The sequence below is a fragment of the Erithacus rubecula genome (genome assembly GCF_903797595.1).
Source record: "Erithacus rubecula genome assembly, chromosome: 14".
Taxonomy (NCBI): Eukaryota; Metazoa; Chordata; class Aves; order Passeriformes; family Muscicapidae; genus Erithacus; species Erithacus rubecula.
In genome coordinates, this window is record NC_136666.1 from 9,858,880 (window position 1) to 9,980,650 (window position 121,771).

At 40.6% G+C, this 121,771-nt stretch overlaps 1 protein-coding gene across 4 annotated transcripts; it reads left to right on the forward strand.

Annotated features, from left to right (window-relative positions):
• The first annotated feature begins 22,323 nt into the window (after positions 1 to 22,323).
• On the forward strand, positions 22,324 to 117,476 carry ARNT2 (aryl hydrocarbon receptor nuclear translocator 2). Of its 4 annotated transcripts, none has more exons than XM_079317537.1 (20): positions 22,387 to 22,550; positions 47,202 to 47,313; positions 51,331 to 51,378; positions 54,345 to 54,389; positions 56,912 to 57,125; positions 58,782 to 58,995; positions 75,771 to 75,873; positions 77,859 to 77,924; positions 78,324 to 78,409; positions 85,545 to 85,621; positions 87,560 to 87,694; positions 88,478 to 88,552; positions 92,526 to 92,677; positions 98,417 to 98,489; positions 98,646 to 98,769; positions 102,703 to 102,799; positions 105,307 to 105,445; positions 107,867 to 108,032; positions 110,489 to 110,625; positions 112,938 to 117,476. In XM_079317537.1, the coding sequence occupies exons 1-20, from the start codon at positions 22,520 to 22,522 to the stop codon at positions 113,034 to 113,036; spliced, it is 2,193 nt and encodes a 730-aa protein (XP_079173663.1). In that variant the 5' UTR covers positions 22,387 to 22,519; the 3' UTR covers positions 113,037 to 117,476. The 4 variants fall into 4 exon arrangements, with proteins under 4 accessions (XP_079173665.1, XP_079173663.1, XP_079173662.1 ...); XM_079317536.1 differs by having other exon boundaries at positions 22,388 to 22,550; positions 102,700 to 102,799; XM_079317539.1 differs by lacking the exon at positions 54,345 to 54,389 and having other exon boundaries at positions 22,324 to 22,550; positions 102,700 to 102,799.
• The last annotated feature ends 4,295 nt before the right edge of the window (positions 117,477 to 121,771 follow it).

Sequence of the window (121,771 nt, forward strand, 5' to 3'; positions counted from 1 at the left end):
GTCAAGTCAGACAAAATGAAACAACCAGGATTGCCAGGTGACAGCCTTGTTGCAAGCAAAGCAGGAAAACCTGGATGGATCTGGGAGCTGCAGTACTGGTAGCAGAAACAATTAACTCACACTGAAGGTTCTCAGCCTTTATAGGACCCTGTAGAAAAGTGCTCCAATTTCCCTCTTTATTCCTGCCTCACCCTTTGGGAGCATATTGATCCTCTGAGTAAATCCATTTACTTTCCTTGGATGGGGGATAAACTGTAATGTATTTCTTTAAAGTATGAGTTGGACAAAAACAATCAAGTCAGCACCATAATTAGGTGTGGACCTTCTCAACATTCCAGGAAACACCAGCCCTGGCCATAAGAAGATAAATAATAATTCTAACAAGCATAATAATCTCATGTTCTGGATCTGTGGTGAGGGAAAGAGCACAGATTTCAGTGGACCATTTTCCTTTGGTTTTCTGGGCTCCTTGCCCCAGTTCAATAACAGGAACTCTGCTATGCTAACACATCACTTCATTTTCTGTTGGTAACAGTATTTTACACCCTGAAAACAAAGAACCAGGCACCTGATTTACTGGGGGGAGGCACAAAGGATGACAGCATGGACTCAAAGCCTCTAGGAGACATTGAAAACCTAAAAGCACCATTATGCTCTCACCCAAAAACCCCTCAAAACAAAAAGAAACACTGTCTTTGCAGTCATTTTAATAAAAAGCAATATGTTGTAAAATAACTCTCTCATTTAAGGACAGACCAATAAATAGCCTGGAAGTGTGGGGCTGTCAGGTTGTTGTTGTGTAGGGAGGTACCAGTGACTAAGAGGCAGTGTTGCACAAGATGATTTAACTGAGGAGCTTTTCCAAGCCAGCTGGAGAGTATATTGTATTTGCAAACTGCAATAAAGGAGAATTGAATTTTAACCTTCCTGCTAGAGAAAAATAAAGGGTTTATAATTGACTCTGGACATGTAATATTGAAGAGGGTCATATACTGCAGAGTGTTTGTCCATGAGAAAAATAAACCAGTTCAGGTATGGATTTATGTTTGCTGTAAATTTATTTATTTATTTGTCACAAATATATAAATGTTTATTTTGCAATAGTATGGCTGTGTCAAGAACAGGCTGTGTATGCTTAAAAAAATGAGGGAGCAGTCTGGATTAGTGTTACAGGTTAGTTGTGGGTGTATGGAATAGCCCTAGGAATATCCTGGGATAACTTGTGGTAGTTACTGTACAGCAGGGTGAAGAGCATGATCTGTGGGAGCTGATCTCCAGATCAGTGTCTGCAGGAAGATCATCCTGCCACTCCTCTTTCAGCTGGGAAAGAGAAAAATGGGGAGAAAGACACTGAGAAAGGCTGCTCAAGTCACTTGAGCCTTCAGAGGACTCAGAAAAAAATTCAGGTTACAAAAAGCCAAGGGTGTCCTGTGCCTCCTTCCAAAGTTAGGCAAAAGATCATCCTCTTTCCTTAGATATTTAAATAAACTGTGTAATCCAAATTTGAGTTATTCTCTTGCTTTGTCATCTTTCAGCTGGCTCCATGGCCAGCTGCTCACTGCAACCTACAGAAATCAAGGACTAGAATCAGAATTTCCTTACTAACATCTTGTGTATGTCAGTAATTGGAGGAAAATCTGCCTGATACTGTGTCCTAGAAGAAAAATAGTTACATTAATTAACTTGTCACAGTTAAATTGTGTTTAATGTGTGAGAGAGACACTTTTTCCTAGTGCTGATGATCTGCATTTTATTATTCCAGAAATTTTAACCTCAGATGAATGACAAACACCTTAATTTTCAACATAAGTTACAAACTAATAATTTAGGAATCAACTTATTTCAGATCAATTTTCCTGAATATGTCTACATAGTGAGAACCTGTACAAGTGAATGCATGGGAAAAATATGCTTGTCTCCTCCATCAGAACATTCCCAAATCTTTCTTAAACTGATTTCATTGTATTCCATTTGAGCTATTACAGTTCTTGAAGATAAGGAGAGAAAAGAACTGAGTATTTAGCCAGCAAAGCATCTCATTTGATTAGAGACATGCTTTCTAATTTAATGGGACACTTAACTGTGGGCATCAATATCTTAATTGGCTTATATTTTTCTCTTAAATTAGCAGATTCCATACTCTTTTATAACCTGTTTCAGCTCTTCTTCTTTAGTTTCTCTGGGTGCTCTTACTCTCACTGTACAAATAAAACACATTATTTAATTCACAACTTTTCATCCATAATGTTTTTCAGTTAAACCCATGAGTTCAACTTGATTCTCCTTACTCTTTCTGTACAGCTGTTCTCTCTCAGGTCAAGAATTAGGAGAAATCCTCCTGTCACACAAATCCAGGTATGTCTCCAGTAAAACTGAAGGTGGGATGGTGGAATTAGAACCTGATCTAATGGAATATTTAAGATCAATTTACACAAATTGTAGTCTCTGTGCCCAAAAATGCATTAGATCCTTCACAGTTGATGAGAGAGCAGGCCCAGCCCTAAAAATTCTTCAGTTTGGTGAAGATATGTGGTCTGGAGCCATGGGAAGCTGTGGTTTTGTATTTCAGGATGAGAGGGAAAAGAGCAGAATCTTACTGAGGAAAGCAGATGATGTGAACAGGGAGGAATGCAGACAGCCCTGGTTGTCCATGAGATCACAGAATGTCTTTTCTCCAAGTTTGTATTTGGGTCTTGCCACTGGAATTTTTGGGGAGCTGTCTCTGAGGCTCATGTGCTCATTTTGGAGGTGGTTTTGACTGGAGAGGGGACAGCCATAGGCTGAAGGGGGGTTCTGTGGTCAGGTCTGATTTTGCCAATGTGGGGAGAAGAACTTGAGGCAGTTGAGGCAAGAGACTGGAGAGCCCTGAGCAACAGCTGAGGAGAGGGCTGGGGTCTGCAGGAGGGGGGCTTAGCCCTTGGACAAGCTGAAATAAATAGGAAAGTCAGACCTGGAGTGTGGGAACAAACCCCAGCTATCCCAGAGGATGCCAGGACAGCAGCTGGAAATTCACAATCCTGATTCAGGTCATGGGATGAAGCCAGGACAGGCCATTGGTCTCTTACTGTTCTGTGATAATTACTAATTGCAGTGAGAGAAAATGAAGATTCCCATTTGAACAGTATTAATTCTACCTATCAAGCTTTTTCTGGTATTGAAAATTCTGAGCAATAGAACAAATTATTTTATGTAGCCAGCCCCCAAAAGCCTCCAAGAGAATAAAAATTGAATGGGATATTCTGAGAATTTTTTTTTCTCTTAGGTCTTTGGGGAAATGCATGATCTGATGAGCTCCTTATCTGTGCATCTTTATTTTTATTCTCCTCAGAGTTGAAGTCAAACTTTCAAAAGCCCAGGTCAAAAGAATTGCAATAGCAGAGAAAGCAATCTGGCTGAAAATGAAGGAGTTTGCACAGTGGGTTTTATGCAGCCAGCTCCTACAAAGAGAAAGGGGAGTACATTGCCTGTGCTGTCCCATTAATGTTCTCCTGACTTAATTTAGTCAGGAGCTGGGATGTGAGAGCAGGTCTGAGGGTCCAAAATGCTCTCTGAAGCTCTCTGACATGGCTGATGGTTGACTTGGGCCAGTAATCTTTGAAGAATCTACTAAGGAATATTTATATATTTTATATATTTATAATTACAGTAGTGTATAATTACAATATTATATATATTTTATATAATATGTGAGTTACATTCAGGGGCCAGTGTTGATCCAGGGCAGAACTGGACTGCTCCTGCTCTTGTCTTTACAGTCTGTGGTGGGGCTGGGAGTGCTGAGTAGAGAGTTAATGAGTCCTCATGAAAGCAGAGAGCTCCTGCTGCTGTGCAAAAAATGTGCTCAGTCTTTCAGTGGAACAGTCAAAATGAGTGTGGTTCCTTCTCTGGGAGGTTGGTGACCTGGGACTTGGTGTTATAGTGATGGGAAGAACTCATCTGTCATCTCAGATGGCATCTGTGGGCAGACACTGACTATTAGAATTTGTTTCAACATGAATTTTAGCTTATTAACTAATGTCTGAATACATCAAGTAGTTAATAGTTGGGTGTGAATCTGTTTTTAATGCTTTGTATTAAGCAACAACTTAAAACTTGTGAAGTAAGATGTCTAGGGAGCAAAACTAAATCAAAAAATAATTACAGCAAGTTAGAACTTCTTAAGAGATGGGAAGAACCTCAAACCAAAAATAAGTTATTAAAGGATGGATCATAAGACTGTGGGTAATAGGGTCATACATTACACCAGTCTCCCTTCAAGTGTTTGCCATTGTCCATGGCATGTATGCCTTGGAACAGCATGCAGGTAAAAAATGCATCATATCTGGAATGTGTAAGTCATAGATGAGGAATAACAGCTATGAACGAGCCCATTCAGCTGGGCATAATTTTCAGATTATGTTGTTATTACTCAGCATCACAAGACATTTATGACCAGGAGAACCAAAATGAAAATATGGACTTGGAACACAAAGCAGTTCATCATGCCAAATACAAGTTGTTTGTATTTTTGGATTTTTTTTCTAGAGAGCAAATCATGCATTCCTGCCATGGATGCTTTGGGGTTTCTGTGCAGGAATTAAGCATCTTGAAGCAGTTCAGAGAACTGCAGGGGAAAAAACCTTCAAACAGAAACCTTCCAGCATGTCCTATTGTCAAAGGGAATATCTGAAAACCCAGGATCCAAATGGAGAAACCATAAACCCCAAAGTGGCTGGTTGTTTTGGAATGCCCTTCAGTGGATGGGATGCTCCTCTGGAAGTGGAATGAAGCCAGGAACAGTGGAATGAAGCCAGGAGCTGAGAGGTGATCAGCTTTGGGTGAGACTTAGCTCTGTTTTGCTGTTTCTCCTGCAGAGCAATTTTTTGTCCTCTAAAAGGCAGCACTCAATACTCCCAGCTTTTTTCATTAGACAAAATAATTTTCCAGGCTCATCCTCTATGGTTTCCAAGGGGTGCAGTAAAACAGTATGCCAAGCCCAATTTAGATAAGAACTATTATCTCTGAGGTTTTCTAGCTGATGTGCTTGGTAAGATACTTAAATTGCACCTGTGGGCTTATTATCCAGCCTCACCACAAACCTCACTGTGGGCCTGGGATGAAGCTGCATGAATAGGATTTTTATTTCACTCTTATACCCATTATGTATTAGCCTGTTCTGTAAGTCAGTGCTTGATTTGACACAAATGATCAGTTCTGATTAGAGCTGCAGATGTGGAAAGAAGAGCAAAGTTACCTCTGTATCTTGATTTACCTACTACCTGTATTTCCTCTTAAAACATTACAGCCTTAAAAAATTACCAGGCAGTGGAGGGGAAAGCTGCATTAAGATAACAAGGAGTTCTCTGAGAAATGCAGCTCTGTCATTAGGACTTCATTCACTGCACTGTCATACCAAAAGATGCAAGAAAACTTTCAGTTATTAGTTCAAATAAAATCAGCTCAGCTTGGGAACAAAATAAATCAACCTCAGGCCTCAGGCATATGACAAACAACAATTCCAGTTGAGACCTCCATTTCTTTCCGATGAGACTGTCAAACATTATTAAAAAATCATGAACACAATTTTTTTCTGTAAACAAAGAACACTTCATTATAATATCTGCCAGCTGATCTTCTATGCCAGCATATATCAGCAATGAAAATTAAATGCCTTTCCTTGAAAAATGAAACAGAAGATAAAATTAACTGAATGTAGCTTTTTCTACATACTTAGAAAGTCCTGGTTATATTGCCTGTATATTTATTATGTTGCAACCATCTTTTTTAATCAAAATAAATCTCTATCTCTCTTTTCTGTTTTAGAAAAAAAAGCTCTACTCCAGCAAAACTGAGCTCAATTATAACAGTTCATTACAGCAAACAAAAAACTCAGTTCCCCAGAGAAAAATAACATTAAGGATGACGAGTTGTTTGCTGTTTTATGACCAAGTGTCTGTGAATGGCTCAGTACTTAACAAATGTCTTTTAATTTTTGCTCATATTGGCACTATCTGTCCTTTACTAAAATAGCTGTTAGATCTCTGCCACAAGTTGAAAGACCAGAAAACAAACCTGGATCTCAGCCTTGTTATTGTAATACAATGTTTTTTATACTTTTTAACTTTTAGTTTTTTAGTGACCTGCAACTTTTTCCACATTCAAAAATATAAATGATGGTTTTTATCTATTTAGTGATGCTAAATATTTCAGTATAATGAAGAGTCCAGAAAATCTGAGTCCTACGTCAGTTAGTGTGAGCCTGTCTGCACCATGGCAGCCATTCCAATGAGGCTGATGGAAATCTTCATGGGAATCCCTTCAGAGACTTTCCCATTTACTATTCAGCTAAAAAGGGAATCAGAGCTTGTTCTGACCTCTCCAGAGGAGCCTTTCCCATTGATAATAACAACTTTTCTTTCTTTCTGCTACTCATCCCAGACTGATGAATGGATTAACACTGACATTCCTCTTGGAAACAACCTGTTCTCCAGCAGCTCATGGCTGGGAGGTGTGCCTGTTTACAAATACCAGCATGCTGAATGCTTTTCCTGCCTTGCAAAGGAACATTTCCTAACCCTGCAATGGGATATTGTATTTTTATCTAGCAGCTGGATGCTTTGTCTGGGGGGATTTTGTAATGGCTCCAAAAGTTTCTTACAAAGTGCCACAAAACCCCTGCTGTTGCAATTCCACCTCAGGGCTAAATCTGGAGAAAAATGTTCCCCTTGCACCAAGTGTGAAGAGAGCCCCAGGCATGAGTGGAAGTTGACTCCAGATGGATCCAGGCTACTAAAGGAAGAATTTCTCTCAGTGTCACCCTTAGCAGTGGCTGGGGACACAGTCAAGGTTTCCAAAGACACAAAAGATTTCAGCACAGTGTTGTATGAGCCTGGACAGAGTGGGATCAATGCCAGGTGGTGCAGCCTTATCTCCTCTTTCATTTGCACTGCAGCTTTCTGTGGTATTGCATCACAGGTGTTCACCCCACAAGCTGGCTGATAAATGACAGCTGATTAATATGATATATATTGATTGAAGCTAAATTTTTCCAGAAAAGTGTAAATAGTTTTGTGAGTTATTTTTCTTCTTCCAGGCATTTATGCTCATTTCCTTAGGTTTTAAGTGTGTGCTGTCTTAAGTGTAACTAGCAGAAGTGGGGAACTAGGCAAACAAGATGCAGTGTTTTCTGTTTCCAGTGCATTGCTCTACCCTCAGTGTATTTTTAGGAAGTCTTGAAAAATATTTTCCATGTTATTCTAGGAGTTCACAACACTTTTTAAAAAGAATACAAACAAATTAAGAAACCTCAGGCTATATTGCAAAAACATTCTTTGCATAAAATGGTTTATAAACAGAAGTGGCATGAAAATACCAGTTGGAGAGGGGGAGAAAAGAAAGATAAGGAAACAGAATTGTTGGAAAACTAAACAATATTAAACAAAGGGACAATTTTAGCAAGTGAATATACGAAGCATGAAAGACCAGGTTGCTAGGAATTTTTGGAAGGAAGATACTTGTTCATACAACACCTCAGGTGGCAACTCACTCCCTCACCTCCCTATCCATGTGAATATTGAGAAAACCTACAAAGGAGAGCAAATTCAGCAGTCTCTGCAGCACAGAAGCCTTTTCCACTGCTGACCTAACCTAAAAATCCGGGAATTGTTAGTATAACATTCTAGATAGCTAATCCTAACTCCTGTGGTTTGGAGAACCAGGGGAATTAAGTGTACTGCTTCTATGAAGAGTTTATGTGCTTCAGCCTGTGCATGTGAAGATTATTTATGGAGTTAAATCCAGGAAAGCTGTTTAGTCTGGGAGAAGATGGAAAGGAATGGGCAGCAAAACAGCGATCGAGACATGATACCTGGGGTAAACAACTTCAAGGGAGTTAAAATAACAATAATTCAATAATCAGTTGGGAAAACGCTGTTTTCCATGCCCCAGGCAGTTACACAGCTGGCTTGCCAAGTCTGAGAGCCTGGAGATCAAAAAGAATATGGATCTTAAAAGGATTGTGTTGGAACAAAAAAGGGAGGGGTGAGTGGTGAGCAGCTGCCTGGGGATGAGAGGAAGAGCCTGAAAAAGGAAGGGAATGCAGCTGAGCCCAGAGATGCAGATAATTCAACAGACAGGGAAAATGTGGGCTGAAACCTCACTCCTGCAGAGAACTTATCTCAGCAGCAGGTGTAAGGAAATCCTAGCACACCTTGGGAACAGAGTAACCAGAAACAGCTGATTGCCACAGGGATTTGCACTGGTAACCAGGGGTTTGATGGAGTTTGGTTTCCAGTGGAAGAGGGAAAACTAAATCTGGACTTTGGAGTTAAAATTCCCTTATAGTTTGTAATTCAACTTTTTGTGCTAATATTTCACTGAACTAGCAAGACTGTTCTTTCCACATGGTGAAGAAATTTCTTGTCTACTGAAAAGGATCTGTAGAGGGCTAATATCTTTGTTCATTGAGGAATTTTCATAAACCACCACAAGTTGACAGAGGTGTGGTAATAACTGGTGTTTCTATCCTCTATTGAATAAACAAAATTCTTCAAGATAAGCTTAAATTAAGTAAAATAATATATTTTGTTGAAATTGTCAAGGAAGTGAGAGCCTTTAAGTTAAACTTCTCTGGATAACACATTTTGTTTGAACATGATTGTGGCACACTTTGTTTTCCCCTCCCTTTTTCCTTTTTTCCTTCCTCTACCACTGCTCCTATGCCACACTCAGCCCCTTGGGTAAATTGTGACCATCCACATGCAGCACTTCCCTGCAGTCAGTGTCACATCTCCAGGTTCATCTCCTGGCAATTGTATTCAGAAACAATAAAGTTTTCTACTGAAAACAAAACCTTGTTGAGACAACAGCATGCAAGTACAAGCTCTGTGTGGGATGGGAGTTTATGTTTGGAATGACTCTTTTATCTTTGAAGCCTTGAAAACCTTAATAAATATTTTGGAAGCTGTTTCCCTGACTGGGGTTTGTTTGGGATTTTTTTGAAATCCCATCGTGCCTGCCTCCCACCCCATCCCACAGATTTGTGTTGTCTGTCTGCTATGGCTTGTCAGCCAAGCTTCAGGCTCCATGGATTGTCATTATCTCCATGTTTCAATGAGCTGGCCACTACATGCTACAAAAATATTTGCTAGAAAACAATAATAACAGCTCATCCAAGTGGTATTCACTTAAGTATTGGGTTATTGCTTTTGAATTTGGAATTTCTTGTTCAGATCTTCAGCAAAATATTAGTTTTCTGAGAGGAAATTCCTCTGCAGTAAACAGCCATAACCCACAGCAGAACAAGGGCTACTAGGTAGTGACTTTCATGTTATGCTGCTAAACTGTGTCAAACGATGAACATTTTATATTGAATATTTGATGAATACTGGAATAAACATTGCATTTTTATGGGTGCTTAAAATCCTGCCAGTGGACCTTGCAAGTAGCCCAGTTTGCTGTGCAGCTGCCCACAGGCCCTTTTGGGGTGGCTGAGTCCATTCTCCCTCTCCTCCATGAAATGGGCATTGTGTTAGGGCCAAACACCTGCCCCAGCTTGTGCCACTGTGGTCTCCATGTCTAGGTCCATCCATGGATTAATGTTAGCATCATTAGGAATAATGGATAGGAACATTGAGCAGTGCAGCAGCTTGGGATTTTCCATCTCTGTAGAAAACTAGCTTAATGTTTCTACTGAAGATAAAACTATGCAGCTTGTGCAGCAGGGGATTATAAAGTCCATCAGAAATCCTGTGCCACTGAGTTTTCAGAGCCAAGCATCATCCTTGTTCATTTTCCTCCACAGAATTAACACCCACCTGAGCAGCTCTCTGCATCTTGGCTAAAGGCCAAGCATGCTCTCAGCCCAAGGCAGGGAAAGGGCTCAAGGACTGCTCCCAATAAACTGCCATCCCTGAAACCCATGGGAAGACCAGGTCTTAAATCATCACAGATTTACAGCTTTGATTTGTTACCCAGCAGGATCCTGGGAGAAAGGTGGATGTGGAAAAAACTGGTGATCAGTGAGAAATCTTTGCACTGGAATTGTATTCACTTTTGCATCTTAGTTCTTCATCATTCTTACCAAGGGTACAAAAATTGATGTAATATTATCTTTGGGTAATTTGGTGTTCTCAGAACTCCTGGAGGTCCAAAGGAACTGATCCTGCAGGCTCCTTATTCACATCAGTGAGGGACTTGGAGCCTGCCCAGTGCTCCTGTGAACTCCAATCCCATCCTGCTGCTGCCCACAGGTGAGTGTGAACTTTGGTGGAGCCACACCCCAGCCTGTCATGGTACAATCTGGCATTTCATCCTTACATTTTATTTTTAATGAAAGCATTTCATGGCATGGGATCCTGCAAAGCACTTGTGCTAACCTGCTGTAAAACTGGAAATCTACTGGAAATCAGCTAACCTGCTGTAAAACTGGTCTATGAAATCTTCTTAGTTAGCCCTTTAAAACGACAAATCCATTCAATTTTCTGGGATCTGATTCTTCTATTTAAGCATTTTCAGCTTGTGTTCAGAGTAATACTTCCATTCCAGTGCTCAGCTGATGGACTAATAAACAGTCTAACCTGCACAATGAAAGCAGTACCTGGGCATTCATTTACATCTGTATTACACTTGTGTAATTCAAATAACCTCCCATGACCCTTGTGTGAATGATAGTGTTCATGTAAATACCAACAAAAATTATCTTGCCCACAAACCGAGTGAACTGTGTATAAATTCTTGATGTCAGGAATAGGATTCTGAAATGTAAGTTATATATAGAAGGAATATAACATGCAGAAGAAATTACTCTTGCCAGAAAAAAGATTGATTCCCTGAGTTCTATTTAGCTTTTAATTTATAACAAACTTGCCTAATCTCAGTTTCTTTTGCTTCTGTTAAAATATTAAATAACATTATTATATCAAATACATCCCCTGTGACATTAAAGGAAATGGAAAGCTTAGGCACACATTAATTGCATTCCAAAATGTAGCATAGACCTTAATAAACCTAATTTAAAGAACCTGAGAACAATGACATTTATGCTTTAATTAGAGCAAATGAAAGCTGATCTGCACACTTTCACATAAACAATTTTTCTTGTGGGGTTTGGCCTTTCTGGCAAGGTGCACATTCCCCTGCAGTGTGCAGTCTTCTTCCAGAGGCAAAACTTGTTTTCTGGAGATGGACACTGCCAAACCAAAGCACAGCAGTAACAAGTATTGTGAGAGCCAAGAAGAGTGTAGGCAGCCTGGAAGCAAAGCTTTCTCAAAACCAGAATGGACTACCCCAGGAAAATGAAGTTATCTCCCCTTAAGGAGAACACATTAAAATGGCCAGATATGCACCAAACCCAACAATAACCGTTTAAGACAATAAATGTTTTTTTAATGATCCCTATCACTCTGGTATTCTAATCACAGCACATACGTTTAAAATGGAAAACATCCAAATCTGAAAAAAAAACCTTTGACATGAGATTTAAAAAAACATCCAAAATCAGATAGATTAATAGATCCAATTTACTTTAGAGGTATTCATAAACTGTTACAAAAACCAGATTGGTCATAAGACTCCAAGTTGTTACCATATGCATCTCACAGGTTCTGTGTTATGTTCCTTATGCTGGCAAACTGACTAATGAGTCAGGACTGCTCCCCAGACAAGAACATGACAATGTGTGTGCTGTGCATTAGAGCACTTTGTGCTCTGCAGCAGAATGAAACATACATTTTGTGGAACAATTTAGATGTTCTTTCACAATCTGCTCTGGTAAAAAGGAAATTGTGCAGTTGCTTAATATATATTTAAAACTGAGAATCTCACTGAATGCAGATGAATGATGTAATGCATTTACTGCACTTGTAGTTACTTTCATTTTGCTTTTTAAATCTTTTACTGCTATTGCCACAATCTCAGTATCTTATTGTTGTTCAGGTCTTCATATTGATAATTTCTGTAGATCCTTTCTCTCTTGTCTCAGGAATGTCTGCTGTTTCTCTGCAATTAGACAGTTTGGAGGCACTTGGGACCAATGGGCAAGCAGAGCAGCCAGGTAAACCTGTTGAAAATAACATCAATTTAATTGTTTACTCTGAAACCTAATGGCATTAATTAAAAACTTCAATGCTGTCAACAATTCAATAACACTATCAATTCAAAATACAGGCATTTGGAAAGACAGCCAAAGTATTATTTTTAAAAAGCTGATCATAAAATAAAATTGCAGTTCCTTAGGGCATGATAGCATCTTTAGGACTTTCCTCAGTATAAGTTTAAAACCCCTAACTTTTAGGTGAGGGGCTAGTGGGGTAACAATGCATTCAAGTTCAGAATGCTGTCATGACTTGCTTCATTTAACAGGACAGAAATATTTGATGCTGATTGTTAAAATTAATGATTTTGATAGGACTGAAATAAAATTAGTGAGTAAAATGCTTCCACCTTTTTTGGGGGAAAAAAAAGGCAAAGGAATACTTTTATGAAAATGCAGATTCTAGAAAAAGCTATTGCATTGAAGAAATGTCATCAGCCTCTATCTTGGGGCTCATTCAGACAATTTAATGAATACAAAAGCTGACACTTGTAATCAAGCAGGACTAGTGTTACATTTTTTAAAGGGAAATTAATTTTGGAAAACACTAGAACTCCAACTCTGTAGGATGTCTGTGGCATCATGCCAAGTACTCGATATTAGCTGTTAATTGGCACTCAAATTCTCATTCTTTATGAGCATGTATGCCTGAGAAGTGATGAACAGGACAGCTCTGTGCAGGACTGGATGCTAAAGGAGTCCCTTAAAACCATTCCCATAAATGGTCACACCTCACTAGCAAGAGGCACATGTCTGACATCCAAATCCTGGTAGAACAGAAGCTCAGAGTTCATTAATCTTAGACTGTAACAGCCCCAAGCATTAGGAGAAAGCCCAGGTGGGTAGAGAACATGTTCCTGTGCTCCTTGGGATGAAAATGATGATGCTGATGAGCTGTGCAATGGATGTCAGGTGGTTTGGGAGCAAAGCTCCAACCCCGTGTGATCCCGTGGTGAGGGAAAGACAGGAATTTTCTGAGCATTATTTCTGCTGCCTGGCAGTAAAGACAGGAATAAATGAGCAGTTACTGATGAGTTCTCCTCTATTTAAATCCTGTGACATGACCCACAGCATCACACTTCTGAATTTTAAAACACTGAATCATGCCTTTTAATTGTGGACACCTAAACCTTCATTTGACTGTGGCACAGTTTTGTTTCTGAAGATACAATACAGAAAAACAGAAAATTTAAAGTTGATCTGTAGATATAATGTGAGGTACATATAGCATGAGTGCCAGGAAAAATCATTGGTATTTTAGGAAATATTTTTTCACCCCTGTTACCTCCATGGTGTTGTAGCACAACTCAGCAGAGTTGGCATTCCATGTGCAGCTTTGTGTTCCAAGTGATGCTTAGATGATTAGTAATACATGACCTTGAATTCCATCACCCACAGACTGGTAATCACACATCTTATTTCTATTTTGCTATTGCTTTGGGCAGGAGAAAATAGAAGGATTTGCCTTCTTTGTGAATACCTTAACAGCAGGGCTAATCTGATTCCATATGGTAATAATAGAAGTTCATTCCTTTTTTTAATAAGTATTTGAAAAATGTCTGGGAACAGCACTTGATATTATTCATGGTAGTATGAAAACATTGGGTCAATATTTTTTTCCATAGGAAATACTGCAAGAAAAGATGCATTTTGCAGATTCTGGTTTTCAAGACACATCCCTACTATTCAATCACCTGTACTCAGAAGGGTAAGGCAGTGAGAAGCACAACAAATACCTCAAACACATACTGAAGAATGTGTTCATTGGGAATGAGACATGGAGTATTAAATCCATATACTAAATTTCTAACGGCTGTCTTTTATTCCAGGAGATTTTCCAAGACCTGATTTGCTCAGGCCTTTTGAAGATTGTAAATTCAGTAAGGTCTGAGAATCAATAGGGGGATGCAGAACTTGCCCAATCCACATTTTGGCACTGGAAAATGTCTAAACTTTCTCATTCCCAGACCCTGACCATTCCAGAGGTGACTCTAGCCATGTGCCTCTGTAACATGCAGCAGCTTTGGGCAGTCACATAATGACTGGGAAGGCTTATTGCTCTCTGTGGAAATAATCTGTTTCAGAGTAGCAGAAGGAAACATCAGACTGATGCTGAGCATGATGAAAGGCACGTTTAGACAAGGACCAGCACCATTCCAGCTGGAAGCACTGGGGGAAGTGCTCCCACTCCTGTGATCCCATATTATTGTTGTGCCCTGACTAACCACATTTCCCTGCTCAGTGCTCTGCTGTCTCACCGTGCACAGTCACTGCCATGGGCTCTGCCCCTGTAATTCTGGCAGGGGGAAAACCTGTGGCCCAGTGCAGACAGACAGAGCTGCATAGCTTTAACATCCTCCCTCCTGGGGCTGGGAATTACCATAATCTCCGTGGTCCTCTGGAGCTCCTATGCACCAAGGGCATTTCTGGACAATCCTGTTCTCTGATTTTGCCTTCCATCACCGTTCAATACTCTAATTGATAGATGGTAACTTTGAGGTGAAGCACAACGTGCTTAGAATGGGAAATCTCTGACAAAACCTATAAATGTCACATTACAAAAGGGGAGCTCAGGCTCTGAGGAATCAGGCCCCAACCAACCATTCTTCTGGTCTTTTTGGCTTTGTCTTTCTGCCTCACACCAATGGGCAGAATAAAATACACCATGAAAGAGGCAGAGTGAAAAAAACAGTGTCCTGCTTAGCCCTTACCAACAAAGCTTTACAGCTATGTCCTTTCCAACTTGGCTGTGAGCATGCAGCCCTGCAGTGAAATCCATGTGCACTCAGGGAAAAATGTTGCTTTTGAATAGCAGAAAGAGGCTCTTCCAGAAGTGTGAATTGTCCCAGGAACCAAACAAAAGCCCAACATAATATCCCAGCCCTCTTCACATTCCATTTTGAAATATGGAGGCAATTGTGAAACAGTTTAGTACTTTTTATTCTTGTTTTCTTAAACCAGGATGAGTGGGAAAAGAAGATGCTGATTTTCCAGCTTCCAAACACCCAAAATTCATTTGCCTAATATTATGTGGGAGCCTTATCCTCAAAACTCTGTGGTTGTGAATGTTGACATTGTGAATTCAGAGGAGATGAACCCAGTAAAAATGCATTTCAACCTCTGGATACCCAGGATATTTAGTGACAATTATTTTCACTATTTTTTTTTTCAGTTCAAAGCACACCTCAGGCATTGCTATTCCACACTCTTTTCTTTATAAGCATTCATCTCAGTTGCCTTGCAGTGCTCTTTGCTCTGTACTATTACTTCCTAGCCCAAAAGATGCAGCTATCAAACAGGAATCTGTGTGCCAACTCCATCACTGCACTGGTTAACATCCTGACACTCAGCCTCCTGTTTGAAGGGAATCAATACATGATCTGGCCTGGATGGGTAGAAATTAATCGATGTGACATTTTACAATAAATTCAGAGCACTGAGCTAATGCTCAGAGTGGATTTATTTTGCAAATGAAACCTCCAACTGAACAAATTCTTGTAGTTGCAGTTTGTTGGAAGCAGCAAGAGCACAGCAGAGGGAAGTATAACTCAGTATTTGCCTTGTCTCTGCCTTTTCCCTCAATTGTTGCAGAGTTAGTGGACATTGTCAGAAACAAAATGCTCAGCCAGCTGGATCTTTGGTCTGATTAGTTGTTATATGTTGGTAACTGGTTTTAATATAAGTATATACTGATACAATATTATTTTTATATATATTAGCAGATATGGTAAAAGAATTTTGTTATATTCAAGGTGGTCTGGAAGAATAGATAAGAAAGAAAAATTATCTATGGCTATATATCCAGCTATTCAAGATGGTTGTTCCTTCTTGTGAATGCAACTGCAAGAACCATAAAGCATATGGTAAGGGATGCTCCATCACTTTTAAAGAACACTTCAGCAAATGGAGAAATTAATTATGCTGCATTCAATAATTCAGGGATTAGATTTTCAAACATAATTAAGCATGTACTGCCTGGTCTTTGAGACACAGGTACATGTGTTCAGTTTTTCTGCTTCAGAAATAAAATCAAGTAGTGAGCTACCAAAAATATTTTGTGCAAGCTCTTTAAATATAAAGATCTGCTGAAAATTTGCATAATATCTTACTTGTGAAACGTAAAAACTGTCATAAATCATAATTCAATTTATAAGACAATTAAATGCATGTGTTTCTATTCTCTTTTATGGTTCTTGGAAATCATTATCTTGTGTAGCTGGAGAAAGAGGGGCTAAAGAAAGCAGAGAAGAATTAGAATAGAATTAGCATTAAAACAGAGGGCAAATATCAGACAGTCACTTCCTTCACATATTTGTTTTTTCTAGCTGTCCTGAGCTCAACTGAAATAGCACAGCATGCTCCACATTCCTCAGAATTTCTTATTTGCCTTAGGACAGAGGTTGCTTTCTATGTCTCATGGGACTCAGATGGTTTTGCTGCAATTAACTTTGAGAGATTTTCTGCCATTTTCTTTTGCAAGAGATTTTTTGCCATTGTAGTCTCTTTGCAGCTTATGATACTCATTAAATCTCTCTAATGACATAAAGAAAACCCTGTAAAGAGGATAGAATGTTGTTTATAAAACTTACCAAAACACTCTGCATAAATTCTTATTTCAAACAAAGCAAAGGTGTCCCTTAAGTAGTAGCATTATTTTTCTAATGCACCATGTTCTGAAAGTATGTTTTTCAAACAGCACTGTCATAAATGTAAACGTGTCCTGGTCCTGCCAGTGTTTTTATTTCATGTCAGAACATACCAATCTCTTTGGTTAGAAATAGGTCAAGTTTAGAAAAACTAAAAAACAAGCCATCAAAAACGAATAAATTAAATACTTTTTCAAGATTCATAGTGTGGGTGTTGCATTACTTGAACCTTTATATTTCACTACATTCACAGACTTTGCAATAGAGCAGATAGGGCAGCAGGAATCTGGGAAAATAGCAGTTTGGTCCACACTGAGCAGTGAGAGAAAAAGGCACTTTACCCTGCCAAAGCCCAACTCTGGTTTTACCATTCATTTTTACTAAACTGATCTTTCACTCCAGCTTGTATTATAGCACTAGTGAGTAGGGTGATGTCACACAGTGGCAAAATTGTTGAAGAAAAAGCCTTCACCTTATTTGAGCTACTAGTAATGTGCATGTTTTTGTTTCTGCAGAATTTAGCTTCTTATTTCTGAAGATCAGAAGAGATAAAGATGTTCAAGACTCTCTACTGACGTGGAACTCCATTTCTGTGTCTCCAACCCAACAGGTCTCCATGCTTTAAATCATTATGTCCTGATTAAAGTATACCAGCAACACATCCCTTCAGAAGAAAAAGCTTTTAGTTCACCATGAGATATATGGCATTTGGGAAAAAAAAGGCTTGACTTGCATAGTTCTGATCTCAATTGCTGATTCAGTGCTGTTTCTGTGATACATCCTCTTGCTCATGTCTTGGCTTTATGTAAGTAGACCAGCATTGACTATAACATTTTGGTTTTTTACCCATTTGCTTTACAGAGTGGGATATAATTAAGTATGCAGAGTGAAAAGTGTATTCCCAGATGCTTTGTGGTCAGTTCTGCCTGAGGTAACCACCAACAGCTTCTCTCAGCTTAATGATGTCTACAGTTGGCAGTGCTTCTGCCAGAGTGAGGTTAATGTCAGGAAATAAAATAAAATCTGCTTAGTAAACACTGCAAAGAAAACAGGTTAGGTGTTAATGTGCTTGCACCAGCTATTCCTCTCCAACACTTTATTTTCAAGTTTCATTGCCTACATTTTGGCTGTTCATATATGGTTAAATTTATACAAACTTTGAAGAAGCTCAAAATGATGGAGATGAAATTGAGAGATAAAAGATGTCTGTCAGGTGTTGGCTCCTAGTCCATACTTCCACTAGCACAGGAACACTTGTCTGATCTCAGCTGAATTTCTTAGGTAAGAGACATCTGCCACACACATTTCACCTTTAGATGTGTTTCTCTAATACTCAATTTCCCTAAAGGAAAACCACTGCAGAATTTAACAGCAATAGCTGTAGAGAACATCATAGAAATTACATTTCTATACCTGCAGGACTGAATAGAGATTAATATAACTTACACATTTCTATTGAAGTGTTTTATTGCATTTTATAGGAAGAATACAATTTTCTCTTAAATTATATGGGATAGTTTAAAGAACAAAGTTGTAATTTCCTTAACAAATGCTTTTAAGACCTTCCTATGATAGTTCATGTTTTAAATTTCATCATTGTCTCTATAGCTTATTTAGGCAAGTGTGGCCACCCATACGTGACGAAACAAATTAAAAAGGGCACATAATGTTCCAGTTTCAAGTACTTGTGTGGATGGGGTTGCTTAATATACATATATCATACTCTTCCAAGCTATCAAAGACCTTTGGATGAATTGGGTGCAATATATTAACTCAATTACAATGGAAACACAGATCAAAGAATGTAGCTGGGAGGTCTTAAAGTATGAGACTTCATTAAAATGTCACAGGTTTTGATTAGACTGGATTAAAGTGTCTGAAATTTCACTTAACTTCTTCATGTTCCCTGAAAAGAAAATTCTGCCAGGTAACTGTAAGTTCATGGTTTCAGGCCTTGTTTCTCAATTTTGTTATTTAAGCAGGATTTTCATAAAGTGGCAAAAAACACCAAAGATATTTTTATTTATTTCTGACACTGAATATATAATCTCATTTGCTTCAATTTATTCCCTTTTTTGTTTGTTATTTTTGTTTTGGCTTTCACTCGTTTACATCTATCTTGGAAAGACTTCATTTTTTCTAATGAAATAATAATAAAAAACCTCTAACTTTTCTCTATGTAAAAGAAATAAAACAATTAAGAATTTACTAGTTTACATTATGGGATGAACACAGAGAGGTATGAACTCCAGTTTTTCCCACTGGCAGAGCAGTGCTGACCTTTCCAAGGAAGGTGTTAATGGGGATGAGTTTCTGAGTGCTGCAGAGCTCAGCTGATCTATCTCAGCCTCTCCAGCCAAGAATCAGAATACACATGTATGCTGAGCACTGCTATCAGTGGTAATAGCCCTTTAAATTGGAAACAATCATTGTAAAGACACCTAACAGACACTCTCTGTACCAGTAATAACAAGATTGAGATAAAAATCACTTTTCTTAATTCGCTTATTTTCCTGTTGCTACACAGGATGTCAACACTAGTTTGTGATTTTATTAAAATGGTGACGCATCCCCTGCTGTGATGCAGGAACAGGGAAAAGTTTGCATATTGCTATCTTGCATATCCATCATATTTTGTGCTTGATGTTGATACAGCCCTGCTTAATTTCTCTTCAGGTGCCAGAGTAGAGTCCAGCCATTTCTCTGCTTTTGCTGTGAGGAGCTCCATTCCATAGGATTTAGGTTTTCAAGGTACATAGCTCAGCATGAACTCAACAAAACATGAATTCTTTCAGTAACTAAACTGATTTCCTGCTTTGCTGTGTACATTCCTTAAATTACAGTGAAAGTAAAACACAGAGTGTGCATTCCCACCATAATTAGAACACAGTTTTATGAGCAGTGAGAGTTTCTCTCTCCAGCTGCCAGTGTCATGGATCTCCCCACAGATCTGGAAAGGCTCAGGACAACACAGCAAGGAAGCAGTGTGTAACAGATAAACAGAATAATTCCATTTATTTATGGATTGTTTCAGGGATTCTGAAAGACTCTGCTAATACTGGTTATAAGGATAGAGAAGATGGGGAGGAGAAAAAAATCAATTAATTTCTCAATCAATTTAAGTGAACTTAGATTTGCATGTGAAACTGAACAGAGCGTGACAACAAAGCTCACACCAAACAAAATAAGAAAAGCAGTTTTATTTTGCATAATTGTGTCTGAATCGCAGAAGATTTGACAGAACCTGTTCCATTCTGCCCCAAGGTCTTATTTAGCACAGTATCAATGTAATGTGTTTTTCCTGGGCTAATCTAACATCTCACAGGGTATCATGCAAGAGGACAGCACAGGCAGTTGAGTGGTTTAGTTGGTTTATATTCAGTCTTTGTAGGACTTATTCCATCTGTCTGTTGAAACCTACGACAGTGCACTGTCAGATCTCTCCAGTTTTTTTAGGGTGGCTTCCTTATCTCTAAAATAGGAATGAAATAAGAAATATTGGTGCTTTTCTGGTAAGAAAGAGATAAGGTTTAACCTCTGAACACTTGTAAAGGTCTTCAGAGGACACTTCAGAAGTGCCTAATGCTACAAATTCTGGCTTTATAAGGTATTTTGCTCTCATTAGAGTATTAGGAATTTGACCTTTTAACCTTTATGCCCTTATGTAACCTGACATAATGGAGGCTCATGGAAAACCTTTCATGACCAGCATTACCTGTGCAATCTGAATACCAGACTTTGCAGAAACCTCAAGGAATTGAGCTATGGCTCTGCAGCAAGGGGAAGTCACTCCAAATTTTGCTTTCCTAATAAAAGGTAAGGGTCTAGAAAAACTGGACCAAGATGCCCTCAAATCACAATGTTTTATCTGAACAGAAGTAAGTTGCATTTACAAAATTGCTGATATTAACAGTCTAGTATTAGCAGGGTAAATGCCTTAAGATAAGAATTAAGATTGCCTGCTGAACATCCAAAACTCTACAGCATCAGCAGGCACTAAAGCAGTAAGATGCTTGGGAAAACAGCTCCACATCCGATAGGGAAAAGCACAATAAATCAAAGATAAAGTAAACTTTCTAGATAACCAGGAGCATTTAGTGCCGTTCTGATTAAACTCCTCTACAGGAAATGAGTCAACATAGCCTCCATGCTTTCCTCATCTTTCTACCAATTTACATCTTAATGGATAAACTGGTTCAGGTTACTCATTTGGCAAAGCAAGGGATTGATTTGCGACTTTTTGTTTCGACTGCTCCCATCAACTTCTGCAGGGCTGTTCAGGGCAACTGAGCACAGCCATGGGCAGGCATTTAAAGATTAACAGGCCTTTGCAGCATTCCAGGGGGACGACAAAGCCATCAAAATTCTTTTTTTTTTTTTTTACCAGTATTTCACACACATTACACGTGACTGCTGCCATTATTACACCGGTGGCTTTTCAGAAATCTTGCAGTTTAATTCTGGGATGCTGGGGGTTTTCCCCTTGAAGACCTGAGTTATGAGATTATGAGAAGAAGCTCCAATTTAATTGAAAGTTTATTTTTTTGTCCTTGTATTTGTAATGCAAAGCCTTGAACTGTGAGCTGATTTACAAAGGATCAGTTGATCAGTTGCATTACTTAGTGTGAAAGCAAGTGCAGTGTGAGCCAAACCAAGGTTTTTAGAGGAGTATGATACCATTCATATACTCCACCTGGAGGGGCACAGAATGTCTGAATTCCTGGACACTTCTGTACACTTGATGAGTGTGAACTCACGGGACCCTCTCCCCCTTCCACCTTCCAGAGGACCTTGTCACTTCAGGGGAAAAGGGATTTTATTGTCCGGGGATAACACAGATGGTGATAACATCGTTCTACAGCTCCCCTTCAGCATCTGTTCCGTTCTGGGGGTGGTGACCTGCACCTCAATCTTCCCCTTAAGTTTAGGAGGGCATGGACAGCACCCCCAGCTTCCCCTCAATTTAGGGGAGGGATTGACAACACCCCAACCATTCCCCACAGCTTTGGAGGTGATGGACATCACCTCAACATCCTCCATCAATTTAAGGGTGATAAAGAGCACCCCAACGCTCCTGTTCAGTGCCAGAGGTGATGGATAGCACCCCAATCTTCTCACTCAATTTAAGGGTGACACAGAGCACCCAGCGCTCCCGCTCGGTGCCGGAGCTCACGGATAGCACCCCAACCTCGCTCTCAATTTAAGGGTGACACAGAGCACCCAGCGCTCCCGCTCGGTGCCGGAGCTCATGGATAGCACCCCAAACTCCCCCTCAATTTAAGGGTGACACAGAGCACCCAGCGCTCCCGCTCGGTGCCGGAGCTCACGGACCGTCGCCATTCCCGCTGGTTTTGGGGCGCTGGGCCGCGCCCAGCACAGCCCCGCGCGCGCGCTCCGCCGCCTGCCCCTGGCTCAGCGCCGTTCGCGCCCCGGGGCCGCGGGTTCGAGCCCCGAGGGGGGCGGCCGGCCAGGGCCGTGCCGGGGGCCGCTCCCGCCGGTTCTTGCGGGGGGGTCCCGGCCGGGCAGCGGCGACCGCGGGCCCAGCGCACATGTGCGGCCGCCCGGCACATGCTCACTGAGCGCGGCGCATGAGCAGAGGCGGCGCGGGGCCATCGGACATCTTGGGCCGCCCCGCTCGGAGCGGGCAGCGCCGCCGGTCCCGGGGCGGGAGCAGCCGCCGCCCCCGCGCCGCCCGGCCCGCCCGCCCTGGCGCCGGCCGCCTGCCCCTCCCGCGCCTCCCCCGGGCTGCTCTGAGCATCCCTCCGCCCCTCTTGCATTTGTCTTAATTCTTCTCAGAGACAAGATGGCAACGCCGGCGGCGGTAAACCCTCCCGGTGAGTAGCTGCCGTCTCGCCCCAAGTGGCCCCGCCACACAACACGCCCCCGCCGCCGGCTCCCCCCGCCCGGCCCGGCGCGGCCCCTCAGCCCCGGGGCGCTCCCGCCGCTCCTCCCCGCGGGGCCGCGGCCGGGCAGAGCCGGGCCAGCGGAGCCGGGAGCCGCTGGGGGTTCCTGGGGACACGCCGCCCCTCGGGATCGGCGCAGCCCTGCAGGAGTGAACAGTTGTGCATAAGCATTCGCGGCGCAGGGCGGCAGAGCGGCGGGCCGGGCGCTGCGCCCAGCCTGCCCCTGTCCCTGTCCCTGCCCTCGTCAGCTTCAGTGTCGGCTGGACAGCCACAGCACGGTGCTGAAACCCACCAGGGCACCCCGGCAGGTGCTCTGTGTTTGCTTTCTTTCCGAAGGATGCAGTAAATGTTTGCTGTTAGTACTAGAGATATTGACAAAAGAAACTTACATTTTCCCATTTGATTTTTACCGTGAGGGAAGGCATTCCCCGACCTTTCGTTATGTGTCTGTGAGATGTACCATCTATTTTGTTCAGTGCGTAATGGAATAAAGTGAGTTTGGATGAAAGGACAGAGTAGTATTTTGGGTCAACTTGGTGTGGATCAACAAGTATCTGACACTAAAAATCATTGGGACAACAGATCTTGCACTGGACTCAGTACTAAGGAAGAGTATTGCTATTAAAGGTCAATTCCAGTTTTACTTGTTTTAACATGTGCTTGTATTGTGTCCTTTTTTTCTAGTGTCAGGTTGAGTTCTGACAATTAAAGACTTGCTTGAGTAAATGCCAACTAATGTTTAAAGCTTGTTCATTAGATTAAATCCTGCTGTAGCTGGTAGTGTAGTTGTCATGCTGAAAGTAAATATTATGATATAAACAATGAATTTGGTTCAGTAAGTGCCAGTACAGTAAGCAGAAACTGATATTTGTCAGTCAGATTAGGTTTTAATATCAGAATTCTACATATTAAATGAAAATCAGTATTTAAAGGAAGGTTATGAAATTAATACCAGTTAGTTTTCGAAGTACCATGTTGTGCAACATAACAGAGTTTCACTGTGTGCTCTCACAGCTACAATCAGTTTTGCAGACAGAGGAGGATACAAACAAAAACTTTTTGACATGGGTTCATTTGCCATTCTCCCAACTACACCCTGAAGGAGCAGCCCTGTCTGCTGAGAGGTCAGTGCTGAAACTGCAGAGCTCAGTGCCCTTTTCACACCAACCTTTCCACTTTCTGTAGCCACCTGCCTGTGGCTGAGCCCATGAAAGATGTGCTTGCAGCAGGTACAGTATTCATGGACTGCTCCTGACTCTGAGCAGGGCTTCTCCATTGTTTGCTGTGACCATTTGTGAATTGAGAGTGTAACGTGATTATTGAGGAAACAAAAAAAAAAAAAAAAAGGAAAGATGAGCCAAGGGTGTTGTCTGTGTGCATCTCTGTGCATGTGGCACAGTGAAAGTTGACTTGCAGTGTGATCCTCAAACTCTGAACACAGATTGCCAGTCCATGGGAAGGATAAGGAAACGTGTTGGTTTCCTGCAGTGAACCAAGATCACCTTGTGCAAGGCTGAGGTTACAGAGCATCATTCCTCTCCTGCCTGGGCAGCTGGAGCAGATCTGAGCTCAAAGACAAACTCACTGCCTGTTAATGATCCTCCCACGTTGTCTGTGCCTGAGTGTTGTTGCCAGACACCGGGGCCAAGTCAAAGTGGGGAGCTGTGAGAGAAAGAGACCCTTGATCTGTAGCACAGTGCTGCCTTTGCTCTACCATGGACAGCAGAAGATACAGCTGTGTGAAATACCTGGACTTGTACTGTGTCTTTTTAAAATCATAAATTGTTGCTGTTCTTTTTTGCAGTGTGACTGCAAAGCAATGTAGAGAAACAGTCAAATTCTGTAACAAAATTATTTTAATCCCATTGTTTTCTCTTGAGGCCAGATCCTCAGCTGGAGTAATGTGAAAGTAGCCCTATTAGTATTGGTGAAGTTCTGCCACCTTGCACCAGTTGACTTTCTGATCTGCCATGTTACGGGAGCACAATAGAGGATTAACTTGTTAAGCATCTTTAATGATGATTAGAAATTACAATATGATTAAATTTTTATTAAGCAATTGTCTGGGGTTCTAATAACAGTTGGTAATTTAGGCAGGACATTAACTTGCAGCTACCACAATACAAATACATGTGGTTTTACTCATATTCTAGATAGTGGAATGGGGATTAGGGAGAGAGAAAAACTGGATTTTCTCTAATCATGTGAAGGTTTTCAGTGTGTGATCTCCTGCTACAGAACCATGCACTGCTCTGTGGCAGCATCTTCTCTCTTAGAGGCAGATTTTTCCTTTTTCCCACTGTTCTTTTCTTAATGGAGAGCTTCAGTTAGGGGGGTTCATAGGAGTGGGAGCAGTTTGCATCCTTTCCTGTCTGAGGCTCACAGGAGCTGCAGCATCAGGGGCAGAATCTGTGGTGGGAGTAAGGCTGCCTCTCTGGGCTTCCTGGGCTGTTAGATATGCACTGATAGTTGTTTTTGGTGAAGGTGTGTGTGCACATCTGCAGCTGGACATGCCCCTGGCAGAGCTAAGGGCTGTGTGGGATGAGCTGCACGGGTCTGGTTGGGAGAACTTTGTTGGTTTCTCGTACTCTGGATGACGAACTGAAGTGCGAAACAATACAGGTGTGTGGGAAGCTCATCTGCATTGGCACAAAGCATCATAGTTAATTTATTTCCTCTTGAAATAAGATTGGCATATGAAATGGGATTTAAGAACAAAAAAACTGTGGGGGTGTAACAAGCATTTCGTAAATTACTGCTTGCGGCAAAGTAACTTAGTGCCATGTCTGTTTTACATGTATTATTTTTGGCAGGCAAACTTTGCCCGTAACTGTTGCTTTGGGTTCAGATTTTACTTAAGTTGAGTGCAATACATGAAGTAGTGACTCTCCTATTAACCAGGGTGGAATGAAAATATAAGACTCTTCATGAGTTTAGGAATTTTTTTTTTTCCTGAGACATCACCTGGTTTTGGGTGATAAGTTCCAGTCTGGCTCAGTCTGATGGGGGAGCAGCAATTTTCTGCTGTGGTCAGGTGATGAGAAATAAACTGAAAGGCATCCTTTCAGTTCTTCCCGGTGAGGCACCCTGAATGGAAGGTAGTACACACAGCTGTATTGCCAAAATGCCACAAACTCATAAGTCAAGTCAAGAGAAATAATGAGATTTTGGAGTTTGTCTAGAGTTACTTTAGAGGGAAGGTGCATTTTTGGCTATGTTTTACGATTTTATTAATCCTTAGGGTTGTATTTTTATATTTAATTGGGAAAAAAAAAAGTAACTGAATTGTTCATGTAATCCCTAAAGCTCCTTTTCATTATTTCTTTTTGAGCAGAAAGCCCCAAATACAAAGGTATGGAGAACATCCTCAAAGGGACATCTACTAGAAATGTGTAGAGAGAGATGTGATGTGAGAGAAGGATTTGCTGGGGCTTAGAACATTACTGCTGCAACCACAGCAGCTCACAAGGAGTTCTTTCAGCCCATGGCTAATCCAAAATATTAAAAAACAGCGTTTTAAACTAGAGATTATTAAATAAGCTCTCTTTACATTCAGTTTGTAATGAGTTAACAGTAAATTTTCTGTCATATTTGTGAAGGCTTGTAAGCCCTGCATCTGTACTCTTGGTTTGGGTAAGTGCATTGGGTTCTGGCAGGTGGTTTTGGTTTTTATGTTTTGTTTGACTTGGGAGTTTAGTGGAGTTAAATCATTCTTCTATTTGAACTAGAACTATTCTGGGAACCAAGTAATTTGTTACCCAGTCCTGCATTTGGGATGAAATTACCAAGATATTAAGTGCTGTGGAAGACTTTTGATGCTGCCCAGTTCATATTCCCAAAAGGACCTGGCTTTCTGACAATCTGGCCATTCTTTTCTTTAGATTTCAAACAGCTTTGAAATTGATGATTAAAAAAAAGAATCTACTTCAGTATTTTAGATTTCAAAATTGTTCAACTCAAAGCCTAAAAGTTGTGTTTTATTGCTGCTGCTCTGCCCTTCATTACAATACAGACTATCCAGTAAACTAAAAAATCAATTTAACAGCATCCTGGAGAGTAAGTGGAGTGTTGTAGTGATGGAGGTTATAATGAGCTCTGATGTTTCTGGTATGCAAAAAAGTAGTCATCATTCTAAGATAAAGTTTTAAAAAAAAAGGTTTCAAAATTAGAACACTCATTAGCTAATGGGAGGTTTACATTGCAGATCTTTTTCTTCCTGTGTTTTTATAGCTCTTGTACTGCAGAATTGGTCCTTAATTCAGTCCAACTGGTATGAGATATCAATGCCTCTTCAATTGTTCTGTGATAATGTTTTGTCCTTCAGGACTGTGTACTGAGCAGTAACTGGCATTGAAGAAATGCCATTATTTTATCTTTCTAATACATAAGTATAGGCCATACATAAGATTTCATCTCTTCTACCTCAAAATAATTATTAAAAATTTGTATATGTAGCTTATGGTTAGTTCCATTTTTTTTTAATAGAATAATGTTTCCACATTCCTCAAATAAAAATGTGAAACAAAAGAGATATTGCTGATTTCTGTAATATCATATGGTGTTGCATATTTCTTAGCAGCAAGGAAAATTGCAATAGAGATTAGGTAAAAAAGAAAAAAAATAGCCTTTTCAAAATAGTCAAGGCAAAATAACCCTGTTGATGTAGTGATTATTGTTATTAAGAGGACAGAAATGGGGCTGTCATTATGAAGATGTATTCAGAGATTATGCTTAAATGGTTGTGAAGATCAGATATGTGTGTCGTTCAGAGTAATTTTGGGGGGCTTACTGCTTCATAACTGACAAGCAAGAATGGAAAATGTGTTAATTCAGTGCTACCTGCAGAAATTACAATGTTATTAAAATTTGCAGTAGAAAAGAGAAAGAGGGGTCTTGAGTTTAAGAGATGGGAATTTCGGTCGCGGCTCCTGCTGTAGATCTCTGGCAGATTTTCCAGTCTGTCTCTAGCAGAGTGTCTTTGGCTGGCCAGCAGCGTTTGGAGATGGGTGAATCAGCTCAGGATGAGCTGCTCTGTCTCCAGCTCTGGGGGGAGCAGAGATGCTCCCCTGGGTGCAGAATTGTGCAGGTACCAACCCCGGCTGCTTCTCTGACTGAACGGGTGTGCTCAATAAAGGCTCTGTGGAAAAGAAATCTGCAAAGTCAGAGGTGCTCCTTCACCATTCTGTAACATATTTCATGCAAAGTATTGCACTTGCTGGACGACACAGGCAAAAATGTGACATTCCAGAGATCGTGGGTGGGTGCTTGCTCTAGAAACCATTGGTACAGTTTACTTCTTGCTAACAGTGTTTTCTTTGTTCAGCTCTAAAGCATTTCCTGTCACCCCATCTGTATCAATCATTCTGTCAAGTGAGGAAAAGAAACATTTTATCAGGCTGCATTTGTACATTTTATTTGCCTTCTGATTATAACCCAAGTAAGATAGATGCAAAGGAAAAAAACTTCAGAAGAATAATCCTTCATCATCTTCCATTGTTTCAAATAAAAATCCACATGAAAATTAATAGATGGAATAAACCCCCATGGACCATGCGCTTTCTGCCTGTTCCGGGAAGAATTACTTTGTCACAAAATGTTACAGGATTTTGGCAAGATCTGGCCTTTAATGTGCAGAAATTGCATGGTTTAAAAATGCGGGATGAAATGGAGAGTGACAATTTTTTTAGCGAGAGCTGATTCAGAGTTTATTTTGGATAGTCAAAATTTCAAATGGATCTCAGTTTTATTGTTGGCATGGATTAGTGGCCGTAGTCATGCGATGTGTAATGAATTAGAAGCTGTTTTCAAGATAGATGTAATTTCCTTTTTTTTGTACCCAAAGCACGCTGGTCTTCCTTGAACGAAGCCATCTGCACAGGGAGAAAGAGAAATCCTTTCTTTTGGATACTCTACATATTGATGAATGTTTTTAAACTTTCTGCTTCCTCTCTCTTTTTTGTCAGCGTTTGTTTCCATTTTTGCTTATCTTTGGTATTTCTGTCCTGTGGTTTCAACCCTGCTTTTCACACTTAGGCGTCTCTACCTTTCCCACAACTCCTGGAACTACTGTATTTTCACTGTGCTGAGCTTTGTATTGACTTCTCAGTGTTGTTGAAATGTAAATGAATCCTGGCATTGTGCTGGTGCTACTCCCAAGTCTTTCAACAGCTTGTAGATTCAGATTCCATTCTGTAGGGAGCATCTGAAGTCCCCCTTAGAGAAAAGTGGCATTTTTTCTGTTCCAACTAGCAACTGTGCTGCCTTCCCTGCAGCCCAGCAGGTACTGTGAGGTGTAATCAGCTGGGTCAAATTAGGAGCCTCTATTAGCTTGCATCTGCCCTGGATGTGTGTTGTTGTTTTGTTCAAGGACAGCTCATAGTATTAATTTCAAATTCTTAGATCTGGGCTGCTGCAGGTTTTTCTCATCTAAATGTCAACTGCATGTGACAAGTAGAATAATATAAAATAATTGTAATTTTTTCTCTAATCAAGCAAAAGGGGTGTTGAATTGTTTAATTACTGGCTTTGCCAGCATGCAGATGGAAAGGCTTTTCAGGTAAGTTGCTCATACAAAATGCCTAAAATGGATAGTAATTAACAACTGGCTCTTCATTGGTATGTTAATTATGCTGCCATTTGTCCTGGTGCCTGTCGTTCTTTAAATGTTCAGTTATACTGAACTGAAGCGTTCATTTCCTGGCAAACACAGAATGTATCAGAACAGTTTGACTCTCAGATATATGCAAATATTTTATGGGAAGAGACATGCCAGTAAATCACTGAGCTGCAAAGAACAAAAACACTGCATATTTGTATTCCTCAGAGGTAAAAGCAAAACCTGTTTCTGAGGAACCTGCGGGCCTAATTTTGAAAAATGGTCTCTAATACTTTCCCAGTACTAAGCCAGAACACAATTCCATGCAATTTTAGGAACTTGTTACTGCTGGCTGTTTCTATTAGTGAAGGTAGGTGGACACCCAGGTGCTGTTAAATGCCTTTGAAATGCATATATTTTAAAACTGTGTTGCTTGTAATACCTGGATGGAAAATTCAAACTGAACTAGAAATGCTTTTAGAACTTGGGACAGAGCTGATTATTTTGAATGCAAGAAGGGTTAAAGTAACTTATGAATAGACCACAGCAGTAGTCTCAGATTTTATTCCATTTACTGTTAGATTCTTTAGGTAACAGAGTTTGTTGCCTGTTTTCTGGACTATGCTTTGCAGACTGCATCCCCAGTCTCCACATACTATTGCAGTAAATAAAAACAGGCTGGTATATCTGCAAGTCATCCAGTAGTGTCCTGAAGAGGGCCAGGGTATTAAAGTTGTGTGGCAAGTTTGCTGTGAGCAGCATATGAGTATGAGGCTGGTATTTTAATGTGCTGAGCCTCTGCCCCATGGAAAGTGGTTAATCAGCCCAGCACACAGTGACCTTCACATGTGGCAGAAGTCAGCCCCTGAAATGAGGTGCTGATTGTAACAGAGCTGTGGGAAGTGCATTATAGCCACAAAATTAGCTGTTAAAAGGCACTAACTACTGTGTGTCACTGCCCTCTGCATCATGTTTCATCCTATCATGGACAAAAAATTGTATTGCTGTTAGTGCTGCCAGGCTATGGCTGGGCTGGATTTCCATTGTGTTGTGTTCAGTGAAGTTATTTGCAAAGTTCCTAGCTCAGTTTTGGGCCCAGCTTTAAACACTTGAAGGAGTGATACCTACAAGAGCTTAGTTTGAAGTGATGAATTCTTGTGTTCCCAGTCACTGAGAGGTGGCTCATTTAGCATCAGTCCATGCAGGCTGCCCTGTGAGAGTTTGGGAAAAGAGTCTGTTGACTTCTCCTGTGAGTCATATTCATAATATATGGGACAGCAATGTTTTCCTTGGATTTCATTTATTCTTTTTTAAAGCATCTTTAAGAGATGGCCCTCTGCACATAGACATTTCACCCTGAAAATATTTTCCACTTTCTGTAATAAATAGTGGTTTGACCAGTAAAAAACAAGGCTGTATAATTAAAATTTCATTTTATTGTAACTAGATTTTCAGTGTAAGGGTATAATGCCAAATTATTGGAGCTATGTCAGGATTTCAGTGCTTTGGAGATAAGAGTTCCTCTGCTAAGTTTTTTATGTTTTCATCTGAAATTGGCAATATTTCTGGTTTAAGGGGAAAAAAAAGAAAAAGCAAATATATTTGGTGTGCAATAAACTTTGTGGGAATAGCAGTTGCAGTGTATTTTTGTTAACAGTAAAGGTTTGAAATATGCATTTTCATTGTTGAAATTAAAGTAAATGAACCATCACAAAGAAAAGTATAGGAGCATTTTCAAACTCTCTTATGAGGACTGGAAAATAAGAATACTTTCTAGCTGCATCTCCAGCAAAAAGGACAGTGGACTGCTGAAATTAAGAAGGTCTTAAGTGAACATAACAATCTTCCCCAAATGCCAAGTGTTGAGGCTTACAGAATCCAAATTTCCCAGTTTTCTGAAACAAGTTCTTAAAAATTTTTAATATCTCTGTGGATTCTCTGCTATCTGTGGATTAGGGTTGGTCCAAGTGAAACGATTTCTCTGAAACTATTTCTCTCACTAAGAGCAAAACCTTTTGGATCAGACTAAATGGACCCCCTACCAAAAATAGCCCATTACAGACACTTTAAAATTAAGTATAAAATTTCCATTATGGATACTTACAGAATAAGACAGCAGTGGGGAATTTTCTTGCTTCTTTGTTGTTGATGATCGCTGTGAAGTACTTGAGTGTGTATGAATCTTTGGGCTCCTTGTAGTTTATTCATATTTGAGACTTGCTTCTTGAATGATCACAGATGTTGAGTTGTTTTTCTTCTAAATAAGACCTGAATGTTCCTAGACTTCCTGTACTTTCTGATCTGTTTCTGATACACTCAATGAACATGTGCCTTTCTGTGATGTATTTGTCTTTTACTTAAATATATCTTGATACTTTTTCACTCTTCAGACGAGCTAACATTATACATTTCCAAACTGATTCCTGACTCAGGACTTAATCATATTTTGTTTTAGTGGTGTCCTCCTCCTGCTTCAGAACTCTTTGGTTGTGATCTGTAAATGGGACTGAGGCTTATAATGGTCATTAATGTTTTAGGGGAAGCTGCCAGTCTCAACATCTTTGCTCTCCAGAGTGTTCCCTTTTGTCACCTGTGTTTCTCCCTCCAATTGCCATGCATGTTTTTAAAAAAGGAGGCGTGTAAATATGTAAATAATGTTTGAGGTTAGGCAGCTGTAGGATGGTGCTGTGAAGTGAAATCTTCGTGCTGGTGTACAATAGCTGAATTAAAAGGTGTGTGGTTTTACTTGTCGGCATTTTGGTTGAGTACTATCAGCTGGAGATGTGTGAGTGGGTGGAAAGAACAGTAACGTGGAGTTCATGCTGGATTATGTTTTGTTGGAGGAAAGCTATTCATTAGTCTCATAGCTGGCACATGCCTCTTTATTCCTTCTCTAAGGTGGTATCTGACGACTTTGATGAAAAGGTTGATATGACATTCAGGAATTGGTTCTGCCTCATCTACTGATGTGCAAAAGCCTTTCTGCCCTTGGCAGAGCTGAGTGAGACACAGGCAGCATGCCAACCCTCACTTTGCTCTAGGAAGGGCAGGAATGTGGTAAATGGTTCAGGGTTTGAGGAGCCTTGGCTCCACATCTGAGTGTTCATGTGGGGGTTAGTGATGGTGTATCCAAGTTCTGCTCCAGGGTTCATTGTGTCTCCACCTACGCCCCTCTCTTGGCTTTTCAGGATGGTCCCAAGGACAAAACACTCTTTCATCATTGCTAAATTTAAAATGAATGTGCTAATGATGAATAAGAATTTCAGAGACTGGTCAGTTGTCACTGTGCAGGAAAATTCCTGGCTGCACATTCCTCCTGTATCACTGGCTGAGTGCCTCATGTCTGAGAATCAGCCCAGGCAAGAAGGCAGGCTTGTGGTACAGGCACTGGACAGGGTTCAAATTTACTGCAGGCTTTCTACTGAATCACTGACAAATAACATACACATGCCACAATTAAGTCGTCTGACTTTTGTTTTCATTTATCTTACCATCAGTTTTCAAGTCCTGTTTATAAGACTGTGTAATTTGAGATGTTTTCTTCTTATGTGTCAGTTGTAAAAGTGGCATATTTGTAAGGTGCCTATGCATCGTTGTGATGTATTAATTGACAATGTTTTATTAATAGACTTTTATTTCAGCCATGTTTATGTTGGATTAGCAAAAAAATTTTCCTCCCTTTGGGAAGAAACAGAGAGAGCAAAGGAAAATATACAGCTTCTTTCTCTCTGGAAACAGCAGTTATTATTTATTCTAGGCACATGAATAACCATTAATTTTTATTTTCTTTACAGAGTAGGTAGGATATTTGGATAATGTGCTTTTTAACTGTCTTGGCAGAATATACACATGATAGTTATTTCAGTGCTGAACTAGCAACAATCCACCTGCCTTTGAAGTATTAATATAGATTTTACAACTTATATCTTGTTGTCTTATGGTGCTTTTGACACTTAAATTTGCCTTTGAAAATGCATTAGTTTATTCTCATCCAGTTACAGTTATATTAAGATTGAGAGCAAAATATACATTGCTTCATACACCAAGGAGATGATCAAGCTATATGAAAAATACAGTTGCACTGAGTGAAAATTGTGAGATAGTTTTCAAGTGTTCATTGTGCATTTGCAAGTTAAATTTAAAAAGCAGGAAAATGTATTATGTGGGGGTGTTTGGTTAGTGGGTTAAATCAAACTGCAGTTTAAATCAAATCAGTGAGCTGTCCCTGGAAGTAAATACATTTTCAGAAATGAAATCATGATTCTTTTTAATGTTGAAATATAACAATAAAGTATTTGTAGTGATTTCTTGGTAAATGCATGTGGCTGCTGCTGGTTGTTTGCTTTGTTGCATTGAGTCCCTGTAGTAGCTGGAACCTGATTGCCAGGTTTGGATTCAGACTAATCTTGTGTGTCCTGTGTACTTGCCTGTGCTGCTCTTCAGTCAGCAAATAGCACAGCTAAAACCTTACTCTGGTCAATATTTACAGACAAACAATCAGCTTGTTTTTTGACAAACATCCAGTTTGTTTACAGTGAGGATTTTTTCAGTATCATTCTTCACTTCTGTATTTTTTATATGCACAGAATTGTCTGTATGCTTTTGGGAACAAGTGGCTTGTAATGGATGTCAGATCATGTTTAATGTGAATATAGGGACATAGAAAAATAATGCTTTGTTGTTATATGCTTTTTTTTTTTTGTTTTATTTTTTTGTTTAGTGCTTTCCTGGTAGAGCATCCAGCAAATCTTGTATTCTGTAATTCTGAAAAAGCAAGTACGAGCATGGCTGTAACTGCTGATCACTTCAGAAAGTCTAGCACAGCCTACCTGGAAACAGAATTTTCTCTTTTATTTAAAAACTGGTACTTTTAAAAAGCAAAACCTGAGATGCAGTTTTATGAAATATGTTCAGGAAGTAGCTCTGGGGGAGAAGTTAAGCAGAAACAAAGTGTTCCAAAAATTCATGACAAATTCTTGGGAGTGTAGTAAACGTAAAGTAACACTAAGGAATATTTTGCAGCAGAGCTTTGTAGTATTTTGTATTTTCTACATGCCTGTGAAGGTTTCCTTATGCCATGACATTGGTGTGTTCCATCTGGAACATTTGTGGTAATGAAAAATTCTAGGAAGTAACAACAACAACAGCAAATGCAGTATTGAGCACTCAAAAACTTGTGAACTTCTATTTTATTTTATTTTTGTGTTATTTGCAGGTATGAAAGATATAATATGTGAAACTACCTAAAAGGAAGAATGTTCTAAAAACCATTTAGTGAAGTGAAGGGGCAGTGAAAAGTAGAAAATTCATTAAGACCTTTATTTGAAATGTTGGGAGTTTTTTGCTTGCAGAAAAAAATCAGGGTTTGGGAAACTGATCTGCAAGGAGGAGGGTAACTGCTAATGTGGGTTGGTGTATCAGGCTAGTTAAGACATCAGAGGATGTTCTGGAGGTTGTCCTTGTTGGGAGGTTAAACTGAACACATCCAGATTGGTGACAGGTGCCAGATGAACATTGTGGGATTTCTGGTGCACTTGGAATTTTCTTCCATGGTCTGAAGGCTGAACTACAGGATTTCATAAACTGGGCAAGGAGTTTGAGAAGTAATGGCTGGAGTACACAAGTTCACTTGTACACCCCATTGGACTCATATTTTTGATCCTTCTTGCTACTATGGATAAGTGAGGTTGGCTGTTTTCTTCAATCTTTAGAGAAAAAAAATATTTTAATCAGAAGATCTCCTTTGACTTAAAGGAATTTCAGACAGGCATAAAATGAGCTGAGTATTTACAGTGCCCAGGCTCAGGCTGGGTGTTTGAAAGGGAGTTAAGTGTGGGTGTTTTCCCCTGCAGTTTTTAGGCAGAGAATGCTGTATTAGAAATCGTGAGAAAAGGAAGAAGTTCTAAACCACACCCTATTTTTAGAATGGGTTTTTGACAAATACTTATATTCATTTTAAGATGTTTCACATAAAAATTCTTATTCTTAGTAATGAATTGGGGTGTGAAAACACCTGAAAGGCCAATTAATTATCATAACATCAAATAAGCATCATTTGCTTGTTGATCAAGCAGAACTGAAGTCATTAGTGCTATCAATAGAATGCTGTTTAATGAAAACAATAGCATTCTGATTACCCAACAGTGCCCAAGGACACTGTAAATTTACTGATAATTAAGTATTTGGTAACGCCAGTTGCTGTTCTGAATGAAATTTAAAATTAACATAACCTTCTGAGGCACACTTAATCTTTGTAATAAACAATAAAGGCATTTGAAGGACACAAGTCAGTAATTTTCAAAGAATAATTTGAATCAGTGGTCCACATTTTACATCTTTGTTGGACTGTGATGCTCCTGAGCTTTCCGCAGCTGATGGGAGCGAATGTCTCGGTCTGGTGTGGTGGGGACACCACAGAGACCTCAGGCTGTGAGCCCAGGGTGGCCAGTGGCTTTCAGGCAGCTCTGGGCTGCCACCAGAGCTGTGTGGTGCTGGGTTTGATGGGATGAGTGTGACCAGAAGAAGGATGTACAGAGCCCTGGTGGTTCCTCACCAGCTCCTCAGTAGGTTCAGCAGTGACTGCAGAGATTGCCACGTGCTCTGTTCCAGGCAGGATAACACTCCTGTGTTGGACTGGCTCCAGGCATTTTCAAATTGTTGGGTTTAGGATGGATTATATAGCTGCTTGCACCTGTGAACTTAGAACAATGCTTTCTTGGTGAAAATGTGTTACAAGAATATTTTTGTGAAACAATTATCAAAGACTGAGTTTATTAATTCACTTGAACGTTTCTGCTCATTATTTAAGAAATATGTTGTCAAATTTCTTCGAATGTGAACCAAAAGTTATAGTCATAAATACTGCCTCTCGTGCTCATGAAATCTAATAGCTGATTTCCTCTGTAATTAACCAAAAATATGGACAAGTGACGTTGGCAATGACTTTCATGTGAATTCTGTGAATTTCTGGGCAGAGGAAAAATGGAAATAGTTGAGAGAAGACATTGGATTTCTGGGAAAGCTAGGCTGCCCTGATCTGCATTTAGTTAAAATCCATTTTGCTGAATGTTCTGGATGGATTTATTACCAATTAGCTTTATTTCTTTGCATCTATACAGCTATTGACTATGTTTTATGTAGTTGATAGGAGTTTAGAGAGCTGTCATCTTGTAATGATGTAAACTCTGGAGAGCCACAGTATTGATCTCCATGAGTTTTTTTCTTATGTGTACCATTGCAAGTATTTTAATAGCAGCTTCAAAATAATTTCCACTAATTGGCAGTTGAACTTGTACATTAACAAAATAGATTTGTGATCAAGCACTGAAAATGCTTGAAATCTAAACCAGCCTCTATTGCTGGAAAATAATTGCTAGATAGACAGTAAGAAGCCAGACTACTTGATAGAAAATTGTGGAAATACTATTTTAAAAGAAATGTTTGAAGAGGAATGAACAAAAACAAAGCCTCAAATTATGACAGTGCAGATAAACTATTGAGCATTTACTGCTCCTGTTATTTCTTTATCCTAAAACACTTACATAGGAATTTATTAAAGGAAATTTGCTTTCAGATTTGTTTTTTTATTATTATAGAAGAGAGAAAGGAAACAAGATGAATTTAGGAAAGAACAAATAGCAGTGGTGGTATAAAACTAATTATCAGTGATCCAGAGCAAGGGCATACAATGGAAAATGCTTGATTTCATTGTTAATTAAATAAAGTAGTAGTGATAATTGGCTGATTTTCTATCTTTCTTACCTTTGTAGAAGAAATGCACTTAAAAATTGCTGCATCTGCTGCTCCTGATGTAAAAACATGCTGTCTTGTCCTGAAAGTAAAATTTTTCAAGCCCAGCATATCTTTCCTAGCACTGACCAAAAGCAGGTACTTGAAGGAGTGTGAAATCAGAGTAAGATGTGTGGTGCTTTCCCTGTCCCACCCTCCAGCCATGTGTGACTCAGAGGCTTCTTGAGCCAGGCGTGAGGTTTGATTCATAGAGCTCAGTGAATTTCTTCTCCACAGTTTTGGATAAGCTCTACTTAAAATCCAAATAGTTTTATTTTTTGCATCCACAGATGCCCATTGTGGGGAGTTTGGGGCATCCAGAGGTAGTTGTGATTGGTCAGAAAAGCTTGGAAAAAATACTAAGAGTGTGGGAAGGTAAGAAGGATGAGAAGAGGGAAATTGTGGGGTGGGATACCCTTAGACATTGCTTTTTAGGAGGACTGGCTTGGGCTCACTCCCAAGAGGGGACAAGCAATGCAGTGGAAGAAGGAATCCAGGCTTAACTCTTCTGGTTTTTATATATATATATATATGTGTGTGTGTGTGTATGTGTTTCTGTGTGTGTGTACATATATCTCCATCTATGTGTGTATACATATATATATATATATATGTATGTATGTATATGTAGTTATGAGAGCAGCCAGCAAAAATGGGATGCTGAGCAAGGCAGGAGATGAAGAGTGGTTGGATGAGAGGGCTTTTCTTTCTGTGTAGACAGAAGTCCAATCTCAATAAATCTTAAGAATGTAGAGGCAGATATGAAAAAACACATCCATGACTGAAATCACAGTAAAGCTGATGGTATGGCCATGTGGGTTATTTTTTATTTTAACTTTCACTTGCCAGCTGGGTAACTCTCAATTTGTTCTCTTTGCTTATTTACTGAGCAATAAATTTTACCAGGCCCTTTTAACAATTAGTGGCAATCCTGTGGACAGGGCTGTGTATAGATGTTTTGCCTAATGCAGGATTATTGTGCCTGGCTTTAGTGTAGCTGTAGCTGGTCTTGCAGCTTCCACTTTACCTCCTGATGTTTTACTGGATGAAATACAGCAAGTGTTCTGTTTTAAAAAGGGAAAAAATTGTCCTGTACATGAATTTTTAATTGAATGCCAGCCAAAGCAAGCTAAATGAAACAGACTTGTTAAATGAAGAATTAATGGCCTGAGCATGATCTGTCTCTGAGAAGCTTGAAAGAAAGTCCTTAGGATTTATTATTTTTTCCTTGTGTTTGTTTGTCCAGGCTGGGTGTGTGCTTGCACAATTTTTGTGAGTTCATTAATGGGTCAGATGTGGGCAGTTGTATATGACAGAACAGCCATATATGCTGTTTGCTAGGTCTGAAGCTCAGTAAAAAAAGTGTGGAAAATAACATTGAATGTTACCTTCTGTTTCTTGCACATAACTTATAATTATGCAGTTACTTTTGGCAAATACAAAATGTCAAAGAAGGAGGAAGAATCACCATTCATTTCATATGGAAATGATGCATAGTTTGGGGAGCCTTGTTTTTTGGTGATTTGCTTGGTACTTTTGCCACATGTCAGTAATATCAGCCAAAATAATGTCGATAAAACCAGGGCAAAGTAATGCAGACACAACTGAGTGTTGAATTTTGTTGTATGATTGCATTTTCATGTCTCTAGTGCCCAAAGACCAGGTGGGGTCACATAAAAACACCTTAAATGGTCCTGGTGCTGTTTTCTGCTGTTTTATTGTTCCAGCTTTATGTAAGTGAAGCACCTGCCTCACTTCTTTTAATAATGTTTACATCAATCCTGAAACAGCCTTTCAAAGTCAGATTTTCATCCTCTCTGTAAACTGGCCTTTTACAGTAGCTGCCCTACTTCCCTGCCCAATTTGCATGTGCACTTTCCCACTTGTAACTATTTATACCTGAGACATTTGCCAAGTGTTAGAGGCTCAGGTTGTGTTTTCAGTGTGAGTCTATCCCAGGTCCTTGGATTTGCTTCTGGATCACTCCTTCATGCACTTCCAGACTTTGGATGTCTTTTCTTCTAATGCATGAGTCCATCATAATCCTGGGGGGACCTGGGTGCTCTTCTGCTTGAGTTGAAGCCCCTCACTTCTGCAGGGGGAAAGGTTATCAAGTTTTAGAGGCAGGCTTAGGTTCAGGTCTGCAGTGCAGATTCAATCTGGTTTTAATTCTGAGAGGGTTTATTGTTTTCCAAGACTGCAGACATCTTTTCAGAATAGGAGCCATTAAGGCTCTTTTTTTTAACCTTTGCTCCCTGTTTTGAATTTCAGCAACCTCTTTTGAGGCAAATGGTCACAGTTAGGAAGGACTTGTCAGCAGTTGGATGCATTGGCCTATTAAAGAGAGTACAAGAAATAGTTCACCTCAGTCAGAGGCTGAATAGGTCAAAGAGAGATAATAAGGAATCATGAATAAGAAGTTGAAAAATAGCCAGGGAAAAAATGCGAGGGCATAAGGTGCCAAGCCATTTGTCAGGAAGATAGAAGAAATGAAGAAGCACCTACCCTCTCCCTTCTTCCCAGCCTCAAAGTAGCCAAGTGCATCTTCAGTCTGTGCTTCAAGTTTAATTTTTAGTCTATAACATTCTCTGTGGTGGGTGCAGAGGTGTGACTCCTGTTTTCTTCTGGATTGTGCTAAAGAGCATTCTGGGTTGATTCCGTTGTATACAGGTTGTGTTGGTAATTTAGGCAGTGAATATGAATGTGGTCCACTTCCTTTCCTTATTCCATGTTGTTTCTGGAAATTTTTGTGCCTTGATCACAGGGTAGATATGGATGAATGGAATTACCAAAATGGCTGGAGTGAATAAGGTGATTAATATGAAAATGGGAAATTAATGTAAGAAGTACTGTCAAAATAACATTCAAGATCACATAGTAATGTATGAAATAATTTTTTGGTTTTACAGATCATAAGATAGATGTTTCCACTGTGGGGTTTTTGGGTACTGTGGTTTCTGCATGGCATGCTAATTTTGGATGCTTCAGAGGATCCTGGTTTTCAGTGTTGGCTGCTCATCCTGCAGTGATTGGTCTCACATTGTTCCTCAAACTGAGCACTTACAGCAAGAATTCCCCTGAAGTACCCCAAAACTCTCTTGTCACAATTTGCTTCCAATTCTTTGTCATCATCCCACCTTCTTTTGCCCATCCAGGTGCTGTGGTTGAGCTATGGGGCATACAAAAGGGTGTGGTGGATTGCAGTGAGATCCCAGGGCATCCCACATGGATGGCTTGTGTGGACACAGCAGCCAAGTGTGGAGGCACCTATAGGGTTTCACTTCTTTGACTTCAAAACTTGCTTTTCCAGTCCCAGAGGTGGGGCATGTGGCAGACATCTCTTATGTGTGACACTGACTCTGGCATCTCCTCCAGAGTCACAGCAGGGAAGGCAGGGAGCCAGGTGTCTGGATCTGGCCTCTGGAACACCAGTTAGGACACTGTCTTAAATGCTTGGTCCCAGTGTCTGCTGAACAGACAGTGCCCCTTCAACTGAGCAGCTCAATCTCGTCATCTCCCCCCCCTTTGAGTGTGCTTAACATTCACCTGTGATGCAGGCAGAGGATAAAGCTCTGTTCTTCATTTTGAAAAAGAGAACGTTTCTCTAGTAACTGCTCACCATATGCCCTAATTTATCTTCGAGATTAGGGGTGGGCCCCCCGCACACACCCCAAAGCACAGGGCGTTGTGGTGGAGGGGAAAGTTTTTAGTTAATTAGGATTTTTATATTATTCCTGTCTTACTAGCTCTTTCCAGAACCTAAATGGTTAAAGTAGAAAATGTTAGTAATTTTGCTGCAAATAAATTGATCAGTATGCAAGACGGTTGTCACCGGCTGAATCATGGTCCACAGTTAAGGTAAACAGATCTGTGATGACATTTTCTGAGCAGAATACCAATGCTGCTACATTTCTTCCCAGAGGTTTCTGACTCTTCTTATATGCGGATAAAATTTCTCTCCAAGAAGGTTTTGTTCACAGGAAAGAAATAGCTTCTCTGTAAGAGTCTTCCTTAAAGGTGGGATTTCTTGTATTTTGTGATTTATTTGTAATCGTAATTCTGTCGAGAGCATGGCAAGGAATGTTTTTGCTTTTCTGCATATTCTCTCTGTACAGTAGATGTTTTTGATGTGGAATCTATTTAAAAGTGTCTGGCAGTGGAATGCAAGTATAACAGTATTAACAGAGTTATCAGGAACAATGAAAAACGGGGATTTTTTATTTTGAGAGTGAGCTCTGTTTTATAATCTCTGTTAACACATAAAAGCAATGACTAAATATACAACTAGATTTTTAGCGTTAGTGTTTCTGTGAAATATTTTTGACTACATGATGGCTTCGTATTTTTGTTGGCATATTCTAAAGTAAGAGCTATGATATAGTTTATTCTTAAATGTCTCTGTGCTAGGCAGAAAATCCCCCTTGCAATTGACTGCAATCAAAACCATTTAGCTGAGATGCATCCAACTCCCGTATGACTTCAGGGTAGTGAAAAATACAGTTTCTAAAGAAGTTTTTGAAATCTGCTTTCTTAGAATATTTAAAAGAACATTTTGAAATCACTGTGTGCAATGCTGTTGGGGTTTGGGCTCGTTGGTAATTCTGTGTTTAGCCTTAGATCCACATTCACTTGGAGGTGATTGACATCTCAGCCATTCTGTGGATTAGTGGCTGGAAATCTGTCGCATTTGTATTGATAAAGTAGAATTTCCTCTGGTTGAGTCAGATGTTGGTATCTGACTTCACTTGTGTTTATTACAGTAGATGCTGGAGGATAAAGGAGCCCTGTGGAGAGCATGCTCAGTGGTACCTGACATGGAATAGCAAACCTGGAACTGGTCCTCACAGATAATGTCAGGGATTCAAAGTCTCTGGGAGTCGGCAAAACCATTTCTCAGTAGACTTTGGGTTAAAACCTGGCCCTGTCCATGTCTGCTGTATTTAGTCAAGGGGAATATAGCTCGAGTGGCTGAAAATAGTACAGTTATTTGTAACATGGACTTAGAAAGTCTTGTCATGCACAGCATTTCACAGCTTCCCAACAGGATGCATGGCTGTGGTTTGTGGAAGGGAGCAGAGCAGGGACCACCATCTCTGGAGCTGTGTGATGCTGCCTGTGAGGATCCCTGGCCTGAGAGCTGCCCTGCTCTGGGGGATACCTCAGCAAGTCACAAATTTGTGTCAGAGACAAGACAGCTGCATTTCAGGCAGTGGATCTGGGGTGGGGCTCAAGATTTAAAGTTTGGGCTTGAGAGCCGTGATTCCGTGATTCCCTAGCATAAAAAAGAAGCCCAGGTTCATCCTGGCATGCTGCACTTTTTGGTAATTCTTGCTCTGGTTGGAGTTCTCGTGCACTTGCATGGTGTCCTTGTGCAGCATTTAGCTTGCTCTTTGTGCTTTGATTTGTGAAGTGCACAGCAGCTATTTCTTTTGCAGATCTATGTAACAGCTTGAGATGGATGTGGATTTTTGAGGGAATAAATCCCTGTATTTTGTCCCAGTATTTTAATGTGCGTTTGCAGATTATCTTTTATTTCAGAAACATCCGTGAATATTTTGAGGTTTACCTAAATTTGGCACTGAAGTAAAGTGTCATGTCCAAACTTTGAATGTTCAGCAGTGAAATTAAGTCTGGACAGAAATTGAGGGACTAATTCTGCTTTTACATTGTACCTGGATTAATGTGGCTCCTCCCCAAGATGAACATAAATATTAGTGGCAGGATCTGGCCTGCTCCCAGACATGACAGTGATAAGACAAGAGCTGTGAAGTGTTGTCCAACTGGAGGAATGTTCCCTAAAGATTGTGTGTTGTGCTGGGTTCTGTTCTAATAACATTTCTGTGTACATTGGCAGATCTTTTAGGAACTCTCTAACCTCCACATGAAATATTGCATGCATTTTTCAGAAAAAAAAATAAATTTCTATTTGACACTAAGAAACATCTTTTAAAGATTTTAAATAAATTTGTTCAGGATGCTGCCTTGATGGTTACAGATGATTTTCATGAATGTTCAGCTTGACCTTGTTTCACTTCCTGAGAATTGTACCCTTATGTTCGTGTTTTAATTTTGGGTAGAGTAGGCAACACTTGTTTTATTTCCATTGGCAGAAGAGAAGTCCACTCTTTGAACATGCAGTCTTGGAAGGAGAGCACCTTGTTTCCCAACATTTTTCACTGCTGGAACACTTCTGTGAACATCAGTGTTAATGTGGATGTGCCTGAAAACACGATCTTTATGATTGTTGACCCAGCATGTATTTTCTTTTTCTTTTTCTTTTTCTTTTTCTTTTTCTTTTTCTTTTTCTTTTTTTTTTTCTTTTTCTTTTTCTTTTTCTTTTTTTTTTTTTTTTTCTTTTTTTTTTTTTTTTTCTTTTTCTTTTTCTTTTTCTTTTTCTTTTTCTTTTTCTTTTTCTTTTTCTTTTTCTTTTTCTTTTTCTGTTCTTTTTCTTTTCTTTTTCTTTTCGTTTTCTGTTCATGGGATTTTTTTGTTTGGTTGGTTTTTTGTTTTGTTTTTTTAAATATATCTGTAACCAACTTGATGCTGCAGGTCTCAGCTTCCATACTTATTTATGCTTCAACAGAGTAACTGAGACTGCCCTAAATTTATGTAACTATACAGGATTGTGAGCTACTCTTAAGACTTTCTTATGTTACTTTTTTTCTTTTGGTCTGTGTCTGATTCATGTTCCTTTTTTTGTTTTGTTTTGTTTTGTTTATGCTAATAGGCTCCTTGGAATGCTTCTCTACCACAGTATTTCTATCTGAGACTTCACTTTGAGTGTCATTTTTCTTCTCTTTCTTGTTTTCGTTCCAGAATATACATAGGTAACTTCACAGATGTTTAGTCAAGAGAAGCAGCTGATTTTTTCATCAGATTTTGCTTTTGGCTCTGCCTTCCCAGGTTGGCCCCTGTTTTTGAGATAACATGACAATGTTTTTACTTTTCTCACCAGGCATGTTTTATAAATGTAAAAAATATCATCAAGGTCTGCTTTTTTTTTTAATATTCTCATGAATGAGTGAAGATTAAAGTAATTTGGGAAGCAGTTCAGATCCGTATCTTCTATCCAGATGTTCTTGCAGCCTTCAGCTCTTGTGAGTTAAGTTTTTATAGCCATGATCAATTGTTTACATTTCTACACAGCCATCCAACTTGGGCAGAGGTGCTGACACCCAGCTGAGCCCTGAGATGTCTTTGTCACCTCTGTCCCTGCAGTCCTCCTGTGGTGCTGTCACTGTTGGTACCCCAGGATAGTGAGGAGCTCCACTGCTGCCCTGGCTGGGTCATGGTCAGGATGATCCATGCTCCATGGTGCTCTTGCATCCTTTGAGAGTTGCTTTCTTTGCTGTGTGGCTTGAAAGGCACCAAAGCCTCTTGGTTTCTCCATTTGCAGAACTCTTTAATTGTGTTGTGTCAGGAGAGAGAGCCTGGCAAGCTGTCTCAGCCTGTGTGTGTGCACCTCGAGCACCTCCTGGGAGCTGCACACAATGGGCGATGTCTCTGACGTGGGAGGCTCTGCAGTGGAAGGGTAAATTGGGTGTTTTACACACTCATACACGTACAGGTCTGTCACAGCTTCTCCACACTGCTGCAGAATGGAAAGTCTTGGGATTTGAAGGGCCTGAGCCATTCCTCCCTCTTAGCTGAGCTTTCGTGTGGGTGAGTGTCAGTGCGTGCCCTGATGATTTTTTTTTTTTTCTTCTTGTGCTCATATCTTGGAAGTGGAAATTTTTAAGACCTCCTTTTAGAGCAGTCAGCACGATGAGCTAGGTTTCATTCTCCCAGGACTGTGAAGACATATCTGAAGGCTGATTTGTCTAAGAAGTTACTTTCTGTATTGTGCTGTCTTTGGTGGGCAGTTCTGTAGAATCAGGATATCTACACAATAATTCTTTAGCTTATACTGTGATAGATTATCTGTTTGTTGTAAAATGTTTTCTTTCACATGTTTTTGGACACTGACGTAACTGAACCTCTGGTTTGGCCATTCCTTTTATAATTTTTCCCCCCTTATAAAAAATCCACAGTTCTGTTCTTCTTGAATCTTGATAGTTGCCTTTGCCTCTTATATTTTCACATGTGTAATGCTGAATCTTAATGCAGAAAAACAACTCATTCTGCCTATTCACAACCCCCTAAATTGGCCAATGATATAAATTATTTGTCTACATCTCCCTGCCTTGTCAGTGGTGAGAGCAAGGGCTCTACAGATGAAGTTTGCTCAACCTGTTCTGGATGCATCTCTAAGCATGGAATGCATAAAAGAGAGCAAGGGGGCTCTGTTTCCTTTTTTTGGTGAACTTTAAAGTTACCTTAAACAATTAATTTTGGCTTTTGAACTTTGAACAGCAGGTGCATGCAACACTTGGTGTGTTTTTTCATCACCTTTGGTTTAGATTGAGGAAAATGAGGTTACAAGAGTTTCTCATCACCATACAGTATTGTTCTTACTGTTAAAATACTGCTCAGAGATAATCTGAAATTGTATTACAGTTACTACTTTCAAAAATCTGATCTCCTCGATGATCTGTATTGAAATGTGTTTCTGAGTGACAGGGACACATTGCAGGTAGGTTTATTATGGTTTTTACCATCTGCTTTAATAAATGAGTGAGCAGAGCGTTTCAGAATGACCTTCGGTTCTGTCCATGAGAGATGAGTTTGAATGTTCTGAGTGAATTATGGGCTTTAGACAGCTAAGGGTACTTGTTCTGGAAATAGTGATTTACCAGTTGTTTGCATGCTGATGCTTTTTTTGTCTGGAGATATGCTAATGTGCATTAATGTAGTGTTTCCACATAGCTGCAGCTTTAGCCACTCTGGAACTTTCTGCAGTGTGGGAGCATAGGCAGAGGTCTCATTGTTTGGCCTTGCAGACTTTGTTGAAAAATATTGGATTGCTCTGTTGCTTTTTAGTTGAAAAGGAGTTAATAAAACTAAATGTACTAGAAGAAATTCATGAAATCAGTGAACAGATAAAATGTTATTATTTAAAATGCATAATGTTGCATAATGGATGTGTATAAAGTGTGGCAGAGATGGAAGTGCTCTCCAGACATAATGAAAGAACATGGATTCCTGTTTCCATAATTGAAGTTATTTCATACTTATCTGTTGGGGAAAAAATAGCAGGATTTTTTAAACAGATTTGCTTTCCATTAGTAATTATATTTAGCTGTAGCTTCAGATACCTTGCCAAGTTGTTTTTTTAAAAGTTGGAAGGAAAATGCGTTTTCTTTCAAGATAATTAAATGTTTTGACTGTAGATTTTGCCTCCAGAGTGAATAAAGTATATGTGCATTAGGAAAAAGTTTTAATTGCTCATATAGTTTATAAGTGTTATACAGAGGAAAAACAGTCTTAATCCCATGCTTAATAATGGATAGAAAAAAGGGTAGAAATGTGTTTTATTCCACTTTTCTTTTTTGAAGTGTGATGAACTGTTATTTATAGACTTTAGAACAGACTTTACTTGCTATTAGCAGTCTGCAAACCATTTCATAAGGTGAGCTTTTGCAGTTTCTCACATCAAAGTTTTGAGGTTTGAGGATCTTATTAATCTGTGGTTACACCTTGAGCCCTGGCAGAGGATGAGTATCAGCCTGGATTTTGGGCTCAATTCTGCTCTGCAAGACAGCACACAGAAATGCAGGAAACCTTTGGGCTCTTCCAAGTTCAGTCTGGCCCACTGAATGCCTCCAGAATATAAATAATAAAAACCAGTATCACCTGATAGTTCATCTCAGCTCTCAACTCTTGGCCTCTCTGGCAAACTGAGTTTTTTATCTTTTATTTTCCTTGGTACCCTGGTACCATGATCCACAGCTCCATTTGCCTTGGGAATTCAGCTCTGCATTTCTGTACAAGGCACTTTAACTGTTGAAGAAGGTTGCTGGCCTTAATCTGACAACCCCTTTGAGACTTAAAATGAGAACCATTAGGTCAGTGGAATTACCTGCAGTTCTCTCTGTCTCCCAGGCACTGTAATGTCTATTGACCTAGCTGGGCTTTTTCTAAAGGATCCGTGAATCTGCTGGATTTAGTAGGAGAGCTTTACTTTTCCTCAGAAATAAAAAGGAAAGCTTTCTCTGTTTGCTTTGGGAAGGGCCTGTCTCTAATGTTATCAGCAGAGATTTCTCCTTGAATGTAATGGATTAAGGGATTCCCCCTCCTCTTCTCCTCCCTCTGCCTTACAGAAATGGCATCAGATATTCCTGGCTCGGTGGCCTTGCCGGTGGCTCCGATGGCGAGTGGACAAGTGAGGATGGCAGGATCCATGCCTTCCAGAGGAGGAAAGCGTCGCTCTGGGTAAGCCATCTCCTTTCTTTCAGGTCTGAAACTGGAAATTACTTGTTCTGTAAAACTCAAAATGCACCTGTATATATGTGTGTGTTTATTATGTAATGTTATATTTATATAAACTGCATTATGATATTGGTTACTGATGTTTCGTTTTTCTCTTCAATGCATCTGTTCCACCTGCAAGATCAAACTTGCTGATAAGCATATGGCTTGTTGTTTTGCTTGTTTCAAAAGATTTTCAGGTTTGGCAAAGCATACAGAAAGGAGTTTGGATCCTGTGGCTGTTGTAGGTATAATGAATACATATTGCCTACATCAATTTAATCTCACAGTGATTTATCAAGTAAATAAAGGTAGCAAGATTGCACATGCAGACATACTCAACTTTATCTGATGGTTACTCTTGGAATCTCTTAAAGAGAGGCCTGTTAAAGATGTTTTCTTTATAGGTCCAGGTTCAGAAATAGCAGAGATTGTGGACCATGATCTTCTAGGTCTCACTGGAAGTGCAGCACAGTCTTCTTCTGGGAGAAGGGCCTGAGTCAAATCCAACCCTTACACAAGCTTGAGGGCTCTGCTAAAGAAGAAAATTTGAGACTGATGTGGTATAGGGGTTGTTGCCCACATCAGATTGCTCTGTGGCAACTCATAGTAATTCTCTGTGTTAGAAGAAAAGTGTAGCAAGAGCTTGAGAAGAGCAGAAAACTACTCTCTAGTGTTGACAACTCCCTCCTGTTTTTATCAAAGGTTCATCACAAATAGTAATGGTCTTTGGGTGTTGCTTTCTCAGAGATAACTGATCTGAGCCTCTTCAAAAGAGATTGATTAGTCTTTTATTTAGTCCTGAATAAGGCAGTGGTGGGACTCAACAGGAGTAAAATGTTCACTGGCGAACACCTACAGAATGAAGACATCATTCCTTGCCAGAGCTGCTCTAGGGATTGTTCACCAAGGTATGTGGCCAGTTTTGTGTGTCTGCACCAGTAACAGTGCTGGAGTCTCAATCTTGGAGTGAATTAACAGGGGAGAAGCTGACCTTGCCATGAATGGAGCAAGGTTGGTGTGATGGGAGCACTCTGGATGGTTGTTTTGAGGGGTGTTCTTTGAACAGAACACTCTCCCCACTGAGTGCCCTTCTTATGTTGAGCTAACTGTATAAAATTGGTTTGAGAACTCCTAAAATCTGTCTTTGACATGCATCACATTTTTATTTTCAAGCTGCTCAATGAGAAAACCTTTTTAAACTTGCACTCGAAAGAAAAGACAAAGCATTAACATCTTTTCATTGCTGCCTAACATAGATAAGGTTTTGTACTTGAGTTGCAGGATATTTGATCTCTTTTTTGATTATAAACCATGTCAGCTCTGAATATCAGTTTGCAATTTACTGTTGCCAAGGCTTGATGCTGCTGACTGTGAAATATTCTGATATTAAATACTGACTTGATATTAATTGAAATGCTTTAACTGTTGCATTTTAAGTGTTGTCATCTATTCGTGAGAAGGTGAAGTAAGGGGAGGGTGGGAGGAACATAAAATCAAATTTTTTAAAATGTCTTTAACATGTTAATTCTGTGAATAAATTAGTATAGACTCACTTTTATACCTGAATCGTGCTATTTCATCTGTGCACCATAGCTCTGAACTAACAGCCTTTCTCCAAGCCTGAGCTGAGAGTGCTTTTTTTTTTTTTTTTTTTTCTTCTTGTTTTTAATGTTTGCTCTGTGTGTGTATTCAGACCTTGAGGGAAAGAATGCCTGCTGTGTCTAATTCCTCTGAGCTTCTCTTTGAACCAAGTTGCAACTAACACTTGGTCCTTTCACTGCTGTTCTGCTGATACATCTTTGTACACCTCAGTCCTTGGGCATTTTAGAAGTGAGGGTTTTGTGTCAAACATAAAGGAGTGGAGCTAGCATACACAGCCAGCTTTCCCAGTTTTGGTTATCTCTGAAAATTGTTTCTTTTTTCATAATTGCTGAGGCAAGCTGGCAGAATAATTGCTGTGTGGACTTGAATGCAGATCAGTTTAAAGTCATTGGCTATCCAGAAAGTGTTTCTGCCGTGTCGGCATTTGGCTTCATTGACAGCTTGGAAAAATATTTTTTCTTTATATAAATGATACCAACTTCATAGAAAAAGGTGACAGCATAAGATAATGCATGCAGTGGTCAATTACTGCCTTTGACAATACACCCTCAGTTCTTTAATGTGATTTTAACTTGGGCTTTGCTGTATTAGAGGATAAGGGGCCCTTTCACTTTCCTGGGCTATCTGTATTTGGGCAGGGAGGATTGAGTTTTTTCTTTTTATGAATTTGTTTCAGTTGTATTGGTTTTATTTCAGTTCACCATGTAGTCTTGCCTTTTCTCTGAACCAGAGCTTTAAAAATCTGGGGAAAAGAGACCTCATGCCACCATGCTACCCCCCAGATTGTGCTGAATAAAAGGCTGTGATACAGATCCCCATCTGCTTCTCAGCTGCATTTGCTCCTGATCATTCCTACCCTCTTCCTACACTCTGTAATCATGGCAAGCATCTTTTGACATTTCTTGGGAATTTTACATAGTAATTTTGTTGCATTGTTGAAATCCTCTTGCTTGTCAGTTTTTCTAACCTGTGCATGTCCACCTTGTTGGAGGCGTTTTGGTTTTGCTTTGTTGGTTTTTTTTAATGAAAATGTTTCTAATTGAGAATAATTAAATTTTTAGAAGTGTTTTTATCATTGTATTTATGGTAGCCTCACATCTTCTAAGGAAAATACATTTTAATAAGTACCTCATGCATCAGGCCTTTTCACGATTGATGTGAACAGTATGAAAGAAGAAAACAAGATTTATGCTGTCTCTTCAAAACAAAAGAGCATACTGCAGCTCTTTTTTAAAGCCTCTTTTTAATAGGAATTTTAAATGAAGATAAAAGATAGTCTTTCTGAATCTTCTGAAATGATGTCATTTGTCTTCTGGGAGGCTGCTTCTACTGTTTTGCTAATGTGCAGTATATCCTATCTAAACAGAAGATCTTATCTGTCAGGGTATGAGGAGGTTGATGGAATATTATTTTTATGTGTTCTGCTGTGTTCTACTAAAGGTTACAACTGATTCACTGTCTTTTCCTCTGCCTTGCTGTAAAGCAGACACTGTGGATCAGGCAGAACACCAGAATCAATGACTTTATACCTGAGGGCTTTTTTTTTTAATGTTTCAAAGGGTTTTTTTCATTTTGCACACTAAAATTAGGAAATGTGTTATTAACAAAGATGGGACAGAGATACATTAGCTGTTGCATTTTTTAAAAGTATTGATACTTTAAATGAAATTTATGTTCAATTTCCATATGAAATAAAGGAGTTTGGGTAGTTTAACAGAGCAAAGGCATTATTTAAAGGCTTAGTCTGGTGCAGACTGCTGTTATACCCTATGCATTCAGATTCTGCTGTGATGAGCCCACTGTAAATGTGGGAGGTGTTACCTGTGCATACTTTTTTATTAAAATAAATGCAGTAATGCAGTAATTTTATATGATAGTTTTATATCAGCTTAATTGTCTACTTTAATGGCAGAGTTACATTGTTATAATTGGGGATATAAATATTTATCCACCTCTCGTTAGAGGTATAAAAATGTATAAAATGTTCTGTAAATTATACTATTGTATAAATTTATAGTGATAATATCTATGATACAGTCACACTGCCTAATCCAGGAATCTAATTTAGATGTCTAGATTAGGAAGATAAACTTCCTGTCTGTGTAAGAAGTGAAGAAAGAGGTTGCTGCTGTTTGTGGCTCCTTGGAGGAGCCAAACTGGCAGGCTGGGATTTGGCCCAAGGAAGAACTGGGCTCTTCCACAGCCTTAAGAAGTTCTGGGATGTAAATCAGCTGCCCCTGGGTCTGGAGAGGATGAGCAAGACTGGAATCCTCATCTTTAACACCTCAATGCAAAACACTGAGAACAGCTGGCTTGAATGTTCATGCCACCATTGCCAATGCCTTGACTGCTGACTTGGAAATCTTGCTTTTGCAGAATGGACTTTGATGATGAAGATGGGGAGGGGCCCAGCAAATTTTCAAGGTGAGCATTTACTGATGAGCTGGCCAAATCACTGACTTTTTTCAGTGGGGAAAGACAGCTGTCTCATTACTGATGATTTAAAATCAATATAAATATGGGTGAAGAACTTGCCAACAACTTGACCCAAGTACTAGTTACACTTTTTATCAGCTTCCTCTGAAAATTAGGCATTCTGGCCAAAATCTGCCTAATGTAGTTATTGGTTTATAAAGCTGACAGGGTATGTGTCACAATTTCACTCTGCAGCTATACTAAATGAAAAAACTTGTGATTTTTAGCTTATTATTTCAACTGCTGTAGATGAACTTTGGTTATTTGACATTGCTGAAGTTGTCTTTCGGCCACTGAAAATGAAATTTCATTTCTAGTTTATTTCAGATGTTAATTGCTTGTTAAGACAATTTGACAGATCCTAGAGGTGGTTTTTTTTTAAAGTTAATGAGCTTTACATTATGTATCATTAGGTGTAACTGAATGGTAAAAATTGACAGAAAAATGTTAATTAACATAGAATATTCAAAGCTAGAAATAAACAGTAAATCCTCATTGCCATTTTTTTCACTTTTCCTTTTTTTTTTTTTTTCTGGTCACACTGTTTGCATTTTTTCATTAGAAACCAAGCAGCTGCAGTGAGGGGTGTAGATACTTTGAGGCCTATGGGTAACTGCTGATTATCCAAATTGTAATTGCAGCTCTGTAGAAGCAGCCATGGTGAAACACAGCTGTCACTGCAGGGTTTAACAGGGTTACTGCAGTCAGTCTGAAAGAGAATTGTGCTGAGGATACACTGTGACACCAAATCATCATTTACTGGACAGGACCAGCAGTGCTCCTGTTTGGTTGGTGTCATTTACAGAGCCAGTCCCTGGTGTTAAAACTGGTCATTTGAGGGCTTAGTGCTAATCTTTGCTAGGAGACACGTGTTAAGGGAACAAGATTTGTGAGCAATGCAGTCTGATTGACTGCACAAGCATCAGGGTTTCTGCTATGATACACACGTTGGCCCTTCCCCATTCTGGTTTTGGCCTTTCAAAGTTTGGTGGTGGATTGAGCCAATAATTGCATTGCTTTTAATGAAGAGATTTACTGAGCTGTGCTTACACTCAGTTAATTTTAGGAGTCAGATCAAAATGTGACATTTAAGTCTTAACTGCTGTATAGACCCCAGATTGTTCTTAGAGACTACACAAAAGCCATGCAGGGACACTCAGGGCTGCATTCAGACATCCTCTTCTAGTTGTTCCCTTCTCTAGATTGCACTCATGACTTATTCCTAGCTTGTTTCCTTCAAAATTATTTATTTACCAAAGAGCTGCTGTTTAAATGTTGAAGCTAACCCAGCTGGCTTTGGCTGAAGTGCCTGAAAGGAGTATGTGTGCAGAGTCAGCTGGGAGCTGGAAGGGGAGCAGTAGTTGGAGGCAATAGCACCTTCAGCCCAGCCAAGCAGAGAAGGATGAGTAGACAAGCCCCAGGCTGGTGGGAGCACAGGAGTAGTGGTGTTAGCTCAGTGCTCCTTGGCAGGTAACACACTCTGCTTCTCAGCTCAGGTATCCCTGCATGGCACCTCATCCTCACACAGAGCCTGTGCATGTGCTTCCCTGTAATGTGCCCATTCCTCATTGAATCCATCTTTTTGCTGAAAATTACTCACACTCAGTCTGTTCTCCAGGCAGAGTCAAGGGGCTTTGTCATTTGAATGTTTTGAGGGTGCTGGTGTTGAACATAGCATAAAGAAATACAGCTCAAGACTTGCTTAAGCTTTGTCTTTACTGTTTGGATGAGGAATTTGCATAGGTGGATTACTTAAAACTAGTTTTAATTAATTTCAGACAAAAAGGAAAAGTTCATTATTGATTTATTGGAAGAGGAAAAACATGCTTATTTAGGCTATATTACTTTTTTTAGCTAATACATGGGACCTTCATAGGCTGTCTGTCATAATAAATTACATCATTTTGGAAAGGTGTAGTATACAAAATCTCATTTAACTGTTCTTGAGCAGTTATGGTCTTCACTTCTACAAAAACCATTACCTTATTTTTGTGTTTTTCAAAACATGTTAGCAGTTTGATTTCAAACAAACGAGTTTTTCCATAACTATGCTAGCAAAATCCAATTTCAAATGATTGGTGTGTTTCTTAGGAAAGAGAAAGAGGAGCAGCATGTAATTTTTTATTGAAATGTCACATTGCTGCCTGTCTTTGGAACAATGCATCAGAAACAGTGAAACTTTAGTCCCACAGGGAAAAAAAAAATCCCATTAGTCTGGATTTCCTCCATAAAGGTACTGCTCAAACACTGCACATACCTGGCTGGGCATCCAACTTCAGTTGATTTGAGTAGGAGTGAGGTACCTGTTTACTTCTAGGGAAATAAGCCAGTTTAAATTTCACTTTTGTTTACCCAGCAGTTTCACCTGCCTGCCTGCCTTTTGCCAGTCTCCACGACAGTCAGTACAGTACAGAAGTGTTTCCTGGATGCTCCCTTACATAAGGCATCTCCCTTCAGCCCTGTCTGCCCTCCCGTGTTATCTGTAGACCATCAGTGCCCTCTGCTGAGTGGAGGGAGCTGTGGTTGCAAGCTGGAACAGTCACAGCCTGTTCACTTCCAGCACAGCAATGAATATTTCATGGCCTGCTGTGGATAGAAGCTCACTGGTGTTTTCTGTACCTGGTGCTGCTTGTTAAGTTTCCCAAGAAATCAGTGTATGTCAGTGTTTGCTTAAATCCACTGAAATGTGTGTTCTGTTTTTTTTAAATATACAAATGAAGTTTCTGAATCGGCATGGCTTGGAAGTATCAGCAGACTCTCTGTTTTCTTTGCTGTATCATTCTCATTCCCTTGTTTTTCTTGCTGTTTTTTTGTAATGGTTTGCAGTTGTGAATTTTTTTGCTTTCTGTGAGTCTGTGTTGACTATCATGCAATGCTTAACCCTTGTTGATTGATGTACTATCTTTTGTTTCTAGGTATGATGGTGATCAAATCACTGGTGATAAGGAAAAGTTTGCAAGGTAGGCGTGTCCTGTAGAGCTCTTCTGCTGAGAGAAAAGAGGGGGATGTTCGTGTCCAAAAAACCTCAGTACGTGTGCCCTAGCTTAGAGAGATGGTTATTTTGTTTTAGGTGATCAAAGCACTGCTGACACAGAAGGGAAAGGTAGGAAAAAGGGCAGTCAAACATGGTTTGCCCCCATTTTTCTTTTATATAATGCTGTTCATACTGATCTTTTGGCTGTTCCAAAACTGCTTGAAGTCAGAAATACAAACCCTTAGTGGTTTTGGATCAGCTCCCCCATATCCCCAAATTTAATGTCTCTTTGTAATTTCTGTATAAAAACTAAGTTAGAAATGGCAGAATTAGGACATCATTCTGTACAAGTTTGTGAATGCCAGGGTTCCTAGGACACACACTTTGGAAGAGGAGCACAATCCCTCTTTTTCTTTTAAGGATTTAAACTTGAACTAGTTTCAGGAAACTTTTGGGGTATTGTCTGCTTGAACATTGTCACAGTAATAGATTAACATGCTATTACTTTCTAGCTTTTAAGATCATAAATGAAATGGACTGTTGGGGTACTCTTTTTCTCTCAGGACGTTTTACAGCCTCTATTTAGTCTTTATAATGGTTGTTTTCAATGTCCAGAAGTACTAGAATATTTGACTGGTAGACAATGTATTATGTACTTATAAGTGTGAAATGTATCTTGAATATGTCTGTTCTTTGTCTCTCTCTCTTTTTTTCTTAACCACTGCTTCTGTGAAAATGCTGAACTTAGAGCAAGCTTTCATCATGTAAAAATGCTTTTATCTTCCCCGTGTCCATATTTATCTGCATGTACCAGCTGGCATGTACACACGTGTGCTCTGTGTACATGTGCACTGTCACACCAGCTGTTCTGCTTGGTGTGTGTATGATCAACTCCCCCTGTTCCTACATCTGTCCAGACCCACACAAGAGCTGTTCCTTAGCCAGCTGAAATCAAAGGTGCACTATTATCACTGGACAGTTACCTCAGGCAAGGCTTGGCTGTAATTTACTGAGCAGCCATGGGCTGTCACAGCTGGGTTTTCTGCATATCACACAGTAAACATAGGAATAATAACTGCATGTAGCCCTGACAAGTGGTGTTTCTGCAGTCTGCCTCATGCATGTAACACCTGTAGGTGCAGGGGCAGGATACCCAAAGCAGGGCAAGCCCTTGCATTCCTCTATTTCAGGAAGCAACATACAGTTCTTTCCTGCATTTTAAGAAAAGGCTTAATTCCTGAAAGTATCCAAAAAGTGTGCCAAGCCTAGCTTCTGCTTTCATGGTCAGTCTTCATAGCAGCTCCAAAGAATGTTGCAGTTTCTTTTAATGTTGTGTTATCACATCAGTCAATGCTGGTGGAGTCTCCAAGTGATCACCTCTCACATCTTGTTGGATCAGCCAGCGATCCCACAAGACAATGCCATGCACAGCTCATTGAAATCAGTGGAAGATGCTGCTTTGACAACTGAAGCATCATCTACCTGTCGTGTACTTGTATTTAGCTGCCACCTGACAGGTACAGTATGAGAAGAATAAGTGCTGGGCACTGAAGCATTCTAGGTCCATTTGGACCATTTCAGATGTATATATTGGTGTGATTCCTTAATGCTGATCAAGCAGTGGTGCTTTCCAGAATGGGAAAACTGAACTCTGAATGTTTATTTCTGAAAGTTTCTGGTGGGTGTCCATTTTGGAATTTCTCAAATTTGACTCACCACCTCAGCCATATGACTTCTCTGAAGGATGAGAACATTGCAGCCTAGCCCAACTTGGGGCAGCATCAAGTACTGTCATTGTTGCTTCCCTGCTGTGCTAAATTGTCCCTGAACATAAATTCCGGTCTGTGTCTGACAAGCCAGATGTTTACTTGCTGTCTTTCATGCTCATTTTATTTATTTATTGGGATTTTTTTTGGTATGTACTGTTATCCCATATATAGTCCTGGTGCTGCAGTCTGATCCTGCAGGCATTTAGTGACTCCCTGCAGGGATGTGGGAAGTTCCAAACAGCTTTGTCTGTGATCTGTGTTGTCACTGAGTGGGTTTTTTCATAAGTCAGTGCTGACGTTTCCTGCCGACCTGATCCAGTTGTTAGTGAGAGGTTTCCTTTAAAGGACACCTTTTAAAAGCAGCTGAGAGATGCATCACAGCAAATCTGGGATTTTGGCTGGAGTTGGCAGATGCCAGCTCCTCACATATTTCTACTTCATTTTTGTCCTTAAACCAAAGGAGATTAAACTGGTTAAGAGATTAAGGCCACAAACTAATAGGTAGAAATACAGGTTCTTTTCACAGCTATGGGTAAATCATATTTATATGTCAGTGGCCTGGATTTTCTGTCTGCAAACTGAGGGAATAACAGTGGTTGGCTTTGTAAAGAAAGCACTTTGCTCTCCTGAGGTGCAAACAGCAAAACAAGTGGGAAGTGTTGTATTCATTACCTCCAGTTCAGATTCTTAGCCTGCTCACGTCTCTTTTCGTTGCTTTGGTGTGTGTTTGGCTGCTCAGGGAGAATCACAGTGAGATCGAGCGGCGCAGGAGGAACAAGATGACTCAGTACATCACCGAGCTGTCGGACATGGTGCCCACCTGCAGCGCCCTGGCGCGCAAGCCCGACAAGCTGACCATCCTCCGCATGGCTGTTTCCCACATGAAATCCATGAGGGGCACTGGCAACAAATCCACTGATGGAGCGTACAAGCCTTCCTTTCTTACAGAACAGGTAGAATTTGCAAAACTTGGTTTTGCCTGTCTTTTTGGTCTTCAGTGGTGTGAGGAAATGCTGAGAGGAGTAGAGGTTGATCCTTCACTGTAGAGTAGCAGCTGGTGCCAGTTATATATCCAAGGTGTGAATACAGACAGGTTTTTTGTCACAGTTTGGACTTGGTTTTAACACTACGATAAATCTTTCTTTTTTTGAGAAGCAAATTGGCATTCTTACCATTGAGATCTGTCCATCTGAAAAACAAGTCACTCTCGGCCTCACAGAAAGGAATTTCTACCTCCATACCTGGGTTCTTCTCATCCTAACAAAGATTCTCTAAAATGAGTAAAGATGAGTCTGGAAAGACCTGCCTCTCTCTCTGGAGATTAGAGGAAAGTTAAAAACATCATTTAATCTTAATGCTGGAGCTGCCAGCTGCTGAACAGGACAGAGATGAATCCCATCTGTACTGGCTGAGGTCCTTCCTTGGTTACATTTTTGATGGAAGAAGGAAGATGCACCCAGGGCTTGAAGGAAAACTGTGTTTACTGAGCACTGAAAATTCCTACCACCTCCATTGTTTTTGAAGTCCTATGGGCGTAATGTTCATTTTTGTGGTCTGCAGTGATTTAAGCACTTACACATGGAAATTATGGCTGGAGGCAATACTTCTTTCTCTTAGATAAACAGCAGCTGCTGCTGACCCCTCGGTACTCACAACTGCTTATTCCAGCTCTCCTGGAGTGTGTTTCTGGAGGGACTGTGCCATTCTGCTGGTGGCACACCCTAGTCACTTCTCATTGCTTTTTTTTTTTAAATCTTGCAGAATTACAGAGTTTGTTTTAATCTTTTTTAATAATGTGCAAAACTGGTTATATTATCCTCAGTACAGTATGGCCAACTCTTTAATCAATAGTTCAGAATCAATGTGCTTTCTCCATAACAAAGCAGCAGAAGTTGACAGTCTGTTGAGTGTATCTTGAGATGAATTATCCATTTCTCAGTAGTTTGCCAGATGATTTTATCCTCACCTTATCAGCTAATATCTACTACTGACCCTGCTGAGCTGTCTCACCTGGAGTGGGACTCGAATTTTCCAGAGCTCTGTCTTTGAGTTCCAGGTGCAGTATTTTAACAAGCTCTGGTGGTCACTGGAGCCACCAAAGGCTGTTCAAGCTTCTTTTCCAGGAATTGGAGTGGTGGTTGTCATGTACAAGCAGAGCTCATCCTGAACAGGGCCAGGGGGGAAACAAAACTAGAAAGTCTTATTGGTTTCTTTCCAATTAAATTATTTCAAACGTTTAATTAAGGGATGAGTTCGCCATGATTTAGAGCTGTTCATTTCCTCTGTTTGCACTCAGAAATATCTTTTTATTTTTTAATGTTAGATGGCTATCACAGAATATGCAGTGAGTATTAGTTGTTTATTTTCCTAAAGTGCATGGAGATCACCAGATGAAAGGCAATAACAGAAAATAAAATGTTGTTTGTTATTGAGATGGGCAATTTATGCCTTGCTGCAAGTTTGGTTGTATTGTTACATCAGTGAAAATTTCCATCTAGGTTTTGATCAGCTACTAAGATCACAAGAAAACAATATTCTCTGACAGTGACAGACATTATATTTAATTCCCTTTCCTTGCTGGCATTCTAATCAAATCCTTTCTTTGGAAGGAACTGAAACACCTTATCCTGGAGGCTGCAGATGGGTTCCTGTTTGTAGTTGCAGCTGAGACAGGAAGAGTGATCTACGTCTCAGACTCTGTGACTCCTGTGCTGAACCAGCCTCAGTCTGAATGGTTTGGCAGCACTTTGTACGAGCAGGTTCACCCAGACGACGTGGAAAAGCTGCGAGAGCAACTGTGTACATCTGAAAACTCTATGACAGGTCAGATGTGCCTGATGTATGTTCTGTGTGCTCAGGATCCCTGGAGAGCTTTTCCTGACATTCAGAATGCCTGGTGTAAAAATCTGGTTTAAGTGAAACTCAACAAGATTAAATTGTTTTCTTGCAGGCAGTGCAGTAATATAAATCTTTTTTTGAGTGACTGCATTTTGCTTCCAATTCATTTGACTTCAGTCAAACCACCTACATGTAGCTCTGTGTTCAGACTCTGGTTTGAAATCTGGATTGTTCTCAGGCTTGGACAAGAAATCTAGATTGTTTTCATTTCATCCTCAATGAACTTGTGACTTCTTTACAAGTATGTGTTTCTTTAGGGCAGTGTTTAATTTGATCATACTTTAGACTTTGTTTTCATACAAGTTCCTCATTGTTTGCTAATTTGAATCTTGAGGGGGAAAAATCCAGTATTTGGCAACTGAAAATATACTGGATTTTAATCATGAGGTTCCTGTGCAGTAGTGTAAGTTACCTGTAAGTTCATTACCTCTCATGTTGAATGTAAAATTAAGCCTTATTCATATCTCCTCTACTTTTGCAATTATTCATGCTCAAAGCTGCCATTAGGAAACTACCTTGTCTTTAATAGGGTATGTATATGTTAGAGCTGTGAGAATTAGCTAAATCCTGTTATAACTCAAACTTGGAAAGGAGGAAACTTATCTTTTTATTCTTCATATATTATTTTTATAGCTGAAGGAAAAAAATTAGGGGATAATATACAAAAAACCCTGATCCTTGCAAAAATCACATAATTTCTCTTTGCTTCAGTAGTTAAGATTTCTGACCTGGTTTGCTGGAAGTTTTGTTGTGTTTCATAACTCAAAGGACAGTGATCCAGTTTTGAGTGAACCTGCACACTGTTTACAGCTTCCATGTCAAAACAGTGCCAAATTCATGATTTCCTGTGGTTTGAATGTGATGTGGTTTTGGCAGAGCGTTCATGTATTCAAATTGGAAGCTCAAAGCAAAATTCTGTGGTGAAAATCCAGATGGATAGAAACCAAGTGAACAGTTAGGGGAACCTGTGCAGGGCAAAACAGCTGAATTTCATACCACGAGACTTGCAAGAGAGCACAAACTCTGTTTTTATTATGTAGCCTGTAATACATTTTAACATACATGCCATCTTGGCCAAGAAGCAATTATTGCAGAGCCTTAGTGAACAGTCATGTTTTGACTTCCAAAAGTGCTCAGTTATGGGATTTAACCTGCTCAAACTAGAACTGGACTGGACAGATGCAGAGCACTTCTGAAAACCCAGCTTTGTGTTTTTTCCAGCCTTAGTTATGGGCTTTTCTTCTGCACTGAATTGATCTGTAGCCAGTGGAAAGAGAAGTTCAATAGTATTTATAGAGCTAAATCTTTTCCCTGCCTAAATCTTTTGGAGTTGTCAGATTGACACAGAAGGCCTGTAAATCTGGTGTACATGGTCAGCTGAACATTTTCCCAGCATGAGGAAAGCAGGGTTGCCTGCTCAGCTGTTTGAGTAATTTTGTTTTAAAGGTGTGGCTGGTGAAGTGCAGTCCTTTTTTGTACAAGCAGTCTGTCAGTTTGTGGAGCATGTAGATAACCAGAAAGTTCTAGATTTATTATTTTAAACGTGTATTTCCTTGACTCCACAGGGTATCATTAAGTATGATAAGCAGTCTTCTATAAGGACTGCCAATCCAGCCTCAATTTTTTGTTTGTCTAGAAGAAAGGTGATTCTAGAGTCTATTCAGCCAGTTACACTTCCCTTGCTGTAACACAGACCATATTAAGAGCAGCAGCTTTGTAACAAGTACTGAATGAAATCTTGCAGTGACCTGAAATATTGTGTGTCTCAGTGACATTTTAAAAGATGTCAAGGAGGCCAATGCATTTCCTCTAATTTGGTGTTTATTAAACGAAGTTTTCCTTGGCTTTCCAAAGGCATATTTCATGCAGAACAAAGTGCAGTGTAGAGCTTGAAAGTGATGGAAACCACAAGCCGGGCAGCTGCATCTGAAACATTTTTTCTCAAAGTGAAGTTCATTTCAGGCAGTAGGAGCATCCTCATCTTTTAGTGATGTCTGGCTGTTGAGCACAGGATTCACTTAGGGAAGATTTTCAAGTGAAAGCATAACAGTATGCTATGATTTTTAATTTTGCTCTCTTCCTCATTTTCTTAGAATCTGTTTTCTCAATGCTACAACCTCCCCCTTCAGTCCTTGAGCTGGGAAAGCAGTGGCAGCATTTTGACTAAGGAGAAACTTCACTTGTCCTGCAGATGATCTGAGCTGTGTCCTTTATTTGTAGTTGTCTTGTACAAGTGCTGATCATTAGTGATATTGCTGTGATTTTCCCAGTCCCTCTTTGCAGTCCTGCTACCCAGAGATGCTGCTTCAAACCCTGAGAACTTGGGAGGCTGCCACTGCAATGGGGAGGGACAGAGAACAAGCCAGTGGAGGAAACAGGCTCCCGCTCACTTTTCTGCCCCCAGGAATAAGGCTGGGACTAGGGCTGTGCTCACATGAGCACTTCTTTGGCAGTCACCCAGCTTATGCAATCCTCACCTCATTTCACCCTCTCCTCCTCTGGCATTTCTGTGGTACTACATATGAGTCACATCAAGGGGTTGACCTGCTGAAAGCTAAACTTAGCTAAAACCCTTTGGTTTTGGTAGAGACAGCTCTTTGGCCCACCTTATCATGGGGTTTCTCAAACTCTCCTGAGTGCTAACACCAAGGAGGAGCAGGAAGTGAATAGTTATGAGGAGAAAGGACTTCAGGAGCTCTAAAATGTATGTCAGATTGAAGTGCCTGTTAACCATGGCCTCAGCCACATGGTGTGTTTGGGGAGTTAATTGCTTGCTCTTCCTTGAAATCGTAGGATATGGGGAAGGATGGATAGTTTCTATTTAATTTTGTGTCCTTGGAGATTTTATTCCCTGGAAATTGAACAATTGTCTGCTTGTTTGTTGTGCATTAATTGCTAACACATTGTAGCAACAGGAAAGCTGAACTGTGAAGTGTATGAACAGTTAGAAATGATCTAGAAAAGAGCAGCTGAGCTGTGATGATGGCAAGAAGTTGAGCTCCCAAGAAGTCTTTATGTGCGTCATGTGCATGATTGAATGGGGCAGATATTCAGTGTGATAATTCATTTTCCCTCTTTGTTCTTGAAAATCTGCAGATGTCAGAATGAATCACTTTAAATATGGATGAAAATCAGATCCCAAAGGAGGATCCATTAGCAAAGACCTCTTTGTGCCTAGGGGGCACTGGTGGAGCTTGGTGGATGTTGAGTTCAGGTGCAGGTTCAGTTCCAGAGACTCAGTTGCAGACAGCAAATCTCTAATGGCACAGGGAGCAGACAGAACTTAGATTTAAGTGCAGAGAAAAACCACTTTTGAAGAATTCCTCTGATACATTAACTTTAAAAAAATTACTGAGCAAGCATTGTAGTAGACTGTCCTGTTAAAATAAAAACCTGCTCCTGTTCCAGAGCACTTTGCAAGACTGATTTCTAGAAATCTAATTCTCTTAAGTAGTTCATGAAAGAATAGAGTGATGAATACAGACACCTCTGTATGGTTGCCTGGAAATACTCCCAGTGATTCCATGATGTGTCTGAGATGTGCTTGTCAGAGCTATAAGATCCCTGTTCCTGCATCTCCAGTGGTGAAAATGGGAAACACCCAGGTTTGTTATCTTCAATCCTGGGCTGCAGGCAGCACAGCACATAGAAATCAGCTATAATATCTCCCTTCAGCCTCACCCTCTCTGCTTAGGCGAGGCAGGGAGCAGGGTTTATCATCCACCCATGACACAAAGGCTCCAAAGGACAGTCAGATTCCCCAGGAGTCCTTGCAAACTGTTCCAGTTGAACTGTTAAGGGGTGCTGAAAGTGCAGAGCAGTGACTGCAAGAAAATTATGAGAACCAGAACCTCTACAGCTTTCATTTTCAAGTGATCTAAAAATGACTGAGTCACTTCACTTGCTAGCTGACAGAGATTAGTTGAGGTTACTTCTGGACAGAATTTGTATGCCAAGTTTAATCTTGGCATGATCTTTTATTGCCATATTTTCTAAATGCGACAAAGTGGAACTTTATGATGGAAATGGTGACTGACCACAGCAAAAGTTGAGCTGATAGGTGTCCCTTGAGAAGAAAAGAGCATTGTGTGACAATTTTCTGTGCTTTGTGTATATTATGGAAGCATCACTCCGTGTTATACGAGCATAGATTTGGGCTGGGGAACCTGTCTCACAGAACCTTCTAATAACATGTTGTCTTGCAGTGATTAGTTCAACTTAAGCAATTTTCTGTCCAGCTGCAAACCTTTGTTGCCAAGCAGTTTGTAGACACAGCCACAAAATCCAGATGTTGTAGATAGAATCAAATTGTAAAAATGAGAGAAAACTAGTGTTCAGCTTGAAAGAGGGAAGTGCCAGAGACCAGGGGCTCACCAGTGGAGAAGCAGAGTAAGACATTCTACAGCACTGAACAGATGATAAATAACCATGTGAAAGAGAAGATTAAGGATAACTTTTCTCCTCAACACATAATCTTCCTGAAAATCAGCACAGGATTCTTTGTGCTGTGAGCTGCCTTATGCTGCCATGTCTGTTTTCCAGCTCTGATTTCTGCATGATCTTTCTTAGAAGGAAGGGGGTGATTCTCATACTGACAACCAGCCAAGTGAATGCAAATGTGTTTTGAACTCTGACTTTCCATGAATTATTTAGAACTCCAGCTGATACAGAGAAGATCTGGATGAGACTCCTAGCTGGTTTCACATATAAAATTCTCCAAAGAAATTCAGAGACTTGAGTTGAGGCATGACAAGAAACAGTCCTGGCAAATACAATCCTGTCCTGCTGTAAACATCATCAGTAATAGTAAAACTCATGTCTAATGGAAAAGTAATATATTATCAAAACAATGTATGGGTTGAGTTCTGCACTCTCTTGGCAAACTGCTGTATTAGTTTCTCCACATCCACTTAAAAATTTGATCAGCCCATTTATTAAACAAAAAAGGGTAAAAAGGTCTATTATGGGTATTTGTGCCAAAAGTTATATACCAAAAATATATTGTCAGAAGCTCTGTCTTTCTTCTGTCTTTTGTGAACATTAAGATACTTGTCAAAGATTGATATTTTGCTACTCAGAGCTCTTAACACTGCCTGGAAAAAAAAAAAAAGGAAAATAAATTTAAAAATCCCTTTTTTCAGGGAATCTTATTTTTGCCGAGACAGTTGACTAAACAAGAAGCTGTCATAGAGCTCCTTTGGGACTTTGTTCTGTAGCCTTTGGTTCTGAAGAGCACATTTGTCAGAGTTTTGTGCATCAGAAAGATACCCTGCGTGTGAAGGGCTGTTTCAACTGACAGCACTTGATTTCTTTATTATTATTTTTTTTTTTTTTTTTACTTCTGTCTGTGAGCTCTTTTAAGTACATGAACCCTAAAGAACCATCTGTCTCTGAAACGTGCCCAGCCCAGCAGATTAGGAAGTCAGAGAACAGAGAATTAAAACCAGATCCCAGCATTTTTGATTTTAACATCTTGGTACAGGATGACTGACCTAGTAAGACTGTTGCCTCTGGGCAGGTAAGGAATGAGTTGTATAATATTTTGTTTATAGAGAGTTAATAGCTACTTGTGCTTTTTATCCCAGGATAAAACAGAGCTTTTCACTGAATGTCCATGAAGCATCACAACCTGTAGAGTGAAAACAAGCAGGCACCCAGTAAACAACACACAGCAAAGCTGGTGGGATGGGGAGGAGAGAAAGTTTCCATGTCCTGAATTCTTTTATGTCTCTGCAGAACTGTCCAAGACTTGACTCAATTTTTATGGGATTTTCCACCCACCCACACATACCCACACAGCCCCCACTTTATTCCTTGGAGGGTTGGGGGCTGGAGACAGCTGTATCAGGATTATTGTACCTGCAATGGAAGGTAACGGAGAGATTTCTAAAAATAGATGCTTTGATACTCTAGTTGCCTTGAAAAAGAAGGAACAATTCGTGAAACGCACTGTCATGTACAGAATGTATGTTATTGATGTGAACAGCATACTTCAGATTCCAGTCTGTTTTTTCTGTAGAAAAAGCCCATTTTGGCAAGGCATCTTTTTGTCTTTTAAGTGTGAAATCTGGAAAGAGATTTGCCTTGTTGTTGACAACTACCAAACCATCATGTGATACCTGTTTTTCAGCAGAGTTACGTGGTCCCACTGGCATTGTGGAGAGTGAAGAGGATGTTTCAGATGTGAGACTTTCCATCCACACCAGCCCATTGCTGTGCTGTTGTTCCAGAGTAAAAGACCTGCCCTCATGTTTTTTGGACTGCTTGTTCTCATAGCAGGAAGGTCACAGTGCCAGCCAGAGATGGCCTTAGAACTTGGGCAGTGCCAAGCATAGGAATTTGTGGATTTTCAGCTTTAGTCTGTTTAGCCCGCAGGATTTTTGCATGCAGGATGGAGGAAATGAATGTCCTGCTTCTTCCATCCCCATTCTGTTTGAAGGTAAATGAATTAGTGCAGGAAACAAGGAACCTGTGTCTGTAGGGCATCCTAGAGTGCCATTCCTGCCCTTTGACACACTAGACAGTAACACAGAAATAAGAAAAAACAGTCTGTTCTCAAAAAATTGCTATTTTCAAATGATCATATTTTAAATGTATGGTACATTTAATCTCTCAAACATTCCAAGTGAATTTTGCTTTCCTTTGGTCTCTAGAACTGTTTCTGGGGGGAGAAAAAGTCCCAAATGTTGGGAGAAGCCAAGTATGTATAATGGAGTTCAAAAGCAACTCCTACACAAACACAGTGACCCAGTGGTCTCCCTGCTGCTGCCACATTCCATTTGGGTGGATAATACTGGAAGGAAAACCAGTGATAATAAACTGCATTTTTAAAAAATTACTTTGGTAATTATAATGGTGGTTTAAAGAGGTCAGTGCATGCTTTTACTAAAACAAGGAAACAATTTTAGCCTAGTACTCCTGAGACAAACTTACTACACCTGATTAGCTTTAGGGAATGCATTTAGGGTGAATTTTCAGGTGTTTGGACATGCACATGCAAGTGGGTTTTGTGGTTGCTGTTTCTATTCAGTCTTCACCTTGAGTTTCCCATTTGGAAACTGCTTCGTTCTTGGGTGTGTTATTACAGATGTTGGACTGGATCACTTTCACTTGCTGGGTTTCAAGGGTGGTGGGTACTTCTTTAATTTTCAATATTTGTTCAACCTCCTCTGTTTTGTTAAACACCATGAGATATATGGAGTTAGTGGGGTTTTCCTCCCCTGCAAAAATACTGGTGTTTTACAAATACCTGAGCAACTTCTTTGGTTCACACATTGGCAATAAAACAATCCAAGTTTGCCTGGAGGTGCTTCAGCGCTTTGATGGCAGCAGATGCTGGGAGAATGCAGCCTTAGCATCTATCTTGTGGAACAGGAGCTTTGAATGTTGTGTTGTCTCAATGAAGTCAATACAAGGCTCTAAAATATTTTATTATTGGTGATGAGTTGTAGTAGCAGCCTAGGGAGGAGTGGTGCCTTGTGTGTAGTAGTGTTCCACCCATAATTGATTTATCCCTGCTGTCATCTCTCCATCCTTAGCTGAGGCTCAGCTCTGTAGCAGCAAGGACAGCACTTCTTGTTCTTTGATCCTGCCACCAGCTTGCTGAGACTATGGCTCCATTGCTCCTCTCATTCCCTGCAGGGAGCTGCAGCTCACACCCAGAGAGGGAGCTTGGCCCACAGGCAGTGTTCTTTAGCTTGATCTGCTTTATTGCAGTCCCTGGGATGTGAACTTACATCATCAAATATTCTTCTTTCTGTATTCATAGTGTGGAGATTTTGCATGTGATTTTTGAGTGTCTTGAGTCTTCAAATAGAGAATTAAAACCTATAATGGATGTTTTGCCTCACACACCGTGTTTTAATTGAATTAAAGAACAACCTGTAAGAACAAGCAGGCAGCATCCTTGAGCTTTTTTCTCCTCCCTCTCTTTTCCTTCTCATGTGTTTAAATTTAATTCTGTCCACAGCAAAGTATCTTACAAGGTCATCTTGTGGTCATTATTTCCTCTGATGAACTACTCCGTGGTGTTACCACAGCCAGATTTCAGAACCAGACAATACTAGTATTTACTAACAAAGCATAAATCCCAGTTACTTGAGTTTGATAATGAAGTACAAGTAGTATAGAATGCCAGGAGCTGAAGCTTTTTTGGCAAAAGGGCTTTTCAGTAAAGCTTCTTGCTGAGCTTCCAAGTGAAACAAATAGGTTAGTTTAGAAGCTACTTAGAACCTTTATGTATTGATTTATTTTGCAGCTGTGAATGGTAAAGAATAAACTACATAATTGAGTCTTATTTTGGATAGCTGTTCTGTCCTGGGAGTATCTGCTGATGGTGCTTTGGAGTTTCTGGTGTTTCTATCCCTTACTCTAGAAAGTCCAACTATCTTTTGAGGAGCTGTCTGTACCTTGGATCACTGGCAGATGTTACTGTGATAGTTTTCTCCAGCTCAGTCTTTCTTTCAGGTACATTTGGTATTTGTGACAGAAGGGCTACTCCCAACTGTCCAAATCATGGAGCCATGAACTTTGCCATAGGTACTTGTTTTGGGAATGAAAACACCTGCACAGATCACAGATAAATACACAGCATCTATGTCTACAGAGAGTTTACAATCTGTGTAGGTTTCAAAAAGCTGTTTTACTTAATATTCTGAGTGTGCCTCATACTTTCAGTAACCATTCTTGAGAGTTCAAAAGACATTTAGTTAAAGTGTTATATGGGTTGATTTTGAGGGTTTTTTTGTGTTATAACTTAACTTTCAACATATGCTTTGAATTATTTGCTCCAGTTTCAAGTCCAGTTTTTCCAGGTCCATCAGCAGAGAGACTTGCATGTGATCTGTAACACTATCCCTTCAGATAGTCCCTTAAAATTAACTGAATAGCAAGACTGAAAAGCCCACATAGTTTTCTTTTAAATTTAATTAAAATGATGCATATTTGCCCAACACTGTGTAGAATGACATGATGCAGACTGGCTAGTCAAACATGAAGGCAGATACAGCAGGGGCCTTTTGGCTTTGTGAGCTTTTATAATAACAAGTTGTATTAAGCAAACAACTGTGTAACATGAGGGGTTTCTTATTGAAAAATAAGAGGGGGTGAGAAAGCTTTTCAGTTTTCCCCTTGTGGGTCACTGTCTCCAGTTGGTAAGTAGGGAACAGACAGATATTTAAAAATAGGTGCATTTCAATTGCATTACTTCTTTTTTAATTTTTTTAAACTTTGCTGTTGACTGGATCAACTCTTCATTCTATTGTAGGAATGTCATAACTTGACTCTAATGCTTATACAACGCCTTTTGCAATTAGATGATGTAAACCTTAACATATTTTGAGAGGCTCAAGTAATCCCCCTGAGAAGCTAGGCTAGTGAGGAGACTGAGCTTTGATGGTTTGTATTTATAATCATGGAATAGTTTTGCTTGGAAAGGACCTTAAGGATCATCTCTGTCCCTGCTTCCCCCCTGCCATGGGCAGGGACACCTTCCACTAGACCTAGAGCTCCATCCAACCTGGCCTTTAACACTTGCAGGGAAGGGGCATCCACAGCTTCTCTGGGCACCCTGTGCCAGGGCCTCACCCCTCTCAGAGTGAAGAATTTCTTCCTCATGTTTAATCTAAACCTGCCTTTCTTCATCTTAAGGCCATTTGTCCGTGTTCTTTTACTCCATGCCCTTGGAAAAAATATCTCTCCATCTGTCTTGGAGGCTCCCTTTGGGTACTGGAAGGGGCTCTTAGGTCACCCTAGAGCCTTTTCTTCTGCAGAGTGAACATTCCAGCTCTCCCAGCCTGTCTCTATAGCAAAGGTGCTCCTGCCCTCTGAGCATCTTCATGGCCTTCAAGTTTTATACTGATTTATCCAGAGGCTACCACTGCATGTAAATAGGACACTCAGCCTGTAGTCTTGTCTTGGAAGCATAAATTTAAGCAGATTGTGCCCTGTTAAGCATACAGGTATCATGAGATTTATATGGGTTTACTGAGAATCACTGTGCATGATATTATTTTCTTTATCTAGAGCTGCAGCATGTTGAAACCTCTTGTCCTGTGAGCTTGGACCCTGTTCCCAGCTGCACCTCCACTGCTGCCTGACTGCAGGCAGGAGAAATCATTCCTTTGGGTTCAGTGTCCTCACCTTTAAAATAACAGTGAAGTTATAGATGTCCTCTGGAAGTTGCTGTGATGTTTGCTAACAGCAAATACCTGCTCCAAGCCAGTTATTTGTTTTGTATGTTAATACATTTATTTGTCAGTGTATTGCAATGTAGTGTGTGTGCAGTGGGGCAGGGCTATGGGGCTGCTTCCTGCTGTAGGGTACAACAAGCACAGGGAAGCCCCAGCCTGGAAAATCTAAAGCAGTTTCATAACTGCTGGGTAGAAGGCAGTGCCAGCTTTGGAGCAAGAGCCAAAGATCAAGAGCAACTTAATTTTATCCCTGCCATCCCACGAGTTTCTTGGTTGGTTTGTGTGCAGTATGACCACAGCTGGGAGGTCCTGTGTGGTCCCTGATGTTGTTCCAGGCTGTGTGAGCTGACTGATTTTACAGTTCTACTGTATTCTCAAGGGATGTTTGTATACCAATGTCCCTTTGGCTTCATTCTTGTGCAGAATTTGCCAGGCACAGAATTCTGTATGGCAGAGGAGAGGTGTAAGTGTTGTGCTGCTGTACAGCAGGCTGGCAGGGTGCAGTCCCATCCTCTCTACAGGCCAGCTGGGAAGCAAGAGTGGGAATTATACATGGAGAGACCTTATTTGCACCTGCACTGCTTCTTGGTCCTTGAAACTTCTGAAAGGATCATGATTTTAATATCATGGAAGACTTAGATTGCATCAGCCATCTGCACATGATAGGAACATGTCCATTTTTGTCACTCCTGGTTCTGCTCCATAAAGGCTGTGGTACCAGTGAGGGATGGATGACCTGTGCTACCAGACACCTTCCAGGCAGAGGCAGGGACCCCTGCACCACAGGGGAGACAGTCTGGAGAACACACCATTCACTCTTTGACAGATGTGAAGGAGGAATGTTAACAGCAGCTTACTGGGTTTTTTCTTGGGAGCTGCACTGTAACCTTGATGTGAGTGAGAGAGGCAGCTGTAAAAATCAGCACTGGCTCTGGGAATCAGCACTGGGTACACTGGGAAACTGGTGCCAGTCTTGTGGTTCTGCCCTTAGTTTGCAATTTTAAGTTAGGATGGTCTTAAGTTCACCTGTGTTTTTAGTATTGTTGGTGTTCCATATGTTTGCTTTCCTCTCGATGAGGGGGCAGAGGGATGTACTTTTTGTCAGTACAGTTTTATTAGAATTTATTGTTTGATATTGTTTGATATGGGTATGTGCATGGTAGGTCGAGTCTTTGCTTTTATAAGCCTTTCCTTTATGTAAATAATAAATCCCATAATGCTAAAAAAAGGCTGTCCGTGTTTTGGGTTCTTTTTTTTTAAAATCTGTATATTGTTCTATTTGTATATTGCGAACTTCATCTGGTTTATATAAATGTGAATTCCTGGAAGGAGAGTCTTCAAATACTTTGTTTGCAAGGCAGTAGTGATTCTTAATGTGGTCTGTAACTTTTTTTATATTGGAATCCACAGGATGGATGTGTATTTATTATACTTAATAGAGCTTAAAGTGCTTGCTGAGCTGCACTAAACACGAGATAAAATCATATCCCTTACAGTTGTAAGGCTCTTCTATTTTGTGTTATTGTAAAGTTATTTTATTTTGGTTTAATTGTTGAATTAATGCAGAATAATTGCTCTGGCATAAGCTTATCAAGATTAATTTAATATAAATTGATCGAATTTAGGCTACTTAGTCTTATTGGAGGCATTTTGTTTATGCATTTGTAGTGCATCTGTTGTTTTGAAGAGGAACTCTGTCAGCTGAGCACCTCAGTGTAAAGCTGAATGCTCAGCTGTAGTCAGTGCATATGTGCAAACTCATACCTGGCAGTTTCAAGAAGAGTTTCACCTTGTTTTCTTGAACTTGACTGTTTATCCCAAACAGTGACTTGGATATTGATTCTCCACAAACCGTAGAACACTCAAAGATTTTTAAGCTGATCTTTTCTGCTAATTTCTGAAGACTTAATGTACTAATACAGAACATCACCACAGAAATCCTTTGTTCTCTGACCCTTCAGTTTGAGGGTGAGCTTACATTTGGAGCTCTGTTCAGCAGCAACAGTACCTTGACCATCACGTTGTTTTTGTTTTTAATTATTTCCTCTTGTTTTCCTCCATCCTGGTCTTGCTTTTTCCTTATTTGTAGTAAGATAAAGATGGTTTTAGTTTTCATAAGGATTTTTGGGAGCAGTATTCCTGTGTTCTGTTTTTCTTCCTTGAGCAGCCTGTGGAGTATTTTTGATGAGCACAAAGTCATCTTTTGTTATCTTGTCCAAACCAAACTTAGTTTATCTTTTTTTTTAATTTTGCCTGGAAGGAAATACGTGGACAATCAGTGGCTGAGAATAGTTATGAAATATCTAATTTTGTCTGTGTAAGACAAGACATTATCAACTAAAAGGTGAAACTTGCTGGATTGCTTAAGGTATTGAGGTCAAGGTGAGAGTCCATATATTAATTCAGACTCTTTTTCTTTCAGGTCCATGTTTCTGTGCAAAGCAGGAGTCCATCTGCTGATGAGTTAGAGGGAAATAGAAAATTGTATCATGTACCTTGCCAATAGTATTGCTGTGCACATGAGGCCAAACCAAATTTCTTCTGAGATGTATGAGCTGGGTTTTTCCATGCTCATGGTTTCCATGGTTGTTTTAGACTGAGCCATTTCAACTTGCACTGAAATTTTTGCAGAAGAATGTCCTTATGTAATACCCCTTCTTTCTATACTGCAGCATTCTTAGGAACTGGGAGTCCAGCAGAGAAAGTGTTTATGGTAGAATTAGGTGTTGAAATATATGGAGTTTTGAATTAAAAACAGACAAATAAACAGAAAAAAAACCAAACCAAACCACCAAAAAAACCCTGAAACCTGGAAAAAGTAAAAAGAGCAGACTGTGTTTGATTACCAGGCTATAAACCTTAGCATGTAAACCTTAGTGCATAAACATGGAGGGAAATTTTCTAATAGGCTGGTGCTATTGTGTGAAAGTGGGTTTGAGCCAAATTCCCAGATTTGAAACCCCATGAACTCCAGTAGACCCAGGCCAATCCTTGGCTTGTGTTCATCTCAAAACATTGCAAGCACAGGACACAAGTTTGAACATTCTCAGTAGCAACTGGAGATCCAAAAGGGGAAGGTTTGTGCCTCATCCAGTTGCTGTTAGCACACACAAGGGGCACATCAGTGCCAGCATGAACATTTGCCCCCTTGATCATCATGAGAATGTTTTCAGAGCATCTTTGCAAACACCCTGGCATGTGTCCCCAGTACTTGAATCTGTTATCTCTTTACTGGTAAGAGCTTTATGTGGCTTCTCTAATTCTACCCAAATAATGAACTTGCCCGTTGTCCTCACCTCTGTGTGCCAGCCCTTTCCTGTCACAGCAGTTTACATCAGGCTCCTGGATCACACAGTGCTTTCCTGCTCAGACAACAACTGGTTTATTACAGGTTGAAGCAATACTGCCTTCTGGATGGAGACTGGATGGGGAGATTTCAACAAATTATCCATTACATCCAGACGAGCCAGAAAGATTTATGTGTCCATTTTAATCAGCATTGTTTTGCTTTCTCCTTCTCAGCAGAGCAAACTCTGGTTTCCTCTGAGTTGTGCAGCTGCTGTAAAGGGCAATAAGACAGCAGTGTCAGTCACAGCAGTGCTCCTGCACTTACTGCATCCCAGGGTTGTATCTGGAACTGGAGAGGGGAAAAGTTGAACATGAATCTGCAATTAGCAGTTTATGGGGAAGCTCATAAGGAATCCAGCTGGTGGTGGCACTGGGCTGTTAAATGGCCCTTCTGAAGAAACTAGAAGGAGAATTTTTAAAAAAATGCACACATGCACTGTTCAGTTAACAGAAGTTGTAGAGCGTCCTGGAATAGTTCTTAATAATAAGAGTATAATTTCCAAGTTTAACATCAGATATGCTTTGTGTTTGTCCCATGGAGAAACCTAAATGAGCATTAATCACTGAGCATGGTGCAATTAATGCCAGTTTGCTTGATTTAGTCTATTAATCTATAATTAATTACAATTTTATATATCAATATTTAGCTATGATTAATCTATAATTCTTCCTCTTTTTAATATAATTTGATCATAAGATTCAAATAACAAATGAGACACAAACTGCTTGTTCTATTTCAAAATCTGTAATATATTGTTAGAGCTCTACAAGGTTGACATATGAATGCTGAACTATTGAAACAAGCTGCTGAGAGAGCTTTGTCAAAGTATCAGTACAGCAAACATTTCTCTGACTCACATACCCCCTGCAGCGATTTTGTAAGTCAGGGCAAAATTTAGAACTGTATTTGTTATCTGGTACATATTTCAAAGACATTGCCAAACAAAAAGCTAAATTTAAAAACTCTTTTGTTATTGGGGGTTCCAGACAGGCCAAAGGAACATGTGTCAGCAAATTTAGACTTAGTGGTCACATAATTGTGAAATATCCTCTATTTTTTGTAATAGATGCTCTTGGATGATAAAAACAGAAATTTCTATTAGCTGAGTTACATTCACTGTCAGTGCTTTTTGATTAATATTGGTGTCTCTTCAAGAATTTGTATTGGAATGAAAAAAGAAAAGTGCACAGAAAACAACTTTTATTTTCTTTGTGTGTGTGCATGGCAAAGTCATTTTGCCCTAAGAGAAAATTGCTTTTAGTGGTTTGATTTGACTGGCCTGTTAACAGAGACAGCCGTTGGATCCTGCACATATATTCTGTCTTTATGTGCTTTATTGTACAGTGCCTTCATTTGTGAATGAGTCTGCCTCCTGCCTGATGATACTTTATTTCTCTAAATTGTCTGATTATTTGGGGGGATGGGGAAGTAGACTGTGACTTTAACTATAGAAAATGAGGGTGTTCATTGCAGGGAAGGGAAGTGTGTTAGAACTTCAGATCCATCCTGCATCGTGGGGTGAGCACAGCTGAGCTGGGAAATGTGGTGTCATTTCTTCCCTGCTCATACCTGAATCATAGCCCAGGTATGATTTAATATATTGCCAAGTGCTTTAAATTGAAGCACCTTTAGGACTTGTTCCCCAGGCTTGCTGACTTCTTAACCATCTGAGATATACCTTGAAGATAACACCAAATGAGGTCTGATCTTCTTTTGCCAGGGGTGGCTTTACTCCAGAAGGAGTATCTGGAGTTTACCTTAAAACTAAAATGCTGCTGCCTAATTCCTTATCTCAAAACTATTTGTAATGATTTTGTTCCCATTCATGGGTGGAAGTAAATATTTACAGGTAGAGTAATTCTGAACTTAGTGTTTGGCAGTAGGTTTATTTCAGAACTTAATTTTTGGACAGAGACTTTTAGGTCAGTCTGGTGAGGGAAACTTTGTATGAATTCTGCATGTTTTCTTCAATTCAGTACGGACAGAATAGATGCCTTATATTGCTGTAAACCTGGCTATTTATACCACACTGAATACTTGAGTTTGTATAATTTCAGTTACTGAAAGATATTCACTTTAAATATACGGGTTTGCTCATGGCCATGTGTTGTCAGCACTGGTGGCTGTCATTTAATTGCCTGGCAGCTGTTCCACTGCATTTCTCTGGCCCACTGTCACTTTTTGTGGCTGCATCCAGCCCTTGAGCCTTGTGGATGTGGTCCAATGATTAATTTCTACTCTGTGCTAGGTTTTGTAGTCATCCCTTAGCATTTGGGCTGTAGATGTGAAAATCCATTCTGTTAGTTCTTTGGTGATAAGCAGAAGGATTCTGGGTGATACCCAGTGTCCTGATCTGAACCTGTTGTAATCAGTCTTCTGTTTTAAATGAAAAAAGGAATCTGTTAGCCCCTTCCTACCTTGGCATGCATTCCCTCTGTCCTGTCCTCTCTTGAGCTGGCTTGGTGGCTGTCATCCCTTTTCCAAGCTGTGGTGTGTGATTCTGAGGGCTGTAGGGAGCAGGGTTAGGCCCTGGACCTTGCACAGGCTTGTGTTGCTGTGTGATGAATCAGATAATCTCACTGACAGGTCTGAAAATAAATTTTAGAAATGCTCTTGATGTATCAATTTTTTTATCAACTTTAAAAGGGCTCCAGCACAAGGGCTGTTGTGACAAATCCTGTATCTCATCATCAAGGAGAAAAGTTTGGTGTTTTGTGCATCTCACCATGCTGACAGCTCTGACTGAGGGGTGCTGTGATGAGTGTTCTGGATAGGGCAAGCACAGGGCAAGAGGAGCTGCTGTCAGGGGACTGATAAATGTTGCTTTATCCACAGTTCTGGTAAAGAGAAGCAGATCAAGTCAAAAGCTCTGCCTGCTGTCATTGCCTTGTTTGCCTCCAGGCATTTGACTCTGCCCTGGAAGTTGGTCTTGGGCCAGCCAAGAAGAGCCATCCCTCCCGTGACTCAGAGTCAGCTTTGCTGAAATTGTTGGTTAAACCAGCACATCGCTGATCATCCCCTGTGAGACCAGGATTAAGAGGGATTTTTGTTGGTATTTTTTCCCCCAAACTGGTCTAATGGCATTCAGCTCATTAATTTCTTGTTATCTTAGTTTCTAGTAAATGAAATTAAATTTATGTTGCTCTCCTTGGCATTTGTAGGACGAATCCTGGACTTGAAGACGGGGACAGTAAAGAAGGAAGGTCAGCAGTCCTCAATGAGAATGTGCATGGGATCCAGGCGCTCTTTCATTTGCAGGATGAGGTATGCAGTTCCCCTGTGTTCCCATAATGGTTCCAGTCCTGTCTCAGCTCAGACTTCAGACATTTTGTTGCACTAATTTGGCCTTGATTACAAACTGAAGCTGTAGTGACACACTCCCATGAAGTATTTCTAGAATCCTTGTTTTAGGAACTGGAGGGAAACTGAAACTAGTCTTCCTTGAACAGCTAATGACAAAACAGCATCTCATTTCTTTTGTAGTTATTATCATAAGTGTGAGGTGTAGTTTCCTTTTTCCAGAGGGCTTCATGACTGCTTCACCCCTGCAATTTTAGACACTATCTTTTCTAGTAAAGTGACTCAAATCGATACTTTGGGAACAAAGCTTTCGCAAGTGTAATGAACACCCAGCTCTGTGTATTTTTTCAGCAAACCAAGAATATTAAAAGAATCTTGAAGATAAACAAGAATTTAGTTGCAAACCTGCCAGCTATGGAGGAATTAACCTAAGCCTGGTATGAATTAACCAGATGTCAGCTGGCTGATGCTAGATAAATGAGTAATTGTTAGAGGGTTTTTGATTTGCAGTTTTCCAAATTCTCCTGCACTGTTTGGGCTTCTTTCAAGAGATTTGTCTGCCCAGTGCTTTTTTGGGGGCTTGTGAGCACTTCTCATATTTTAGTGCTAACAGGCTAAAATGCCTGTTGCTATTGCAATAAATTTTTGTCTGTGGTTAGGAGGGGAAAGTACATAATTGCATCTGTAGGCTAAGTCCAGTATCAATGCTGATAACAGCACTGCAAAATTCATTACAGAATGAAACACACAAAGCACAGTTTTTAACATATTAAAGTACAGATACCTGTACTTTGGTAGTATGGTAGGTTTTTTCCAGTCTTGTGAAGATGCTGAATGTATGGCTCTTGGGTGTCTTTGTAAGGTTTTTATAGACTTTATACCTGCGTGTTCAGACTTCAGAGCTGTAGAACCTTTCCCCCCTTAACAGAGAGGGAAGAAATACAGCTCAACAGAGCAGCACTGAGAACAATGCTTTTTCTTCCTCCCAAGATGCACATCATGTCAGGAGTTGTTTGTGCAAAGAAAACCAGGCCTAGTGTCCTGTTTGCAGTTGTTCCCCAGCTTTCAAAACACTTCAGATTGCAGTTATTTCCTAGCACTCTTATTCTGTAAATTCCAGTGCATGAGAGTGATTTTACACATGCCAGTAACCCCACTGTTTTTGTATTTCTAAATCTTACTTTAGTTGTTCACTTCTTCTCTTTGGCAGTGACTGATAAGGAAAAAAAAAAAAAAAAAGTTAAAGGAATAAAAAGAAAACCTTCTGGGAAAAATGGGCCTCAGATAATGCGAACTTTCCTTGTGGTTGCTTCTTTCATTGTTGTTATTATTTTGCCATTAAAAATGAACTGCTTTTGCCCTTCAAACTATTTACTCAGCTTCAGATGGACTGTTGAAATGATACAGTTAGGCATACTAACAAGTATCACAAAATACACATGAACAAGTGTTAAACAAAGTTAGTTGACAGTGTAAATAGTTTGATCTTGCAAACATGATCTTAATGTCTACAGACATAGCTGGTGTATATGGCAGTGGAATTATTATGTCCAGTGTATTTACAGGAACACTGAGATTGGTTTGTGTGAATATTTGGGGGCCTGACATATTTTTCTCTAGTTTTTACCCCTGTTTTATGGGATTTTGAAGTGTGTCTATTCTTTAGCCACCCTTTGGATATCAATTTCAAATAGTCTTTATACCTGGGGAGTGTGGAAGGGAATATTTTTCCAGGCACTTTTATTTTTCTAAAATAAAGAAGATTTTTATAGCACATCTAAAAAGCTCAGCCTGTGGAAGCAGCATGTTCTAAGTAAACATATGCAACTTTTTGCTAGGAATTCATATCTGTTATTGTCTACTTACATATGGTAGTGAAGATCTGAAAATGCATTTTCATCATGTGTATATTTATTTTTGAGTCTTTTAAAATATTAATTTACTTATAGGTGTGGAAATGCTCCTCTGGATCATTTACCTCTGAACAGAATAACCACCATGAGAAAAAGATACAGGTACTATTACTTATTTTACCAGCAAGCAGCTGTAGTTGCCCTAAGCCCTGTCATTTGCCATGGGTTAATGCCCACTCCAGGAGTGTTACTTGCTCCTGCACACACTGGATCATTTGCAAACAAAATCTCTTTGCATATGTCACTCAGATTCTTTGTCTTACACCAGCACCATCTCTGAATCAATCTTCAGTATTTTTCTCAGAGAAATACTGCAGGAAACAGGTGTGAACAGCTTGAATAGAAGCATGACAGAGCTGGCAGTGTGCAAAACCCTAGGTTGATTCTTGGGTGTTCCCAGCATAACTTACAAATACTGGTAAATCATTAGTAGTCTTAGTTTGAAAGTACAAAGCTATTCTGCACATCCATGTGATGTTTTTGTGTTTCTTGCTCATTCAGGAATGGCTTGGGCCCAGTGAAAGAAGGTGAAGCACAATATGCTGTTGTCCATTGCACTGGCTATATCAAGGCTTGGCCACCAGCAGGTTTGTATTCCTTGTGGGAGGTGGTGTGCACCAAACTGTCCTTAGGACAGCTGAAAAACTGGCTCAGATTTCCTTGCTGCTAGAAAAACAGGGAGAATTTTAGTGGGGTAACCACTTAGAGCTCACCTTGGGAAGCTTTTGAGAAGAAGAAATCAGCTGTTGTTACTCACTCAGGGCATCCCTCTTTTTCCATGTGACATCCTTCTCAATTTCACTGTCACAGAGGACCTGTAGGAATTGCCAGTAATGGCAGGATTCCAGAAACTGGGGTCAAAAGTTTTCAATTTATGTTGATAAACCAACATAAAAATGGTCTCATTTTAAGAAGGTGGACACAAAGGATTGTGTACCCCTAGAAAACACCAATTAATGTTTTTATACTTAAGCATTGAATTGCAAGCACCTATGTATGAAAATGTGTAATTTCACTTGAGACAGAGAGATGTTTTCAGTAGAGGTGTTACTTGAGAATGTTCAGTATTTGTGATAAATCCTGTTTTGAGGGTGTTTTTCTGGGAATCAGGTCTTGGCATTCCACTTCGATCTACGGAGAAAAACATTTACCTGCTGGAACTCAGTATTACATATGGGAATATTTACCTTTGAAAACATTCTAAGAGGAGACAGTGGAGCTCATCCAGACCTCATTATGAGTGGGGTTACTTGACCTTGGCATTTGCAGGAGTTGAGGAGGTTGTTTGCAGTGTGACAGCCCTGCTGGCGTGAATCAAACCAGGAGCTGTCCTGCCCTTTTGTGGTTGTACACCACAGCCATAAATCACATTGATCTGGGGATTATGAGTCCTGAGAGGTGGTTTGTACCAAATGTGTGCAGAGGTGTGCAAACACCAGCATGCAGATGTGAACTTGTTGGTGGTTTTCTGCTGAAATGCAGTTTCAGAAGCAGAGGAAAACTGCCCCTCTTGTTGCTAATAGGATTTAATAGGAGTCAAGATATTTCAATTTTGCTTCTGTCTCAAAAGTGTGAGAGTACAGTGTCTGTAAAGTGCCCTGAAAATGGATGCTTTTTCAGTTTTGTTTTCTTTTACAAGATTTACTTTTCTGTTGGTAATTCTAAATGTAATTTAATTTGACCTTGATATATGGGATGTCTCCTCAGGAAGGTGTAGGTCAAATAAGATTTTGTTTAACTTGAATGAGAATCTTGCTGCATGTTATGGGATGTTTAAAGAGGTGTAACTCTTCAGGGGTGTATGTTGGTGATGCAGAGCTACAGATGCATGAATTCTTGTCAGCACTAGGTGCTGATGTTGGCTCTATGTGCCCTTCAGCCACCAATTCTGCAGAACAGCACCCTGGGGTTAAAAGGATCATCTGGGTCTTTTGAGTGCCCAGTGGTCAGGTATCAATTACATTGCAAATCCCAGTTGGCATTAGTGAGGTCTCAACTCTTCCAAACACTTCTCAACTCTTACAAACACTTGCTGCTTTCCTATGCCTAACAACCTCTTTAATCTTCAGTCCTCATTACTTTTTGGGATGCTTTTATTTCATAAAGATCAAATGGCAGTTTTCCTGCCTTGTGTCTCTGTGTCTCTCCAGTGTTCTGTGTTTCCAGAAGGATGTTAGATCCTGTCAGCCTGGACCTTGCAAAGACAATCCAGTTTATTTCTGCTTTCAGTTCTTAGAATGCATTTTCTTTACCCTTGTGACTTTTCTCTGCATTGTTCATGTTTTCGCTTCACTTCTCAAAATGTAGGTCACTGGCACTATGCATTCTTATTTCAGATGAGGTTGTAGTGATGGATAACACAAACAATATTTCCTGCCTTGCCTGACAGTGTAGGATGCAGCATCCTTCTTTTTTTTGTGGTGCATCCTGCAGGCACCCTAAGACATCTGCTATAAATTTATATGTCTTCCAGGTTGCCTTTTTCTCACTTGTCAACTGCAAATCTTGCTTTGAATTTTGTGATGTTTCAATTAGTAATATCAAATTCCATCCTATTTCTGTTGCTTTAGCTTATGACTGTTACTGTTCCCCAAGTGCATGCTTATGCATTTAGTAATGTTGGATTTCATCCCATTTCTGTTACTCCACTCCTCAAAATCACATGGTGCTCCCTTATGATATCCCAGTGCTCCTCCACAATGTTAATGCCTCCAAACTATAGCACAAACCTAAGGGATGTTTTTGATTTTGACAGTCTTATGTGGAATTTCATAGGTCTTTGATGTTACAATCCAAATTGTTACTCCTATTAGTCACATCTGAGTGCCTTTTTCAGGGCACACAGAACTGAACCAGGGCCTCTTCCATCAGTGTGTGCCCTCCCAGTTTTCCCCACTTTGTGTTGGTGATTTTCATGTATCCGTTGACTTTCAAAGTTGAATTGGAATATCCATGGGCTGAATTGTTCCCCTGTATGTTTGAGTAAATAAGTGACAACATCACTGCATTTGTTCTCATTTCCAGTGGTAATCCAACCATAATCTGCAAAGCGAATGGGATAACTACAGCAGTAATGGAATTTGCCAAGGCTTCTCTGCCCTGTAATAAAATTACTTTGTTCAAATCAGCAAGCCCTGCATGGTCTCTGGATTTTTGGGAATAAATGAGCTTGTGCTAAATCACAGCTGTTTAAAAATTCAGTGATCAAAAAGATAATTCTCATTTATTTTTCAGTTGTCAAGTGGACACTGGTATAAACTCCAGATCCTTTTCTTTCAAAGCATGCAGTGTGGCATGTGCATTGTATAGCTAATATGCAATACAAGGAGTAGTTTAATAAGCAAAAGAACCAGAATTATCAAATGCCCTTAATCTGTCTTTCATCTCATTTGTTTAGTATATTTGGTATTTTCTCTTTGTGGGTTGAATTGCATTGTCTGTGGCCAGTGCTTAGTTTTATTTTTTTATTCCCACACTGAATAAAACAGTGTTGATACAGAAGCATCAAGAGAAGAACTGTGTTTTTTATTGGTGTGATAGACTATTTGACAGTACTGCTGCAGGGAGGAGTCTGTGCAAATGTGAAGTGGTCTGAGTACCTCAAACAGGTGAAAATGAATAAGCTACAGGCATAAGATGGTGGCATATTTTAAGGACTGGGTTTGTTGTGTTATGGCTCAGGTCTGTGTTCAGCATGAAAGCAGGCACATCCAGCTTACTTTTGTGGTTTTTCCACAAAGCAAGGCTTGTGTACTGGCATTCTGTCCTCAGCCCCTTCTTCAGTGAGAAAGGAGAGAGAGCACAGAGCAAGCATCATGCCTCACCCTCCATTCAGGCTATGTGTTAATGGTCTGTTCATTTTCCTCCATGGTGCCTAAAAAGACAGGTGAAATTAAGATCAAGTGCAAAACCAGGCATATGACAGCTACACACTTCTATCCCCATGGGTTACATGCTGGCCTCAAGTAATCAGGGTGCAAATTTGGTGTGGAAGTCAGGAAAAAGAAGTCAGATATTTCAGATGGATGTTCCAGCCAGTCATGTTGTGTGTTTGGTTAAATAATGAGAGCATGATGTTGGGCTATTTTGCAGGAGGTAAAAGGACCCTTGTTTGAAGCTGGCTGAGCAGCAGTCCCAGCCTTTGTTCCTCTGTTCCCAGGCAAGCAGCACAGATGGACCTTGTGATCCTCAGCCTAGACAGTGCTTCAGTTTCATAGCCAGTCATAAAACTGAGAAGTGCTGACCTTCTCCTGGTTTTATTTTCATTTTCAACTGAAGCAAGATTTGCTGTTCTTCTGGTTTTTTTTCCCCTCTGAATATCTCATTCCTGGAAGGAAATGAGTCTTCTGTGGTCCATATGATATTTTCCTAATAGGTTTGTTTTGCTTGTTTTTTCATGCTATAAGATTTGGTAAAGAGACAAGGTACAGTCTATCAGGATGTTGGTAGTTTTCAGTAAATCAAAGCCAGGATCTGCAGAAAAGCACAGAGGGAAGAAAAGAAATAGATACATGTTTTGAAAACTTCAAATAAAAAGTCACAGAATAATGTTAAATTCAGATAATGTTGAAATCTTTTTTTCCTCTTTAGTTAAAAAGAAACATTTTAGTCTTCCAAGTCAGACTTACGGTAACATCTTAACCACAGCATGCCAAAGCTGTTAGGTTATTTTAAAGTTTTGGCCAGAATCTGGACGTTTGTGCAAAATACTCCCTCTTTCAATACAAAACAAAATAGTTGTTTGAATATTCCTTGCAGTACTGTCATTTTTAAGGCTTTTATATTTTTTTTTTTAAGAGTGGTTAATTTAGTTTTATTGGGATTTTTCACAAGGTTTTTATCCTTAGTGTGCTCTCCACAGCTTTTTTTGTTGAAAACCTTTTTCCACTGTTTTGTATGAGAGATAAAGTCACACAGTGTATTCTTTCCCTGGCAAGTAGCTATCAGAAATGGTTCTGATGGAGGCAGGCATTATCAGGGGGTTGCTAGTGACCATTGGACACTTAAATTCCACCTTTCTGAAGAATTATAAATAATTTCTCTTTTAGTCTAGTGAAATAAAACCATAAATCCACTAATGCTGTTCTGTGTCTCGCAGAAAATGTAGGGCAGAAGGGTAGAGAAAGAAAGCAGAAAACGAAGCTTTTCTATTGTTAGAGCCAACTGGAAGCTCATTGGGAAAACTAAAAAGTTCCTTATGTCCACACCAACACATGCTGTTGCCCTGTGGGAAACTGTTTGCTGGTATAAAGGGCATGTGGAAATTAAATATAACCTCTGACGGCAGAGCATTCTATTTGTGATGCTCAGTTGCAGCTTAGCTGTGCCAATTGTTGATATGAACTCAGGCAAGCACAGCACTGTATTTATTATTTGAGAGGGGTGTATATTTGGTGTTGAGAAATAAACCCTCTCCCAGGGTTACTCATAAAGAATGTGAATAACTGAAGTGTGTTTATTTTGTTCGTGTCCCCTAAAGATCAGTTTCATGGCTGCTTTCCTGCAAGCTCTTACAACTTTTTTTAGAGATAGTAGTGGTACTTGGTGATGTCAAGGAAGAATATTACATTGTGTTAAGAGCTGGGCAAACTGGTAGAAAGTGCAGTGCACATCTTTATTGACCCGTCCATACTGGAGTGTGTTCAATAGGAAATGTGCTAAAGCAAAAGTAAATCTCATCTACAAATGCACGCTCCCATGTAAAGACACCCAGAGTTGAATCTTTGAAAATATCAGCTGAAGAATAAAGAAAATGATTTTTCTCTATGGAATGCTGCCAGTAGTAGCCCCTACATTGCAGAGAAGCAGACAATGTTTTTGTCATATTTTTTTCTCTAGGCACTTTGGGAAGGGGTGTTGACAATCCACTGGGTCATGTATTGATTAATTTGCCTCCCTTTGTCGACAGAGTGACATCAGAAATAATATTTCTTAGTTAGGTTTTATTTTGGAGGTTGTTTATGTTAGTTTGATTTTATTTGAGCAGTAGCAAGCATGGACCAAGTTCCTAAAAAGGAAAGCATTGTTGAAAGCTGCAGAGAAAAAAAAGATTATGCAAAGTGGAAGCTGTCCAGCTGTATCTTTGCTGTCCTTTGCAATACTCTGTGCCACTAAGGAAATTACTGGAAAAGCTTTTGAAGTCAAGTGAATATACTTTAAATATATCCTTCTCAAATGGAAAACTCCATTTGAAAGGGATCTTTTGGTTAAGGTTATCCAACTAGAATGCTTAGAGTTATGTCCTCAAAACAGGACTTGTTAGATGAGACAATAATGCTCCTCCTTTGTAAAGCTCTTGAGACCTCTTGATAAAATTCTACTTATCAGTAGGGGGCTGCAAATGATATTGTGCACCCCGGACTGTGAAATTATTGCAGAACAAGTTTCAATATATGATACAAAAACATGGAGGGGTAGGGGGGAGTTTCTTTCATACTTGGTGTACTTTATTTTATTTTATTTTATCTTATTTTATTTTATTTTATTTTATTTTATTTTATTTTATTTTATTTTATTTTATTTTATTTTATTTTATTTTATTTTATTTTATTTTATTTTATTTTATTTTATTTTATTTTATTTTATTTTATTGTTCAGTAAGGACCAGAAAATACCCGTAAAGTGCTGTTTGGAAACTGATTTTCAGATAAGATATAGCTGTTTTAATACAAAATAGCATCCTTGGAGATGACTTCAGTTCACTCAGCAGCATTTTTAGTAGTTTTTCAGAGGTGTCAATTAAGAAAGTGATGTGCTGTCATCCTCTGGACTGTCCAAAGATTGACTTACATTGGGGATTATAAATTTAAAAAATAAGAAATGTTTCAGAAATGGTAGCTGTTTTTCAATTGATTTCATTAATGTTTTTAAGTGCCTCTTAAATGATTCACTGCCTGTTATGACTAAATTCCTTAAAATCCTTGTGAAAGAGTTTACAGATCACTTAAAATAGGTCAGTGGTGTCAGTCCTGGAAGACGTTTTGTCAAGTGTTTTATACGAACGAATATATCTCAGTATGGAGTTGGGAAATAGCCTTAACTCAAGGCTTGGCCAACAAGCAAATAAACAGTGCTAATCTGAATGTTCCTATTTGTGAAACACTGAGATGGAAAATAGTACACATGTATGTTTTGAAGCTGTTCCTGTGTTTATAGTAGTTACTCCTGTTACACAACTGGAACGAGCAGTGGTAGCAAAGCATCCACATTGTTTTCAGTCTTTCAACGTAATGATGCAGGTTTAGTCCATTATAGAAAAAAGTAAAACCAGCTGGTAGATATGTGCACAGAATTAGTGATTAGTTTAGGCTGTGCCTTGTTTTTAAGGCTCATTGTAAAATGTTACTCACAAAGAAAACAACATAGTGTGCCTTCACTGACCTGATTAAGTGACCCCATGGTTCCATAACATGCTGGTAGAGCAGCACTTATGGAAATGTTACTGTCCATCTCAGTATATAATGGAATTGTAGTATATGCTTTGTCTTCAGCAGCCAAAATTGCTGCTATGGGTACTGTGTATACATGTGGGATATATAGGATTGAACACAGCTGAGAAGGATCATCTGATCTGAACCCAGAAATAATGACTGAATCTTAGAGAAGAAAATTAGGTTATTTTGTAAGATTTAAAGCATCTAGAAAAGTACAGAGCCAGGACAGTAGCATCACTGTTTATCCCAATTTCCTAATTATAACAGTATTTGTTATCATTTACTCCAGGAATGACTATACCAGAAGAAGATGCTGATGTGGGACAAGGTAGTAAATACTGCCTCGTGGCAATAGGAAGGCTTCAGGTAATGCCAGTCTTTCCATACACAAGCTACTTCTGAAAGCATGATCATTTTTCTGGTGTGGTTGTAAATAATTTGCACAGTTTTGCTACTAGACTGTAACTTCTAACATGCCTCCACTTTATAAAGTGCCTTGATGTCTGTGCAGTCAGTAACTTGTCTAGAACTTGTCAGCAGAGCAAAATTAGGCTGTGATTTTGGTGGATATATGTGTTTAATCCAGTAACAACAGCAGAGATGCTTCTGGAAATGAGTGTGCACAGGCCTGACATTCCTTAGGGTGTGCAAGGCTGGGGTGCTGGAGGCAGTGCAGGTGCTGCAGGTGGTGGGTTAAAGTGACCCCCAAAGCCAGCAATGCACTCTCTGCCATTTTTCCAGTCATTCACTCTCTGACTAATCAACTACTTGAGAAACTGTGATTGCAGGAGTTGTTCTGAAAATGGTAAAGATAAAGCAGTCAAGAGGCACTTCAGAAATCATAGCTTTATTCTCAGTATGTATTGTGTTATGCATTCAGATGAGATGTGAGCTGAAGGAACAGGGCGAATAAAATTTTCTTTCATTTTTGTGCAGACAGTTGCAATTGTTGTAGTGCATTTCCCCCTCTGTGCATTGCTGAGCAGAGTTCAGAGCTCTGAGCTAAAGCAGTCATGGTGAATCTCCTTCACCACAGCAGGGAGGACAGTTTTCATCTTCCTGGTCTGGGAATTGTGCCATGGGTGAACATGTTTGAGCCTCTTGCATGATCCCCTGCACTTGCTGCCATCTGCTTGGAGGGGCTCACTCCTCCTGACAAGGTGGAATGACCCTGACAAGGTGGAATGACCCTTTCACAGGTGCCAAACCCATCTTAGCCCAGGAGAACAGCCTGCTAGTGTTAGCATGTCTGCAGAGTGGCTCTCCATGGCCAGGGCAGAGCTACACAAGTGCTGCAGGAGGGGTTTTAGGTTAATCATGCTTTCACAATCAAAAGTAATATATACCACTAATAAAAAAAAGGAAGTTATGGGGGTTCATGTTTTACAGCTTCAAAGAAAGACTATTTCCAAGTAATGTCACAACGTCTGTTACATTGGAAGAGCCATTGTGGTACGTGAGGGAGGGCAGGAAGAAGCTCTGTGGTGGGTTAAATCAGAAAGGAGTCAGGGAGCACAGATGAAAGACTCTTGTTCTGTAATAGCAAGTTGAAATCTTGCATACAGTTAACTGGCTAATCTGCTCCAAATTAGCAAAAAAAAAGAGATTTTGCTCATTTTGCATTGTTAGCAGAGATAGCTCTGGAAATTGTGAGAAAATCAGCACTCCCCTCTACCTCCAGTGGGAAAGAATGGATATGAAGTGACCTGATAGCACAGATTTCAGGCTGAAAACACATAGTTCTCTCTGATGAGATCTGAGAAATATTTAGAGAACTGTTTTTCATTATGAGCAGCCACTTGCTGGTCTAATATCCCCTACCTCAGCCTCTGGAGGACTTGGTTCAGGTTCTGTAGGTGTTTCAGGTGGGGTTCATGTCATGAAACAGGAGTGTTTAGTCTGAGCAGTCCTGTTGGTTAGGTCTACAGGGTTAGTTTTCTATCCTAAAATGAATGGACTGCATTGTCCTCTGCAAGCCACTCATCCTTGGTTGGCAGAGATAGGAACCACAATGCCTGATGTGCTGCAAAGTGAGATGAATCCAGCTGGACTTGCATCCTCACTAAATCCCCCCTTCTTGGGAACCTCTGGTGTGTTTGTTTCTCTGCTGTGCTGCTAAGCCCCAATAGATGCCCTGAGATATTTGCCCCGCAAACTGGACTAAAAGCTGTTCTGTCATTATCTGTGCTGTTGTTTTATTTTACAGTCTGTAAAATGTTTTGAGAGCAGTCTGGCAGCAGCTGTTCTTTAGCTGTGGGGTGAGATTTGGCCCTGGGTGACTGTGGTGTGTCTGCTTGGCCCCAGGTGACCAGCTCTCCCGTGTGCATGGACATGAACGGCATGTCGGTCCCCACGGAGTTCCTGTCCAGGCACAACTCTGATGGAGTCATCACCTTTGTGGACCCACGGTGCATCAGTGTCATTGGCTACCAGCCCCAGGTCTGTGGCCACTGGGAATGTGGAGAGTGGGGGGAGTAATGCAGAAAGTCCCATTTGCAAGCATGAAGTGTTTGTAGCTGATAATTCACACATCGTGTACTAAATGCTGTTTGTTTTTCTTTGCTGTCCACGCCTCTGTGTGGGATATCTTCTTAGACCTTTAGATCTGATTAAAATTCTATCAGCAGAGTGTTCAGAACCTTGCACAGCTTTCCAATGAAGACATTTCTGTGATAGAAGGTTAACAGTGCTTGGAGAGAGTTTTAGTCCTGTAGACCTTTGATTCCACCAATCTCTTGAACAGTAAGAAAACATAATTTACAGCATCTATTTTCCTTTAGGCTTACATCTGCTCTTCTGAACAGGAGGCTAGTACAGAAATGAGTAGAATAGTAAATGAACCACGGCACTCCCTCAGATAAGTCCTAACAATTGCAGTTTAGAGGCAAAAGTAGTTCCTTGTTCATTTGCTTATTCATTTATTTAAATTTTAAATTGCTTTATAATAACTGTTTTTACAAAAATTAGTGCCATAAAATGAGCTATAGTAGCAGATGTCAGTCTTTTCAGGGCACTATTTCACAGGTATTAGAAAATCACTTAAACTTTTTTGTAAAAGCATGAGGCATGATGTCTACAAACCTTGTTTGTGTGGTTCATTCCAGATTAACTGAGTCGTCCCATTAAGAGTGATTGATCTTTTTTTGCAAGAATTACTTGCAGGTCTGCATATGGATTTGTATTGTAGTTTGGGATTTTACATAGCTTTATGTTTTATTCTAGGATCTTCTGGGGAAAGATATTTTAGAATTCTGCCATCCTGAAGATCAAAGCCATTTGCGAGAGAGTTTCCAACAGGTGCTGTGTCCTGCTCCTTTTGTTCCACATTTCATTATTTTGTTATTATTTTGACCACAGAAGTAGTTTATAATTTCATAGTTCAAGATATTTTTTTCTGTTAGGAAAAGGAGTGGCAAGATACAAAACAATTTGTTGATCAGCAATCAGTTGGTTAAGCTGCCTAATTAAAGGCAGCTTAAACTGCAGCACAGATTGACAATATTTTCAGAAATTAATCTTCTAGTTACCTTTTTTTTTTTTTTTTTGCTGCACATGGTGAACTGTTTTGGACATTCCTGTATTGATCCCACTATGTTAAGTGGTAATCAAAATTATTTACCTTCCAAGATGGGTTGTTGGCTTGGAAGTAGTTACATCCCTCTGTGACACTGGATTGTCTGTAACAGTTCTCTGCTGGCATAGATGAAATGCTTTTTCAAGTACTTTAATGGAATTATACCACTTTACATCAACAAGTAATTTGGTCCTTTTTCTCTCCTGGAGATTGAAATGTACAGGGAAGTAACAAAATAAATACAACATACAGGAAGAGTTACTGATTTGGATTAATTTTTATCATGGGCCACATTTCCATCAGCTGAATCAGAGACATTTTTTCCACTGCAGAGCTTGCTGTTCCAGCTTGGTCTGGGACATGCATTAGCAGGGCTTTCCCTGAGCTGCCTCCTATTGCTGGGCTTTTCAGTGCCTTTCCTGCTGCACAACACCCAGCACAGGGTGTTTAACTGATTGCTGAGGCTCAGTTGATATCAGTGGTCCCAGATTTTATAACAACAGCCAATAGCTCAACCCTGTTGTGTTGATCCATCTTGGACACTGAGATGTATTTTCAGTGGTGAAATGTGAATATAAAGTGACTTCTAAATAATTCGTATAGCCAGCTGTTTGTTCAGGCATGGCATGCACAGACAGAGCCTCTTGGGGAAAACCAACTGAATGCTGTGTCCCTAGAACAGATTGTGAAGCTGAGCTTGTGGTGTCTGCAGAAGCACTGGACATAGTGTAAGATATTGGTCCTCCTGAGCAGTTTCTCACCATCCCCCCTTCAACAGGGACTACCAGCCCCATGGGCAGCTGTGCCTCCAGTTCCCTTGCACAATCTGAGTGCAAACAGCAGACTTCTTAAATTCAAGATGTTGATTCACAGGCTATGAATGCTTTAAACAGGTCACCACACCCAGAGCATCTCCTCTGCCCCACCTGGCTGGGGATGTGATGCTGCAGCTGAATCCTCCTGACAGGGGTTAGTTCCTGCTTCCCCTCTTCCCTCCTGCCTGCCCTCCTCCCCACCTTCCTCCTGCCTTGGTGCTGGCACGGATGGGCTTTCTGGAGGGCTGAGGCACTAATTCCTTTTGCAGGGAACCAGCTTTGGGCTGGTTCAGCTCCCTGAGCTAGTGCCTGATGCTGTCAGCAGTGCAGGAGCAGTGAGAGCACAGATGCTGTTTTTCAGTGGTGCCCAAATGATTGATTCCACTCATCTGTCCAAGAGACAGTGACAGAGAGCTGCTGGCTAGTGGCCCATCAGACATCCAGTGTTGCCTGTGTCTCAGCAGGGCTGGCTAATGAACATTGCAGTTAATGATCTGGTCCTCCCTGTGCTCCCTGGGAGGGAGATCAGCCTGTGGGAGGCTGCCAGTGTGTCCCTGAACTCAGCTGCTGGGGACTCCACTGTCACCACTCACTGCTAGGCATGTGCATAAGTGATTTGCTGGATCAGGGAGCTACAGAATTTGCTTAAGGTCATACAGAAAGATAGCAGGGAAAAAATGCAATTAGAAGTGAAAGTTCCTGCTCACTCAGTCTATGTCAAATCTATGAAAATAGTGTTTCCATAGCAGGCAATGCCTTTTTGAGTGCATTTTTGTTCAGTACAGTAGCAGTGTGACTGGGGCTGTTATTCCCATCATGCAATAAAAAGACTGAAGTAAACATTTCAGCTTTGCACCAGGTGGTTTTTATTTCCCAAGAATATAAGAAAGTAAAGTTTAATCATTAGCTTTAAAATTTTTTGTTCTGGTTTGTTTGTGTGCTCTGTCTTAAGACAGTTCAGGATTTTCCCACCAGTAATCTCTCTGCTTTATATATTATTACAGAATTACTGTTTGCTTAATCAGGGTTTCAGGGTAATAGATCACTGCCATTTGTTTTATTATTGTTAGTTCAAACTTAGAAATCTCTTAATTAAAAAGGTAACTGTGATTTCAGTTAAACTCTTTTTTTTCCTAAAACCTGAAAACTTGACACTTCTGATTTGCTGACAGTATCAGAACCAGGCTGGTGCATAACAGAGGAGGGAAGGAGGGAGGGTGGGGTTTGCAATTTTTGGTCAATTGCCAGTATCTATCTCAGAGCTTTATTTCCTTGGGAAGATAAATTCTTTCATCAGGGTGGAAAAAATCAGGCCAGAATAAGATAGTCTCAAGGTTAAGACCAACAAATATAGGTTAATATCAAAGGGTCCAATATGCAGCTATTGGATATCTTTCCAGTAGGATAATATTCAGATTGCACACTCTACAGCAGCTCTATGGTTTCTGCCCTGGGTGTGGTAGTAGAAAATTGCTGATAGAAGAATGTTGCTCAGTGAGCTCAGTAAAACCCTGTAAAAGCATTAAAAAACCCCCAACAAAACCAACCAGAATCATTTACTTTAGTATGGTTTTAAACTTTCCTGGGCTTTGCGAAAGCTTGTTGTGTCTTCTGTTTGCATTGTCTTCTATTGGCATTCTTTCCATTTAGTTCTATATCCAGTTGATTAATTTGAACTTCAAACCTCTAAAAAAAACAGGATTGGAACATTTTTCTTAATCCAATTGCTTGTCAATAAAGACAGAGGGTAAATAGTGGGTCTTCTACTTTTAGAGAATACAGGCTGCAGATAGCTAATAAAAAGTAAATTCCAGATGTTAATGATTAAGAATCCACAAGATGTGGCATTTATTTGCAGTAGACCTTCCCTTTCCTTCCTTGTGGCAAGCCTGAGATAGCCTGGTGGAAAAGCTGTAAAATATAAACAGAGATAGGCCAGGTAAGTGCCAGCTGAATGACTTAAAACCATGGAAATTTTCTTCTGGTTTAACCCCAGATTGTTGGATAGCACATGAAATGCTGTTGCAGGGCCAGTGGGAGAAGATTGCTTTGAATGTATTTTAGTTGGCTGCTTCTTAATCCTCACTTGGTGCTCAACTGTTGAATTGAACAAAACTTCAGCTACTAAACCCAGACATCTGAATTCTTAGTTACAAACAAATAGCCTGTACAAGCAAGGATTTATACTATTAAAATGGACAGTGGCTTATCAGTTCTCTCTCCATTCAGACACTGGCTCACTCTTTTTTCTTCTGAAAGTCAGAAGCAAGTGTTTCTTGTTAGCAGTTTGCCATCCTAGAGAGTCTTCCAATATGTTTGGGGTAGGGGGAAACCAACCCCTGGTGGTTTCTAAAATACAAAAATAAACACCATTGTGTTTAAGCATTGATCTAAATGTTAATGCTTACTTATCACATATATTAATTGTATTGCTGGGTACCAAGCAGAAAAGCAGTCAACCTCAAAATGGCTTTACCTGTAGGCTTTTGCTTAGCTGCAGTCATTGGTTTATGATTTACATATAAAACATTTTAAAGTTTGGTTTCTGTCAATCTCTCCATAAGTGTTTCACATTAAAACATGCCTAAAGTTTCTTTGTTGGCATAACAGCACAACCTGATGATTGTCCTGAGTCTGTATTCTTTTTATAAACAGGCTGGAAATTGGCATTTTATATGACAAAGCATGAGGATTTAATTCTGAAGGAGATAGTGTAAGCATGGAAAGGATTTTGTGTATTCTCTCCAAATTAAAAATTCCTCTGCTGTGCCCGTAGCTTTCTGGAATTCAAGTTTAAAATGCACCAGTTGCTGCTGTTGACTGTTCATTTGCACAGCAGATAGCAATCTCCTGTTATTGACCTTTGCAAATGGCTTTGCAGGTGGTAAAACTGAAAGGTCAAGTCCTGTCTGTGATGTATCGTTTCCGCACCAAGAACCGGGAGTGGATGCTGATCAGGACCAGCAGCTTCACCTTTCAGAATCCTTACTCTGATGAGATCGAGTACATCATCTGCACCAACACCAACGTTAAGTATGTGCCTTTCTGGGTGCCCAGCTCTGTGGTTTTGGAGGAATTGTAACAGTTCTTTTTCGCTGTAAAGCACATCCCAATTTTTAACAGACACCTTTTGTTTCTGTCTGGCAGTGCAGGCTGTAACAGGGTTTTGCTGCATCAGGAGATCTCCCAGTGTAGCTGTTTCTCTGTGTCAGTATCCTGTGATGCTTCCAGGGCCTGGCTGCACTGGGGAAAACGTCACTTATCTGTTATGTCATTAGACAAGGCCATTGATCTCATTCCAGGCTGCCTTGAACTAATGCAGAGCTTCCAGCAGCTCAGCAGCTGTCCTGATACTGGAGGAAGGTTTGCCTGACCCTGAGCCAAAAGAAAATTCCATATCCATGTTCACTGTGATCATACCATTCTGTAGTTCTGGGCTTTTCTGCTTGAGCTGTGTCTACTCCTATGACCTATTGAAGCTGGCAGAATTATTTCCTAGTGGGTTTGATTGGGAAGGATTCCTGATACATTAGAATTTATAGAATATCCCCAAGTATGGGGGTGATCCAAATCCTTATCTTAAGAGGGAAATGAAATCATCCTGTCTTGGAATTGATATTTTCAAAAATCTTTCATTTGGCCTGTTAGGAGGAGGTCACACTCAGAGTATGGTGAAGGGTGATATCTGTGGACTGAGCAGAGATGCTTTTGGAGTGTGCTGAGTTCTCAGCCTGTAACTCCAGAACCTATTCTGGCCTTGATTGCTTTATATTGTGAGGCTTTTTAATAAATGTTTCTTCTTTCCAATATAAACTTAATCTATTTGTAAAACTAAGTCTTCTTCTAGTCTGACCAGAGATTTTTTTGCCAAGTCTTTAGCTGGGAGGAAATTATTGTGTTTGAGATCTGAGCCTGTTAGACCATTGGAAATGCTGAATGAGGAGCCTGCTGCTGGAGGTGCCTGCTGAGAGCTCCACTGCAGAACCAAACCCCTGGGGCTTTGGCATTGGAGTTTGGAAGTGCCTCTGGGCATTCCTTGTCTTGCTCCTTTGGACATGGCACATACCTGGACTGGAATGGCTGTACATTCAGTTACATGAAACAATTGTTTTCATCACAATTGTTTTCCTCCTTCTTTTTTTTCCTGCATACCCAAAAGGTTGGGCTTAAACTGAATAGTTAAGCTCATTGAAAACAGGCAAATGTGTCTTGAAATCAGACTGCTTGTCTGCACTGTGCATCAAAATAGCTATTTCCACATTTCTGCTGTCCCATAATACTTTTCCAAATGATTTGTATATGCAAAAACAGGCCTGCAAAGTAAAAAACATCTTCTGAGGTTTGTCCCAGGCTGGCTTAATTGTGCTTTGTTCCCAAGAGGCCACAGATGAAAAAGTGGGGCTGGAGGCTTGTGCTGTGTTGACTCTGGGAATGCTTTTTCTGAGCCTGCACTGTACAGTTCAGCTTGGCACCACAGCACTCTCTGTGATGAATAGGACTGTGCCAGCTCCTGGCTCTGCTTCCATCCCTCTTGCTAGGTTTGAATAACAACCCAGAAATGCTGACCTAATATGGAAGTTGCCTGCTGCTACTTTGACAGGGGATGTTCCCTCTTTCCTGTCATGTTGAAAATGTTCTGAAATGGGCAAGATACAGCCCATTATACTCCTGCTTTTGAATAGTAGAAAGAATGCATTATTCAGACTGGTTTTGTTTTTCCCTTTATTCTCTCCCAGTTCTCAGATTTCCAAAGAGAACTTACTGTAAAGTACTGCAGTTCCTGCCTGCTTCTGGCTTTTTTTTTCCCCCTTCACATTTGGGGTCATGTTTTGATTTCTAATTTCCTAGCTGCCCTGAAGAGTTGTACGTCATGGTGCAGCTGGTGATTTCCAACTTTTCATTAAGCTGCTGCTGGGACTGGTGGTTTGGCACCAGCCCTGGTGTGTGTGGCCATCCTTACGTGTTCCTGGAAGGTGCTCTGGGTCCAGCAAGGTGCTTCCCATGGAGACCAGGCAGGGATGCCTTGCTGTGCCAGGTGAAAGCACAGAGACAGATTTGATCTGCCTGTCACTAGGCAGCCCCATAAAAAACAGGCTTCAAGTAGTTAAAAATTCAGTGTGAAATTGTTAAGACAAAGTAGCCAAAAAATCTGAGTTTGAATCAGTTTTTAACTGAGGATAATTCAAAGTCACATCTGTGTATGTTTGTTAATGGAGTAGCTCAAGTTGGTCAGTGAACAGCATTTTCCCAAAGGACTGTAGAGGGCAGTGATGACTCCAGTTGTGGAGAGATTCATAGGTTTTTACTGTTACTTGTTGGCTTGGTTTGGTTGTTCTGTTTCTTTTTTTCTGTCTTTTTTTCTCCCTTTTTTTAAATACAGATATTCCTTTGGAGCTTCAAACACTCAAATGTCCAAACTTGCTTTTGGTACAGAGGGATAAGGAAACATTAGGTTAAAATGTTCACTTAGTTCTTTGTAAAAAAAAAAAAAAAAGTAAAAGGAAAGGAAAGAAAACTTCTCTCAGTTTCATTTGGGTGTAGTCATCCAAGAGAAACTTCCTGGAGAAATGAAGCATTTAAAGTTTCACATTTGTGCTGTGTTGGGCTGAAAGATGAGTCCCCTGTTTGACCACATCTTCCTGTGTAGTTGGGACTGTTTGATTTCCAAAGAGAAAAAATAATTGTTATCACTGTTTATTTATTATACAGATAGAGTAGTGTTTGAATAAAATAATGTTGTGGTGACAGGTTACATAAAGGTCTTACATGTATATATATTTATATGTATATACATCAAAATAAAGAAGAGATGTATTTTTCTGACCTGTGTGGAATATCTGATGTTTCATTTTTGGAAGCCACAAATCCTGTGCTGCACTGTGTGAATTTATGAGTCCTGTGGTTGTCCTGAGCCTCGAGACTTCTTGTTGGAGTGAGCTGGCACAGGTCACTGCTGGAAGCAGCCTGCTGGATGAATCAGCCTGTGGGAGAGGTGCTTTCTGCTCTCAGTGCTCCTGGGCCAAAATAATAAAGAGATCAACTATCCTGATAAAATTCCAGTTGGTTGTAGTGGTGGTAAAGTCTTTCTCGTGCTCTTGTGTCATCTGTGGTCTGACTGAGACTGGTGTTTGACAGACTCTTGCAGGGGTGAGTTGAAGCTCTGTGCAAAAGGAGGGAGATCCTGAGAGTTTCTGAAGGAGGGTTTTACAACCACAGTCCCAAGGCTTTTACTACCCTGCTTTTGTCCAAACCAGACACAGGAAACATGTGTGCCTGTATTATATAAAAATAGCTTGGTAGGGATGCAGTACTGTTGTTTCTCTCTCACAAAAGAGTCTGTTAATTTTAAAGTTCAGATCATTTTTTGTTTACTCTAATGCCTGGAAATGGAACCAGTGACTTCAATTTTCATGGAGCTTAACATCTTCTCAAACATCAGAACTTCCACACTATCTTCCTTTTTCTTCTATATTTATTTATTGAAGTAAATTTGAATTAACTATCAAAGCCTTCAGATTTGCTGAACCATCCCTTGTCCAAGCCAAGGGCTTTCCCAGTTTCATACTGAACCTGTGGGTCAGTACAGACAAATCCACTGTTGACCCAGACAGTGCCTCACTTGCTGTGTTGGGTATCCTGTAGGGCCAAGAAATTGTTCATTACTCCTTGAACCCTTGAAACTGAAAGTGAAACCAAGGACAGTTTTTGGGTTCAAAGTTGGAAGGCAGCTTTGAGTTTTGCCCAAACTGATGATAATCCCTTGTTCTGTTTCGTTTTTACTGTCCAGCAGTTGAAGGGACCTGCCTGTGTTGGCTGCCAGAAGAGCTGGTGAGATGGCAGAATCTGCAGCTGCCACAGCAGCAGCACTGAGCTCTCCCTGGTCGACTAGTCCATGAATTGCTGCACAATTTCTTTCAGGTTTCAAGCACCATTTGAACTATTTATGCAGTAGCAGCCAACAACAACAGAAGAAGCTACCCTGGCTTTGCATTTCAGTCTTAATTAAGTGCAGCATAGCTTGCACAGAGTTCAGTAATGATACACGCAACTTCTTGGTTTTTATAGGAAATGGATTTCGGGAGGTTGTTCCCAAAGTTCAGTGCTGTTAACACAATGTGGTGTTTATGTTGTACTGCAGCTTAATGAGTATTAGAGATGAAAGATAGAGAGGGGCGAAGGAGCACTGAGTTAGAGAAGTGCCTGCAAAACAAATAAGGAGTGAGTGTGCTGTTTGCTTTGGCTCATTTGTATGTATATGGCTGAATCAAGAAAACATTCTTTATAAGGAACAGAGGAGAACCTAATGTGCTGTTTATTGACACACGCACCAAGTCTGTGGTAATAAAAACAAATGAAACAGTGTAATTGGCTTTCACGTTAACAACGGGATTTAATGGGTGTTTATTGTCCAGGGGGTGGCATTTAGAAACTTCCCCATAGATTCCCCGTGATTAAATTGCCTCCCATAGTTCTCTTGGAAAAGTTTGCATTTTATGCTTGTGAACAAAGAATGGCTTTGCATTCCAGAGGTAATTTTTAGGAATTTTCTGCTCGCTAAAATAATAAGGAAAATCCATGGCTCTCCAATGGCTTGGAGGATTGCCTTTTTTTGCATGTTACTGCTAGGACTAAAGTTATTCCCTGTATTATGTGTTCTCACACTGTAGGGCTTGCAGAAGGCTTTTGGTCACTTACTCTGACCTGCAATTTGTTGCAGGACACAGATTTTTGCCATGGAGCATAAAAACTGACCAAAGTGTCTTCTGGAAAAGCATCAAGGGATAGCAAAATCTGTTACTGACTTCAGTTGCTTGTTTGAGTGATTCCTCATGTTCCAGTGGTTTGTGTCTAATTTGTCATTTGACTTTGTCTGCGAGTTTGACTCTCAGTTTCTTGGCATTTGAATCTGTTTCAAAATTTAAAAGATTTGGGTGAAAGTCTAAAATTTAAGCCTGTGGCTATAAATACATTGTAATTTTCAGAGTTCCAAATCCATGATCTTGCTGTTTTGCAAAATATCATCTCTTCCTGCCTGTCCAAGTATCATCTCTCTGGAGAAAGACACACATGGTGTGTAATACCTGGTTTTTGGGTGATTTTTCCTTCAGAAAGAAGCCAGAAACATACACAAACTGAACACTGTTAAGGATCATTTACAAGTGTCAAATCCAAGTATTTTGTCAGTTCAACTCCAATCCCATCCTAATCTCTGAGCTCTAGCATAATTGTGGGGGTTTATATCTTCTTTGCTAACTGAGCCAAGAGCCCCACAAAGATGAGGGTTTTACCTGTGTATCTCCAGGCCAGAAGTTTTCTTGCTTATTGTGACCAAGCAACAGAAAGCAACTGTTAATCAGAAGTGGAAAACATCTGGATAACTTTCCAGCTGTTGAGGTGTTCTGTCATTAGGTGTCTTCCTGGAGAGCAAGCTTACTGTTTCCTTCAGCAGAATCAGAGAGGGGGTCAGGTGTTTTCATTATTAGCATGAGGATGAAAATGAATTAAGAATTAAATCTTTTATGAAGAGATTGTATTCCATCCTCCATTACTTATCCACCTACACTTCTGTGCTATGGCAGCAGAATTCCTGTTACATTCCCGTGGTGCAGGTTTTCTCAATGAGAGAACTGTAAAAACTGATGGATCTCACAGGGAAGGATTTAGTAAATCATCTGAGACACATTTCACTGGGAGTGTAAAATAGGAGACCATGACTATTCCTTTTTGTATCTTAATTGGTTTTTTAAGAAAGTCATTTTGTCTCCCTTGCAGACAACTTCAGCAACAGCAAGCAGAACTCGAAGTACATCAAAGAGATGGGCTGTCATCCTATGACTTATCTCAGGTGAAATTCTCAGATTTTTCTTTTTGTGCCTCTGATCATTTAAGATGTAAAACAAGAGAAGATTTCAGCAAAACTAAAAGTACATTGTGACTGTCCCTGAATTCCTTTTGGTCAAATATAGTAGAGGGAATTACTTTCCTCTGTGTATCTCAACAGGTGCCTGTTCCAAGTATACCAGCTAATGTTCACGAGGGTGGAAAGTCTGTGGAAAAGCCTGATGCTATCTTCTCCCAGGAGAGAGATCCTAGATTTGCTGAGATGTTTGCTGGAATAACTGCTTGTAAGTGAATGTCCCTGATGTTTAATTTATAATAGTGTATTAAGCTTGGTTACATAATGTAGAGCACAGCTTAAAGAGAATGAAGAGAAACTGCTGCATAGCAGAGAATTTTCTAAGCATCATCAGTCTTTGGGACATTTTCTAGCATTTATCATTAGGTGGAGTTTCCCCTAAAGATGATAGGAGTAAATTCAAAGAGGAAAGGAGAGCTTTTGTGTCACCAGAGCTGCCTGGTTTTGATTTTCTTTTCATTTCACAGGGACACCTTAGGCAGTGCTCCTAGATATTAAATATACTGAGCAGAACATTCCATTTCTAAGTGTCTATTTTCTTTCTTAAACAGCATATGTAAATTAATTTCTCTAAATAGGGACTTATTTCTCTAAAAAGGGACAAGAAAGTTACCATATAGTCTTAAGATAGGCTGCAGATTTTTATCAAATCACCAGCTTTTCTATTGATGGTTTCAAAGTCATATGCTGCCAACAATATACTTGTTCTCTGGTCAATTGAGACATCTCCAGTCTGGTACCTGGTTATGAGAAGTTCTTGCTCTTTTTCCCACAACTTTTAAGAGTGATAGGAGTTTCAGAAACAATATGTTATTCTGTGTTCCTTTGAAATTACTGTGAGGACAGAGTCCTTACTGATGGCCTCAGGCCAAAGGATTTCCCTGCCCTGTTCTAGGAGGTAACAGCCAGCTTGTCAGTCAGACAGGTGGAGCTGTCTCAAAGTATCCCCAGCCTGTGCTGCCTGTTGCCCTAATGACAGGAACCACTAAGACTGGCAGCTGAAGGGATCATCTGAAATGTATCTGTAGGAAACCAGCTCATTAATGCATGGCTTGTGGAAGAGCTCATTGATTGTTTATTGTTCTTAACTGTCCTCACTGAAAAAGAGGAATTTTTACATTTGTTTTAAATAAATCAATGTGCAAGTGTCATGCAGTGCAAGGAGGAAACAACCCACAGGGTTTGACTCCAGGAGTGTTGGTTTCTTATGTCTGGATTGACTTTTTCAATTGGAGAAGACATTGTATGTGCAGTATGTACTTGATACTCTGTCCTCCTGTTGCTGGGACTTCTCTGCTATTCCTGTTCATCCTTGTCTATTTACTGGAACAGTGGAGTCAACAGCTGAGGCCATAAAAGGGGTCCATTAGAAGGTAGCAAGACTCCAACCCTAAACACCAGAATATGTTTTTCCAAGCAGGAACATCTTGCTTTTTGGCTGCCTTACTGGCTCTTTTTCAGGCAGCTCTCAGCTGTTTGTGGAGAGGGGTTAGGGTTAAGGGTGTTGCAAGCTGTGGGGTAGCTGGGAGGTTATGGTCTTGGAAATGCCATTTCTCTTTTCATTCTTATCAATTTGCAGGCTGTGCTTTTTTTGGGACATTCTCCCTGTGTGAATTTCTCATGGGAGCTGTGATCAAGGTCTCTTCTGAATGATAAAGGATGCTTCCCAGTTAGGGATGAGATACCCTATCCAAAACCAATATTGACAAGCCTGTGTGCTGCCTGCCAGACATTTGCATTATGTTGATACCTGATCTCATTCTGTAAGAACATGGGCTGACACAGGGACATTGCTGCTATAATTGCATGTAGTGGTCACACTTAATTAAAACCCCAAAAGTTGGGAGAGGAAGCCTGGCTGTACTGATTCATGCAGGTGATTTGAAACACAGGATGATGCAGTTCTTACAGAGATTCAGTCAAGAGGCAGAAACATTGGAAATACTGGTCCTGCTGGAAGAGGGCACATCATTGACCAGTACAGTGGTAGAGTTTGGAGAGAAACAGGTAAAATTCACAAAAGAAAAAAAAATCATTCCTGTACCAAAGGTGAAAGCAGAGAATTGTGTGAAAAATCCTGAGTAGGAATGCAGCTGGGAAAGATGTGGGCCAGATTCAGAGGCTAAAGAGCATTCAGGGTAACTCAGGAAGGAGAATTAGCTGCTTGCTCTTAGTTTAGCTGTTCCCTTTGTCTTGGCCTCATCCTGTGGCACAGACCCTGGCAGCTGCCATGGCAACTCTGCTGCACTTGAGGAATTCCAGTTCATTTGGGGCAGTCTCCATTTTCCTGGTGTGTTGTTCTCAAGTATCTAAAGCACCCGCAGGATTTTGGCTCTTCCAGCCCTGAGGGTTTGGTGTCCCTGCAAAGGGTGGCCTTAGAAAATGGGGCATCTCATGCAGGAATAACATTACTGCAGAAAAAGACAAATTAATCTGTCCTTCTCAGAGATATGCCAACCCATTCTCAGTTCTTCCTACTATTTACACAACCTTCTCTACATCTTGTCCCCATTTTTCCCTGTTGTTTTTGGGGTTTTTTTTAATATGAGAGTGTAGTTTTGCAGCCCAGCCTTGGTTTCTGTGCTGGGCAGTAGGTAGCAAGGGAGGAATTTCTACAAATTTCTGCATTACAAAGGACAAATAATGCCAGCTTGCATCAGTGGCATCCACACTCCCTCTCCAATGCTCCTGTGAGGGAATTTGAGGTGACTTTTCTCTTTTGAGGGGCAAACTTAGGTTCTTCTTAAGAACATAATGTAAGAACAACTTAGGTAACAGAGAAGAGCTGGTGTGTGTTGAAGGCCTTTGGTGAGTCACACTCAGTAGATCTCTAAAAACTGGGGAATGCTAAAAAAATTTTCAACACCTAAAAATTGCTTGGTACTTGTGAGTTGAGTGGGCCTTTTGTCCGAGAGAGCATCTTGTGAAATGAGTGGGAATCTGAAAAGAGCAAAGGGAGAAATGAGGAGGCAGACTTGACTTCTAGATCTGAAAGGTACACAGCAACAAATGCAAAACCATCAAATAGTGAGTGAGTTGCAGGGCATTGTGCACTTGGACAGGAGATGGAGAAAGTGAGTAAAGGGTGGTGTAGCAGACCTATAAATTATTTTAAGAGAAGTAATAGTGAGATTTCCCTGGGCTTTGGAATAATCCAGTACCAGAAAATTAAATTAAGGGACCAAATTGTGCTATTCACTCAATCTTGTTTCACTCAATTAGAGATTGATCTCCAGTTGCCACATTAAGGACAGACTATAAAAGTTAATGGCTTCACTCTGCAAGTTATTCACTCTGCTCATTTGTCTTTCACCCCTCTGGGGTGCTTCCGTCCTGTTCCATGGCTCCCCCAAGCCACATGAGGACAGCAAATTCCACAGCAGACCTGTGTTTTGCCTTGCCACAGGTCAGATGTGAGGTCTTATGACACTCAGGAGCAAAGTGGTTTGCAGGTTGTCACCCTGAGATGAGCAGGCAGTGCCACCAGGCTGCCGGGGAGGTGGGTGCTCCTTGGGCTGTCCCTTGAAGCAGATTGTCTGCTGGTTAGGAGACAGCTCCTGGGCACCCTTCCTTGGGCTCTCTAGCCCAGCAGGGTGGGGCCACCTCAGTGCAGACAGTCTGTGGTAAGAGCCCTGGGGCTGGAGGACTTTTCCTGGTGCCAGAGCTGTACCCTCAGCTGAGCCACAGAGCTGCCTGTGTATCTCACCCTCTTCAGAGCAGCCTTGTTTCATGTGCCATCCCTCCATCCCCCTGGGCAGACCTCACACCTTCCTTCCAGAAAAGCTTTGTTCCCCTGTCCAGTCTGTGTCTGGGGGCACCCCTCACTCCCCACCTGGAGCTGTGCTCTGTCCAGTCTGGGCTGTGTGGCCAGAGGGCACAACCAGCACAATGTTCCATGCAAACAATGGCATTAATGAGGCACAGCCTGTGGGGAGAGTACAGAGGAGACACAAACCAGCTGTGCCTCTGGTTTCACACTGAATTGCCATTCTGTGTCATTCCTAACGTGTTCCACAGGGCTTTTTCATGAAGCTTGAAGAAGGGAAGAAAACATGCTTTGCAATTGTCTTGCAATAATTTTTTCCTTCATTATCTCATCCGCTAAATTAATTTTCTGTGATTTGTTTTTCTCTTGTAGCAGATAAAAAAATGATGGCCTCTGCATCCACAGCAGGAAACCAGCAGCTTTACTCCCAGGGAAGCCCATTTCAGCCAGGTCACTCGGGAAAGACTTTCAGGTATTTAGTGCAGATCCTGAATGGATCAGTTTCTGTCTGAGAGGGAGGGAATGTCCCCCTTCAGTACAAAGGATCAAAACAAACCCAAGGTACAAGAGCTTTATTTACATGAATGAATTTTACTTTGTGTATCCTTCACTGCTGGGGATGTTTCAAAAATTATGCTGGGCTTACAAGCTGAGGTGATTTGGGTATCTCTTAAAAATGTTGGCTGGTAAGTAGGTACTTTTTGCTGTGATATTGTAATTGGAAAAAAGCTAAGAAGCAGCAACAAATTTTGAAGGAAAATAACCCTGAGAGGTGATAGACAGGGTCAAAGATCTGAGGAACATTCCACCAAGCTAGGAAGGTGCAAAGATATGTTGTGCACTTTGAGCTGTCACTACTCCTGCAGACTGCCTTGAAGGGCATTGATGTGGTATCAAAGGGAACAGAGGGATGCTCCATCCATAATCCCAGCTGAGGACTGGGACAGGAACATGAATTCTCTTCTAAGGCAGCTTCCAAATACACGTAAGGTGGTGGTCTGGCATATTCCCAGGCATTTTGGGGTTATTCTAACTGCCAATACAGGTTCCTGTTGCTTTTGGAGAGTGTGATAGCAGCAGTCGTGTTTACCTTAGTGCTTTGTGGTATCACCATTGCTTTGCTGGAGTTTCATTCTCCTGTTCAAACCAGCCAAGGCTGTGAAAGTGAAGGAGCAACCACTCAGATCCTGTCAGTTCCTCGAGCTGGAAAACATTGGTAAACACTGATTTTATTTAAACCAATGTGCTCTTAAAGTTGTAATTGCTAATAATCTCAGTGAAGAGAAATAAGATCATGTGAGTGTGTTTTGTCAAATTAAAACCAAGTATAACTTTGGGAGACAGGATAGTACATTTAAATGTGTTTTAATTGGATATTGTGTATTACTGGGTGACTGACTTGCCATCTGAGGGTTTGGCTTGTGTTTTGTTCATTTCCTTTACTAATTCCTGATGTTTAACTGTAGCTTTTTTTCTATTGCTATTCTGTTACATCAAGTAATGGCTTGCATTTCTGCCAGCACTTCCACTGTGAGTGAACTGTGCTCTGTATAATCTCCAGCCTGGCCCATCCAGTCACTGGGCAGCCTCTAGGCCCTGTTCTGCAGAGTTCTGCTTTCAAAGTGCAGTTCCACATCCAGCCCAAGCTCCTTAGATGATGGGACTTGCCAGTCCAGCTGAGCAGATGTTGGCAGTAGGGCCAGCCCTCCCCAGCAGCTGCTGTGTGCTCCAGCCAGATTTTGATGGACTTTCTAGTCTACATTTCCCTCTTTAGGGACTCTGTGATAGTATAAAATTAAAACAAAACTGATTTGAAAAGTTTAGAAAACTCTACAAAGAATTTCTAATCATACACCTTGCTTTTAAGCAGAAATTAATCCAGAACAATAACTCCCATATTCAAATGCCTGCCACGTTTTGCTTGCACTCTGGGAGGGATCCTTTTCCAAGGATTCAGATTCCTGCTTTCTCTCTGCTCAGCCTTGTTTACTTCTTTTCCCAATCCACTCTCTTCTCTCTCTGTAAGATTGTGAAAATAAACAATAGGAAGGGATTGGAGAAAAAAACAGGCTGTTTCAGTGGATCCACAAAAGTGGTTTTGTGTGCTGTCTTTGTTTGTATTCATTTATATATGACATGTAAAAAATATGGGTTTATATATAAAAGTACAGTCACAATGTGTGGTGTAGATTCCATTGTTCAAGACTTCCATGAGAATAAAATGGTGAAGTGGAGCAGTTCCTTCATAAAGTTTTCCTTATAATAAGGAATTTCTGGGTACTTCTCTGTAGTGAAATTCAGTAGGTAAAAAACAGTTAACATATAAAAATATCCCTTAAAAATACTGGGTTTTATTATTATTAGTGTTCCAAACTTACTAAATGAGTTTAACTTCCTCTCTTGATTATTCTTTTGCCTGAGTATATAACTGTCTGTTCTTTAGCATCAGTTGCTGAAAAAAGAAATTAAAAGCTCTTATTTTAATATGTAGCACATAATTCTTCATTTCCTAGGCAGGAAACAAATAAGAAAGTGCTGCTAAGTATCATCTTTTGTGCCCATTTTCATTTAGAATGGCATTTAAACAAATGCTTAAATACTGTTGACTTTAAGCACAAATTTGTGATGAAGTACCTGCTTGAATACTCTCTGCAAGCCGGATTTTTAATGCATTAAATGTTAACTGGGTGGGCTAAGTGTGTATGCACCATGTGTGAGACTGGTTTTATTCTTAGAAGCTCTTTCCAAGAGATTACTGAAATCTAATTCAAAATAATTTTGCCTGCTGTGTCTACTAGGACTGACATTTAGATTGCCAATATGTTTCATAGTTTTCTAAAGGTTTTCAGGCATTTTTTCATATCAAGACAGATTGAATAATCAGTTTTAATATATTGTCAGCGTTTCTTTATCTGGGATGCAATTAGTGCATTGAGAGTGCACCCTACAAAGGAGGCTCTGTCTGTTCTGACCCCTCAGCTCATCTGTGGTGCACGTGCCTGGAGTGAACGACATCCAGTCTTCCTCCTCGACAGGCCAGAACCTGACACAGATATCCCGGCAGCTCAACCAGGGCCAGGTGGCCTGGACGGGAAACCGCCCTCCCTTCCCAGGACAGGTATTGATTTGCAAAATGGAAAGTGCTTCATTTTCATGGTCATTCAAGATTTGCACTCTCTGTGTATTTTACTAAAGTGTTAGTAAACCTATTTGTAATTTCAGTCTAATTGATTTGTGGTTGGGTGGAGTTGTGACAGTGTGAGCAGCTGCCCCCTGTGTAACTGCACTTGCTTTGGGATGCTTCTCATTGGGGTGGCAGTGGCTGCACTGACCCAAACCCCACTGCAAGGTCTTGTCCTGCATTGATTTTATGTGTGTATTGGATGAAGGAAAAAGGACAGATCTTCTGCTTTAGTGTGAATTAAGCCTGTGAATTAACCTTGCACCCGTCAGTGTTGCCCACGTTATCAGGGTGGGCAGAAGGGGCACGTACAAATCCAGGCATGGATTGGGAGCAGAGGCTGCTCAGCCTGCTGCCCCTTCATTAACACTGCCCAGTGTGCTGGACCAAACAGCACATACCTCCATCAGATGCATGTGTTTGTCAGTGTTAGCCCAGAAATCACCTCTTGTTCTGTGTAACAGCTTAAAAATGGTTTAAAACTCTGTTAAAAGATAAATAATATTAAATAATCAAGTTTGATCTTAATAATGCTGCTCTTAATCCCTCCTGATTTCCCACTGTTTGACAGGCTGGAATGGCACGTTGGGGTGGTCACTAAATAAATTTTCAATAAGTTAATTATTTCCACATTAATCACTGGTTATTCCCAGCCCTCAGAGTGTCATGGTTATCTGCCACACCTGGTTAATAAAATCTGGTCACAGCATTAACTCATTTCTTCAAATGATATGGAGGGTGCTGAAAATGACTCAAACAAATTACTCATCCCTCTTACTGCACAAATTCTGTCTAAGTCAATCAAGTTGGTATATAAGTGTAAGGAAATTGGAATTAATTCTTCCATCTTAAATAAAGTAAAATGGAGCTAAGCCTTGCCAAAGTGACATGCCAAGCTCCCACTGCCATTGTGGAAACCTTCAGAAATGTGTAATTTCTTAGCTTGGAACTGAACTGAAGATTTGATAGCATCTTCCACATGTTATATGCCTGTTGGGATGTGTTTTCTTCCCCCAGCTCCCCTGCATTTGCCCAAAAATCATAGAATAATTGTTTGGAAAAGACCTGTATGGTCACCAAGTCCAACCATTAACCCACTGCTGCTGATTTCACCACTAGCCCACATCCCCAGGTGCCACATCTACACATCTTTTAAACACCTCCAGGGATGCTGACTCAATCTCTTCCTTGAGCATCCTCCTGCTGTTCCTGACAACCCTTTTGGTGAAGGAATTCTTCCTGCTGAGAAATGATGGGAAGTGGCTCAGTGAGCACTTCTGCCAGCTACCTCAGTGCCCTTGGGTGGATCCTGCCCAGCCCATGGACCTGTGTGTGTCTGAGTGGTGTAGCAGGTCATTGACCTTTTCCCCTTGGATTGTAGGGGATTCATTCTGCTCCCTGTCCCTCTCTTCCAGGGAAGAACAGCTTGCTTTGCATGCATTGATTGCCAGTAACAGTGCACATCATTGCAGGTATCCAGAGATGTAATGCCTTCAACTTCTGTTTGTGGGGTTGGTTAGGCAGTGACTTTTTCTTGGGACCGCTGGACTTACTCATAATGTGGGAAGTGGTTTATAATCAGATTCTGTCTGTGCACTATACATTAGCACATGACTTTGGATGGAACACTTCACTCCCTTCAGTCTCAGTGTACCAATTGTACATGTTTAAAAGCAGCCTCTGCAGTATTCAGTCATTTGTGTAACATTCTGGGAGATCCTGTGACAGAGCCATTATGTAGGTGAAATAACAGCAAGCTGGATTTTAGTGCTTTTGAATTCACTCAGCTGCCCAATTAAAGCAATGTTAGACTGTTTCTTACCTTCTGCCAGGCCTTGGTGATTCACCCTTCCAAGCCTTTTACAAGGCAAAGTAACTGCTGCCTGTATTTCATAGGCAGGGAGAGAAAGCAGATCATAGTCTTTGAAGCTTCTTTGGCCATTTAGTCCCAAGCTGTGGTCATCTGAGACCTGCATGTGTCCTGCAAGACATTCAGATAACTGATTTTACTGTGGCACTGCAAAATCAAAACACCTGGAACATAAAGATGAATTCTTCATCTTGAGCTGAGTTTGAGATCAATCCTCATAACGGTGGTGAAGGAAATCCTGGTTTTCCAAATAGCTCTGACACAGAGTACATGTGAGCTAATCAGCAGGAGAGCTGTAAGTGTTGGTTTATAGTCAGTTCTACTCCTTCTGCAGCAGTAAGCTGGCTTGGACAGAAATACAGCTGAGACAGGAGAAACGTGCCTGTTGGCACCCTCAGTTTGTTTAGTCTTTGCTTCATGTTGGAAAAAGTGATTCTGCTGTGCTGTTCCCCAACAAGAAAACTTTTTCTTTCTGCTTTATTCCTCAGCAAATTCCATCTCAGTCTGGCAAGGCTCAGTCGTCTCCCTTTGGCATTGGAACAAGTCACAGCTACCCAGCTGATCCATCATCCTACAGCCCCCTGTCCAGCCCTGCCACCTCTTCTCCAAGTGGGAATGCCTACTCCAGCCTGGCAAACCGAAGTGCAGGCTTTGGTGAGTTTCAGATGGTGTAACACAGAAATACATGTAGAATTTAAACTCCATTAAAAAAATCTTCCACTATTTAATCAATAAAAATGGTTTTTTATTGCTCTTTTGGTGGGTCGGTTGGGAAGCCCAGGTGGTGAAAGGGTTTTGCTTTCTGCTGCTGAGTAGAGGGGAGAGAACTGACGTGTTGTCATTGTGACAATGATATTGTCATTTTGTGGTATTTTTATTTTTTCCCAGAAAATGGTGTCCTGAAAGATTCAAAATTTGCTTATATCCCTAGTAACCATCCTCCCAAATTGTGATCAGCTGGTTCAATTTCTTTTTACTTCTAAGGAGAATACTTGAAGAAAACCCATAAATTTGTGCCTTATATTTTTTATCTTCTTCTTTGTGGCTGTGTCCTCTTGCACTGAGATTGCATTTTGGAGTTTGGCTGAAAACAGGATTTATTTTGTACTCCCAGTGCTACTAACCTAATTAGAGCAGGTGCCATGTTTTGAAATGGTTTCATTTTTCTAATACATGCTAATTTGGTGGCTTTTAGACTATAACCCAGTAGGTAACCCCTTAGTAAGTTTTCTTCAGTCCATCAGAAGAATACTATTCGAGAGTAAAAAATACGATGGATTCCTTGAGAAATGTCACCGGGTGATAATGATGTGCTATCCCAAAAGGCTTGGGTGGCAGTGTGCTAGTGTGTGTTGTTGGCTTCTGTCCCTGGGGAGCAGATCTGGCACAGACCTGTTGCAGACAGGGCCCCACAGGCACAGACCTGTGCCTAGAAAAAGGACTTTGGGATGGAGCTCTTCCCACACAGCTTATTCCTCCCTCCATTTCCATTTCCACCAGGCATTGTGCATTTGTTTATGAGACAGCCTTGTATTTCAGGCTTAAGCTACTTGGCAAGAACCCTTTCAGTTAATGAGAAACATCTCCTGACCTACATCAGTTTGGGTGCTATTAATAACCCAGCCTCAGTTCCACCGCCGGCTGGCAGGAGCTGTTCTGCTGAAAAGAACCATCATTTGCTTCACTCAGTTAATTTCAGTGTGTTGTTCTGAGGGGAAAAAACAACAAAACAAAACAAACTTGCAGCTTGCTTGTAAAGGGTAACTTAGATGAATTTTATTTTGGCTCTTAAAATGTCTGCAGGGTTTTTGAGTCAGCTGAATTACTGGTTGTGGTAATGTCGGTAAGGGAAGGACTGTAATCTTCTACTTCAGATGTGATAGGAATGCATCACTACAGCCCCTTTACTTTCCTGTAAAACCTTCCCTTTATCTGTTTTGCATGGCTTAGCTGGTAGCCAAAGGGATTGGGTTAGATATGTGTGTCTGTATTTTCTGAAGTCATGGCTGTGAGTAGTGGCTGGTTTGACATGATTGAGTCTGGCTATCAAAGGCTTGGCATAGCACAGGTGTGGAAGTTTGGCACAGGAAATCTGGCACTGTTGGCAGAGGATGCTGGTGATCATGAAGAACCAGACATGAACACCCTCTGGAGTGAGAGGGAAACAGGCAAAAATAACTGGAGCAGCTGTAGAGAAAAACATTAACAAGAAAAAAGAGGAAGACATGTTTGGAGAAAAAGCATAAGCCTTGTGGCAAGCTTTCTAAAATGCTAATAATTAGAAGGACATACTGTAACTAATGAATAGGAAATTATCCAAAAATATTTTAATTCAGTGGCAGTCTTTAGAAATGCAGGGTAAAATGAGTCCAGCTTAACTGTAATCTCTTACTGTACTCATGAAAAATGTATGTGTAATAGGTAACCAAATTAATGTGTGGCAATGTGTTTTTTCTGGTAGACCATTTAGTAGAAATTAATTTCCTTAAAATCATCATTTGAAGTATTTACAATAAAGCCTTGCTATTTGTGTTACTCTGTCAAATGTAAACGGCCTGAGACTTTTATTGACAAGATAATAATTTGCTATGAACTGCATATTAAATGAATCACTTTGCAGATGTATCACTGGAGGACTAGACTGTCCAGCAATGCCTGTATTTAATCAGCAAGGCTGTTGTCTGTTGATCATACTGTTTCTGCATCTGCTTTTAAAAATCCTGGATCTGCTTACATGCTTCTTAGATGAGTACCAAACTGCACACACTGCTCCACAAGAATTCATTGTTTTGAGGAGAAACAGCATTCAAATGGTGAAGTTTGGTTTTTAAGTGAAGTGAAAAATACTCCTTATTATTGATTTAAAAATGATGAGGGAATGCTTAAAAATGGTTTGCCAGTGCCTGGCTCATTGTGTCACTGTGCCTTTTGCTCTGGGCAGTTCATGGCTGTGCAGCCATGGCCCTGAGCTTTGCTTTGGGGCTGAAACTCCCTCCAGGGCCTTTCTCCAAGGCTCTTTGCAAATCCAGGCACTGATGGATGCAGCCCAAAGCAGGCAGATGTTTTGGAGGAGCTTCTCTCTGACTTCTGCCTTTTCTTTCCCCATGCAGCTGAAGGTGGCCAGAGCAGTGGGCAGTTCCAGGGGAGACCTTCTGAAGTGTGGTCACAGTGGCAGAGCCAACACCACAACCAGCAGAGCAGCGACCAGCACTCACACCCCCAGCCCAACCAGAGCGAGGTGTTCCAGGTGAGGAGTGCCAGAGAGCCCAGAGCCCCTCTGGGGACCCTCAGTTCTGAGTCAGAGCTGTGGCCCTTGAGGATCAGGGTCAGCAGGGTCTGCAGCACTACCCTGCAGCCACAGGCCTGCACTGCTCTCCTTTGCTACTCAGATGGTTTGGGTTTCTGCCACACACCAGCATCTTTGCTGATCTAGAATGCTGGTTTGCCATCTCTTTGCACCTTATACTTAGGGCTTTCATCTTTTGCAGAGAGCTCACGAAATATTCCCAAGTGGACTGTCTTTCTTATCCTTTTGCTGGCTTCTGACATCTCAAGTTCCATTAGATACCAGTGTCATTCTCTTTGACAGTTCAAGCAGGAGAGGAGTCTGATACTGCACAGAAGATAGTGGACAATAATTTTTTAAGGTTAAACCTAGTCAGATATCAGATAGGTGATAAACAATCGTCTGCGTGATTAACTCTGAGTCTTGACTACAGATAGCAAAGTCTTACTATAGAGTAGGACTTCATAAGTTGACTAATAACATATCTGTGCTTGTATAACTGGTTTATAAATTAGAGGAAGAAGACAGGTTACAAGGAAACAATGCAGAAAAATGCAGGAAAGACAGTTCAAGCCCCAAGCAAGGTTTAGAAGTGGGCACCTCCTTGTCTTTTGAAAGCAAATTCACCTGCAAGACTGGACTCGTGTGCAGCTGCTCACAAAATCTATGAGCATGGGAATATTGCTGTGTGCATGAACCATTGCTTTCACACAAGATCAAACAACAGCACTTCCTCTGGAATAACTGCCTGTCTGTGTGCTCTTAGCCCACAGCCCAGGCAAGTTTGGTCTGTTGCATCTCTGTGTTAGCAAAGGTTAATTGTTATCCAAGAGGATATTCAGGGTAATTCCAGTAGAGCTGATGGCAGCATGGTTTGGTGGCCAGCAGAGACATGGGGCTCCAAGCAGTGTCTTGCTTGTTTCTTAACAAACTTCTCATGAAGTTAGTGGGGAGGAGGACCATGGGATCAAGGGAGAGCTGGGCTCATCTGCAGAGCTCTTGGAGGGGAGCATGCATTTGGAGGGAATTAGGATAATAGCTGGAAGGGATAAGAAACTTGGATGAGTTTAAAGGCCTCCAAGAAGTTACTTGGATTGTGCCCAAAGTCAGCCCTGGGTTAGCTGGGCTTGAGGAGAGAGGCAGACTCAAGAGGAGACCTTGCTGGACCTGTGCCTGAGGAGGCTTTGCTACAGAGGCCCCAGCAGCAGAAATGCCTTCAGAGATGGAAATGCAGACAGGAGGGAGCAGCTACAGCTTCTCTTTGGCTGGGAGAGAATGTGGGAAAACATCAAATAAGTCCAAATCTGGGTCAGAAAATGAAGGCTGACCCTGGCAGCTCAGACACTGCCAGTTGTGTTCACAGTCTCTCTCACCACATTGACAAGGATGCTGTGAAGATTTCGGATGGATTTTAATCAGTCTTCATTTTGGAGGAACTTCCCAGTACACAGCAGCTCTCAGTTTTTTCACAGAGCAGATCCTGTGAGCTTTCTTACTTGTTTTTTTGATTTTGTTTTATTGTGAGGATAATGAGCCATCCCTGGCAAGACTTGGCTTTGTGGTAGGAGCTTATTATTGTTAAAACTAACAGGAAAAGCAAGCATAAACTCTGGTTTTCCCAGCAAGGGATATCTTTTCCCTGTGGCTTCAGTCTCCAGCTGAGAGGAAAGGTTGAGTGTTTTTTGAAGCCTCCTGCAGAGACCTCACTTGGCTCAAGACACGTGAGAGCAATTACCACAAAATCCCATTTCTCCTGAGAAGTTCCTGCTATTTCCTCTGCCTCTGTGCATTCATGAAGGCTGCTTGGGCACTTTGTTGTCTGGGGTGGATGTCCAGTGTTGAGTGCTCCACAGAGCAGTGATGGGTGAGGATGTGAGACCTTGCCCAAACCCATCCTGACACAGCTGGGACTCCAGTGTGTGAGATGTTGTATACTCCCCATGCAGTGAAACCAGTGTTTCCTTCTCTCTGTATGTAGCTCCCATTCCAAGTGGAGCTGTTTCAGTCTAGGAGGAGTAGGAGGCAGCTCAAATGTGTTTTATTTTAGAGGAGCAATCCAGAACTTCTGCCCTGTCCCACCTCTTGTTCAGAAACACTCCAGCAAAACAAAAGCAGCACATAAACCTTAACTCAGCCTTCTGCACAAGTCTGGTTTTTACCTTATTTATCTAAACTTGGCTTTTTCTGGTTTTACACTAAGATGAACAGGAAGCAGTTTGTGTCTGGATGTGTTGGCAAGTGAGGCTTCACTTTGATTTTTCCTTGTCATGCAGGACATGCTGCCGATGCCGGGGGATCCCACACAGGGCACTGGCAATTACAACATTGAAGATTTTGCTGACCTGGGCATGTTTCCACCTTTTTCCGAGTAGCTTGAGAAGCAGGAATGGAAGTTCTTCTTCTCCAAGGCCATTTCAGTGTAATTTTGGCGCTGCTTTTCCTGTGTTGCATTTCTGTAGAAGCTACTAAACCAGGAGACACATTTCTCACATTTCAGATAGTGTTGTAGGGCTTGCTCTCTCCTCCTTGGGGTGCATCAGTGCCAACAGAGGAGCTCCAGCACTTGTTAGTGTTCATTGATAGCTCCATTGCTTTATTTTATTATTTTATTGTCATCTACCTCAGAGATAAAAATTTTGCTTGTTTTTAAAAACAAAATCTCTGAGTCTCAAATATTTGAATGTGAATGATGCATAATATTTCCTTTGAATGGTAATTTTTCACTAGATAACAAAGTAACAAAGACTAACAGAGAAAAGGTAAGGTCATGTCTTGTTACAGTGCCTACCGCTCAATTTCGATGCCTTGCTTTAAGCTTAAGTTTCTGAAAGCAGACACAATATTCTGTTTTCTTTGATTCTTGTAGGTTTTAGGTCACTTTAAATGTTGACATTAAGCAACATAATGTAGGCCTCTCTCACCAGAAGATTCAGCTCTGCCTTTTCTAACTTAAACTTGAATGTGTGTACATTTTGGTACTTTATGTATATCTTGTGCTGTATGAAGTGATTTCCTGTACTGGTTTCTTTTGCCTTTACAAAGGGTCCATTCTGAAGTGTACTGAAAAGGTTGATGATGTATGTGAAAGATTTGAATATTGTGGGAGTCTCCATCACTTCACATAGATGTTCTTACTTTTAATTCAGGTGGTTCTCTATTTGGAACAAACATTTACTTACATAAGCTATTAGTCTGGTTTTGCACTGAATTGAGGCCTATAACCTTGTACATTTCTCACTGGCTGCTTTAATTATTATTGTTCTTGCTTTCCCAAAAATATTGCCTCTTAAAAAAATGACTGTAAACACATTGAGATTGCATTTTCTATATTAGCTGCATTTCTTTTCTGTGAAGTACTTTTTTATACTGTGAAACCTCACATTTTAACAGTGCAAGGTGGTGGCCTGTTACTAGGAAATCATTCGAGCTCATTTGCTGCAAGCAGTGAGATGGTTTTGTAGTGTATAATTTTTTTAGAGTGGGTTGGTAATAGATATTGATTGGGCTATTGTCCACTGCATACACAGTGATAACTTGAATTTTTGCTTGGATTCCCAAGCAAATGCTTCTGTTAAACCTGTTAACCCTGTTCTGTTAAAGACGGGATTTTCAGCTTAGCAAGTTTGTTGAGGACTCTTGACTGCTCTGAATGCTGTGTGCTTTTCCACAGAGGTAAGTTAATCACCTTCCTCTTGGGCAAGTCACCTGCCATATGTCTTCATCAGAGATGTGGTAGGAATCTTTTTTGTTCAGTATTTCATATGCATGATGAGTTGCAGAGGTTGGATTGTAAGGATTTTATCCTGATCATTTCTTCTGGGATGGGAGGAGAAAGAATCACGCACAAAGCCCCAAGTTCCTGCATGCAGGTTTTTCTTAACCCTTGAGGTTGGGTGTCGGTAGGCAGCCTCTGCAGAGGAGGAAGGGGCAGCTTCCCTCAGCTTTTGGGCATTCAGGGGCCATCACAGACCTTGAAAGAGCAGCCCCAGGGCATAGCCCCCATCCAGAAGATCTCAGTGTGTGCAGCAATTCTTGGACTTCACAGGCTCTGCCCTCTCATAGCTGCTGTCCAGTTCTGGGGTGTCTCTGAGGGGGAACATGGTGCACATCAGCACAGTCCATATTTTTGGGATAACATCCTGGAGAGCAGGCAGGCCCTGCCCCACAGCCCCCCTGGCCATGCAGGTTTCAGGTGAGCAGGGCCCAGGGACAGGGCTGGCACAGATGGGGCTGTGCCCATTGGCACTGTCCCAGCCTTCTCCCAGAGCAGCATGTCATGGTCAGTAGCCAGGAAGAGTCCTTCCTTCCTTCCTATTTCTCTCACTAAACCTGGGACCAATCTCTTACCCTATGTGCAAGTGGGGCTAGGGAGTCTTTTTTAAGGACAGTTTTGTATATCTCTAGATAAGGTACTGGAGAGGCCTCAGATCTCCTGGTCTGCACTTGCCTCACCAAATCACACTGAGAACAAATAAAAATCTTCCTATCTCTTCTCCCCTAGAGATCAGGAAAGCACCATCTTAGATGAGCAAGCCATGTGCTTATGCACTGTTATTTTAAATACATGGATGTTGAATCTCTTGGAGCCATCTCCCTTTCCCCTCGTGCTGCTCAAATAAATGACTGCTCATGGAACTGGAGAGGCAAAGCTCTGCTGCCTCAGAGTAAAGTTCACTGGTGTCTCTAAGAGGTGCCTGGATGCTGCACCAGTGAGTGAGGTGCTCAGTGTCTGTGCAGGGTTTTAAAAAAAGCTGCTTATGAGGGAGGGAGCAGTAGGTGAGCCATTTGTGTCTCTGCACAGAAGATGCTTGACATGATAAATGTCAGTTCTTCTGAAATTTTTATAAATTTTTCCATAAAGTGAATGATGAATTCAGTGAACAAGTGCTGTTCTGTGTTTTATTTTACCCAACAAGCTGCTCAAATTATATTTATAGTTTATTTTACTTCCTGAATTCAATTTAAAAATAAGGTTTTTAAAAGTAACTTTCTTTCTCCTGACATCAGCAATGATAACTTCCTCACTGTGTTGTGGCTTTTATACTACTGGAGAAGGCTTCCCATGTACAGGTTTTGGTTGTGCAGTTCAAAGTGCACTGTTAGAAGAAATTTCAGCATCTGTCTTTTTCTTATTTTTTTGAAGTCAGTACACCTGAGGGATCAGAGCATGGACAGCTTCTCACCCTGTGGCCTCCTCCTGCCTGTCTGGCAGGGGAAGGTGATGGCTGCTCTGTTAGGGGCAGTGTGGATGGTGCCCAGGTTGGTTTGGCTTTTCCTGTCAGCTGTTTCCATTGTTCCAATCCCAAGCCAGCACTTTATTATTGGCATTTCCACCCTCTCCCTGCTCCTCTCCCATTCCTGGCCATCCCATCTCCCCAGCCTGGCTGGGAGGCATTGGGCTGCCATTCCCAAGCCAGCAAGGAGGGAGCAATTCCTTAAGGAGGGAGTTTGGCAGCTCTGTGCTTTGAGAAAGCAGATGCTGCAGGTGAGGCTTTGCCAGTGCTGCCCTGGCCCCGCTGTGCCCGTGCCTGCTGCTCCAAAAAATCACCCCAGGTCTTGTGGCTGACAGAGCTGTGTCGCCTTGGCTGTGCTGTATCTTGTGTTTGGTTACTAGAGCAACTTAACTTATCCTGTAGCTGCAGTTATAAGGTGCATTGGGAATGCCTGTGTTTTTATTATGTGCTGTCAGTGTAGCTTTGTTGGCACTTCAGCTTCTAATTTCCAGAATTTCATAGGTGGTGGGTTTTTCTTTTGTGGGTTTTTTTTTCTAAGCTGGAAATAAAGCTGTGATTTCTGATTGAACTGTTGCAAATACAGTGTTTCTTGAAACTGAATCTTTTGGGTTTTAAACTAATAGAGCAAGAAACTGCAAATAGGGATGGTCTGGGTGAGTTATTTCAATGAGCAGACAAGGAGACTGAGACAGTTTTAGATACTAAAGTATTTATATTCATTTATTCAGTCAAACAATCCAAGACTCCATCACATTACTTGTACAAATGCTACTGGCAGTACCTACAGTGATGCTTTAACCAGATAGTTCCATTTGTAGCTTTGTTGCCTTTTTTTTTTTTGAAGTACAGTATGAGACTGTAAATACTTCTTGCAGAACTGCCTTTTTAACTCTTAATTACTTTTGGCACAGTGTTAAATAGTGTTGGATTTACCCAATTGCTATGACATATATTTTTATACATAGGTGTACTCTTTTTTCGAGAATAATACAGCCATTTTGTCATTAATGCCTTATTGGTGTCATACTGCTGTTGCTCTTTGTTTGCAAGGTATCCAGTGGACTAATTTCTAGTTCAGATATTTTCACTTTTCCTGGCAGTGCTCAAGTTTGGCTTCAGGTGATTTTTGCCAGAGCCCCATTTTTCACAGTTGTTAACTGTGAGAAGAAGAGAATGTGGGCTTGGGCTTGTTGCTGTTAATGAAGCAAAGAAAAGGTGATGGCATCTAATTGTCTTTAAAAGGTCAGTCTTTTCCTACTCTAAATCAGAGTGCATTTCATGAAACCAATGACTGTGGGCATGGATTACTTTGTGTAGATTAATGGTCTTTAAAAAAGAAAGGGAAAGAAAAAAGAAGACAACTCCAAAAATGGGCTTCTGTCATTGTTAGGCACTTGGCTACGTATCTGTTTAAACTCTTCATATTGATGTGAAATTGTGCTGTGGATAAAGTGTATTTTGTACTTCTGAATGTTCTATATTTATGACTAACAAGTACAGAATCAGTTGTGTGTATGTATAACTAATAATTGCCTTTTTAAATTTCATTAAAATAAAAATGTCATGAGCTGTTGTTAATTCCTGTCTTTCTGTAAATAAGTAAAATATGCTGTTGGGAATTGTCAAGTAAGAAATAACCCTGAATTATGAGAATTATGTCCGTGCCAAAAATCAGATGAGGCATTGATCTTTGTCTTTGAAATCTCCTCCAGTGCTGTGTGTTTGGGGACAGGATGTTCCCCTTTTATCTGTCTTGTAAAGGCTGTCCAGAGGGAGCAGGAGAGGAATGATAGTTTGAGAGCTCAACTTTTAGAAGTGTTCCAGAAAAACATTAATTAACAGCCTGTTCTACTGATGATGCTGATGTGTGTGAATTGGTGTCTGTATTGTAGAGGGTTTATTAGAACACAATTGGTTTAGAGCTAATTCATGGTCTGAGGCAGTATTTATTCACTCCCTGGGGTGGTACCACAGTGGTTTCCTTGTCTACCTTTTGGTCTCATTGTTCAAAGTTAAAAATATTTGTATCCTTGCCACAAACATTCTGTGACCTTTCAGATTGCCTATGTAAGGCACATTTGCCTTTCAGTGTGGGTCTTCATTGCATTTATATTGTTATTTCTTTACTGACTTGGTACTTTGTGAGCAGGATTTACCTTGCTCATAAATCCAGAGAGCTGGTGACTGTGCCATGGCAGGAGCTGAGGACATGGTACTCAAGGTTTGCATTCTTGGCACGGGGTGGGTGGTGTTTCCACAGCTCATACTCCATTTTTAGGGCTCTGCCTGTGGAGAACAGGCGTGGGCTCTGCTGGGACCTGGCCAGGAACTGGGGCACTGGGATGGGATTACTCAGATCAGCCACCAGCCTCCCTGCTCTGCTGGGCTCTGCTCACTGTGTGCTCATCACAGACACACAGCTTGGTCTGGGAAAATGGGCCATTCCTGCTGTTTTGCTGTGAAAATCGGGGTTTCAGTGAAGTGCTGTTCTTCTGGCATTTGCTCAGGTGCTGGTGAGCATCTCTGATGAACAGGCACGTGCCAGACCTGGAGCCCCTTTTGGAAGTGCAGCCACTTTCATCCTGGCAGCTCTTTGCTGCTTTTCCGGTGCATTTTAATAGGCTTGTAGTTGCTTTTGAAGAACATTATTCCAACAGAAAGGCACACACAGAATGGGTGTTGCAGCCATGCCAAGCAGGGATCAGTGTGGTTGGGCTGTTCTAAGATCCCTCCTAGCATTCCTTTCATGTGGGTCATCATTAGCTGTGCTCTCACGTGCTAAATCAAGTGTATTTCTGGGCACTGTGCTGACAGCTGGGTGTGGGACTGCTGGGAGATACTGCCTGTGGTGTGGAATCTGGGTTTGGAGATGATGGATGTGGAGTGGAGCCACGTGTTTGGTCATTGATGGTCTCAGCAGGACACTGTGGTAGAAATCCATCCAGGCTGGCACACAGGGAGAAAATGCAGCTAAGGCTCACTGTCACTACACTCACCATCTTTGCCTCTATCAACTGGCACTAATGAGTCATAACAACAGGTCAAGTCTTCATTATGATGATAGAAATACATCTTTCTTTATTTTTCCATGGGAGCTATTTCTTAACTACATTTCTATCAAAATACCATCATGGTCCAGGAAGTATTGCTCATTTCATTTTCCCAGTTTCTCTCCAACTTGTATATAACAGGGACAGGTACAGGATGAATTCTTCCATTCTTTTTTACCAAGTTTCAGCATATTCCTGGTTGAAAATACTTGGCAGCATCTTTCTTCAAACTTTGTGGTCTGTCCCACATAAAATGAAATGGAATCGCTTGAGCTGCATTAATGGATTTGGGATCATATCCAGGGGTTGCTAGGGCATCTTTTCATTAGCTCTGGAAAAAATTATCTTCTAATTATAGACTGGCACTAAAATACTAATATACAAAATGTGCCATTTGGGACCCGGTTGAAAAAAATGTCACTGCTAGGCTCACCCTGGACAATGCAGCAGTGCAGACGTGCATTGCCATGGCTTTTGCAGACATGCAAAAACTGCAATGACAACTGTGCAGACAGAGCCTGGGGACAGAAAACAGCCCCAGGTGCAGCTTTGGAGCTTTCCTCAGTGCACACACCCCTTGGTAGAGATCACCCAACACTTTGGGGTCCTGCTGCCTGTTAAAAATAGCAAGTACTTCTTTTCAGTTAGAAACGTGAGGTTTTAAATACTTGGAGTGTTTTTAAAAACAAGAAGCAGTGCAAGGTTGAACTACTTTGGTGCACTCTGTCATCCCAAACATGTTTTGGGTGGCTCTGAGAGCCTCCCTCCAGTCTCTGCCCATCCCTGGCTGTGCTGTGGCTGATGACCCTTCCCTTGGAGCTCAGTGCAGTTCTGTGTGTGGCCCTGATGGGAAGCAGCTTCAGTCTACAAAACAAAATCACAGGATAGTTATTTTCCATTTAGCACTGGAGCTACTGGTCTGATAGACCCATTGCCACTGAGGACCAAGGATTTTCAAGACCTGAGTTGTTGTTTGCTTTGTTTTCTGAGGCCTCTAATTCGTTAAGTGGACACACAAGAGAAGACACTGCCCTGACACTTGTAAACACAACCCACTGCCTTCACTGCAGTGCATGTAGCAGGGGGCAAAGGCTAGATAATAATAATTCCCACTCAGTGGAGGAGCTTGTCCAGTGGAATTGTCTTGGAAGCAGCCCTTCTCTCCCTGCATGTCATTTCAACACCTCCTGCATGTGATGGCCATGGGATACCAAAACCTGACTCACAGAGAGATTGTAAATACTGTGAGATTCCTTCCTGCATGTAAATCACACTCAAACGTTACATTCTTTCTGGTTCACATAATTGGGAGCAAAAGTCATCAGGAGGCAACACTGTACAGTGCTGCTGCTGAAATTTTGAAATGCCATTTTAGAATGGGACTGTTAATGGATGTATCCCATCCTCCTTCTGTTACCTGCTGCTGCCTGCTCCAGCCACCAAGAGAGCACAGAGGACTCTGAAAATTTGGAGCAGGTTGAGGTAATTCAGGCTGGTCCCTGGATGTGAGGGACAGCACCAGTCAGCTTGCTCCAGCATGCTCTGCTCTGGGAAATGGGAGTGACACAGAGCTCACCTGTGTAAGAGGTACCTGGGAACACCAGCTTGTGCCACATTTCTCCTTGGCACAGCTTGCAGAGGTGGGATTGCTCTCCTGGACTCTGCAGAGCTCTCCAGGATGTGACTGCTCAGCCCAGCTGAGCTCCTGAACGGCTCCTGTTCCAAAATGGAAAAAATTACACTGTAGTGGAAAAAAATCTGGGTTTGGGCAGTGATTTGGTGCAGTGTCAAGGAGTCATGGCCTCTTCAATTCCAGGCCTATGTGTCATTGTGGTTGTCCTATGCAGTCAGGAAAAGTTCCTGCCTGATGATTTGTTTGGTGACGTAGGAAGGGATCTTTGTCATTGTACCCACGAAGCTCAAACACTGCATGTTTACATCCATTCTGATATGGCATGGAAAACTACCAAGCACTCTGGCTGAACAGTGTTTGGATTTTCATCTATGATACCATGAAAGTAGATTTTGTGAAAAATCTGCAGAATCGATACTTTGGTGACTTAAAATGCTTATCTTTGCATTTGTCTGTTCAAAACCTGCATTTGGTGGGGTTGAATTAGTGAAATTCCTATGAAAAGTTTTAATTATTGAGAAACTATTAAGCATTGTGCACTTCCTTTAAGCCATGTTGATACCCCCACTGCACAGAGATGCTTAATCTAATGGAGTTCTGAATTGGAGTTTATTTAGATTCTTCACATATTTTTTGTGACCTCTATAACTTAAGGTTGGAGACCTCAGCAGGGATTCAATGGAAGTTGTCACTTTAATCATTTTAGTTCCAAAGGTTCATCAAAGTTATGCGAATTGACCTAAATTTTCAGATCCTGCTGAGGGAGTGGGGTTCTGCACTAACCTGCCAAGGCTGACCTGAATATCTCAGCTGGTAATGAAATATTGGAGCAAACTCACTGAAGCAAGTGTCAATTATATAAATAAGGCTACTAAAAGACAAAAATCTTAATTCAGTGAAAGGTAACATTTGATATTTATAGATCACTATAGATACACAACAGTTCATTGCTGAACTGTCGAGCTCAGGCAACAGATTTCCTTTGACAGGTTTGTAAAATCCCCATTTTGTCCCTTGCATCACCATGTCAGTGAAGGGTGGGTGGATTTTTGTACTAATGTTGATAAGGTGTCAAGGCAATTTTACATGACTCTTTTTAACACCAGCCAAGACTCCAGCATTGAAAAAGAGAACTTCAGTAGCAGGGATGGGAATGTCAGATAACAGATTCCCATTTTCCTCTTGGTTTT

Bases quoted from the DNA above. Each gene is read 5' to 3' on its own strand.
- ARNT2 (XM_079317536.1), top strand. From the start codon at position 22,520: ATGGCAACGCCGGCGGCGGTAAACCCTCCCG. The intron at 85,622-87,559 runs GTAATGCCAGTC...GCTTGGCCCCAG, and splicing joins TGGCAATAGGAAGGCTTCAG to GTGACCAGCTCTCCCGTGTG. The intron at 98,770-102,699 runs GTAAGTGAATGT...TTTCTCTTGTAG, and splicing joins GTTTGCTGGAATAACTGCTT to CAGATAAAAAAATGATGGCC.